At 43.8% G+C, this 144,179-nt stretch overlaps 1 protein-coding gene across 2 annotated transcripts; it reads left to right on the forward strand.

Annotated features, from left to right (window-relative positions):
• Positions 1-26,122: 26,122 nt before the first annotated feature.
• JAG2 (jagged canonical Notch ligand 2) lies at positions 26,123-104,256 on the forward strand. 2 transcript variants are annotated; one of them, XM_075329546.1, is made up of 26 exons: positions 26,123-26,356; positions 28,109-28,438; positions 62,027-62,081; positions 71,040-71,294; positions 71,447-71,507; positions 81,613-81,743; positions 82,801-82,920; positions 83,207-83,320; positions 83,752-83,865; positions 84,989-85,102; positions 86,089-86,135; positions 86,541-86,714; positions 91,770-91,920; positions 92,181-92,345; positions 92,598-92,711; positions 92,823-92,936; positions 93,023-93,136; positions 94,313-94,429; positions 96,646-96,673; positions 97,884-97,969; positions 98,290-98,403; positions 98,510-98,625; positions 99,860-100,102; positions 100,742-100,873; positions 102,677-102,833; positions 102,931-104,256. In XM_075329546.1, exons 1-26 carry the CDS (start codon positions 26,195-26,197, stop codon positions 103,365-103,367), a joined length of 3,765 nt encoding a protein of 1,254 aa, XP_075185661.1. In that variant the 5' UTR covers positions 26,123-26,194; the 3' UTR covers positions 103,368-104,256. The 2 variants fall into 2 exon arrangements, with proteins under 2 accessions (XP_075185661.1, XP_075185662.1); XM_075329547.1 differs by lacking the exon at positions 84,989-85,102.
• The last annotated feature ends 39,923 nt before the right edge of the window (positions 104,257-144,179 follow it).

Here is a 144,179-nt window from a genome sequence, read left to right on the forward strand (position 1 = left end):
ACTATTTTTAATTGTTGCTTCTGGGTATAGAGCACTGTTACCTTCTTTTTGGTCCATGACTGTGTGATATGGACATGGTTAATTGAGTTATAATCTTTTGTAATGCCTCATAAAATTTGTGATTATACTATCATTATTCTTTATTTATACTGTACATCTGGTCAATATGATGTTTTTCCGCGCACATATACCTGGTTTATATACGTCAGGCTTTATATTCCTCTCCCATTGGTGGGATCGTATGCCCCCTGAAGATTGGTAATGATGTGGATGGTGCCTCAATCTAGCATTTAGCATCCTGCATTGGTTTCTAGCACACGCGCATAATGATTGGATTGCGCGTGCGCAGTTGGTATTAGGCTCCGTTCTATCTTACCGCTTTGTGAGTTGCGATGGAGGTTATGCGCATGCGCGACTTGCGCATGCGCAGTGACTAGGAACGCTCGGCTATGCGGTACCATTCTGATTAGCCATGTATCCGGGTGAATGCTTTCCTGGTTGCATTCCCCGGAAATGACGTTGGGGGAGTGGTTGAATAGCTGCATTATTGGCGCGAAATGGGACATTTAAAAACCGGCTGGGGCAGCCAGTACTCAAGCAGACACCCGCACTGGATACATATCGCTACCCAGGTGATACCAACTGACCAGGTAATTTACAGGAAAACTTTTCACTTACCATTCTGTTGTGTTGAACCTTATATTGTTAATGGCGAATATGAGAGATCTGAGCCGGGTTATACCTCTCCCTCTAGGCATTGCGGAGGTGTTGTGCTCCTTCTAGGATCAGGATTTTCCTGAGGTATGTGTGGCATCTATGATGGGGCATAAGGTTATCCTTTTTTCTGTACTGATGGCCTCTGGTATAGGGTGGTGGTATTTTTACACCCTTGTACCATATTTACATGTGGATATATATGTGTATCTTTTTCAAGGGATATTTTTCCTACGGACACAAGTATCATTACACATGCAAGTGAGCCTGCACTGCGGGATGTGTCCTCAGGTGTGAAGACATCCACCTTGATTCGGACCAGGTATTGGGTTTGGAGGTGCTTTGTCTTTGTTCCTTTTAAATGGACATGGAACTCTGATATATGCATCTTGCTGAATTTTTTCTGCAGACTTTAGCTGCATATATGACGGCGCCTGGACCTTTGGATTGCCCTCGGATACAGTGAGGGATATACATACACCCTTGGTCCTAATTGAAACAGGTAGATATGTCGATTTAAATATGCCTGGCTGTGTATGTCCTGAGGGTTTGGTGTTTCGACTCCCCCTCTTTGTATTTGTAGATATATATATTGTCTGTATTGTCTGTATTACTAGATATCCCATTCTGGTCTTATTCCTGGAGGGGGTTCTTCACTAACTGTGAAAATCCTTTGGTATTGATCCATTACTACTGGTCAGTATTGTTTGTGCCTTCTGTCCATATTTTTCTTAGATGACCCTTATGCCATACATACATGTGGATATATATGTATATTTTCTTCAAGGGATATTTTTCCTACGGACAAAAGTATCATCACACATGCATGTGAGCCTGCACTGCGGGATGTGTCCTCAGGTGTGAAGACTTTCACCCTGATTCGGACCAGGTATTGGGTTTGGAGGTGCATTGTCTTTGCTCCCTTTAAATGGACATGGAACCCTGATATATGCCTCTTGCTGAATATTTTCTGCAGACTTTAGCTGCATATATGACTGCGCTTGGACCTTTGGATTGCCCTCAGATACAGTGAGGGATATACATACACCCTTGGTCCTAATTGAAACAGGTAGATATATCTATTTAATTATGCCTGGCTGGGTATGTCCTGAGGGTTTTCCTCTTTGTACTTATAGATATATATATTGTCTGTATTGTCTGTATTATTAGATATTCCATTCTGGTCTTATTCCTGGAGGAGGTTTCTTCACTAACTGTGAAAATCCTTTGGTATTGATCCACCACTACTGGTCAGTATTGATTGTGCTTTCTGTCCATATTCTTCTTCTTAGGTGACTATGGACCTTTTGAGTTGGTAACAGTGTTTTATTTTATTTTAATTATGTTTTTGTTCTAGGTTGTAGCTGTGCTATAAATGTCAAGGATCTATGCTGCCATACCCCTGATGAGCCCTATTTGACCTAAAGGGCGAAACGCGTAGGGTGCATCCTGGGCAAATGCAACAATAGTTTTATGATCCTTTGTTTTTTCCTCTTGACATATAGTCGACTGAGTCAGAGCCTTCCCCATACATAGATTGATGACATCTATTGACAGAGAGTTATTTTTTTGACTGAAATAGAATGTCACATACTGTCTATATGGGTCTTTTCTTGGGTGTTTCACCTTACCCACTTCTATATTAGGGCGCACGGTGTTCTTTCAGTGTGAGTGGAGGGCCTGCATAGGGCTCAAGCCGACGAGGAACGGGGGCGTCAGTAAACTGTAGGACGCCGACCCCTGTATGACAGGAAGGGCGAGGAGTAGAGTGTATTGATTCTCACCTTTCTTCTCATCAATATTTTAACATGTGTACCTTGTTTGTGGCATATATGTAATAAAAATTGTTTGTGGGTAATTTGAGTATTTCGGTTTTTGCTTTCCATAGTGTACTCAGCTGTAGATAAGTTGGTTCACGAGATTACTATGAAGTTCACTTTATACTGTATATCTGGCCACATACACTACATTTACATATACTTTTTAGCAAATTCTTCCAATTTTAAACAGAACCTGTCACCAGATTTTTCACTATTAAACTAAAAGTGTCACCTTCTGCAGATCCTGGGCTGCATGCTATGAAGGTGCACCTTGTTCCCTGACTCCCCTTCCAGACCCCAAAAATAACTTTATAAAACATGACCGTTAGCACAGGGGCGTGCTAACTTGCTACTCAATGCCCATTGCCCAGCGTTATCAGCAGTTACGTGCGTACCTGGCCGGACAGTGCACATGATCAGAAGTCACCGCACTTCCGGTCATGCACACTATGAATCGGGTGTACGTGTCCCGGCTACAGAGAGGTCTAATGCGCATCTGACTTTTTAATTGCATTTTATTCCACCTTTTGTCAGCTGTGTGATGAAAACACATAATTTTGCTATGTTTTTTTACTGTATTCTCTGAAGGGGTTAGAAGGGGTTAACTAGTGTGACAGTCTTATAGATCGGGTTGTTCCAGATGCGTCGATACCAAATATACCAAATACCAAATATGTGTATTTTTTTTTATTTTGGTTTTACACATTTATTGCTATATTTTTTATTTTTATTTGTTCTTTATTTTTAGAATTTTTTTATATTTAAAAAAAAACTCACTTTTTTACTCAGACTCTATAGTAGATTAACCTCTATTAGTCTGATTGCTGTCATAATCCACTGCCATGCACAAGCATTGCAACTGATTGCACTTCAGTGCTGTACTGACAGAACACCTGTAACCATGCTGCAGGCATGGTCTAACAGACCACCGTAGAAAAGTAACCCGTAGGTCGTCATTTGACTTCGGTTTACCATGGCAATAATCGTGCCACTGTGATTATGTCTCGGGGCCCTAACTGGCTGCGAGAGGGCATTCAATCCCTCTCCTAGCTCCCTAAATTCTGCGATCACTGTTGATCTTGTCATTTAGGGGGTTAAACATCCAGGGGGGCAGCACAGGTGTGACGCTCTGGACTAGCCAGGTAGTCACAGACACAACACCACACACACCCCTTCCCCGGATAGGTGACAACAGTCACACTAAAACCCTTGTTGCCACCCTCCAGGGTCTGTTGTCCACACCAGGTGGGTCGGAGCCAGGCGGTTGACTCTGCCCACCGAGGAGTTCACAGGCCTGGAGGCGGGAAAACAGTTCAGGTCAGTTCAGTCAGAGAGTTGAGGAGGAGAGAGACACACACCGGCGGACCTGAGTCCAGGCCCGCCAGTGGAACTGCAAGTGCCTGGGTCGGAGCCCAGACACCTCCAGCAAGGTCGGCAGATGGTGGTGGCCGTCTGCAGGAGTTGGTGTACGGTCGGTGGAACCGTACGACCGGGGTCGGGAGGTGGCCCGCCGGTACCGAACCGGGGAGCCGATTGGAACCAAGCACCAGGCAGGGTACTCAGACCCTGACTAGGCTAGAAGCCGCCCTGATAGTCGAATTTGCTGATTGCGGTCTGGACTTCAGGGGTTCATTCCCACCCAAGTCCCGATTGAAGGCAATAGCCCAACCATCCAGGATAAGTGCCACCGCCAAAGGCAAGAGATCCAAAGGGCCAGCGTCTGCGGGCAAACGGGCTCCCCCGACACTTACACGCCGGGGAGCGGACTACCGGTGTCCAGGCACAGGAGTCAAAAGCTACATAACATAGGTGCAGGGAAACGACAGCAATCACCAACCTGTCCAGGGAGAACACCGCAGCCAGCTGTGGGCCCCGTCCATCCTGCCGTTTGGTTTACCAGAGACTCCGTTATCTTGTGTCAGAGTGAGTACACCAGTGCCGTCAGGCACTGCATTGCTCTGCACCGCAACACTGCGCCCTGCACCCGGCCCTCACCTTCCCGCGAGCCCCCAGGACCATCACCCCTGCCCACGGAGGGGTTAACACCAAGCTGCATAACACTGTCCCCGGGAGGCCTAGTCAATAGCAGCGGTGGTGTCCACCATACAATCACCACAACCCGTGGGTGGCGTCACGAACTTTATCAATTTCACCAAACAATCACCCAAACCCCTGCGTGCACCGCCACTACTCCTTTCAGAGCGACGTGACCCCCGGGTCCATGAGAGGCTCGAGCCACCACCCGCAGTACACGAGCATGGATCCGAGTGGCTCGACGGCCGCAACCGAGGCCGCTGGGCGGTACACATCGACTCTTCTGGCGTCACGAACAGGATTGAGCCAGTCCACTTACCTGTGGCAGTGCGCCTTGTAGTCCCCGTCAGCGGTGTCCCACTGGAAAATTTGAAGATCCGCCATCTTTGGCGCGAATATTTCCCGCTCGAGACGTCTTCTCCGAGCAGTCAAGGCACGAAAGCGAAGCCCCGCCCCAAAAGAGAGAAGTGCTGTAGAAAGACCAAGGGGGGGGGGGGCGGGCGAAGACCTGGCCTCATGTGACCTCTGGGATGAAGAGCAGGGACGCCAGGACTCTGCACCCGTCTGGTTCCTGGACAAGCACTCTGCAAGATGTCCAACCCGTCCGGTAACCCTGAAATCCCACAGCCCGCGCCAGGAACAGTGGGTGGAAGCCCGGACAGCGCAGATGTGCTGCCGTCTACAGGCTCAAGTCTGGTTCCTCATGGAGAGATGGGTGGCCGAAATGGAGGAAGTAGCGGCAGCCGTGCGGAAACGCGAGGTGGAGGCAGTGTTAGAGGAGCGGGTAAGCGACCCACGTCCCTGTGACCCTGAAGGACCGGCTGCTGCAGCTGAGGGGCTCGGCCTGCTCCCGCTCACCTTGCTGCTTCCCCCGCCGTCCGTATCGGCTGCCGCCACCCCGCCGGCCGGCCCGCTGCCCCCGACACCGGCCGCGGAGATTATCCCATCCGCCCCTGAGGACGAGCCTGTGGACGCCGCCCGTGGACGACCGCTTGCCCGGTCAGCACCGATCCCGCTACCATGGAAGGTGCCTGTAACCCGCAAAGAGCAGCCGATCCCGGAAGTGACCACACCCATGGAGGTCCCGGCCCCGGCAGTCCGCCCGGCTAGGAAAAAGATGGATGCTGACCGGAAGGAGGGCCAGAAGGTGATGCTGGCCGCTCCCAGGTTCCAGGCCTCGGCTGAGGCAGCGGAGGGTTGTCGCTGTGAGGCAGCAAGACAGGCCGCGACACTGCAGGGTTCCCCAGCTAAGACACCGGTCGTGGCCAGTATGGGAGAGCTCCGGCAGGGCCCGACCCCCGCGCAGAGGGAGCATGCAGACGCTCCATACTGGGAGCAGCAGCTGAACCAGACGGGCCGGGAGATCGAGGCCCGTGAGAAGCAGAAGGCCGCGGTACTGGCCCGCACCATCCAGGAGAAAGAAAATCTCCGGAATGCCACTTTGCGGGTCCGTGAGAGGCTCGAGCCACCACCCGCAGTACACGAGCACGGATCCGAGCGGCTCGGAGGCTGCAGCCGAGGCCGCGGGGCGGTACACAGGCACCGTCATTGGCTGTGACAGCCAGACCTTGGCTATCACTTAATTTGAACTTTCAGTGGCAATCGTGTGGGCACAGGTCCTGTACCATGTACGATTGCCATGATGTACGTTTACATGATAAATCATGAGCCTGTCACCCATTTCTATGTGCAGAACATTCTGTATTGTTCTCCTATGCTGTCCTGCAGAGTCGGTATATGTTGCTTATGGTGCATAGTGTTTTGCAGGATGAATGCTCTGCTGGTTGTTTCACAGCACTGGGTTTCATGCTGGTCCTGGGAGATGGTCTCGCAGATGCTTCTCGTTCCCGGTGATTGCTCTGCTTCATTAGGGTGCGTGTTAGTTTGGAACGCCGCCAGTCGTACTTCCTGTTTACAGTTGTGCTGTTGGCTCTCGTGGTGGTCAGTGTTCAGATCTTGGTCTCTCAACTCCGGACTGCTGTTTACCGATCTCTGCCTGTGCTCCCCTTTTTCTATTGAGACTTCCCGGCTTTTGATATCGGACTTCCTCCTGACCACCTTCCTGGATTCTTGACCTTCGGCTTGTATCTTGACCTCGTCTCTGTCTGCCCTCCGTGTACTGCCGTGCCCTTCTGGTTTATGATCTTGACCTGTCTGACTACCTCTCCATTTACTGCAGTCATCACAGAACCTATCTGACCATGATATAAACTTCCGAGAAAGGTTGTGAAGGGGTTATCGGGTTATTCCTATTTTCCATATGAGTGTAATTAGATACTGCTTTTAAAATCAAACACTTTTGCAATTTATTGTTTATTAAAATTTGTTGCCATTCTTGAGATATTAACACTTTTCGTTTGTTTACAGTTAGTTGCCTAGAAGACCGACCACCACTGCCATCTGACTTGTATGCACTGAAGTGAACCTTGCCAGAATTAGGAGATAACGCACTCCAGCGATCCAAGACAGCTTCAAGGCAGTGCTTACAGAGTAAAAGAAAACAGCTTGTAAGCACTGTGCATATTCGGCCACCTCTGCTAGACTTTAGTGGTGGTTGGTCACCTAGGTTTCGAAGTGTGGAAAAAAACAAACACAGCAAAAACGTTAATATCTTATTATGGATAAACATTTTAAAAAAACAGTACATTGCAAAATTGCTTGTTTTTACAAGCACTATAAGATAATATCATCCATGAGTATGGAAACAACCCTTTAATGCCTAAGGGCCCCAAAGTAATATCTGTAACAGGACCCCCTTGCAGGGCCGGCGTCAGCACCCGGCAAACCCGGGCAAATGCCGGGGCCCTGGAGAGCCGGGGGGGCCCACTCGGCCTCGTCAGTTCTCCTGTCCCTTGGCCGGGGCCCACTCGCCTTTACAGTTCTGCGGTCCCCGGCCGAGTTCCGGGGACCGCAGTCCTCGGCAGCAATCTGCGGCGCCGTCACTTTAAGGCGCGCAGACATCCTCGTTTGAATTTCATCTGTGGGCGGAGCTACCGCCTTCTCAGTCCCACAGATGAAGGAGGCGAGCTTCTGTCCGGCGCTGTGTGGGCCCCCTCTCCACCGTGACCTAATCGGGTAAGTGCCCTCCCCGCCTCCCCATTATAGGCCCCGGTGAGCTGCTTCTACCCCCTGGATGTATGCCCTGGCCCCTGCCAATGCCCCCACCCGCCGATTCCGCGGGTGTGGGCCCCGCCGAGCCGCGGGTGCTGGCCCCGCCGAGCCGCGGGTGTGGGCCCTGCCGAGCCGCGGGTGCTGCCAGTGCCGCAGGTGCTGTACCCGCCGAGCCGCGGGTGCTGCCAGTGCCGCGGGTGCTGTACCCGCCGAGCCGCGGGTGTGGGCCCCACAGAGCAGCAGAGTTGTGTGCATTTGTCTGAATGTAGCAGAGTTGTATGTGTTTGTCTGAATGTAGCAGAGTTGTATGTGTTTGTCTGTATGTAGCAGAGTTGTATGTGTTTGTCTGTATGTAGCAGAGTTGTATGTGTTTGTCTGTATGTAGCAGAGTTGTATGTGTTTGTATGTAGCAGAGTTGTGTGTGTTTGTCTGTATGTAGCAGAGTTGTATGTGTTTGTCTGTATGTAGCAGAGTTGTATGTGTTTGTATGTAGCAGAGTTGTATGTGTTTGTCTGTATGTAGCAGAGTTGTGTGTGTTTGTCTGTATGTAGCAGAGTTGTATGTGTTTGTATGTAGCAGAGTTGTGTGTGTTTGTCTGTATGTAGCAGAGTTGTATGTGTTTGTCTGTATGTAGCAGAGTTGTATGTGTTTGTATGTAGCAGAGTTGTATGTGTTTGTCTGTATGTAGCAGAGTTGTATGTGTTTGTATGTAGCAGAGTTGTATGTGTTTGTCTGTATGTAGCAGAGTTGTATGTGTTTGTCTGTATGTAGCAGAGTTGTGTGTGTTTGTCTGTATGTAGCAGAGTTGTATGTGTTTGTATGTAGCAGAGTTGTATGTGTTTGTATGTAGCAGAGTTGTGTGTGTTTGTCTGTATGTAGCAGAGTTGTGTGTGTTTGTCTGTATGTAGCAGAGTTGTATGTGTTTGTATGTAGCAGAGTTGTATGTGTTTGTCTGTATGTAGCAGAGTTGTATGTGTTTGTCTGTATGTAGCAGAGTTGTGTTTGTCTGAATGTAGCAGAGTTGTGTGCATTTGTCTGAATGTAGCAGAGTTGTATGTGTTTGTATGTAGCAGAGTTGTATGTGTTTGTCTGTATGTAGCAGAGTTGTATGTGTTTGTCTGTATGTAGCAGAGTTGTATGTGTTTGTCTGTATGTAGCAGAGTTGTATGTGTTTGTCTGTATGTAGCAGAGTTTGTGTGTGTGTTTGTCTGTATGTAGCAGAGTTGTATGTGTTTGTCTGTATGTAGCAGAGTTGTGTGTGTGTGTGTGTCTGTCTGTATGCAGCAGACTTGTGTGTGTGTGTGTGTCTGTAAGTGTATATGACTGTATATATTTGTCTGTTTATATGTTTGTCTGTATGTAGCAGAGTTGTATGTGTTTGTCTGTATGTAGCAGAGTTGTGTTTGTCTGAATGTAGCAGAGTTGTGTGCATTTGTCTGAATGTAGCAGAGTTGTATGTGTTTGTATGTAGCAGAGTTGTATGTGTTTGTCTGTATGTAGCAGAGTTGTATGTGTTTGTCTGTATGTAGCAGAGTTGTATGTGTTTGTCTGTATGTAGCAGAGTTGTATGTGTTTGTCTGTATGTAGCAGAGTTTGTGTGTGTGTTTGTCTGTATGTAGCAGAGTTGTATGTGTTTGTCTGTATGTAGCAGAGTTGTGTGTGTGTGTGTCTGTCTGTATGCAGCAGACTTGTGTGTGTGTGTGTGTCTGTAAGTGTATATGAATGTATATATTTGTCTGTTTATATGTATTTTTGTGAGTTTGTCTTTATATATGTATATGTTCGTATCGGTGTCTGTGTGTGGATGGGGCCCACTGGGACTCTTCCGCCCGGGGCCCACAAAAACCTGGAGCCGGCCCTGCCCCCTTGTGTAGTTACGCTGCTGTGTATTACTGTATTAGATGACTTCTTGCCTTGTAATCAGAGAGTTAAGGAAACTGTGTAGGAAACAAGTGTCTGTGATGCTGAATCATATACCTGCTGGACATGTAGACAGACATAAATAATAAAAGCACTGTGTGGGCCAAGTCTTCCTTACTGACCACCCTTAATACGTTTATCTTACTATTTCCTGGCCAGCTCCGGCTTTCAGCATATTGCTAGTAGGAGATTTACCTAGATAGTTGAAACATAAATCACCTTTACTTCTATGCCCTGTAAATTATTGCATGTAAACACTGGCTCCCGGTTGCCATATTAGGCTGAAGGCCGCTGGCTTATTTTCCTTGTTGAATGACTGCTGTCCAGTCCACTTTATAGGTCTGTATAATGTTTTGCCTGCAGGAAGAATTGGCTGCACAACAGATTTCATTCTAAAATTTATTATAGTTGTTTCTACGAGCTTTGTTCATCATGACCAAACCCACACACAAAATTGCTTACTTTATGGAAAAATGTTACTGATCTTTCAAAGAAAAAAAAACCTGTAATGATTTTCAGATATCAATCAGGGGGTGGGGAACCTTTATTTTGCCAAAGGCCATTTAGATCTTTATACGTTTCTTTGGGAGCAATACAAAATTATCAATTTAAAAAAGACCCTGCTATATTTGGACAAACATTTAATTAACTCACCCGTAATGTGATGACTGCAACTGCTTGTCTTGGTGTATAAACATTACATAGGTGACACTGAGACTGCTGTATACATCAAATAGGAGACACTGAGACTTCGGAATAAACATCTCATAGAAGACACTGAGATTACTGAATATACATCTCTTAGAATACACTGTAACTGCTACATACGCCACATAGGAAGCACTGTGACTGCTGTATATAGATCATATAGGATACTCTATGACTACTACAAACATCACACAGGAGACACTGCAACTGCTGTATATAGATCACATAGAATACTCTGTGACTACTACAAACATCACACAGGAGACACTGCGACTACTGTCTATAGGTCACATAGGATACTCTGTGACTACTACAAACATCACACAGGAGACATTGCGACTGTGGTATATAGATTAATATTATTATTTATTTATAGAGCACCATTGATTCCATGGTGCTGTACATGAGAAGGGGGTTACATACAGAATACATATACAAGTTACAATAGACAGACTAGTACAGAGGGAAGAGGGCCCTGTCCTTGCGGGCTTACAGTCGAAAGAATTTTGGGGAGGAGACAATAGGTGGGGTGTAGGTTGGGCGGCAGCTCCGCACGGTGGTGGGGTGGCAGCTCCGCACGGTGGTGGGGCGGCAGCTCCGCACGGTGGTGGGGTCATTGAAGTAGATCACATAGGATACACTGTAACTGCTGTATATAGCACATAGCAGACTCTGCGACTGTTGTATACATAACACAGAAAACACTGCGGCTGCTGTATATAGATCAAATAGGAGACAATGTGACTACTACATAAATCACACAGGAGACATTGTGACTGCTGTATATAGATCACATAGGATACACTGTGACTGCTGTATATAGCATATAGCAGACTCTGTGACTGCTGTATACATAACAAAGGAACACTGCGGCTGCTGTATATAGATCAAATAGGAGACAATGTGACTACTACATAAATCACACAGGAGACATTGTGACTGCTGTATATAGATCACATAGGATACACTGTGACTGCTCTATATAGCACATAGGAGACACTGTGACTGCTGTATACAACACATAGGAGACAATATGCCTGCTATATAGATCACAAAGGATACACTGTGACTACTACATACATCACACAGGAGGCTTTGTGACTGCTATATATAAATCACATAGGATACACTGTGACTGCTGTATATAGCATATAGGAGACACTGTGACTACTACATACATCACACAGGAGACATTGTGACTGCTGTATATAGATCACATAGGATACACTGTGACTGCTCTATATAGCACATAGGAGACACTGTGACTGCTGTATACAACACATAGGAGACAATATGCCTGCTATATAGATCACAAAGGATACACTGTGACTACTACATACATCACACAGGAGGCTTTGTGACTGCTATATATAAATCACATAGGATACACTGTGACTGCTGTATATAGCATATAGGAGACACTGTGACTACTACATACATCACACAGGAGACATTGTGACTGCTGTATATAGATCACATAGGATACACTGTGATTGCTGCATACATCTCATAAATCAGAGCAAGCTTACTCTGTCCACAAAGAATGTCCTAATGCTAGTACTAGCCAGAGTTAGACAGAATCCAGTGTTGCATGCACAACAGCATTCATTAGTGAATGCTGCACTACAAACAAAGCGCCTGTAGCCCATGAATTGTGGCCCATTGAGAGTCTGCCTGAGGGCCAGATCAAGTGATGTGTGTGGCCCACAAACCTGAGATTCCCTGTCTCTGCTATAGATACAAATAAAAATATTACAGAAGAAAAATAGGCTTTCTGAAGCTTTCAATGAGTTACAACAGATTAGAAAAATTATCATGTTTTTCTTCAGGAATCAGTGGCCCCCTGCTCATGGGATGTGTCTATAATTGCAACTCACCAAATATCTTGAATGAGGCTGATCTAGAATAGTTTTTGTCCAGTTTTCCTGCATCTGCATAATTAATTCTCCACAACCAGTGACCTCACATCAATAAATAATATAAATACTACGAGATCGGGCCTTTAAAGGGTGTTGATGGCTTGATTGTGCATTTTTGTATTTAGCTTTGGTGTATTGTTGGAGCCAATAAAGATATTTTTTGTATAAAGAAGGCGTTTCGGTGTCTTGAATCTAAAGGTATTTATTGCAACTTTACAGCCAAAGGAGGGTTGTAACAAGTAGCACGAACAATGGAGTGGTGCATGGAATACTGCTGCTTATCAATAAATATGTCACGCTGGTGAGTGTGGACCCACTGCGTTATGGGACCAGGCTTACCTTGGAGGGTCATGACTAAGCGACTACCTGCTGGTTCTTCGCTAGAGCCTCTGAGGGTGAGATTTGGCTTGTACTGTAGGTAGCCGCCAGGTACCACTGCAGGGCAATCCCCGGTTCAGCAGCAGCTGACCTCAGAGGTTTGGGACACAAGTATAGGGTTCAGAGCAACAGGCAGGACTGCATCAGGCACACAGTAAGGTAGGATATAGGTTCAGATTGAGACTGGATGTCTGGTACAGACAGGACAGCTGGAACGGGAACAGGCTGACACGGGTTCAGTCAGAAAGGACAAGTTCAGGCAAGAAACACAGGTTTGGGTACAGGCAGGATACAGGTTCACGGACCTGACAACAAACTAATAGGTACAGGACTAACTAGGAACAATGTTGCTCAGGCACCTCCCTAAGGGAGAGAATGCCTTAAAGGGAACCTGTCACCAGGGTTTTCTTATGATCTGTGGCCACCACCAGTGAGCTCTTATATACAGCATTCCGGAATACTGTATATAAGGCCCATGCCGCACTGTAGAACGTAAAAAAACACTTTTATAATACTCACCTAGGGGGTGGTCCAGTCCGATGGGTATTGCTGCTCTCGGTCCAGCGCCCCCTCCATCTTGTGCCATCACCGTCCTCCTTCCCAGCCCCATTTGCTTGATGCATCTTGTGTCATTCACACAGAGGTCTCCATTGCACTCCTGCGCATGCGCACTTTAATCTGCCCGGCTGGACAAAAAAAAGCCCCCAAAAGTGTCTATATTCTTTAAGGAAAGTGTTAACTTATCCATTCTTTTATTTTCTAATCAGTGCATAGTTAAATATAAGACAACTACACTATTAAATCAGTTTTAATTCAAGTGACTGTTCGTCTCTTTTATCCGGAATGTAAACTTTTATTACGTTACCCTCATGATCCATGTTGACAAAACAATAAGTTCAGAGACAGGAATGCTTACGTACTTGAAACGGTGTATTGCAGAATAAATGATCAATAGCGTGTGACACCATGCGGCAGATCCTTCACTTTCTGATGTGTTGACTAATTGGAAGTCATAACATGATATTTCCATACATTTTACAGTTATTTGGTAGACCTGAAGAATGGTGCTTGTGTCCCATACAGGTATTTAGGAAAAATATCTACTGGTACCTTCATTCACAAGAAAAACGGATGAATAAGTAAAAAAACAATTCCACCTCATCAATGTGGTCTGCATGGGTGGTCTGGGTTTAGGGGAAAACACATGGTGGGGTCCACATTGTGGTAGAAATCTACATATAAAACTACCATGCTCACTTTCTATATGTAGATAGAGTCAGATTGTGTGGCTATGGTAAAGCTTCTGGAGGGAGGTTGGTGTTACGACTGTCACTGGCGTCGCCCTCTTTTTGGAGATTAGTGGCAGCTTGTGAACTGGAGCCCCATATTTCTATCGGGAAATTTGCATTTAATTGTGGTTTGTTTTTTTTCAGTGCAGAAATAGTTAATACCAGTTTTCCTGCTAGCAGCTCTCCTGCAGTTAAGGTCAGCTGCACCTGCTTTGTAGACACACCCTAATGAGTTTAAACAGCCAGGTATCCCAGGAAGCTTTGCTGACGATACAAAACAATTTGAGTACTGGCCCCCTTTGGGGAAGGAGCTGCTGAGGATTCATCCTGAAGTTGGATCTTTTCCATTTTTGGTTGTTTGTTGCAACTACCCTCTTGTTCTATTAGTGCAGTGGTGGACCTAGTGAGTCGCATTACCCCACTTCTTAGTTAGGACTTTAGTAGGAATTTTTTAGGGCTTCAGGTATTCTTGCTCGGCGACAGCTGCGGAGCCTTTATAGGGTCTGGCGAGGAGTGCAGGGTACAGTGCCAGGTGAAGGCAGGAGATGTCCATCCACCCTCTCACTAGCACCAGGGCCCACCATTGTTATTGTGTTCCTAGTGTTTCCCCTCATTTGTTGTGTTATTGTTAGGTGTTTTTTCTGTTGAGCCTGAGAAATTTGTTGGTCTGAACGCGCTCGCCACGCACATAGCATGACTGTTGGTTGGTCCAATTTACTTTGACTGCATCCTGTACAGGTCTTCCATCTCCAGGATTGTACCTTAAAGGGCAAGTAAGATATATTTCTCTTCCTTGTACCCTATTGTGGTTGGTGAACACATGCGGTGCACGATAAGGTAGTCACAAAAAGTGTCTATAGACTTGAATAAGCAAAACCACAGGAGAGGAAAACCACATGAAGAGATTAAGATCCCAGCAGAACCACAGCTGCCGGTCGGGCTAAAACCACATCTATTTTTGTGTTGCGGTGGTGCTGTGTTTTTGGTGTGTGAAAAATTTGGAGAACAGAGCGATATTCTATTCTGATCAGAGTAGCTAACCTGACCAAAGCTAGTAGTGATGTCCTTATGAATGATATACATTTATGATGTTATGTGTCTAAAACCCTCTTCCAAAGTTACCTAAACCTTTATATTCCTGTCGGTGCAGAAGAACTTGATAGTCCTTTGCAGAACTGAAGCCCACATTTGAGGTGACAGCAGATCACCAGATAGTTTTCATGTCACATTAGCTTATTGAACTTAAATAGTTGTCATGTCAAGTCTTAATTACCTGCTATAAACTTGCAATGACATAGCTACCGTTGCGTCTTAGGCCTAAGACACAAGGCATGAAAATCGGAGCGAGTGGAATGCGATAAAGCATTCCATTCCACTCGGACCAATATTAGCCTATGTACTAGCACCCATGAGCGATTATTTTCTCAGCCCTAATCGGACCAAGAAAACAGTCGTAGTATGCTGCGAGTGTAATGTGATCCTTGCTTCTCTCGCCCCAATCGCACTGCACTCGCAGTACACTGGTGTACTGCGAGTGTATAGCGAGAATGGCAATAGCCGGTAACGGAGGAGACAGGGAGATAAATCCCTCCCTCTCCTCAGCGGTGGCCCTCACCTCCTCAGCGCTGGCCCGCCCCTCCTCAGTGCCGGCCCGCCCCCCGCAGCTGTGGTCCGATTGCACAATCCGATCGGACCTCAGTCGTAGTGACACTCGCATGTCATGCGAGGATCGCAGTAGTCCCCCGTGTGGCCCTGGCCTAAGTGTCATTGCTGCTACCTACTAGAACAGACTTTAAATTTGCAGAGATTGGTTACATGCAAGTCGATTGGCGGATGTTTAGTGGTCTGTTTAGATTGGTAGACAAGATGTGATGCAGTGTCTGCCGGTGTTCCACCAGGTATACGGGAACTCCTGGAGAGTGGGCGAGTGCAGCAACACACAGGGTACCCAGGGAGCACGCTAAAACAGCAAGGCAGAGGGGAGCAGGGTCACCTCCTGTCACTCACCTGAGGCTACTCCCTGCACTACCTAGCGTCCCTTTACAGGTCCTTCCCTCCGTCACGATCATGAGCCCTGAACTGACCCTGGCTAGTGAGAAGACCAGTGAGAACACTAGTCTCCCCATTGCAATAATACGACACAAGGTAAGAGAGACAGGCAGGCTGAGAGTAGACACAAAAGGAAAAACTTTCAAGCTCCTCCAATGCAGCTAAACACCACAACTGTAACGATTCCTAAATTTCTTCCAGAGACTAGCTCCTTTCAAAGTAGTCAGCATAAGAATGAAGATTCTATCACCGGCATCAGATAGTAAGACACGTGGCTTTTTAAAGTGGAGGTTGTGGTCTCAAAAGAGCTGCACCTGGAATTAAGGCTACAAAGGACAGCCAGGTAGGAAAAAATCCTTAACCACTACAGAATTAAAAGAAAGTAGATTTCACTCAAATAAAAGTAGGGGATGTCACAGGTGTGTCACGGGTGACAGACAGTCCTGTGGTGTCCAGCTATAGAAGTTCGCAGTGTTTGGCTGCACAAACTGCTCCCTGACCTTCTATTACTCCTGCTTGATGTATATGGTATCTTATGTATCTCCTCTGCTTCGGGTTCAACCCTTTTCCTTTAGAACCCTGGGGAGTTCCTCACCCTTTCTGCTGTTTCCATCAGCACTTCCATTTGTGTCCTTGAATTCCCTCATTTCATTCTGGTCTGTGCTGGTGATAGCTGTAACTACCTACAGATCCTGAGTGCAAGCAGTTGGCTTGCAATCATCTGGAGTACTTTGTTGCATTTTGCACTTCCTCTCCCGGAATCTTCTTGGACATAAGATGTTTGTTGCTTTCCCTGATTTGTTATCCCTTAGTGTCCTTTAGCTTCTAGTGGGTTAATGAAGATCTCATCCAATCCTCTCCTTACCTATGGCTCAGATCAGGGTCAGCCTAGGGCCAGGTATACTGCTCGGCATACAGGTGCGGAACCTATCTAGCTAGGGTGGTGGGGGACGCCAGGGCCCAGTGGTAGGCTTGGTCAGGGGTCAACATCTCTACCTTCCCTAGACACAGGGTCTCCATTCCCTTCCCTTTCGCCATTTCCTGGATACTTCCCCGTACCTAGCGTGACATTATTGCCAACCACACACAAAAAAAGATGCAAAGTAACTGACCCGCAGGTTATATTTTTTGTTGTTGTTGTGATTCTTTTTTCCATGGATCCTATCACTGTTCAGGCTGAGCGGCTTCAGGGTCTGTCCATGGAGGTAGCAGACCTTAGGTTAGCTGTCCATCAGCAACGGTCGCAGACTCCTGATTTTGGAGATTCTGCTGGTAGGCAGACCCACCCAGAGCCCAAGATTACTCTCCTAGACAGGTTTACAAGGGGTAGAAACAAATTTTTGGTGTTAAAGGAGGCCTGTAGATTGTACTTTAGGCTTCGGCCTTATTCCTCTGGAGATGAGGAGCAACAAGTGGGGATTGTGATCTCACTGTTACAGGGGGATGCACAATCCTGGGCTTTCTCTTTGCCACATGGCTCTGTTGTCTCTGGTCGGTGGATGGATTTTTTGAGGCCTTAGGTCTCATCTATGATGGTCCTGACTGAGTCGCTTTGGCAGAGTCCAGGCTGTGTCGGCTCCAGCAGTGGAATCGGTCGGTGGAGACATATTACTCTGAATTTCATAGATGCGGAACTAACACCAAGTGGAATGACCCGGCTCTTAGAAGCCAGTTTTGCCAAGAACTTTCAGAGAGGTTGAAGGATGCCTTGGTGATTTATGAAACCCCTGAAACCTTGGAAGCATCCATGTCCTTGGCTATACGTGTGGAGAGACGCCGCCGATATAGAATGGTTAGACCACTTTTCCCGGAGATCCTACTTCAGGGCAGCACTCCATTGTCGAGTGGGAAAGGCAATCTGTGGGGGAACCATCACTCATGAGTTTGGAGGAGCCCATGCAGTTAGGGGGAGCCACTACTTCACATGTTTCCACTGAGATCTGCCATAAAAGGAGTAAGCCACTTACCCCCAATATGACCAGTAGTTGGGCCAATATGATTAACTATGATTCTCTACCCTGTGTATTATTATATAGAAGCAAATGTAAATTTGTGAACAAGGGTAATGTAATTTATGCATGTAGCTGAACATTGGGCCGTCAGAGTCAATGTCAATGATGGACCCTTGCCAGCTCATTCTGACGTTGACCCCACTGATCTCATATTAACCTAACCTTAGCACAGGTCATCAATGTTTCAGGTCCTAGACAATCCCTTTAAATGGTTTGGTTACAAAAAAAATCAAATGTAGTAATATCTATTTATTACACAGTAACACAATATTATAAAAATGGCATCAATATTATGATTGAAACTGGCTGAATCATGTACTTGGACTGGCTGCTTTGCAGTTTTGTTTATTTTCCTCCATATCTATGTAATTTGGAATGACATTTCTTCGAGCTGCACGGTGCTGGCTGCAAATAACACGTAATTGTGTTAATACGCGAGCTGCAATTCTGATAATGAATACAATTAGAATATTGCATACAGGCAGTGCAAATATGCATAGCCGTGCACAGCTGGAACTGCAACACGCCTAGAGCCTAAAACTTAATTAGGAATTCATTATCGAGGATTTCTTCATAAATTTGCATAGTAGATATTTTTAATACAATTCCCTCATCGTAATTTACATAACTAAAGTATTATTCTGGGTTTACATAGACAATGAGTATTGAGCAGTTACACAACCTCCTCCACTATACCTGCACGGACTGGTGCGCGGCACACGAAACTATAGAATTACATGATGTTCTAAGATTTGAAAGGGTTGTGTGTGTGATCACAAGGAAACCTTGTAGCACCCCCATGGAAGAAATGAAGGATTGCACCCTTCTCAAATGAAATCAATAGAACAGACATGCTGGGTCCTCCAGAATGACCTAGACTGGGGGGGACCTACTGCTAATAAAGGGTTGCTCCCAAAATGGTAATCTCCATAGGATAGGTGATAACATACAAGAATAGAGCTCTGTGTACTTTGCAGAACTGCAACTTAAATGGAGCGGAGGCATGCACTCAACCTCAGACTGCTCGAGAATGCCAAATAGGGTAGTTTTGCACATACTCGCTATGGAGTGCAGAAAATTCCTGATAAAATAGTCGTGTTGTATACTACACAGTCATTGAAAGTCAAAATTGGAAGTTAAGTTCAGTCCATGTGTCTCCTTTTGTCTACATTAAAAGTCAACCAGCGTTAGGAAGGTTTGGGTAGGGAAACAGGTGACTCTAGGGAAAAAAAACGAAAAATACAACATATTGGTGATATTTCCCTAGCTGAACCTAAGACTTCCACAATGTCTATGGGATAGTGGAGGACCGGGGCTCCTAAGATGTCCCTCAAGCTAAGGGGTCCTATGCCATCCCTAATATCAGGGATACTCCTGATGGTGGGGGGGCCTGAGTCTCCTCACTATACTAAATAGGATAACTGAAGTGAGTACTAATATTATATATATATATATATATATATATATATATATATATATATATATTAGATGACATACAGTTAGGGTCATAGAGCTAGGGACCCCATATATAGAGATATACCTTGACGAGGTTTTGGGGCTCAGTTACATTGATCAATGTAATTGCTAACTATCTAATTTTTCCTAATATTCATGGTAGGTATGCATTTCATTACTCACACTTTCAAGTTAGCAAGTGGCATTTTTCATTGTATGCTTCAATATTTTTCGTGATATGCTTATGACATTATACTATTATCTAAGTTTGATGTGCAGCCTTATCCTTATGAGTCTCCTCACTGGCCCTGCTCCTGACCAGTCCTGATCTGAGTCCCTGTCCCCCCAGGGAAGGACAGGAGTGTGGTAAAAGGCACAAATAAAAACAGCAAAAGCTAGAGGGCCTTATGCTATCCCTAATCTTAGGGATACTCCTGATGGTGGAGAAGCCTGAGTCTCCTTCCTGACCTTTCTTCTGACCAATCCTGATCTGATTCCCCGCCCCCCAGGGAAGGACAAGACAGGAATATGGTGAAACCCACAAAAAAAGACAGCAAAGCTAAGGGATCCTATGCTATCCCTAATCTCAGGAATACTCTTGATGGTGGAGAGGCCTGAGTCTCCTCACTGGCCCTGCTCCTGACCAGTCCTGATCTAATTCCCTGTCCCCCCAGGGAAGGACAGGACAGGAGTGTGGTGAAACCCACAAATAAAAACAGCAAAGCTAGGGGGCCCTATGCTATCCCTAATCTCAGGGATACTCCTGCTGGTGGAGAAGCCTGAGTCTCCTTCCTGACCTATCTCCTGACCAGTCCTGATTTGATTCTCCGTCCCCCCAGCGAAGGACAGGACAGGAGTGTGGTGAAACCCACAAAAAAAGACAGCAAAGCTAAGGGATCCTATGCTATCCCTAATCTCAGGGATACTCCTCCTAATGGTGGAGATGCCTGAGTCGCCTTACTGGTCCTGCTCCTGACCAGTCTTGATCTGATTCCTCCCCCCAGGGAGGAATGGGACAGAAGTGTGATGATACCCACAAATTAAGACAGACAAGGAAAAAACAAAACTCTGTCACACAGCATGCACACACAAAGGTTAAGATAATAAAAGATTCAAGAGGAAAACAAGAGTAAGAAGGAAGCTACAAAACAACAGGGGTAAACTCCACAACCGCACCAAGCAAAAAGCACAACTTTCACCAGCAAAACTGGGACTCCACACCTTACAAGCGAACAAAGACAAACTATAGCTGGCATGGGTGGAAGGATTCAACCAGGGGAGAAGATGGGTTAGGCCTCCCCACAACATCCCCACAACATGTGATCAAAGGATAAAGCTAACCGGCAGAGATTAACTCCTGCTAGCCTGCCTATGAATCAGCATACATCAGGTCGATGCCTGAGTCTGCCTATGTTAATCCCAGACACCAGAGAGACCATCGGGTGGAGTGTCTGAATCTGCAATCTGAACAGAGCCCAATGCAGCCATGACAGTCGGAGACGTTTCTGCAAAACTCTGTGTAACAAAGGCAGAGTCTAACATCGCTAATTTATTGAATGGCGCAGTTTAAGGCGTTTTCACACTTTTGGAGCCCAATTCATTATCACACTTGTTCTTTTTTATATAGTTTTGGTAGTTTGTGCCTTTTTTTAATTTGTGTTAAATTCTTCTTTTACTTTGCACCTTTCTTAAAGTCTATTTTATATGTCTTCACCTGTTTATTTATTACTCTCACGATGTGGATTTTTATTTTCTAGATGTTTATGGCTGATTCCTTAATTGTAACTTTTTAAAAAGTCACCAAATTATGATGCAAATGTACTCCAGTCTCCCCCATGGAGTAAATATACGTACTTCTAGAATTTTTCTTCAATATTTGAGGCATTTTAATGGAACATTCGACTCTAAAAACAAAAATGCAAAAAAGGCAAAAGGCAAAAATAAAGAGTATTTTTTATTTTGCACAAAAGTCATCAACAGCGGGCCCCATTCTGAAGAATACAAAAAGAAAAAGCAATTTAAATGGGATGCTTTTCTTGAAGGAGTCCTCATATCTACTGAGCACTGTTTCTATGAACTCACCAAAACTATGTCCATCAGGTAGGTAGATTTTGATCAGACGCTCGAATCAGTAGTGGACATGTCTCCGTGATTTTGCATAAACCTCTCAGTCTGCAAAAAAAGTGGATATGTGAACAAGCTCCATAGACAGGTGCCTGAATGAGCTGGTAATAAAGTGGTCCAGTGTTGAGGACCCTGATTTCTTAATAAATGGATCCAGTGTTGAGGACCCTCATTTCTTAACAGAGGGGTTCAGTGTTGAGGACCCTCATTTCTTAACAGAGGGGTTCAGTGTTGAGGACCCTCATTTCTTAACAGAGGGGTTCAGTGTTGAGGACCCTCATTTCTTAATAGAAGGGTCCAGTGTTGAGGACCCTCATTTCTTAATAGATGGGTCCAGTGTTGAGGACCCTCATTTCTTAACAGAGGGGTCCAGTGTTGAGGACCCTCATTTCTTAATAGATGGATCCAGTGTTGAGGACCCTCATTTCTGAATAGATGGATCCAGTGTTCAAGACCCTAATTTCTTAACAGAGGGGTTCAGTGTTGAGGACCCTCATTTCTTAACAGAGGGGTCCAGTGTTGAGGACCCTCATTTCTTAATAGAAGGGTCCAGTGTCGATGACCCTCATTTCTAAATAGAGGGGTCCAGTGTTGAGGACCCTCATTTCTTAATAAATGGATCCAGTGTCAATGACCCTCATTTCTAAATAGATGGGTCCAGTGTTGAGGACCCTCATTTCTTAATAGATGGATCCAGTGTCGATGACCCTCATTTCTAAATAGATGGGTCCAGTGTTGAGGAGCCTCATTTCTTAATAGATGGATCCAGTGTCGATGACCCTCATTTCTAAATAGATGGGTTCAGTGTTGAGGACCCTCATTTCTTAATAGATGGATCCAGTGTTGAGGACCCTCATTTCTGAATAGATGGATCCAGTGTTCAAGACCCTAATTTCTTAACAGAGGGGTTCAGTGTTGAGGACCCTCATTTCTTAACAGAGGGGTCCAGTGTTGAGGACCCTCATTTCTTAATAGAAGGGTCCAGTGTCGATGACCCTCATTTCTAAATAGAGGGGTCCAGTGTTGAGGACCCTCATTTCTTAATAAATGGATTCAGTGTCGATGACCCTCATTTCTAAATAGATGGGTCCAGTGTTGAGGACCCTCATTTCTAAATAGATGGGTCCAGTGTTGAGGACCCTCATTTCTTAATAGATGGATCCAGTGTCGATGACCCTCATTTCTAAATAGATGGGTCCAGTGTTGAGGACCCTCATTTCTTAATAGCTGGATCCATTGTTGATGACCCTCATTTGTAAATAGATGGGTCCAGTGTTGAGGACCCTCATTTCTTAATAGCTGGATCCATTGTTGATGACCCTCATTTGTAAATAGATGGGTCCAGTGTTGAGGACCCTCATTTCTTAATAGATGGATCCAGTGTTGATGACCCTCATATCTTAATAGATGGATCTAGTGTTGAGGACCCTCATTTCTTTATACAGGAGTTCAATGTTGGTGACCCTCATTTCTTAATAGAGTGGTATACAGTGTTGAGGACCCGCATTTCTTAATTGAGAGGTATACAATGTTGAGGACCCGCATTTCTTAATATAGGGATATACAGTGTTGAGGATCCTCAATATCTTTGCTGGACTGCAGTGTGATTATATAGATTACTTCTTGCTCTGGAGGGCTAGTCTTGTCCTTCATTTGCAGACAGCTCATTGATTTCAATGGGCGTTATGTAATGCCTCTATGATTGAATGTCGGAGGCTGCCGGGAGGAATAAAGTATATTTTCTCCTGGCAGCCAGGCTCGGGGTTGCTTTATAAGTTACGCTATAATACCTCTAGATTAACCCCATATCTGCAGGTTAATAGTGTTTTTCTTTTCTTTTTTTCATGACAGGTTCCCTTTTACACACTTCATATTCATATCAAACACTTTATATATACGGTATATATATATATATATATATATATATATATATATATATACAGAGGCGACTATTATTACTGGTAACCAATATATAGTCAGGGCTTTGCCCTTCGTCGCTCCAGAGATCGTTCCTCGCCATAAAACGATTTTCTGGTTCTGATAAGCCCACGTTAGTACCCAGGAGATCCTGTGTTCCTGGTCCTGTGCGCGTCCTTCCCCGGCTCGTCCCCTGTATGGGGTGGGTGTGCGGCTCATCACAATGTTCTGCATTATTTAAGCAGAAGGGGGAGCTCAATGGATTAGAAATCCACTTTGTATCTGCGCACAATATGCATCTCCTATGAAGAGGTGCTGGCCGACAATTAACTAGTCGTTGCCCGGTAGGTTTGCGGGATAATAAATCTCTGCTGTTTGAGGGATTATCTGTGTCATATATGCCTTCTTATAATCTCCTATCGACTCTGGGGGCGGCACTATGACCGTAAAGGCGTGCGCCCCCCTATATTTACCGCAACTAGGGGTGAACAGGAGACTAAGAATCCCCCCGGTGAGTGCTCCAGACCCAAGAACTGCATAAAGCATTGCTTGTAATAGGATTGTCCATCTTTAGGGACATTTTAAGATCCTAAATGCATGTATTTGGGGCTAATAATCATGTTTGCATTTGGGTTTCATTAAAGATTTTGCGCCTTTTGGGTTTTACAGGATTTTTTGTTTTGCACACTCAACTTTGATGTGGTCAAGAGCTCAGAAAAGAGTAAAAAAAACACCCAATCCGAGGTCATAGGAAGCTCACTGACAGATTCTCAGTTAACTCATTCTGCAGCCAGCAATTGACGGTGCAACACAGAGGCTACAGAAAGAAAATGATGTAATTTATTTCATTTTATTTCATGAAACCCCATTATTTTTAGCCTGAAGTATATAAAATGAAGTATGAAAAATAAAGACGGCAAAAGGGGTGAAAAACCGTGGCTGCTTTCTTACAAAAATGGCGCTATTGTAGTATAACTCTAATAGAACTGAGGTGCAATACCAGACACAGCCTGTGCACAAAGGAGGCGCTGTTTTTAGGGGAAAAAAAAGCCCATGATTTTTAAATTCTGGAACACCCCTTTAAGTGAGACCTTAAAGGAAACGTTCACAGCTTGGAACCTGCACAAATAAAACTGATCCCTAATGTAAAAGCATTCTGCCAGGAGGAGCTATCCGCAATGTAACAGCTTTCTGCCAGGAGGAGCTATCCGCAATGTAAAAGCTTTCTGTCAGGAGGAGCTATCCGCAATGTAACAGCTTTCTGCGAGGAGGAGCTATCCGCAATGTAAAAGCTTTCTGCCAGGAGGAGCTATCCGCAATGTAAAAGCTTTCTGCCAGGAGGAGCTATCCGCAATGTAAAAGCTTTCTGTTAGGAGGAGCTATCCGCAATGTAAAAGCTTTCTGCCAGGAGGAGCTATCCGCAATGTAAAAGCTTTCTGCCAGGAGGAGCTATCCGCAATGTAACTGCTTTCTGCCAGGAGGAGCTATCCCCTACGTAACAGCTTTCTGCCAGGAGGAGCTATCTGCAATGTAACTGCTTTCTGCCAGGAGGAGCTATCCGCAATGTAACTGCTTTCTGCCAGGAGGAGCTATCCGCAATGTAACAGCTTTCTGCCAGGAGGAGCTATCTACAATGTAACTGCTTTCTGCCAGGAGGAGCTATCCGCAATGTAACTGCTTTCTGCCAGGAGGAGCTATCCACAATGTAACAGCTTTCTGCCAGGAGGAGCTATCCACAATGTAACAGCTTTCTGCCAGGAGGAGCTATCCGCAATGTAACTGCTTTCTGTTAGGAGGAGCTATCCGCAATGTAACAGCTTTCTGCCAGGAGGCGCTATCCGCAATGTAACTGCTTTCTGCCAGGAGGAGCTATCCGCAATGTAACTGCTTTCTGCCAGGAGGAGCTATCCGCAATGTAACTGCTTTCTGCCAGGAGGAGCTATCCGCAATGTAACTGCTTTCTGCCAGGAGGAGCTATCCGCAATGTAACAGCTTTCTGCCAGGAGGAGCTATCCGCAATGTAACTGCTTTCTGCCAGGAGGCGCTATCCGCAATGTAACTGCTTTCTGCCAGGAGGAGCTATCCGCAATGTAACTGCTTTCTGCCAGGAGGAGCTATCCACAATGTAACTGCTTTCTGCCAGGAGGAGCTATCCACAATGTAACTGCTTTCTGCCAGGAGGAGCTATCCGCAATGTAAAAGCTTTCTGCCAGGAGGAGCTATCCGCAATGTAACAGCTTTCTGCCAGGAGGCGCTATCCGCAATGTAACTGCTTTCTGCCAGGAGGAGCTATCCGCAATGTAACTGCTTTCTGCCAGGAGGAGCTATCCGCAGAATACAGCTGGCAGTCTGCAATATGAAAACATAAATGACAGATTTGTATTGTAAATTCCTCAGTATTGGGCAGTGATTCGCCATCAATACGAATTGCGAATCAGATCGAATCGGGTGAAACTATTTTCTTTGGGGGGGAGATATGCGGCGCTGTCAGTGTCACCCCCGATATTACACACGTCCGTCTCCATAACAATTGCGCACATAACGCTCACACCACCTGCAGCCTGGCCACGCCCCCGGCCCCGCCTTCTCATGAATATGTATGACGCAGCGCCCGCGCTAGTGGCTAGCCGGGGTGTCAGTCAGCCAGCCGCTCACTGTGGGTTAGTCGGGGCTGGGAGAGCAGCGGACGGGGATGAGGAGCTGCCGCTGACATCAGCCCATGTCTCTGCGCTGCTAGCCGCCCGATGCCTTCGCTCCATGGCTGCCCGCCCGCCGTTGTCGTCTCCCGGGCCCTCCTGTCAGTCTCTGCGGCAGCCCTGAGCTCGCTGGCCATGCGGGAGACTGCGGGGAGCGGCAGCCGCCACCTGACAGCGGTGGGATTCATCCTGCTAACTTTATGGGTTCAGGTAAGCGGTCACTCCGCACCCCCAACTGCTGATGGATGGCTCCCCACATGCCCTGCACTTGTGGTACCCCTCCAGATTTAGTCCTGGTGCAAGACCCCCCTTCCCCGGATCCTGCACTTGTGCAACCACCCCCAGAAGCAGTGCAGGTGCAAGACCCCCATAGACCCTGCACTTGTGGTACCCCTCCAGATTTAGTCCTGGTGCAAGACCCCCCCTTCCCCGGATCCTGCACTTGTGCAACCACCCCCAGAAGCAGTGCAGGTGCAAGACCCCCATAGACCCTGCACTTGTGGTACCCCTCCAGATTTAGTCCTGGTGCAAAACCCCCCTTCCCCAGAACCAGTGCAGGTGCAACCACCCCCAGAAGCAGTGCAGGTGCAAGACCCCCTCCAGATTCAGCCCTGGTGCAAGATCTATCTGTGCAAATCCCCCAGAGATCCTGCATTGTACAAGATGCCCCCTTACTAGCTCATGCACTGATGCAACATACCCCCCCCCCCCAAGATATGCAACCCCCCCCCTTCCAGATCTTGCAGTAGTGCAAGATCCTGGGCTCTATTTCCCCCAAATGTGCAAGACCCCCCTCACAGATCTTGCACTACTGGAAATCCCCAAATGTGACCACCCTCTTGATCCTGCACTACTGCAGCCCCCCGGATCCTGGTTCAAACCCTCCCCCAGTCCCTTCCAGTTCCTGCGTCTTTTTGAAACCCCCCAATAGCAGCTCCTGCACTGGTGCAGCCCCCCTTAGATCCTGCATGCCTCCCCTGCTGTTCCCCATCTTACCTGCCCTGTACCCCCTTGTATTGTGCTGTTACCCCCTTCTAGTTAGGCTTTTTCCAGTTACTATAAGGAATCCTTTGCGGCTTTGGCTGAGATCCTGGGGACAAGTCTCCTCTTATGGGGATTTTCTGCCGTCTTCTTTCCTCTGCTCGTTGTCCTACCTTGTAGCGTTCGGTTATAATTTTAGCTTGTGGTGGTTGGACTGTAATCTGTATATAATCTGGAGTTTCTCATTCCGGACCCCCCAATGGATGGCCGGGTATCTGTTATGTAATAAACGTTGTAGGACCCCCCCCCAGTCTGGCTGCGGGTCACGATTACAATCTAGGACTGTAATCTCTTTATAGTGAACGCAGATTATTCCTCCTGTATATTCTCTCTATGTAATAACGATATATCGGGAGGTCTGGACTGTAATAAGTGTGGATCATCCATTATCTGTATATAATAACTGCACAGCTGCCATAGTCAGACCCTGGAATGTAATAGGTCTGGATTATAATCCAGGACTATAATCTGGGTATAATTCAGAGATACAGGACCTCGATCTACCTGGACATAATGATAAATATCTGTCTGTGTATATATTTTATGGTCTGTGTATGTGTCCAGATCCCTATGGAACGTAACGGGCTACATGTCTATAATGTGCAAAGTTTGAGATGTAGGGGATAGCCGTACACTGCAGATGCTGTATACTCTCCGCAGGATGTATATTACTGTATACATGCTCCGTGCACCCTCTCCGCCTGTAAGTGATCCCTCCGGTGGATCGATGCGGCTGCACTCGCGTTCCCCTCCTGCAATCAATACGTTTTATGAGCAGCCGCTATTAATCTGCATTTCTTCTGCTCCATAGGGGCAACATGTAACCTGTCAGCCCCTCACCCCCTACACCTCTTCTGTACCCCCCCCCCCCTCCACCAGGGCACCATAATGATGTCTCCCTCCGTTTGATGTTATATTTAGGCTTCCCAGTCCACGGGTTATTTCGAGCTGCAGCTGAACTCGCTGAAGAATGTCAACGGAGAATTGTTGAACGGGGAATGCTGCGATGACATGAAGGGCTCCGAGAACCAGGACTGCAGCAGGGATGAGTGTGACACCTATCTGCGAGTGTGCCTCAAGGAGTTTCAGGCCAAGATCACTCCGACTGGGCCGTGCAACTACGGCTCCGGACACACATCGGTGCTTGGTGGGAATACTATATACATGAACAGCAAACTGAGCAGCCTGCAGGGTAAAGCCGCCGCCGGAGAGAACGGCAGGATTGTAATCCCTTTTCAATTTGCATGGCCGGTATGTAGCTTTCTAATATTGCATTTTTATTATATTTGGTTTACTGTGGCTTTTTTCTTGCTATACCCCACTTCTTCCTATAGAGGGCAGTGTGACCGTTGCTCCACTGGTGTCACCATTTCCTTCCGAATTGCCAGTGACTTTACGGTATAAGAATCATTATTCCTATTTCTTTATGGATACTTCTGAAGGTGTTTAGCGCCAGCTATTGCCTGTGTATCTCACGGTGCAGGCGCTAGCTATTGCCTGTGTATCTCACGGTGCAGGCGCTAGCTATTGCCTGTGTATCTCACGGTGCAGGCGCTAGCTATTGCCTGTGTATCTCACGGTGCAGGCGCTAGCTATTGCCTGTGTATCTCACGGTGCAGGCGCTAGCTATTGCCTGTGTATCTCACGGTGCAGGCGCTAGCTATTGCCTGTGTATCTCACGGTGCAGGAGCTAGCTATTGCCTGTGTATCTCACGGTGCAGGCGCTAGCTATTGCCTGTGTATCTCACGGTGCAGGCGCTAGCTATTGCCTGTGTATCTCACGGTGCAGGCGCTAGCTATTGCCTGTGTATCTCACGGTGCAGGCGCTAGCTATTGCCTGTGTATCTCACGGTGCAGGCGCTAGCTATTGCCTGTGTATCTCACGGTGCAGGCGCTAGCTATTGCCTGTGTATCTCACGGTGCAGGCGCTAGCTATTGCCTGTGTATCTCACGGTGCAGGCGCTAGCTATTGCCTGTGTATCTCACGGTGCAGGCGCTAGCTATTGCCTGTGTATCTCACGGTGCAGGCGCTAGCTATTGCCTGTGTATCTCACGGTGCAGGCGCTAGCTATTGCCTGTGTATCTCACGGTGCAGGCGCTAGCTATTGCCTGTGTATCTCACGGTGCAGGCGCTAGCTATTGCCTGTGTATCTCACGGTGCAGGCGCTAGCTATTGCCTGTGTATCTCACGGTGCAGGCGCTAGCTATTGCCTGTGTATCTCACGGTGCAGGCGCTAGCTATTGCCTGTGTATCTCACGGTGCAGGCGCTAGCTATTGCCTGTGTATCTCACGGTGCAGGCGCTAGCTATTGCCTGTGTATCTCACGGTGCAGGCGCTAGCTATTGCCTGTGTATCTCACGGTGCAGGCGCTAGCTATTGCCTGTGTATCTCACGGTGCAGGCGCTAGCTATTGCCTGTGTATCTCACGGTGCAGGCGCTAGCTATTGCCTGTGTATCTCACGGTGCAGGCGCTAGCTATTGCCTGTGTATCTCACGGTGCAGGCGCTAGCTATTGCCTGTGTATCTCACGGTGCGGGTGCCAGCTATTGCCTCTGTATCTGGCGGTGTGAGTGCCAGCTATTGCCTGTGTATCTTGTGGTGCGTGCGCCATCTGTTGCCTGTGTATCTCACGGTGTGGGTGCCAGCTATTGCCTGTGTATCTCGCGGTGTGGGTGCCAGCTATTGCCTGTGTATCTCGCGGTGTGGGTGCCAGCTATTGCCTGTGTATCTGGCGGTGCGGGCTACAGCTATTGCTTCTGTATCTGGCGGTGCGGGTGCCAGCTATTGCTTCTGTATCTGGCGGTGCGGGTGCCAGCTATTGCCTCTGTATCTGGCGGTGCGGGCTACAGCTATTGCTTCTGTATCTGGCGGTGCGGGCTACAGCTATTACCTCTGTATCTGGCGGTGCGGGTGCCAGCTATTACCTCTGTATCTCGCAATGCGGGTGCCAGCTATTGCCTCTGTATCTGGCGGTGCGGGTGCCAGCTATTGCCTCTGTATCTGGCGGTGCGGGTGCCAGCTATTGCCTCTGTATCTGGCGGTGCGGGTGCCAGCTATTGCCTCTGTATCTGGCGGTGCGGGTGCCAGCTATTGCCTGTGTATCTGGCGGTGCGGGTGCCAGCTATTGCCTGTGTATCTGGCGGTGCGGGTGCCAGCTATTGCCTCTGTATCTCGCGGTGCGGGTGCCAGCTATTGCCTCTGTATCTGGCGGTGCGGGTGCCAGCTATTGCCTCTGTATCTGGCGGTGCGGGTGCCAGCTATTGCCTCTGTATCTGGCGGTGCGGGTGCCAGCTATTGCCTCTGTATCTGGCGGTGCGGGTGCCAGCTATTGCCTGTGTATCTGGCGGTGTGGGTGCCAGCTATTGCCTCTGTATCTCGCGGTGCGGGTGCCAGCTATTGCCTCTGTATCTGGCGGTGCGGGTGCCAGCTATTGCCTCTGTATCTGGCGGTGCGGGTGCCAGCTATTGCCTCTGTATTTTGCGGTGCGGCTGCCAGCTATTACCTCTGTATCTGGCGGTGCGGGTGCCAGCTATTGCCTCTGTATCTGGCGGTGCGGGTGCCAGCTATTGCCTGTGTATCTGGCGGTGCGGGTGCCAGCTATTGCCTGTGTATCTGGCGGTGCGGGTGCCAGCTATTACCTCTGTATCTCGCGGTGCGGGTGCCAGCTATTGCCTCTGTATCTGGCGGTGCGGGTGCCAGCTATTGCCTCTGTATCTGGCGGTGCGGGTGCCAGCTATTGCCTCTGTATCTGGCGGTGCGGGTGCCAGCTATTGCCTCTGTATCTGGCGGTGCGGGTGCCAGCTATTGCCTCTGTATCTGGCGGTGCGGGTGCCAGCTATTGCCTGTGTATCTGGCGGTGTGGGTGCCAGCTATTGCCTCTGTATCTGGCGGTGCGGGTGCCAGCTATTGCCTCTGTATTTTGCGGTGCGGCTGCCAGCTATTACCTCTGTATCTGGCGGTGCGGGTGCCAGCTATTGCCTCTGTATCTGGCGGTGCGGGTGCCAGCTATTGCCTGTGTATCTGGCGGTGCGGGTGCCAGCTATTGCCTGTGTATCTGGCGGTGCGGGTGCCAGCTATTACCTCTGTATCTCGCGGTGCGGGTGCCAGCTATTGCCTCTGTATCTGGTGGTGCGGGTGCCAGCTATTGCCTCTGTATCTGGTGGTGCGGGTGCCAGCTATTGCCTCTGTATCTCGCGGTGCGGGTGCCAGCTATTGCCTCTGTATCTCGCGGTGCGGGTGCCAGCTATTGCCTCTGTATCTGGCGGTGCGGGTGCCAGCTATTGCCTGTGTATCTGGCGGTGCGGGTGCCAGCTATTGCCTCTGTATCTGGCGGTGCGGGTGCCAGCTATTGCCTCTGTATCTGGCGGTGCGGGTGCCAGCTATTGCCTCTGTATCTCGCGGTGCGGGTGCCAGCTATTGCCTCTGTATCTCGCGGTGCGGGTGCCAGCTATTGCCTCTGTATCTGGCGGTGCGGGTGCCAGCTATTGCCTGTGTATCTGGCGGTGCGGGTGCCAGCTATTGCCTCTGTATCTGGCGGTGCGGGTGCCAGCTATTGCCTCTGTATCTGCTGGCACCAATTCTACAGTTTTTGTGCATTTGCTGATAAAACTTGCAGTAATGGATGGTCCAGGAGATGCTGTCGCCGTCACGTGCGGTTTCTCTTGTAGTCACTAGAAGCTCTGCCGCTGTACACTTTCTACGCTGGTGCCTTCGTGTGTTTAGGTTTTCTCATTCCCAGTGAAATATAACAGTTTTTCCTTTGTTCGCCTGCAGACAGACGCTGGGAGGGGATTGCACTTAGAAGGGAAATTCTTGCATGCAATTCACCTGAGTGTGCATGGATACGAGGCCGCCGGAGCGTCTTGTAACACCGGTTTGCAGATTATATGGATGTGCACAGGGTGCAGCAGCGAGCGGGGATTTAGTCAAGGTTTCTACCAGCTGAGAGTGTGGTAGCGTTGTAGGGAGGCTCGTTTTTGGGTGAAACTTAATTTTTGGGGGTCGTGTTGCCCTGTTGTATAGGATCCGATCCGAGCGATCATATGATTGGCTGTTACTGCCCAAATCTTTGCTTTTCTCACTGACATTTTTACCATATTGTGCAAATGTAAGAGAGTAAATGATTGTGAATGCAGGCAATGGCAAGCTCTGCTCTGCTACATCTTCAAACTTCTCTTCTATACTTTATAAAGGCCATATTATTATTTATTTTTTTTTTTTTTTTTGCATTATCAGGTCATATGGGTTGTGAGTAGCTTGTGTTGTTGTTGCTGGTGCGCAGGGAATGTAACGGGGAGAGGCCAAGCTGCGCCGGTGACTGTACAATGGGACAAATGTGTTTACCTGGCAAATGTTAGGCTGATATTGCAGACAGAGCACGCTGCCTGGAGAGAGGCCGGCTCGGGGCTGGAGACTCCTCCGGGGAATGCATTGTCACCTTGGGGGTGTGTTGTGCAGTTGGCTTCGAGCCAGCGTAAGACTGGAGGAAAAAAAAAAAAATGGGAGGATGGGTGGATTGCGGCACGAGCACATGACATGTACGGTTAAACACGGCTGTAGCCTAATATTAAACAGTCCTGCAGTGAACAGGTCACGTTACAGACCTGCATCCTGCAAAGGGGGAATCTATGAATGTGACCGAGGTCCTGACCTCAAGGAGCAAAAGGGTTTTGTAATGGTGGATATTTGGTTCTATATATTTTATCTACATTGAAGTGACTTTGCATGCTGTGGTTATAAACTTAGAAATATAGTAAATAAACAAGATATATACACCAACAATTTTATTTGTGTGTGTGTAAAATATATTTATTTTTTTTTTCATCTGATATATAGATGACATGAGATATATGTATATGGAGCATATTATACAGTATCATGTCATCTATCAGATGAAGAATTTTTATATATATATATATATATATATATATATATATATATATATATATATATATATATATATATATATATATATATATATATATATATATATATATATATATATATATAAATTTTTTTTTTTTCTTCATCTGATATAGATGACATGATACTGTGTAATGTGCACAATATAAATATATCTCATGTAATCTATATATCAGATGAAAAAGAATAAAAAAAAATATATATTTTTTTAGACTTTTTTTTTTTTTTTAATTTTATTTTTAGCAGACCCACACGAGACGTGAGCATAATGTACAGGCAGGCCCACATGAGACTGCAGCATGCCATTCCTTGCGGTCGTCGGCACGGTATTGGACCCGGGGATGACCGGTCTCCTGTTCTCTTCTAGCTGTTAGAAAGCCAACCCTAGTGTGAGTCTGAGGCGTATCAGCAGTGCTGGCTCTGTGCGAGATTAAAGTGCATTAAACACACGGGTTTCACCAGGGGCTCATATAACGGACCCCTTACCCTCCTCCCTCCATTCCCTCTCTGGCTCCCTCCTTTACACACACACACACCCCCCTTCTTCTTTGACGGGGACAGGTGTACTCCACTTCCAATCACATGCAGTCTCTGGACCCCTTTACAAAAATCCACCGCTCTAAATTTATCTCAAGTGTTGATAAAATGTCTTGGTTTCCCGTAACGCCATGTACGTGCACGTAGTGACTGCTGCGGAGCCATTCTGCAATATTAGATGTGGAGTTTTGCATGTTTTATAGCATTTGCCAGTTAAAGGGGTTGTATGAAATCAGAAAAAAATAGTCAGCCCCTCCTAGACTGGGCACACGGTTGGGTATTGGTGTATTTTAGTATTGCAGATCTGAATGTTGCAATACCAGACACTACCTACAGGTGAGATGAGTGGTACTGTTTCTAGGGAAGGGGGGGAGGAGGACAGAACATTTCTTTTTAGGCCATTGTTTTGCATTCTTTGTATGATGAGGAAATTTCCTGCAGATTTATACAATTTGGTGCCCCAATTACCATAATGCATTTGTTTTGGTGTCTATCCAGACCATAATGCACAGTAAATAAAGGGGAATGGGGGTTAAAAAGTAAGAAAAAAGTGTTGCTTTAGGCCAGCGTTCAGTCCCCCGATCCTCTGCGCAGGTTTTCGGCACCCATGCGGTCACATTGGGGACAACGCACATCATTTGGTCCCTACATCTCTGAACCCTACTTTCTGGACATTAATAAGAATCCCACAAATCAAAACCTAAGAAATTTGGATTTGCTACAATCTGAAATTTGGGGATAAAAGGGGGGGAGCCCCCCCCCACCCGATTTGGGGCTTGCAGCTAGCGACTGAACCACTAGTCCCAGCATGCCTTTTTAGATTATAATACATATTTATAAGTCTATGAGCTCAGTGGTGATATAAATTTAGGGAAATTTTGAGGATTTCAGGAAGGATGATTCATTTCTTTCCATATTGTATAATGACTTCACGGTAAAGGTGTGACGGCTGGCCAACAATGGTGAAGAGACGTGATGTCATTTGGCTGATGGCCGGATAATGTAATGTGTTATAATCTGATTTTAACTTTGTTCACGTCAGTGGAGGCTTTATTTGGGGTTGCTGTTGCCAATTCCTTCAGATTTGATGGGAAGAATAGGGGTACAAACAACATACCCCATGCCAAAGGCGTCCAATATCTATGTTCAGATACGGAAACTTTTGGTTCCTGTGCGAGGGATTAGCACAGAGACCAAAATTTGCCCATGGGCTTCCTATCCTCAAGGACCTCCGATCTGGTCCTCAAAATTTTTAAAGCTTCTCTGAACTTACTCTCTGGGTGAATGCACTCATTGCTATCAAATTGTGACTTTGTACTTGTTTTTTGCTGCAATATTCAGTGTGAACGCGCCCAGCCATTGTCTTGGGCCCAGAGATGCTCATAATTTCCATAGCGTCCCAGTAATTGACTTGTCTGAGTTGGAAATGGAATTGGTGGATTAACCTGCCGCCGTCTGTCATCTCCGCAGGAGGATAAAGCCTCCAAAACTAAGCTAATTGGATAGTAGTTTAATTTGCTGTTCCCTGTTATCAGCCGTGATGGGCTGGGGAGACGCTGATGGAATCTTCCAATGTCTTACATTTACACTAGGATTTTATATGTGACGCACATTTTATTTATTATTCTGTGTATTTTATAAATAGTTAAGTAAGCTTTTTGCAAACATTGGATTATTTAGATACATTGGATTGTAATCTATTACAGCCTAAATTAGGGTACGTGCCCATGATCAGGACTCGACACGGCGGGTCCTGACCTGCAGGGCCACAAGTCTCCTCCACAGGAGACAACAGTTGCTCGCGTGTTGTCGCAGCGTCCAAAACGCTGCCTTGTACAGTGGATGAATAGATGGATAAAACAAGCGCACTATGAGAAGCACCCGTGGAATCCTTTTAGCGTTTAAAATATTAGAAATGCTCATCTTTGTTGGTTGTGCGCCCCCGCACAACTTCAGTGTAAGCTTATCAGTCTGGAGTTCCTCCGAGCAGATCCTGTGTCCAGGCTTCAGGAGCCCAGATTTGGGGTAACGTTGTCAGTTACTGATTTCCACCGGCACCATGGAATTCAGGTTTTTTTTTTCCCTTCAATCCTCCAGCTACCAGCTGGATTTTTTGATATGTCAGCAGGTCCTTTGCAGCTATTACCGATTCCCAATGGGGAGGGGGCATATGAAAAAATTATTTCGGTCTAATATAGCGCAATAAGGATATATGCTGATATTAGTTATTTAAACTTTATTAATTAGGCGCTCCTATTATTACAACGCGTTTCAGCGGAATTGCTTTCATCAGGTAAAATAGGAGCAGTACTGCTCCTATTTTACCTGATGAAAGCAATTCCACTGAAACGCGTTGTAATAGGAGCGCCTAATTAATAAAGTTTAAATAACTAATATCAGCATATATCCTTATTGCGCTATATTAGATCGAAATAATTTTTTCATTCTTGTACAGTGGATGGGATTTCTAGAAATTCTTGTTTTCAAGTCTTGTCGTTGATGCACTGGTCCTGAGGAAGAGGTTTCACCTCGAAACGCGTAGACCTATGAAATAAAAGAATACTCATCTTCATCAACATTATACGTCTTCATTTGGCTGATGCGCAGCATTAACCACTGTTTTGTATATTGACAGACCAAAAAGTGGCTGAATTTCCGTTTTGCTAAATTCAGACAACCACTATTAAATGAGTTGAGAGTGGGCCGTTTGCTTAGGGGGGTGCACAGAGGACTTATTTGAGGACTCCAGGCAGCCAACCTTTCCCCCCCCCCCCCCCCCCATTGCCCATGAGAGCACCACCTGAGCGGAGGCGCCAATACTTTAGCGCCTCCGCTCAGGTGGTGCTCTCATGGGCTCATGAAAATCCTGTTACCGGTAAGTAATTAAAGATTTTTACATCACTGTTAGGCCGGCGTCCCGTTTGCGATTACTGCGCGTATATCTCGCGCGTTTCACGCTGCAACACCAGTCACTGACTCACGCTGCTCACAGGAGCAGGTCAGCTGCATAGAGATACATGCAACTGACCAGCTCCTGTGAGCAGAGTGCGAGTCCGTGACGGGTGTTGCACCGTGAAACACGCGTGGTAATCGCACGTGGGACGCCGGCCTTAGAAATGAGCAAAATGATTCACAGGACCCTCTCTATTCCAGGAGTTGCGTCAGTGGCGGACATATCATTGGTGTGGCCACTCGCGGCCCAAGATTTTGTGGGACCCATTTCCACCTCTAAAGCAGGTGTTATTTGTGCATTTTGAGTTCTTGGGCTGCAAGGAGCTGATGTAATATTCTTGCACAAGGGTCTGTGTCCGTGTCTGTCTGTGTCCACCAGTGGTACTCTGGGGTAGCCTCCTACCTCCTCGGTGCCTGCTTTTGTCATGACGTTGCGATGCAATGGTTAGTCATGTTGGGGGCTTATCAATCAGAGGAGGCAATGGGGTAGGGTTCACAGGTCTCTGGCATCAGTGTGGTTGCTGGACCAGGGTCCTGCCGATGGTTTTGGGCAAGTCTGATCATCGTCCTTTTATTGTGCACTATGAAATATTGCCCACGCAGCTCTCTGGAGGTTTCAGCGGCCTTTCATGGGACTTTATAATGGGGTGGTTTCCACATGGGGTTGTTACTTTTGCAGTGTAAAATTCAGGTTTCTGTGTACCCCAATAGAGCTAAGATAACAGAGCGGGAAAAACGCCTCCATTTATTTTAACGACCCCCCCCCCCATCCGTAAGACTCAAGATCTTCTATTTTGCATTCTTGCCGTCTCGATGCCCCTCGGAGTAGATAATCGCTAGTGCTCGTCTTCTAGACATCGTGATGAACGTGCATTAACCATAAACTGGAGATGTGATTATGGATTTACCAATGGTCGGACGGCGGCTCAGAACCTGTTTCATCCGTGATCTTGTCGGCTCTGTGTATAAAATGTATTGGCTTGTTATGTTGTAGCGTAGCACCTGTAATTATATACCTGGATTATATACAGTTCAGCATATAATTATGTATACAGCCCGGAAGGTAGATCTTAGTGCTGATGGCAGGCGGGAGCACTATTGTTTTCTTTGTTGGGTCCTGGTCTCTGTAGACGTTCTGCTATTCACAAGCATGTGAAAAAACCTCACAAAAACCTTCAACTACATAAGACTGGACTAATATTTGGTATATGGTTGTGTGGGTGTTTTTTTTTTTTTTTTTTTTTTTTTTTTCCTTCCTTCCATTCATATACAGTCACTTTCAAAATTCTGTGGGTTGCTCTTGGAAACAGACCATGTTTTTGTTGTTGGATTTGTGGCCTAAGGCTACATTCACACGTAATTTGGGCCCTCCTGGCCCAAACTCGACAGCCTCATTGTTATACATGAGACTGTAGACAGCCAGTCTGGAAACTCTGTGGAAGACGGACGTGTGTGCACTGGCTATGGTTGCAGATTATTGCTGTTGGTGTTTTTTGTTTGTGGTGTTTTTTTGTTTTGTGTTTTTTTTTTTTTTTTTTTTTTTTTTTTTTTTTTTTTTTTTTTTTCTTCTTTGTCCCTGCTAGTTTTCCTCTCCCACCTTGAAGGGTAGAAATCGGCTGCAAAACTACGGATTTAGCCTTCCACCATGCTTCACTTGCAGGAATTTGGGCGGTTTTGCAACTTTGGTTGTTTGCTGCTGTACTGTAGCATAGCCCAAGCACTGCCCGTTTGCGATGGAGCATAGGCACTCAGCCGCCTGTCCCCCCAAGTCACTGCGTTGCCCCCAATCTAGGGGTTGCTTTTATACTTGCTCCACATGATGAAACAGCTCTTGGTTAAAGTTAATTTTAATCATTAGGGACATGGTCTGTTCATATCATATTTTCTGGGCTGGGGAGGAAGGAAAACTGTATAAAGCCATTACAGCACGGGATCACAGCTAATTCTTTTTGTGAGGTAAAACATTTCCCTGCCTATAATAATCAGCTGGGATCCTGTGCTGTAACTTCTTTATACTCTTTTACATCCTCCCCTGCGGGTTTTTTTTTTTTTCCCTCGGAAATATTTTAAGGGACCGTTCCTGTTAATTCTGTTAATTGGTATCCATGACTTCCCAAAAAAAAATATTCTGCTCCATAGCCGCGGAACAGGATTTCATGGCTGTCACTCTGTCGTACTCTATTCACAGCTTAAAGAAGAGCACGCCGTTCCTTAGCAACAAGGCTGTAAGTCACCAATTCTTATGCCCTGTGGACAGACTCTTCAGAAACTAAACACCTGTTCAAGTTTCACCTGGGATAAGATTTGTAAAGAGTTTTATAAACAAAGTTCAATGATCGGCACGGCTCCCCTCCCCCACATTGCAATCAACGATAAATAAAAAATCAATATTTAATTTTTTTTTTTTTTTTTTATTGTCTTTTGCACTTTTCTCTTTCACATTTTTGTTCTGTCCCTTGGGAAAACAAAATCTATCTATTTTATTTTGTTTTTTTATTTTTTTTTCAAGTAAGCCACCATCTGCAAGTATTTGTGATGGATTCTGGTTCATTTTAATAGCAATTTTACTATAGTTATACAGTGGCCATGATAGTGGGTTGTGGTGGTTTTGGTTGTTGGTTTTTGTCCTTTTTTTGTTTTTTCTTCTTCTTGGAATTTGGGCTTTATTCCATGCAGTGAGGGGGGGGGTCCATTTAACAGTTAAAGTAGAGTGGATACAATTCCATAAAAACATCGTGCCAAAGACGCAGTGGGTTATTCCCCCCCCCCCCCCCCACCCAATAGGTTTTTGAGAGTCTGAAAAAAATGTATGTGGGCTGTTTTAGGACGGAATCCCAACCTTTTTTGCATTACAAAAAGAAAGGGGCGGGGGTAGAATAATTCTAAATTTTTTTTAATTAAAAAAAAAAAATCTATTCCTACGTGCCCACCCACCCAAATTTAAATTGATATAGATGGAGATATATCTCCATCAGTGAGATAATAGGCTATTCAATTATATATACTAAAACTACTGCATGCCCTTATTGTCTCCCGCCTGGACTATTGCAATCCCCTGCTCTCTGGCCTCGCTTCTAATAGTCTCGCACCCTTACAATCTAGTCTAAACTATGCTGCCTGACTAATCCACCTGTCCACCCCCCCCCCTTCCTCTACTCCCTACTCCCCGACCTCTCCTCTCTGCCAATACCTTCACTGGCTTCCCATTGCTCAAAGACTCCCGTTCAAAACACTAACCATGACATACAAAGCCATCCACAACCTGTCTCCTCCCTAAATCTGTGACCTAGTCTCCCAGTACCTACCTGCACGTAACCTTTGATCCTCACAAGATCTCCTTCTCTACTCCCCTCTCATCTCCTCACCATCACATCCAAGATTTCTCCCGTGCATCCCCCATACTCTGGAATGCTCTACCCCAGCATATCAGACTCTCTCCTACCGTGAAAAGCTTCAAAACAACCTTAAATCCCACCTGTTCCAACAAGCCTTCAACCCTCAGTCTGATATAGTGCCGCACGATCATCTCTACCCTCCACCTACTGTATCCTCACCCATCCCTTGTAGACTGTGAACCCTCACGGGCAGGGTAGTCTCTCCTCCTGTACCAGTCTGTGCCTTGTTTTGTTTGATTATTGTACTTGTCCCTACAATGTGTGCACCCTTTCAACATGTAAAGCGCCATGGAATAAATGGCGCTATAATATAGTAGGGAGATGCCAGACAATGCTGGAAACAGTGGTCGTTCCACAGCTCCAACAGTGGCAGTGTCTTCAGATGACCACCTTCATGCATGGATCACCTCCTCACATCGCAAATGGCGTGAAGAACGTTCTGCGTGCACATTTTCTTGATGATAGGGAAGGAGCAGCTCAAAATCCTAACGCATGGCCACCGCGTTCGCCCGATCTCAATCCTTGTGATTTCTGGTTGTGGGGACACTTAAAAAACGTGTTTATCGGGGAAATCTCGACACCCTGGCTGACCTCCAAAGACCGCATCATTTTGGAAGTGCGCAGCATCCCACCAGACATGTTACACGGAAGCATCGAGCATGTTCTGAATAGGATGAACATGATCACCATGCATGATGGCGGCCATATTGAACAGTTATGCTAGTCTGTGGAACTATTGTGAAATCTCAAATTATCGGCACATTGTTTTTGGGCTGCTCACTCACTGTACAATGCCACTTCTTTTGGCATCATTTTTTTTTTTTTTTCTTTTTTTCTTTAAGATGCCTTGTTTCCCCCCATGCCTTGAATAACATACATGCCAATTCTGTCCACTGGGTCAGTCTGCACATGGCTCCGAGCACCTTAGGTGGTTTTATGGCCTGTAGATAATTATATGTAATCTATATATTTTATATATTTCTATTTCCCGCCCTCCCCCCTCTTCTGTTTGTAGTGCTAAAAAATATTATAGATAGATTTTTTTTTTTTAAAAAGTGTGTGTGTGTGTGTGTGTATATATATATATATATATATATATATATATATATATATATATATATATATATATATATATATATATATATATATATATATATATATATATATATATATATATATATATATATATATATATATATATATATATATATATATATATATATATATATATATATATATATATATATGGTCTATCCATCTATCTTTGCTCCAAAATTGTGTCCTTACGGTGACACAAAGCTGATTGGCCGCTCGCCTTGCCTCGGCTCCGCCCCCCCACGGATTTGTCGCTCGCCTCGGCCCCACCCTCCGCATGGATTGGCCACTCGCCCCGGCCCTCCGCACGCATCGCCAGACATAACCTTGCGCTGCTGGGATCGTGACGGAGCCGGTGTACGCTGGTAACCATTATATACATCGGGTAACTAAGGTCCCTTAGTTACCCGATGTGTATCATAGTTACCAGTGTACACCAGCTCCCGGTACACATGTGCAGGGAGCTGGCATTATACTCCTCTCCCGCTAGGACTACTCCTCCCATTATAGTCCTCCTATTATACTCCTCTCTGAGTATAATAGGAGAACTATTATAGCATGGATGATGGAGCACGATGGGGAGTGCGCAGCATGGATGATGGAGCACGATGGGAAGTGCGCAGCATGGATGATGGAGCACGATGGGGAGTGCGCAGCATGGATGATGGAGCACGATGGGGAGTGCGCAGCATGGATGATGGAGCACGATGGGGAGTGCGCAGCATGGATGATGGAGCACGATGGGGAGTGCGCAGCATGGATGATGGAGCACGATGGGGAGTGCGCAGCATGGATGATGGAGCAAGATGGGGAGTGCGCAGCATGGAGGATGGAGCACGATGGGGGGGGTGCTCAGCATGGGGGATGGAGCACGATGGGAGGTGCACACCTCCCCCCCAACACACACACACAACACACCACACACACACTGGGAACCACAAACACCGCCATACAGACACCCCCACACACAGACAACGCTGCACACACACAACACCCAACACACAAACACCGCGGCATACATAAATATACGCACATACCGCACAACACACACATTGCACAAAACATACCTCCCCCCCAAAACACACCACACACAACGCTACAGACACACAGCGCTCCACAAACAACGCAACACACATACAACACCGCTCTCACCCCCCGCCACACCCAGACAACACCCAGAACATTTACAGCGCCCTACACAAACACTTGGTAACTACACACAACAACATATAGATATATATATATATATATATATAGATATGTATGTATGTATGTGTGTGTGTGTGTGTGTGTGTGTATATATATGTACTTTTTTTTTTTCTTTTTTTGTTCCCCATATGTACATAAATTGAAAGGGTGAAAGTGCAATAATCTGATCAGTTTACAATTAGGCATTATGTTGCAGACCTGCAAAAAAAAGAAGAAAATACAATGTTTGCGCCAAATGGGAACAAGGCCTTACTTTTGCAAAAAAAAATAAATTTATAAATGAAATTTTGCTCTTTCGGACGTTTGACACATGTTTATATAATTTTATTCTTGTGTGTATTTCTCTACACCTCCACATACAGCCACCATAGGCCTTTGTGCTTGAAGGCTTGTCACATATTGACTTTGGAGCAGAGGGAGTGCCAAATCCTGCAGGTTACTTCCGGACTGATTAGATTGAAGGGTTGCTAGGCAACTGAGTAGGTGCCAGTGTTAAAAACCCCAATGCTTAAAAGATTGAAGTGATGACCAGATTCTGCTCTCAGTACAATACAGCGGGTGCCCGTTTATGATTTGCTCTTGCGCATTACATGTATTTTTGAGTTTATTGCACCTTTCCTCCCTCTCCTGTATCCTCCGGCCTCTTGATGCACAGTAGTGACGGCCATTTTGTGTAGGGTAGTAGTACCCTTGTGTCTTGTTACGAACGGGCCTTTCAAACCTTGGACTTCAATTTAATGTTTTCTAATACTGTTGCTCAGGCCACAAAGTGGCGCCTTGCTTGCTCTGACCCCTTGTCCCATGTCTCTGGCCCACAGCCTTTTGACACATACTATAGATATTGATGGCTGCACTTGACTATAAAGCGGAGCTGTTGCCCATAGCAACCAAGCATTTTCCAATAGGCTTTATCTTCTATACTATGGCTGATGGTGAGAATATATTGTATAAATTAAGCCCCCCATTCACATTAAATGGACAATCCTTCAGCCCCCCCCTCCAGGAACGCAAACCCCGGTTTGTTCCTGTCCTGTCAGCGGCCTATCTCTGTACCAAAAGGATCAGCCATAGCAAAAAATTCAACAGGCCCGATATTCTGTCCTCCATCCTCCTGTCAGTGGAGAGTCAGGAGCCCCCCATATACTTTGGCCATATAAAATCAATTATTTCCACTCTGTACAAACTCTATGGCCGGTGGTGGCACAGAAAGCAACAAGGCTTCCTGAAATAAGCACTAAACGCCTAGATATCATAATTTTTTTTTTTTTTGCAATGGCTACCAGGCTTCCTTGGTATTATACGGCAAGGATTTTTGCTATGAAATGAATTTATTCATTAGCTACTACTTGATACCACTGCATTCTTGCATCTCATATGACACTGAGTGTCCCTGTCCCTTTTTTGGGGGGGGAGGTAAGGTTTTACATGGCAGATATTGTGGGCGCTCTATAGAGTTTTATGCCCCCAATTCTGGACAGATAATGGTATATTCACACTTATTCATTTGCATGTTTTTTTTTGTGTTTTTTGTTTGTTTTTTTGTTTTTAAATTCATTTTTTTTTTAAATTCCGTGATTTAGTTTTGGCGCCAAATTTGGCAAAATGGCACACTGTTCATTAATTATTCTCATTATTATTTATTTATTTTTTTTTTTTTCATGTCGTTAACCAGATCTGGACAGTGCTCAGACAGATTTTTGCATGGTTGTCAAAAGCAGCCATAAGGCCGCTTCCACATGTGCATGTTTTTCATGGATATGACACATAGACTATGGCTATGGGGCTGTGCACGTTTCCATGCAGAATAGACATGTAGATTAAAAGGGCCAATTAAAGTCTATGGATCGGTGAAAAACCAAATCAGTGTGTCATCTGTGTGCTGTTTATGTTTAACATTGCAAAGGATAGGAGAAGCTTTATTATTTATCCAACCATCCATGGAAAACGCTAATTACACATTCGTAAAGATGGAAGCACGGACCACACACTGATTCAGGATACTGACACTCTACTAATAAAAAAAAAAAAAAAATATATATAATCATATCTCATATCTCTGTTTAAACATGAATATGTGAATGAGGTCTGTTCAGAAGACTGGTGTGGACTCAGACCATGGATGTTTATGCCAGCAAAGCCACGAGAATCCTGACATGTGCACATATTATTATTTTTTTTTTTTTATTTCCCCCCCCCCCCTTGCAGATTTGGTGAAGAAAATAAACTGCAGCATCTCCATTTTTTTTTTCTTCGCATTTTTCTACCCCAAATGCATGCAAAAAAGTGGCAAACATTTTTATTTTTATTTTTTTTTTCCAAAAAGATGCAGAAATGTTTGCACCCAAATACTCGGCCTTATTATACAGGGGGAGGCAAGGCATCAAAACGTGGCTGCTTGTTACTGGAGTTAAAGAATTTTAAAGGGCATCTTTTCCTCCTAATTTTTGGTAGTATATATTTTTTTTTTTTTTTTGTCTGTTAGGATCCACATTAATCATGAGTGAGTTTTGCTAGACAAACATATTACAACTTCAAAGGTCCCGTGCAGTCGCTCATTGTTCTGACTTCTGGAAGGCCAAGCAACCTGTTGTAACTGCACCGTATCGGTTGTCACTCAGCCCTTCCAGAATTGGAGACGTGGTGTATAGGGTTTTAAACACAATGACTAAGGAGAACTATTTTCATCATGTCCAGAGGGGTTGGAGACGCAGGAAGATTTTTCTTCTTCTGTAATATTTATTCGGAGAATCGTCTGAGTTTCGCTGTAGCAGCATTGTGGATCAGATTTTATAGATTCTGCGCCTTCCAGAGAGAATTCACAGGGGGAAATCACCAGTGCTGCACATTTCATAAACCGCAAGTCCGATTTATGTTGTGGACTGCACACTTTCCAATAGTGAAATGTTCAGCAAATTTGAGGCATTTTTGCAATGGAATCTGCAACAAATTTGCCCCATTCTGTGCCACTGCGCAGCGGTAACATTTTAACCGGCTTGTCCTTTATTCATGCAGCTCTGTAGACGTGCCCTTCATTTGGCTTTTGATATGAATTATGATCAGGTTCTGTTGCAAAATCCAAGTAAAACTGCTCTGAACATACTTTAAGGGAATCTATCACCAGGTGTTTGCTCCCATTTGACAGCAGCATAATGTAGAGAGAGACAGACCCTGATTCCAGCGATGTGAAACTTAGGCTGCTTTCACATATCAGTTTTTTTGCCAACAGACACAATCCGGCGAAATGCGGATAAAACTGATCCAGTGCCGGATCCGTTTTAATCCCCATTTACTTGTATTAATGCCAGATTGTGCCGGATGGCCTTGTGTTGCATGCGGCGTCCGCCGGATCTGGCAGAATTTCTTCGTCTGGCTGCCGGAAATGACGCAGCATGCAACGTTTTTTGTCTCTGGCAAAAAAAAAAAACGGAGCACGCCAGATCCGGCGCTGTCCGGCATGTTTTATAATCGAAGTCTATGGGTGCCGTATCCGTCCTCATCCGGAATATGACTAAATCCAACGACTGATCCGTTTTTTTGAGGATTCATTGTGATACTGAGCATGCTCCATTCAAAAAACCGGAAGGAACACATGGAAAAAACTGATGCGATCCGTTTTTTTTTCGCCAAATCGTGTCTGATTGCAAAAACCGGATGTGTGAAAGCAGCCTTACTGAGCTATGTGCTGTCATTTTTATAAAATCAATGTTTTCTCTGCTGCAGATTTAGCATTTATACAGAGCTCATGAATATGCAGGACTACCTGCAGCACGCCAAGTAGTCCTGTAATGATGATCTACTGCTGATTAATCAGTGATTATTTTTTTTTTTTTTTTTTTTATCAAAACTAATGTTAGCACAGTAAGTGACATCACTGAAATCATGATCTCTGCCCCTACATTATGCTGCTCTCATATTAGGTGGCAAAAACCTGGTGACAGATTTCTTTAGTGTGTATTTGTGCAAGCACAGGATGGAGTCCTGTATGTAGTATGTGTTTTGATGTTCGGCGTTTCTCCTCCACGTACCCCATGTGCTGGCATTTCTCAGACTCTCAAGGATACAACTTGTACAGTCCTATTTTAGACACTGCTGACTGCATTTACTGTACAGTAGACTGTGCACTACAGATCCATTCATTAATGCCATGGCTTTAACAACCTCCAATAATAGAGAGGGAAGAAAAAGCCCATTGAGACCTATGATTGTCCTATTTAGACCGATATTTATTTATTTATTTTTTTTGCAAAACTTTTTATTACTTGGCATAGTCACCGTACATCCTAGGCTATGTGATGCCAAAAGGTTAGATCATATATCAGTGTGAAGGGATTCTTTCAGACTAAAATGACTGTGCAAACCAAACACAGACACTCAGCGCATCCTTGACGTAGCCCAATCGGTTCAGTGCATCGTGCCTCCTAGATGGAAAACTAGTACCTAGGTTCATTGAGCTCCTCAGTCTTGCCAAGGGCTCACAGGGCGCCTGTGCTTGGTTTGAACAGTCGTTTTGTCCTGACATACTCCCTTTTTAAGTTTGAGAATGTTAATTCCCCTTCCAAAAGAGGAGTTGTTGGTTTGCAGTTAAAGGGGATAGGTGGGTAATGAGAATCTCATTAGTTAGAATGGAGAGCTATGACCAAGAGCATATCTTGCTTTGCAGAACCAGGTATTTTTTATACATTTACACAAACAACCTATTTGAATAAAAAATGTGTAATGCTACAATTCTCCTCCAGAGGTGCTGTAGGGGACTTGAACACCTACTGCTAGAGCCCCTCTGATCCATGTGGGCACTAGTAGAAGGATGACATGTAAACCCCATGTTGTTTGGATTACAAAAAGGTACTTGGTCTTCTAAAACATTCATGGATGATGGATAGATTCATCCCCACCATATTTTTATATTTTATTATTCCTTCCTCACATTCCTATAGGCTCTAGTTTCAGGCTCCACATACTTGACAGTAGTCAACAGGGCATGAGCTGAGCCATCCCCCTTTTGTCTACGGTGGAGATGAGTGCTGCCTGGGCTATTAAAATTAGCCGTCATCTGTCCCCCTGCACTTACTGCTCTGATCTGGGAAATGCTATGGACTGGATGTGCGTTCATCAGGGTATCGGAGCCAAGAAGAATATATTACTAGGCTATCCAACTTGATCGTTGAGTCTAAAATTTAAGTCCCAAAGGCCGGATTACGAATCTCCCACAAGTTCTCTCCTGGAGCTTTTTGCTTCTAAGGCCTTCAGTATCCCTGCGAATCCTAAACCCAATGACCACCTTGAATCATAACACCTGGACGGAATGGCCTTTTTGTCAGTTTTCTACAATGTATCCTGCGGAACCCCCCCCCCCCCCCACCCCCTTTCCTCCCTCCTTTTGCAAGTCTGTGTTAAGACTGCAGCGTGCTATGTAAGATCAACTCTATAAGGCTTTACAGACAACACGTTGATGGGAAGCAGATCCACTTCAAGAAACCTTTTGATTCTCTTAATTTACATTGTCTGCTCCAAATATGATGTACGCGTGTGCCGACTTATGTCCCGGGCCGGCCGATGACTGCGGCAGCTACACCTTGCTATTGTATCTTATTCTTGCTTTTTAGGGGGGAGGAGGAGGGGGGGGGGTCAATGCCCCAAATTACTAGGGATGAATTAATATTGCATTGTGTACTGACGTGTATTGGGAAAAGAACACAGACTAAATATTGTTTGTGCAGTTGCTCTTCTGCATTGTCCATATGCAAAACGGCACTCTAGTATCATAGCTTTATTTCCAGGGCTAGTCAACATGATGCAAATCGTGCTGGAAAGTCTTGCAGACGCGGTATTTGCCCTTACGAGTCCATCGTATATGTTGCTATTTGAAGGTACCGAGAGCTTCTCGTTGCGGCAGTATTCAATGCTTTAGTTATTTACAAAATGAGGATGCAGGCGTTTGTAACGTGCATCATTATGCCTTTTCCCTTTTTTCCAGTTCTATGGATTATGGACTGTATATAGTAGAATGTAATGTAGCTCTTACTCAACTCACTTGGCAGTTAAGGGTTTCTCCAGAGACTAGCCTGAGGTAGGCATCAATGGAAATCTTCAAGCGGAAACTGGATAAACCTATAGCTGGGATGATTTAGGAACACCTGCACTCGCAGGGGGTTGGACCCGATGGCCCTTGAGGTCCCTTCCAACTCTACCATTCTATGATAACCTTTAGATCAGACTTTTAAAGGAGCTTTTCTAGCTAAAATGGTGTAAAAAGTTTGATTTAGTTTCTTTCCACTCTAAGCACTAGGGGAGCACCTGCTGAAATCCTACTGTAAAACTAGCTCACATTACAGCTGCAGTAAAAGTGGGTGGAATCTGCTCTCCTGTGTGTGATGTCGCAGCTCCCCCCTCCTGTTCTGGGTGTTTCCAAAAGGATAAGGGAAGATTAAGTTTAGGATCACAGTGCGGAACCATTTTGTTGGTCACCGCAAAGTGATCCTAATGTCTAAAGTGTCACTAAAGACAGCTGGTATATTGCCCCACTGTATACTGTGCCCCCATATTCACGTGCCCTCATATGCGAGGGGTGATCTGCAGCCTGAGCCCCGCACTGCACTAGAGATGTCACACCGCAATCACTGTCGCCACTGCATGCACTCACCTCAGACCTCTACCCCGGGCCCCGGCAGCCTGTCCTGTCAGCCTGGCATTTGTTTCTCCCATCAGTGTTCACAGCACAGAGCAGTGAGGCGCTGTCAGGAATGGAGGCCTGAGGTGAGCACATGTGGGGTGCAATCACCTCTTTCCGGCATCGGTACTCACCACATCCCGAGCAGGTGACAGAGGGAAAGTGCAGCACACTGCATTCACTGTGGGCTCCACAAAGATGGCAGCTGTCTCCTCCCAGAGCTGTGATCTGCACAGCCCAGGTTAAATATAGGGTCAGAGTGCGACTATCAGACCCAATGCACAGGGAGCTGCCGTATTTGAGGTAACTGTCACTACTCAAAGATGGCAGCCACCAGTGTTTCAGTAAAAATAGAATTAAATAAATTGTAATCTTGTATTAAAAATTACTATTGATACAAAATTAAACACAACCCTTCCCTTTTAAATAAATGATGCCAATTAGGCTGGCGTTCACACTTGCTTGAGGATCGCATTGCACTGGCCGGCGGCTCTCCTGACAGGAGCGGGTCAGCTTCATGTATTTCTATGCAGCTGACGCGCTCCTGACAGGAGAGCCGGTGGCCAGTTCAGGCTATGTGTGACTTCAGATCTGAAACTACTTAACTCAATTTCTTACTTTTTTTTTTTTTTTTAAAGATTTACCTTTTTAAACCGTTGTTTTTGTAGCCTTGAGCAATAGTTTTGTTTCTGATGTGTCTGCCGCCATCGTCGCTCTCCCATTACAACCTTTTCTGCCCATTTGCATGACTCAGGAATGTACTACATATAACTAAGCGCACAGAAGTGTTTTGCAGCTTGCTGGTGTTTATAGGCCGGGGTTTGGATAGGTGCCGTTCTGGCTTGCACGCTCGAGGACCTGGTTATTTATAGGACCTTGCAGTGAGAACCTGGTCGCAGATCCTGTCACTTATCCTCTGTATTCTTTCTCGAAATGTCACCGACTCCGTTATTTTTCCCAGTTTGGTGATTTTTTTTTTTTTTGACTAGGAATGATGTATACTGTTTTTTGTATTTATGCATATAGACTCCCTCCACCCCGATCCTATTGACAATTTGCCCCCGTGTTCCTTTTGTGATAAGTTGTATCTTGCTGAGAAATTGCGAAACGAGTCCTCGGAGCAGTCGTAGCGTGCCAGGGCTCCGGCCCTATTTTTGCACAGGCAAGTTAATACGAGGTCAGGTACGTGAGCCAATCATAATACGCTCACTAGTGCTTTTCGGAGTTCATGTCGGGATTTCTTCTTTTGTCAAAATATTTTTTTTTTTTTTCTTTCTCTTTACAAGCAGCCAAATTATTCAAGGAAATTATAAAAGTGGAAGGAAAATGTGTACTAGTCAGTAGAGCGTGGTGTGTTGCGTGTTGTCTCTTGTATGCCGACAGTTCGTAACCTCCAGCCGGATGCTCATGTACCCAGATTTGATTACAATGGTGCTTTTACTGGTATGGACTTTCAGGACGGTCCCACAGCTTTAATTTTTATGTTGTCAACCACTAACCATTGCATTTGGGATAAAGCACCACTCCAATGTCTCTTCCTCATTTGTGGGGTGTTTAAATGTAAGGCCTTCTGTCTCTCACCTTCCAGCATCTTCATCTGTTTCCAGTATCGCTCCTGTCATTTTCCAGCGATTTGTGACCTGCTGGCATCTCCAGTGTTTCATGGAGCGGCCGGAAATCACAACTCCAATGTAAGTCTATGAGAGCCTTCTTCTGGCTCTCATAGACTTACATTGAGCCCTTTTTGTTGTGACTTCTGGGCACAAGATGGTGCTGCAGGACCGGAGCGGTGCTGAGAGAAGATTTTTAAACTGCATGTAGAAGACCAGGGACGGGGGGCTTAGGTTTTTAGGTTTAAAACACCACGGCAGTATTTAAAAGCACCACTCCAGCAAGGATTGGTTTCAAGTGGCTTTCTTGTTTTGGGGAAACGTCCCCATCCCTGGCTGCAGATAAAAAAAAAAGTCTGCTTTTCTCAATCTTAGACCGGCTTCACACTTGCGATTAACTCGCACGAGTGCAATGCAAGAAATTGTCGCATTGCACTCGGACACATGTTAATCAATGAGGCAGCTCCCATCTGCTATAATTTTTTTTTTTTTTGTCCACATCGGACTGAGAAAAAAAAAATCGCTGCATGCTGTGTTTTGGTGAGTTTATCGCGCGAGCCTCCAATGCAAGTCTATGGGTGCGTGAAAATAAAACGCATGTCACACGGACCATCCTAGTGACGTGTTTTTCTCAATAGATTTCTAGCAAGTAGCAGAGAATAATGTAAATGCTCCTGTACATAACAGTACATGAATAGCCGCTGCTGAGGGTAAAAACTGATTGCATACTGACAGCACACGGATGAAATGTGAGAAGAAATCGTCCGACTTTCTGGCATGAGAATCGGACCGATTTTTACACTCGCAAGTGTAATTCCAGCCTTATGAAGTCTAGTGTGAAGTATTTGCCTTGGCTCCTGGTACCTGTTATTGTCTGCAGCGCTACCATCATGTTTACAACGCTGCAACTAATCGTTAGGTTGAGGTGCTCTTGACATCAACGGGCAGAGCCACTGAGCTCACTTACTGTAGAGTGGTTTTCCCCCAAAAACCTGAACTTTTTTTTTTTTTTTTTTTTTTTTTTTTTTTTACGGTGTGTGCAAACATGTTTAAGACTGTCGGAATCGTCACATTTTTAAAGGGGAAAACGTCAGCGGTTCATTTTCTTTAAGTCTTTGCTGGAGGTTTTCCGGCTTCTCCTTCACCGGCACATCTCTACGAACCACTGTCCTGTATAGAGTGGATGGCTTCCGAGCAAAGCCGCCCAAAAAATGAACATCTTACTGATTTAAACTGCTGCAAGGTTTCCAAACCCTTAAACTTGTTAAAATCTAACAAAAAAAGCGACACAAGGTGGAACATTGTGCACAGCAGTTCTGTTTTGACATTGAAGTGCACTATGCTATTATTATTTTTTTATTTTATTTTTTTGTGTGGGGTGTAAGTGGTGCTTTTGCAATTGAAACCCTGGCAGATGCCTCCTGAGTGACTGTTAGGCTATGTGCCCACAGGACTGTGTACCCCCGGATTTTGCTGCAGAAAACCTGTAGATTTTATCTGGACTTTCCAGATAAATCCGCATGTTTTAGAAAGTACAGTCACTCCCCATGTTAGCCTATGGGACATGGGAAGTGCTGTGTCCATGCTGCGGAATGTGTGGTTGCGGAATATGCTGCGGATGTCCCGCAGCCGCACGTAACTGCATGTCAATTATTCCTGGGGAAATATCTGCGGAAATCCCAGCCCTCCACTATGGAGATAGAGGCCGGGACGTCCACAGGTTTACCACAGATGTTTAGCTGAAATCCCGCAGCTATGGATAGCTGCGGATTCCGAGAATCGGCTGCGGGAAACCTGCAGATATATCCGCGGGTACAGAGTCCCATGGGCATATAGCCTTACACCACCAATGTAGCGATGCATTCACACTGGGAACCGTATTGCAGACTTGGACCAAGTAGTGCAGATTTTGCTGCAAAATTAGCCATGGAAATGCAGTAAAATTCATGCTACATAAATTGTTTCTTTAGATGCTACCATTTTTCTATACCCACTAATGCTCTACCCTCAATACATCCGGACCTAGATGCCTCTTAGAAGACAAGGCACTTCCGCTTACTCTTGCATTCATGAATATCTAGGCTAAACTCCATTCTGCAATCTAGTCAAGTGATGACCCTTACAAGAATTGGAATGGCATCCAGTCCTTCTTTTATGGAAAAAAAACCCAAAATCTTTCTTGCTGTATAGAATATTTTGGGACAGGACTTTTCAGGAGACGGCGACTCCAGGACTTGTATTTACTGGCGATTTTTAAATTTCATTCCTACGTTTTCGGGAGCAATGCTCTCTAATGTATCGGCAAACAAGCTCGCGTACTTGACTTATTTGTCTTGGAGCTAGTTGAACATGTTGGAAATCTGCTGTAAGATGTAACCTTGACGAACCCAAGGAGATGTGTGAAATATTAATGCACGACGAGCGAGCAGGGACAATAAAAAAAACAAACCAAAACACTTTGGATAATGCCAACTAGAATTGATACAGCGTGTTCTCATAAATATTGATTCGACCTGCAAAATTGCAGCTACCGTTGCGCTGGGCTTTATGGGCTGAGCGGCTCTGCTCGGAGATAATGGGTCATCGGTTACACTCCCATTGTCACCTAATGCAGATCCTAATTAATTAGGGGCAAGAACATGGGCGTACACAGGATCAAAACTAGGGAAGAGGGGGCAAGCCATGGTCGTTCAGGTTGTAAAATATTAGAACGGAAAAGGGGAATGAAATGAAAATTTTAAGAGAATTAAATGTAATTATAGCAGTGCTTTATTAGTTATTACCTTTTTTTTTTTTTCCTTGAATTTCTGATGGACGCTCATCAAGCACAAACCAGTCAATCTGTCCTCTCCCATTGTACTTCCGAGCCAGGTCTTTACCCTTCGAAGGGTACTAAAAGATCGTTCAACAGTAGCTGTCTCTCATATACCTCTCATATACCGCCCCCATAGGACTGCCATCTCATATACAGCCCCCCCCATAGGACTGCCATCTCATATACAGCCCCCCATAGGGCTCCCATGTCATATATATATACAGCCCCCGATAGGACTCCCCTCTCATATGCAGCACCACCATAGGGCTCCCATATCATACAGTTCCTCCATAGGGCTCACCTGATAGGGCTCCCATATTCACCCCCCCCCCCTCCCCGTCATATAAAACAGCTCGCCAGACCCCCAGACTGTCTGATTTTAATATTTAGATCTTTTTTTACTTGTGGCAGCAGCTCAGCCTCCCAGCAGTCTCCCCAGCTTGTGACTGTGCCGGCCGCTCTGCACTGCAGGACTCAACACAACGGGGCGCAGAGTGATGATGTCAATATCATCAGTCCAGTCCCCGCTGTGCTGATTTGCAGTGCCGAGCGGCCGGCAGGCACTGAGGACGGGATTTTACAGCTCCTACTAGGAGCGGCTGCGGGAGCAGCGTTCAGCCTGCCCTGCGGTACTAGTGGGTGGCGGGTGCCGATGCACCATGCTGCCCTGTTCCCTCCTCACCACCCTCGCTGCCTGACGCACCCGCTACCTGACAGACCAGTCATAATAGGTGTGTGCCCCTGCTTCTAGGAGGGGGCAGCTGCGCCCCCTCCAACCCCCCCCCCCCCCCGTGCCCCTCGCTGGGTACGCCCATAGGCAAGAATAGGGATAGTGATTGCACCCAGGCTGTTACTCAAGAGGGACCCCAGTATTCTGGCTCCCAGATTTTGCATTGATGTTCTCTTGCCGATGTGAGGAGGACCACTAGCTATAAGGCGTCTCCGCAGGTTGTAGCCCCCACTTGTATCCACTCCCCAGTGACTCTTTACAGATCTGACACTATATAATTAATAGCTCATTATACATTAACTGGCTCCTAATAAGGTTAGTTAACTTGCTGACCCCATTTTTTTTTTTTTTCACCCCCCTCCCCCCTTTTTAATTTGGGGATGTGTAAATAAGCCGAAAGATTTGAAGTGAAGCAATCAAAGGGACTCTGTGAATGTATGACATGAAAGCGTCATTTTCTTCTAAAGGTTGCCAGGAATAAGCAATGTTATTCGATACTGGTGGGATCCAACTACACTGGAGACTGCAAGCTGTTAGAAACTGGAGCGAGGAAACGCATACCAGTAGGAATGACAATTTAACCTTGAGACGGAGCGCTCTGCTGCCGGGCCTTTTACTCTCCGCTCTGTGCTGCTGCTTCCCTGCAGGTGAAAAATAAAAAAACCCAAACCTGCCTGGCGTATAGGATGCGAGGAAATGTCATTGAAGCAAGACGTCATTTCTACAATTCTAATACAATGTAGGATAAAGAGAATAGAACGTGGGAGGTGGGGGGGGGGTATAGTCGGGAATAGTTTTGTTGCATCATATCACTACGTACTTGGCACCGCAATTTGTCCGGTCATAAAAAAGATGATTCACTAATCTGATGGTGGAAAGGAGTATGAATGAATTACAATGACCTCCCTCATTGCCCTCTAGTAAATGAGCGGCTCATTCCGGAGGTGGGTATGTAGGTGGGCTAAGGTGCTCGTTATCTGACCCTTGTGGCGATCAGACGCGAAAACTTGCAAAATAAGGAAACTTTTCTTACATTTCCCATTCTATAGGGGGTGTGTTTTTGGTTTTTTTTTTTTAGCCTAGGCCCCCAAGAACATCTTTGATTCCCAACGTTTTAAAGCTTAATGAAGTTCCTATTCCTGCCATTGAGTGGTTTTAATATAACCTGTACATTTCTACTCTGCAAATATATGGTTGAGACTTTTGACCAAATTGGATTGATCTATGGCTGCATTTCCATCATGCCTTCCCAATGTTTCATCTTATGTAGAGGTAATCACTGCCACCCTCCACCCTGGCAGTAAAAAGGGACTACAATTCTTACAGGGGTGGACATATAATTGGTGGAATTGTGAATTTTGAGTTATTGGACTGAAAAGGGACCTTTTACTATTCTTGCACAGGGGACGTTATCTGTCCGTGTCCAATGATTTTTCATGAGCGGTCATCCTACATGGCTTTTTCCCATCTCCCTACTGCATCTCTGGAGCTCAGCCACAGTGATCTTGGGGTTCTTCTTTACCTCTCACCAAGGCTCTTCTCTCACGATTGCTCAGTTTGGCTGGACGGCCAGGTCTAGGAAGAGTTCTGGTGGTTACCAATTTCTTCCATTTAAGGATTATGGAGGCCACTGTGCTCTTAAAAACCTTGACTACTGAAGAAATTCTTTTGTAACCTTGGCCAGATCTGTGCCTTGCCACAATTGTATCTCTGAGCCCCTTGGCCAGTTCCTTTTGACCTCATGATTCTCATTTGGTGTGACATGCACTGTGAGCTGTGAGGTCTTATATAGACAGGTGTGCACATTTCCAAATAAAGTCCTATCATTTTTTTTTAAACACCGCTGGACTCCAATGAAGGAGTAGAACCATCTCGGGAGGATCACAAGGAAATAGACAGCATGGGACTTACATATGAGTGTCTGAGCAAAGAATCTGAATACTTATGACCATGTGATATTTCAGTTTTTCTTTAATAAATTTGCAAAAATGTCTACACTTCTTCTTTTTTTTTTTTTTTTTGGTCAGGATGGGGGATGCAGAGAGTACATTAATGAGAAAAATGAACTTTTTTAAAATTTACCAAATGACTGCAATGAAAAAGAGTGAAAAATTTTAAGGGGTCTGAAACTTTCCATACCCACTGTATATCAATGTACTGTAATGAGCTTTAAAGTGAACGTGTCAGGTGTAATATGCCCCCAGAACCACGAGCTGCTCTGGGTACATGTTGCTAATCCCTGCCTAAGGCCCTGTGCATACTGTTTCTTGCCTTGGATTTGCTGCGGTTTTTGCTGCAGAATTGGTGTAGTTTGTGCTCCATGAACTTCATGCAGTCCTTCCCCAGCAAAGTCTGAGAAATCCAAAATGCTGTGTGCACGCTGCTTTTTTTTTTTTTTTTTTTTTTTTTTATATATTCCCCTACAGGTTCTGCTGCAGGTGCAGAATTGTGCCAGAGGGTGCATATTTTGCAAAAGAAACACATCTACCCAGTGCCCAACTGTCCCAGCCTATAGTAGCATGGATAACGATCTTTACAAAAAGTATTTCTAAAGATACTGACATGCTAATGAGCGCAGGGACTAGTCGTGGGACTAGAGTGTTAATTCCCCTGGCTAGTCAGCCCCCTTAGCACGTCAGTACACCCCTTTGGGCGTGCTAACCTGCTAATGAATGTGCAGTGTCAGAAGCATGGTCTTGCTCACCTTCTGCTGCCATCGCATCCAACTCCTGGAATTCAGCTCAGTGGAAATGATCCCGGATTTTCGGTCATGCGCACTATGAAGCCAGGTATAAGAGTCCTGGCTTCAAACCCATGTAGTACACACCGAAAGCCCAGGATCATGTGCACTGAGCTGAATTCCAGGGGTCTGACACGATGGCAGCAAAGAGGTGAGCGTGACCATCCTCTGACAAGCATGCTTGGCATGCCCACAGGGGCGTGCTTACATGCTAAGGGGGGCGACTAGCCAAGGGAACTAATGCCCTTGCGACTAGTCCCTGAGTTCATTAGCATATCATATGGGATCTTTAGAACTACTTTTTCTAAAGATCATTTTATCTATGCTTCTAGATACAGGGACGGTTAGGTAGGAATTAGCAATATGCACCCTGAACTGCTCGTGGTTCTGGGTGCATGTTGCACCTTACAGGTTTAATTTAAAGTGATTCTGTTCCTGGACTAGCCTCTTAGCCTATCACCGTTCCATCCCTGTCTGCCAGCACTCATGTGACGTTTCGGCAGCCGCTAATGGGCTGCAGAGTTCTTTCAGAACTGTGACCTAATGTGATGTGAGCGCTGGCATCACTGGAACGATGTCCCTTTCATTCAAGTGAACGGTGAAGTGTAGACCTTTTTTTTTAGGATCCAGATAGACCACTCCATGAGCCATCTTCATACTTGCTAATGTCAAAAGACCCCAATTCCCAAAAGTTGTGTTCCAAGGATAAAGAAGCATTCACCCTCAGGTGCTGGGCTTTGTCACTGGTTGAACTGGGAATGTGTATGAACCACATTGCCATTGGGGAGTCTTCTTTTCCTGTTGGGTTTTTGTTTTTGTTTTTGTTTGGTGTTGTATGCCAAGGATCCAGTCAATAAAATTAATGGATAAAATTTGAACTTGAATTACAAACTTTTGGTTTTGAAAAAGAGAAATTTGAATTTTCCTATGTAACCCTTAAAGGAAAACCTATGAGCTCAATCCTTGTCTGCGACTAGTGGCTCCCGCATGTCTCCTTACCCTCTGATGGTGTGCGGGATATAGTAGCTGGAGACCACAGATCCCCTTGTGTAGATAATACCTTTCAACACTATTATTAAGATCTAATTCAGGTTTTTGCCATCTCGAGGGAAGTAGTGAATGCATAGTAAATCGGAGCCAAACTACCACCTTGGTGCCTCCTACCAGCCAACATGTCTACGCTTAGACCAGAGCTTTTTAACCATCGTTACCCAAGTAAAATACAATTTTGCCATCTTAAGCGTAAACCACAAGTAAACTTAAGGAGATGCACTCCAAGGAAACCACAAGTATTCGGAGTTAGACCTGGTCACACTTCATTTACCCAACAGAATCTATTCCGTCAAGTTTATACTTGAAGGGATTACGGTCGGGTTTGCCCACACTTCTGCTCTTGCCAACTCTTCGGTTCCTATTGTACAAAATTGAATGAGAAATTTTCTTTAAGAAAAATTGTGTCAACACATGAGTTACCTGTACGTAGAGAAGCAATTTTTTTATTTTAAGAGTTAAGGTTTGGAAAGAAGAAGCAGAAAACCGAAGTGGTCTCGGGGTGGAAGCACAGCTGCTGCAGACAGTTGTCACGTCGGGCTCCGCGTCTTGTCCTCTTGTGACTTATCCAGTTGTGGTGATGAATATCTGAGCTATTAGGATGTAGACAGCCATCAGGGCACGTGTTTACCCAGAACGCCCTGTGGATGTATTGTGTACGGCACAATATTGTGTGGGATATCAGGAAAACCGTCTGCTGGTGCTCAATAGTTTGTGGAATAACCATGATTTTTAATCACCGCTTTTATGCGGCTTGATTCATACGTCCTTCGCAAAGACTAACCTGCCCAATTCTAGCCTTGCTGAAGCATCCCCAGATCATCACTGATTATCCACCAAATTTCACAGTGGGTGCAGGACACTGTGGCTTGTACGCCTCTCCAGGTCTCCGTCTAACCATTAGATGACCAGGGCAAAGCTGAAAAGTGGGTAAAGAAAATTCAACAAACATCTTTGCGAAGGATGTATGTTATTTTGACCAATGGTTAGATGGAGACCTGGAGAGACTTACAAGCAACAGTGTTCTGCACCCACTGTGAATTTGGTGGAGGATTGGTGATGATATGGGGATGCTTCAGAAAGGCTGGAATTGGGCAGATTAAACCTTGTGAAGGACGCATGAATCAAGCCACATACAAGGTTGTCCTGGAAAAACAGTTGCTTCCTTCTGCTCAGTCAATGTTCCCAAACTCTGAGGACTGTTTTTTTCCCTCAGCAGGACATTGTGGCATAGCACACAGCTAGGTCAATCAATGTCAATCAAAACCCTGTCATGGTCAGCCCAATCTCCAGACCTGAACCCCATTGAAAACCTCTCAAATATAAGCAAGAGAAAGATGGAGAGTCACAAGGTGTGTGTGTGTGTGTGTGTGTGTGTGTGTGTGTGTGTGTGTGTTTACACTTTTTTTTTTTTTTTCTTTATTGGATAAATTGCCACTAGACTTGATCTTTCCCCATTGGGCTGCTGGCTGTAAAGCTGTCAAATCTTTGCCTGTATTTAGACTAATGTTCATCAGTGGAGTTCACCACCTAGTTTTATTGTGCGCCTCTTCTTCCCCTTCTTTTTTTTTTTTTTTAATTTAAGCTGATGGTCCTCCCACCACTTGGAATGATGAATGATGCATTGTTAGATTAAGAATTAATACATTTTGCAGAAGCTGATTTTAATGTTTGCATGGTTTGTTCCAAATTGGGCATAACTTCCTACTTGTAACATCGAGATGATGTAGGATTCGTGGAGATGCTGCTGTAGGATTCGTGGAGATGCTGCTGCTTGTCCATGATTGAAGCAAGTTTGCATCTTGAGATTTATTATTTTTTTTTTCCTTTTTTTTGAGAAGGCTGCAGTACATTGCACTTCATAGAGCTCCAGCTGACACCTCCCCCCCCCCCCTCCTCCCCCCCTTCTTGGCGCATTTTAGGTCTGGAGCCTCAGGACCTGTTGTGTGGCAATAGAACAGCTCTTGGGCAAAACAATAAAAACATGGTGCATTGTCGGAGGTGTGGGCGGCAAAAAATGTCTGACAGGAAGACTCTATTTATTGGGTCGTCCTTCTAAGGCCCTGTGCGCACTTGCCGTTTTTTGCCGCGGATTTCTTGCGGATTTGCTGCATGTTTCGCTGCATGTTATGTTCATAACATCTCTGCAGTGATTCACCAGCAAAACCTATGGGGAAAAAAAAGCTGTGCGCACTATGCGGATTTTGACAGCTGCATGTTTTGCTGCGGGATTCTCGCAGCAAAAACCATTGCATGTCACTACTTTTCCGCACGTCGCTGCGGGATTTCACTCCATTGATTGCCATGTAATCGTGAAATCCCGCAGGGAATAACGCAGGCAGCAAATTCTGTGCGGTTCATTGCGTTTTCCTGCGTTATTCCCTTCGGTATTTTGCGGTTTACCTGCGGTAATGTTCATCGCTGCCTGCGGTTTGCAGGGAAGTGATGTCATTATGACAGGAAGAGGAAGCGGCGCATAGAATAAACACACATATATCGCACTCATACACACATCACACAGACACACACACATTACACATACAAATCAAACGGACATATAGAAAAAAAACACGTGGGCTCCGCCATATTTTTACCATCCAGCCGAGGTAAGCACACAGCGGCGGCCCGGTATTCTCAGGCTGGGGAGGGCGAGGGGCAGGGTTAATGTCCCCCTCCCTCCCGCAGCCGAGAATATCAGCCCGCAGCTGCCCCGGGACTGTCGCATCCATTATGCGGCAGTCCTGGAGTTTCCCCGGCTCTTCCAGATGCCGTGATACTGTGGCTATCCAGGTAATAATGAGTTAAATGACAGCGGATCGCTGCCATTTAAGTCCCGGCTTGACCATGGCAGCGTCTGAGACAGCTGACATGATCAACCCATAAGTAAAGTGAAAAAACACACTGAAAAATCATTTATTTTAAATAAAACACAAAAAAGCCCCTGGTTCACCCCTTTATTAACCCTCCCGAAACACACAGCTCCGGCGTAATCCATGTCCTGCGATGCTTGCATCCAGCCGCGACTGACAGACACAGCGCTGAATGCAGCCTCGCAACGAGACAGCAGAGGTAACCACAGGGCATTTCCCACGGCCGGTAATGTGAACACACTACCGACTGTGAGAAATGCATCGTGTGCTCACAGGGACTCAATCCATCTATCACTCTGTCTATTTATCTGTATGCTATCTATCTCAGAAGGAAATTACTTTTTTTTTTTTTTTTTTTTTTTTTTCAATGTGCTTTATTGCATTGAATGCATTAAAGCACATGTACCAACCCGCATTTGGCAATACCGCGGTAAAACTGCAGCAAACCGCATGCGGTTTTCAGGTGCGGTTTGCCGCTGTTGTTTTTTACCGCGGGTGCAGTAATCTTTCAGACCCTGCGGAATTTTCTGAAGAAAATTCCGTTTTCCAGTGCGCACAGGGCCTTAGAGATGAACCTTGCTACATGTGTCGTAGCAGTTCAATATATTTTCCATGCATTTCGTTGTACCTTTTTGTATACCTTCTGCAATTTCTCTTGCAATAGGGTCCTTATGTTTTATGTCTCTTAGGCTACTTTCACACATCTGGTTTGAGCACTGCGGCTCAATCTGGCTGTGAAACCTATGCAACGGATGCGGCAAAAACACTGCATTCTTTGCATAAGTTTTTTTTACATGCGGCCTGTCCGGTTTTTTTTTCGGTTGCAGCACGCTACTGAGCATGCGCAGTGGAAGAAACCGCATGCGACGGCCGGATGCGGTTTTGCCGCATCCGGCGTCCATAGGCATGCATTGAAAAATTCGCCGATGCGGTGTGATGCGTTTTTTTTTTTTTTTTTTTTTGCCGGAGCAAAAAACGTGCCAGGGAACGTTCCATCCGGCCGCCGCATCGGCTAAATCTGCCGCATGCAGCAAAAACCGGACGGAACGCAAGCTCATGCGGCACAATGCGGCGTCAATGCTGGAAAAAACGAAACTGGTGGTAAAAAAAACAAACTTTTTTTGTGCTGCACTGCTACAGCTGGATGTGTGAAAGTAGCCTAAGTGAAGCTGACTTAATTAGGGCATGTATTACATGTATATTGGTGATCATAATTTATTAATCGCCTATATTTTTATCTTTTCAGAGATCTTTCACTTTGATATTGGAGGCTTGGGACTGGGATAATGACACCAAAGTTGGTAAGTGTCTCACTTTCTCAATGTAAATGAAAATCTCCGAAAACCTTAATGGAAAACTCTCATACTTATCCTCACCTCATCGGTCTGTTTTGTCTATTTCTTTGTTTCATATCTTCTCCCCCTTTTTGCTGACTTCCTCCGCTCTTTTGCTGACTTTCCTCCCCCCCCCCTTTTTGCTGACTTCTCTCCCCCCCCCCCCTTTTTGCTGACTTCCCTCTCTTCCCGCCCCCCTTTTTTTGCTGACTTCTCTCTCTTCCCCCCCCCTTTTTTGCTGACTTCTCTCCCTTTCCTCCCCCCCTTTTTTGCTGACTTCTCTCTCTTCCCCCCCCCCTTTTGCTGACTTCTCTCCTCCCCCCCTTTTGCTGACTTCTCTCCTCTCCCCCCCCCCCCCCCTTTTGCTGACTTCTCTCCTCTCCCCCCCCCCTTTTGCTGACTTCTCTCCTCCCCCCCTTTTGCTGACTTCTCTCCTCCCCCCCTTTTGCTGACTTCTCTCCTCTCCCCCCCCCCCTTTTGCTGACTTCTCTCCTCTCCCCCCCCCCCCTTTTGCTGACTTCTCTCCTCTCCCCCCCCCCTTTTGCTGACTTCTCTCCTCTCCCCCCCCCCTTTTGCTGACTTCTCTCCTCTCCCCCCCCCCTTTTGCTGACTTCTCTCCTCTCCCCCCCCCCCTTTTTGCTGACTTCTCTCCTCCCCCCCTTTTGCTGACTTCTCTCCTCCCCCCCCTTTTGCTGACTTCTCTCCTCCCCCCCTTTTGCTGACTTCTCTCCTCCCCCCCTTTTGCTGACTTCTCTCCTCCCCCCCTTTTGCTGACTTCTCTCCTCCCCCCCCTTTTGCTGACTTCTCTCCTCCCCCCCCTTTTGCTGACTTCTCTCTCCCCCCCCCCCCCCTTTTGCTGACTTCTCTCTCTTCCACCCCCTTTTGCTGACTTCTCTCCCCCCCTTTTGCTGACTTCTCTCTCCCCCCCTTTTGCTGACTTCTCTCTCTCCCCCCCTTTTGCTGACTTCTCTCCTCCCCCCCCTTTTGCTGACTTCTCTCCTCCCCCCCTTTTGCTGACTTCTCTCCTCCCCCCCCTTTTGCTGACTTCTCTCCTCCCCCCCCTTTTGCTGACTTCTCTCTCCCCCCCCCCCCTTTTGCTGACTTCTCTCTCTTCCACCCCCTTTTGCTGACTTCTCTCCCCCCCTTTTGCTGACTTCTCTCTCCCCCCCTTTTGCTGACTTCTCTCTCCCCCCCCCTTTTGCTGACTTCTCTCTCTTCCCCCCCCTTTTGCTGACTTCTCTCTCTTCCCCCCCCTTTTGCTGACTTCTCTCTCTTCCCCCCCCTTTTGCTGACTTCTCTCTCTTCCCCCCCCTTTTGCTGACTCTCCTCCCCCCCTTTTGCTGACTCTCTCCTCTCCCCCTTTTTGCTGACTCTCTCCTCTCCCCCCTTTTTGCTGACTCTCTCCTCTCCCCCCTTTTTGCTGACTCTCTCCTCTCCCCCCTTTTTGCTGACTCTCTCCTCTCCCCCCTTTTTGCTGACTCTCCTCCCCCCCTCCTTTTGCTCCCCCCCTCCCCTTTTTGCTGACTCCTTCCTCCCCCCCCCCCCTTTTTTTGCTGTCTTCCCAGCCCCCCCCCTCCCCTTTGTTCTCCCATATATTTATTTTTTTTTCCAGCTGATCTGTCAGTTTGGATTGTGATTATAAACTAACATCAGTAAAGAGTATGAGTCTTCCATTCCTGACTGTAATAATAGTATTGGGTGCCAAAGCGCCTCTCCCAAGCTTTATAGCACAGGCGCCGCTAACAAGACCTCTGGGGACGATACTAATGAGTTACTTGTAGCCTGTGTATGAAGTTTGCCATCATCTTTATGCAGGTATTTTTAAGCCACATGGGAAATATATTCCGAAAATGTAGTTGGCTTCAAGAAATGTTTTTGGCTTAAATCTGTCTTTGTTCTTTTTAAACTCCTTATTACAGGTTCTCTCTTCAATATTTTTTTTTGCCCTTTATATAATTATTAGTCTGTCTACGCCTTTTTGGTGTGAGTGTTGCTATAGTTTGTCTGAATGGAAGCTCCGAAAAAGGTAAAATGTCATTCTTGTTAAGGTCAATACAATATGGGTGGTTGATTGCCCATCAGGAAAAAATGCATAGCGATGTGATCTGGCTTGTGGGTCCTGTTAGAATAGAATTTGTTACGTGGAAATAAGAGGAGCCCTGGTGGGCAGGAGGCAGGATGCTACTATACCAGCAGCACCTTCTTGACCTGTGATTACTTCAGGGCAACTCTTATTTATTTGAGGTTGCCAAAACCCGGCACTTGACTTTTCCTTGATACTTGTCAGTGTTTGGACTGCGATGATTACACAATGGCTAGTTCCTCATGGTCGTAGACTCTGGACAGATTACATCTTGTGAAAGGCTTGATGGTAAAATAAATATCTTTAGACTATTAATTTATTTTTCTCTTTTTCAAGAGGTCCACTTGTTTTCTCACCGTTTTTAAGTTCGGCTTCACGTATGTGATATATATTTGGCCTGGCTTATGGGTCTCCTGACCCCCGAAACTCGCCAGCCTAACATTTACTTATGTGGCTGGCGAGTTTGGATCAAGAGAACCATGACCATTCTATACTGTGTGAAGCTGGCCTATAGGAGTTGTTCATTTTAGGGGTGAACAAAAGGGGTTTGTGTTTTTTTTCCCCCTGTAGAAGCAGCGCCATTCTTGTTCCCTGGAGGTGTGTGGTATTTCAGGTTGCATATGATCCCAGCTCTGATCATTTGTGGTTATTGATAATGTGATGTCTTCCTGTTCCAAAATATTCTGTGTAATGAAGTCAGCTTATTGCGGTCCATGGGAATGGTGCACCTGCCGGGGGACTAGTCTTCGGGAAGTGGTGGTGTGGTTGTTTTTTTTTTTTTTTGTTTTTTTTTATTTTGTCTTATCTGTTTTACAGTTAATAAGTCACCCGTAAGAATAGTAACACTGCACTCAGTGCCTTGTACTATACGTACACAAAGAACGCCTATGCTAGTAAAGTAGCAGCCATTTTTATCTACTGAATTGACTTTACCTGATTGGTTGTCTTTGCCTGTAAATAATATATTTTGGGCTATTGCAAAACAACTGCTTAAGATTTAAGTTGGATGTATTTATTTGTTAACCAAACTAGTCCACTAAAAGGGAATCTGTCACTAGGATTTTGCCACCTAATCTGAGATTAGCATAATATAGAGAAATAGATCCAGATTCCAGCGGTGTTTCACTTGTTGGACTCCTTAGTGTAGTTTTGATTAAAATCACTGATAAATTAGCAGTAGACTCATTACAGGACTACTTGGTCTGCTGCCAGGTAGTCAAGCATATTAATGAGCTGTGTAGAACCACGCCCACACCACTGCCTACATTCTGTGTACACTGTATATGAGCAACAAACTGGCAATCAGTGGTGTGGGCGGGGTTATAGAGTTCCACCTTCAAATCCCTGCTAGATCTGCACTAGAAAAAACATAACCTACATTTTATCAAAATGACAGCAAACAGCTCAGTAAGTGACACATGGCTAGAATCAGGGTCTCTGTCTCTACATTATGCTGCTCTCAGATGGCGGAGCAGAAACCTGGTGACAGATTCCCTTTAAAGAGTTCTCGTGAAGGCTTTCAGAGATTGGCAGCCAGCCTTTAAAATGTGAGATGACAGCTTTTGGGGAAGTGGCCATTTATCCAATCTTCAGCCGCTTGGGATTCTGTAGGGTTTTTGGCACAGATTCCGAGCCTTAACACTATCAGAATCTAACGTCATTTTGCAAACTAATGCACGTGAATGGGTCGCTAAAAAAAATCTGCGTGCAATAGTGAATTTTAGAACTCTCAGTGCATTCATTATGGCCTTGTGTACCACGTTGAAGAGCTGCAAATTGGGCCTCATAGAATTAAAGCTCTCATCTGAGTTTTTTTTTTTGTTTGGTGTGGTGGAGAGGTTGATTGTAGACTTTCATTCAACCTAGTGCCGAACATGTTGATCCAGAGGAAGGCAAAAACCCCATGGTTCCATTTTAGAGGAAAAACTACTTCCCGACTTTTGTTTTAAGCTGGCTATACACCAGGTGGCTTACGTTGGTTCCTCGGGTAGCTATTTCTCCTGATTTGGCTTGGCCGAACGTTCTTATGTTTTCAGTGGCAGTAGAAAGGAATAAAGGTGGCATTACACGCTACGATTTATCTGACGATATGTCGTCGGGGTCACGGTTTCCGTGACGCACATCCGGCATCGTTAGCGACGTCGTTGCGTGTGACGCCTATGTGTGACTCCGAACGATCGCAAATAGGTTGAAAATCGTTGACACGTTCAGTTTCAAAATATTATTCGTCGTTTGGATCGCAGCAGACATATTGGTACGTTTGACACTCTGCCAACGACGCACAACATCCAAACGACTGCCTTGGTCAAACAATATATCGCTGATCGAGGTTGCGTCGTTTGTGAGATTGTTACGTGTGACCCCAAATAAACGACCTATGTGCGATCTCTGCAAATTGTAACAACGATCTGGCCGTGTCACATCGCTAATGAGATCGTCAGATAAATCGTAGCGTGTAACGGGGCCTTAAGTCGCTACCAGGCTACTCTAGGAGAGGCTTCTCTCCTGAAAATAAAATGAGCAGGCGTTGAAACCAATCCTTCTACCCATCCCCGACAATCTATAGTCGGGAGGCTCTTGCACATTAGTCCTACAGTCCCCCCAGAATCTGCTGCCGTTCATCTTATGTTTATGGGGGCCTGTAACGATGAGTGTCTGCACATCTTCTTTAGGGATTGCACCAAGATCCCTCTCATTTTAGACCTATACTACATACCCCCACACTATTGACTCTTCGGACTTGAGTTGTTGCCTTTCTTTCCGTTTTTACCCATTTCCCCCTGCCTTTTTTTTTTTTTAATATATAGGTTCATCTGGCATTGATCTGGATAAATTTTGCCATTGGTACAAATTTAGTCTGTCTCATCTGAGTGTTACATCTTACACTAAGTAAATTACCGGTCTGCAATGTTATTTTCTCAATTAGATTGTCTCTGCTCCAACGTGACTGGAGTCCTGGCGTCTTGGTACAGAAGCACCATGATGTCAGCCGCCTATTCGCGACCTGTTACTATTCTGCTCACGCCGCGTTTAGAATGTTTGATTTTTTTTTTTTTTTTTTTTGATCCTTCATTATATCTGTAAATAAAAGTTTCTGGTAACGTTGCAAACTGCAATTTATCGCGCCTGTAAATTCCCTTCAGATTTTGTTACCATAATAGAGATTAACTGGAATAAAAACAGATCTGGCGATGTACAGTGTATTTCAGTAACCCTAGCTACTGGCTATATATAATCTTTAGATATTTCTTTTAAAGCTGGGGCTTTTATAGCTTTTTTTTTTTTTTTTTTTTCGTTCTGTATTTATTTCCTCCGGCTGGAAGGAATTGCCTCTTGCTGTCGTAAGATGTGGAGTGCAGGGAGGAATGCTAAGGAAGTGGTCGTATCCGGTGTCGGGTCATCAGACCTATCGGAACCTCTAGTTTGAGGACATCTTCCGTGATCCTCGTTGTGTCAGCTGTTCTAATTGGAAAAGTGGATTATGTGGTGTCCACTACCTAGTGGGACCCACGGAGAACGTCTTTTTCAGTTCAAGTTGCCCAATCGGGTTTACAACTTTGGTGAATTGGACCTGTCGAGGGTCCTAGGTCCATGGATCTAAAAAAGGAAGAACCAGACTATGGGTCATTCTGCTCTGCCGGTTGTTCACGCAACCTCTAAAATCCATTGCAAGAGAAAAATACCCTCTTTTTCTGAAGGAGGGGGCTATGACTGCCTAAATTGATGTTTGGCAGAGGGACGTTATGAGCTTTGGCTGTCTACTAAGCTTATCCTGTTCAAAATTCAGATCAATGGGCATCCATGTGATGCATAGAGGCTCTCCACTCTGCCGGGAGCTTGAGTAGTTGACCCACCTCTGACATACATGTCCTCTTAAGGCCAATGGACACATCCCTTCTTAAAACAACCACATTTTTGATTGTCTTTCAGTACAAGTTCACTATTCTTCTAAATATGACCTTCGTGATTGTTGGTTGTCTTTGTGAGTGGCAAAAAATTCTTTGCTCTTGCCGTTGATCTTGACTACACAGTAGTGCTGCCATTTTTTTTTTTTTTTTGTGTAGTCCTAATTTTAATGAGTTTATTGACAAATTCAAAATGTCGTTTTTTTTTTGTTTGTATCCCGACGGTCGTGAACACGGATAATCCTTCTGTACGTGAGGGGGAAGGGAGGTGGGAAACGAAACAGTCTGAGAATGCAGGAATGAGGTATACAGTCTGTATCCTGTTCATGTTGACTAGGAAATGCCTTTTTAAAAAGCCAAAAAAACATGTTCAACGGAACGAAAGCTGCTTTTAGTAGATTAACTCGTGCAAGGAAACTTGTATTTGAGGATCATCAAAAGTATCTCTCATCTTTGCCCATTGGCTGCATGGAAGATGAGATACATAAGGTAGACCGTTTTTCAAGTTATGGTTGATCACACCACACTCCCATCCACCTGGGACTGGAGATCTAGGTGATCTTTTCCCATTTTTATGACTAGAGTAGGCTACATTTCTGTGCAAATTCTTTTGTCTCCCCAATAGTAGCCATATTGACAGCTTCAATGTTACTTATGCCCTTGGATCCGCGGCAGTCACATGTGATGATGAGATGCGACACGAACGCTTGTTATGATATTTGCTATATGTTGACAATAAGGATATGTTAACTGATAGATGCAGAGCCTAAGGGCAGGAGGATAGGTTTGTATGCCAGGCCTGATCTCTTTTGATGTCAACTGTGTGTGGTCTTCACTATTGTTCATTTTTAATTTTTATTTAGAGCACCATTGATTCCATGGTGCTGTACATGTGAGAAGGGGGTACCATGTAAAGTATAGAAAAATAATTAACAGACTGTGGGAGAGGACCCTACCCTCGCAGGCTTAAGGCCCTGTCACACACAGAGATACATATTTTGGCAGATCTGTGGTTACAGTGAAATTGTGGACAATCAGTGCCAGGTTTGTGGCTGTGTGCAAATGGAACAATATGTCCATGATTTCACTGCAACCACAGATCTGTCAAAGATTTATCTCTGTGTGTGACGTGGCCTTTAGTCTACAGGGTAATTGAGAAGGAGACAATAGGTCAGGGGAGTTGTGGCAGCTTTGGTGGTGACAGCGGGGTAATTTCAGGGTTAGCTTTCCTGATGAGGTTTTCAAGTTCTGCCTGACAATCAGACATGTTGGGGCACCGAATTCCAGAAGATATGGGGGACACTCTGGAGAAGTCTTTTGACGTGATTTTGTGAGAAACGTATGAGTGTTGCACAGAAGGTCTTTTGAAGACCAGATATTACATGTGGGAAGATGGCGGGAGATTAAGTTTGATATATAGAGGTGGCGGATTATGTACAGTTTGGTAGGTTAGTCTAAACTGCATCCATTGGGAGTGAACGAAGAGATTTGCAGATGAGTATCAAGGATGGCTTAGTTGGGTGGCAGAGTTAAGGATGGACTGGAGAGGTGAGATTGTTAGCAAGAATTCTATTGCAGGAGAAGAATATTGCAGTAGTTAAGTGGGAGTTGATTAGGACATTAATATTTTAGTTGCGCAAGGACGAATTCTAGAAATATTTTTGAGTTTCGAGGTGGTTAGAGTTGGTTATGGGGTTTGAAAGACAGTGCAGAGTTAAAGGTTATGCCGAGTCAGTGAATTTGCAGTACAGGGGAAAGCATTATATTGTTTAAAATGATAACTCAAGTAGGGCCGTTAAGTGGAATGGTGCAACAATGAGTTAGATTTTGTCCACTTTGAGCTTTAGAAAGCATGATGAGAAGAGCGAAGATATGGCTGATAGCCACTCTGGGGTTCTGGACAGCAAAGAGGTGATGACTGGGCCAGAGAAGTAGATCTGAGTGTCATTCGCATATAGGTGATTCTGAAAGCCATGGGATTTTGCGTTGTCCCATGCCAAAGGTATAGATGAAGAGTAGGGGTCCAATAACAGAGCAGTGAAGGACTCGAAGAGTGAATGTGTTGGATGAGGACGTAGTATGGGAATGGGAGAAGCTCATTATATGGTTCGTGAAGTATGAAGAGATCCAGGAGATGGCCAGGACTTTGATGCCAAGGGGAGAGAGGATCTGTAGTAAGAGGGAATGGTCAACTGTGTCGATGGCAGAAGACAGGTCTAGAAGGAGCAGTATAGAGAATGATCTGTTAGTTTTGGTGTTAAGTCCTTAGTAATTTTGGTTAGGGCAGTTTCAGTTGAATGATGGGGATAAAAGCCAGATTGTAGGTTGTCAAAGTAGGAGTTGAATGAGCGGTTCAGAGGCAAACAGGAGTAGACATTAGCTGGATGTAGAGTTTAAGTTGAGAAATGGATTTTTTAATAGGTGTTAATGTGGCGTGTTTGAAAGCGTAAGGGAAAACGCCAGCGGTTAATGATTTGGATGGAGAGCTGGGTGAGTGCTCGGATAAACAGGATGGGGAGAAGATGAGATGGAGTCAAGGACACAAGTGGTGAGCTGTGTTTTGGAGAGACAATGGGTAAGGTTTCCGTCACTAATGTTGGGGAGGAGGATTATGGGGGAGGGGCATTGGTCTGTAATTTGGAGGGGTTGTGGTGGTTGAAAAGTAAAGACTTGTCTGATTTGGTAGATCTCATGTTTGAAATGTGTGCCAGTCTTCTGTAGAAATTGAAATCAGAGGGGGCAATTTTGGACGGAGTATGAAATTGTTAACCTGGATTATTGGATAGAGATGATATGAGGGTTGTGAAATGGTCGTGTTAAGCAGAGGTGAGGTCCTACTTGAATGTGTAGATCGTTGTTGCAATTCATTCACTGACCTAATCAATTTGCCAAGCACTTTTTTTTTTTTTTTTTAATTAAATTTTCTTTCTCTTTTAGACGAAAGTCTTTTAATTGACCGGATTCCCTACGCTGGAGTCATCAACCCAGACGACCAGTGGACACCGTTGGTTTTGAATGGTCACGTTGCCCACTTCGATGTTAAAATTCGAGTCAAATGTGATGAAAATTACTACGGAGTCATGTGTAACAAGCTGTGTCGCCCCAGGGATGACTTTGTCGGTCATTATACCTGCGACCACAATGGAAATAAAGCCTGTATGGACGGCTGGATGGGGGAGGAATGCAAGCAAGGTGAGCCGCTGACCTACTGATCTGATTCGGTGGCCTACACTTAAGTGTTTTTGTTTTTTTTGTTTTTTTTTTGCCAAGGAAGGTGGGATTAGATTAAATATAATTATGGAGAACCATTAAAAAATGTAAGCATTTTTGTCTTTATTTTTTAGCTATATGCAAGCAGGGATGTGACCTACTCCATGGGGGATGTTCTGTTCCTGGAGAATGCAAGTAAGTTGTGGTTTTTACTTTTCTGGATTTCCTCTTCCGGAGGAGTTGACATTTGTTTCTTTTCAAGTAATATCTGTTGCAAACTTTTGAAAAACATTCTGTAAAAAAAAAAAAAAAGTGTTCTTTAAATTAAACATAGCTTTTTATTTATTTATTTTTTTTGGTCTGGGATGTAGCATACTATGATTCATGCTCTGTTTTGCTGGAGACCTCTTAATTGCATCTGATACCACTGAGGATTCCTGGAGCGTTGCCACTTTTTGTTTATCAGATGAAGCCTCAAAATTGAATAATGAGAAGGATTGTCATAGTTGGTTTCGTTCTTGTTGTGCTGGTTGTTTTCTCAGTTGTGTATTCTTGTATTTGGCTTCTGACTTTTTTTTTTTTTTTTTTTTTTTTAACCCTGGGACTAAATTATTTATTTTTTTTCCTTCTTATTCAAAATACTTTTTGACAAATCTCATGTACTAAACCACTTCATTTCAGAGTTTAAGTCCAGAGGCCCTGAGAACATCCCAAATGTATGGCAGAAATGTCACTTAATTATATACTGATCAGTGTTCCACTGTTGGTTGAGCAGTTTCCCTGTAGCACCCCCACAGGTGAAATGAAGCATTACACAGTTCCCATTCATATCATCTGGCTATCTGTGTAATACAGATGCTCCTAAGAGAGGGATACTTTTGTAGAGGATATGTGAAAATGGGTTTTCTTAAAAAAAGACTACCTCTCAAGGGTCAAAGTACCGTATTTTCCAGATTATAAGATGCACTTTTTCCCCCCCAAAACTGGGGGTGCATCTTACAATATGGATATGGCTTACTGGGGCTGCAATAGAGGAACAGGGTCATAGGAGGGCATGGTCGGCGATGCTGAGGGCTCAGAGGAGCAGTGGTGCGGCTCAGGAGGCTCACAGGATAGGGTGTCTCGGCAGTGGGGCCCCATTGATCTGGCTGCGGGCATAATTGAATCTCCCACAGTTGCCGCGATTGACTCAAAGAAAATTTGCCGTGGAGTCAGCGCGTGCACAGATTGATGCAATGGACTTCAAGAAAATGGCCACGGAGTTCTTCTGCGCATGCGCCGCCTCCGTGGCCATTTTCTGAAGTCCATCTCGTCAACCGCGGGCGATTCAATGGAGCCCACAGTTACATCAATGGCATCCACTGCCGAGACAACCCATCCTGTGACCCTCCGGAGTTGCTCCACTGCAGCGATGCTAAGCAGCCTGCCGGCAGATCAATGGCGCATGCCACGACACCCCCAAGCCTGCAGTATTGCTGACCCTCCTGAGCCGCAACACTCCCTCCTCTGAGCCTGCAGCATCGCTAACGTTGCCTCCTGTGACCTTCCTCAGCCGCTCCACCACTGCTCTTCACCCTGGTGAGCATCTCTTATGTCTTCTAAAACGAAAAAACAGTAACTTCACACCACTTCTTGAAAATATTGGATTTCTTAAAAACAAATCTTGAGTACAACTTGCTGAAACAATGACCACCTGTTGAAATCTTTGAGCGTCCAAGTGGCTGCCCAATATTGTCTTACAAGATGACTTATATAGAATAAAGTCCTTTTTGAGGCATAGATCTTCCAACGCCGGACAGTATTACAGATGTGAAGGAAAGAAACTGGGATATGCCGCGCTGACCTCATCCAGAAGTTGATTAATTTCTCCTTATTAACTCAGGTCTACGCGTTTCGGAGGACGCAGCCTTCTTCAGGAGCTGCGTCCTTCAGGAACTGCGTCCTCCGAAACGCAAAGACCTGAGTTAATAAAAGAGAAATTAATCAACTTCTGGATGTTTGATGTCAGCGCGGCATATGCCGGTTTCCTTCCTTCACATCTGTAACGTGTTACTTTGGGGCTGCAGCAGACACCATTTTATGCCTTTTGTAGGAGTTGTGACTGGCACAACTTCTACAGGTAAGTACCCTACCTGTTTGTCTTGTCATATCCCACCAGTTAAGACCCTATCTGCGCTTCTTTATCCACAGCATACGTCTATATTCCGGACAGTATTAGTCAGCACTGCTTTGATCCCACTATTTAATTGTTTCTCTGAAACCTAATTAACCTCTGGCCCATTGACGGACACAAGTGTAGCATCCTCCGAGCTTATCTGGGCATGCCATAGGTCTGAAGAAGGGAGCAGATTACCGATCTCCTTAATCTTCTGCTACAATTGTCTGCAAACAATGTCTGGATGTTTGACAACACAAAATCCAATTTATTACAGCGATCCGATGCTCTTCCCATGTTCCTACGGTATTATAATCTTTTTTTTTTTTTTTTTTTTTTTTGGCTCCTAGCTCCAAATATGTTAGCTATGCCACACTATGGAGGCATATATGAGCACTCTCGGTGATGACCCTATGGAGAAATGACTCTATAGTATTTTCGCCCATATTCTGAGACCATGAATTTTGTGTTTTCATTCTTGTCATGTTCCAGATTAGAAAATCCAAAGTACGCATTGTCTTTACTCCTCAGAACCCTATTCCGCTCCATTTCCTTCCCTTGTTTCAGTACCTTCCTTGAATTCAAGGTGCCAGCTGGTTCTAAGGATGCAAAGTAAAGAATGACTTTGTACCCCGTGAAATTCCGTCCCGCAGCCCCTTCCTCCCCTCTGCAAGGACGACGTATTCCACATCTAACAATTGCTTTTGGTGCAGACATAGAAGTTTGGAGCCTGATAAGGTCACCCAGACTATACGACGGCTATTTGTGTCTCTCCATTCTGTGTATTCCAACTTATTATTGTACTTTGTCAAAATGTGTTTATTTGTATTTTTTGCTCAGTACTCTGCTTGATTGTCCATAGAATGTAACCTACACTGACAGCCAATCATTGTTCCTTATAGGCACAGTCCCTCGTTCTATTAGTGGCCTATACATTTGCATTTTTATTATTTAAGCAACTTTTGGACTGTTCTTGATTATATCTATAGATGATCATTTTTTTTAGTCACCCATTTTGGAAATTTTGACAATTAGCCAATGTTTTAAAAAGATTGTATTGATATTGGGTGCAGTTTCCATCTCAAGTTGCTAGTTTGTCTATTTGAGCGGTTTTGATATTATGTTGTACATTTCTGCATTAGAAGACTCTGGGGTTAGGCTGCTTTCACACATCCGTTTTTTGCCGTCCGGCACAATCTGGCAAAAAAAAAACCTGATGCAACAGATCTGTTGCAGTGGTTTTTTTTTTCCATGCGTTCCTTCCATTTTTTGATGGATCCGTTGTGCTACTGAGCATGCGCAGATCACAAAAACGGATCCGTCGTTGGATTCCGTCATATGACAGATCAGGCGCCCATAGATTCTCATTGTAACTCACGGCGCCGGATCTTTCGCCAGAGACAAAAAACTCTGCAAGCAGCGTTCCATCCGGCCGCTGGATCAGCTATTTACGCCGGATACGGCAAATGCCGGACGCAACGCATAGCCATGCGGCACAATCCGGCGCTAATACAAGTTTATGGGGGAAAGAACGGATCTGGCGGCAACACACGCTGGATCCGTTCTTTCCGGTTTTTGACGGATTGTAAACCGGATGTGTGAAAGCAGCCTTAGATGACTACTTTGGATGGTACAGTTGTGTTTAAAATAATTTCATAAATGCGTCTTTAAGAGGACAATCTAGTAGGGTCCTCACCGTTACATGTATGTGAGGATGGATTGAAGCAAATAAATGATAATGGGCATCTGTCAGCACAAAATGACTGTTCAGACCAAGCTCAGATGGTCTTGTCACCCTTGGTAGGGCCAAACTGTTCGGTGCACCTTCCCACCTTGTCTTACATCTTTCTCCAAGCTCCTGTGTCTGCTGTTTATCGAGGAAGAGCAGGTGGGAACGTGCACTGAACTGAGTACATGTGCTTGGTTGGAACAGTCATTTTGGGCTGACAGAATCCCTTTAAATCTTCTAAGCGGTACACTTTAGATTTGTTTCTCCAGTATTTAACAAAACATTGCTTCTTTCTTGGAGCTTTAAGGTAGAAGCTGAGCTGCAATACCAAATACAGCCTGTAGTCTAGAGTGGCGCTGTTTTCGTTGTAAAGCTAATTGAAATCTCTAGGTCTGTCTGTGCCTACTTCCTGACCATATGCAATATATGTGTCCCATAACTGACTGGTTGTACAGTGCCTTGCAAAAGTATTTACCCAGCCCCTCATAGTATTTTTTTGCCTTTTGCTACCTCACAACCTAGAATTTCATTGCACGTATTCTTTATTAATTTATTTTTTTTTCCCTAGGGTTTGCATTAGTACATGTAAGGCTATGTGCGCACGTTGCGTACAGTCACTGCAGAAATTTCTGCAGCGGTCTGAAGAGCACACGTGCGCTTCAAATCGCTGCAGAACATGTCCGTAGTGAAAAAAAAAAAAATCCGATTCCATGCGCTCTGCCTGCAGCTCCTGCCATAGACAGAGCAGGGGCTGCCGGCAAAGCGCACGGAAGAAGTGACATGTCACTTCTTAGAACGCGCGCTTCGGGCAGCAGCCGAAGCGCTGCGCTCTAAAACACCACGTGCGCACGGCCCCTGCATAATTTTCATAGATTATGCAGGGGACGCAGGACGCATGCAGTTACGCTGCGCTACAAAGCGCAGCGTAACTGCATGTAGTTACGCAACGTGCGCACATAGCCTAAATGACATGCCTAAAACTGAATGAATTATTTTTTTTTTTTTTATTTTTTTTTTTTTTTCATTTTTGTTAAGCGAGCAAAAAGGACAACATTTCTGAACTGAACATTTCATTGTGCATAACTATTCACCCCACTAAGTCGGTACTTTGTACAGCCTCTTTTTGCAGCAATTACAGCTGCAAGTCACTTTGGATAAACTTCTCGCAGTTTTCCACATTTTGCCACTGGGATTTTTCCCATTCCTCAGCCAAAACTGGTCCAGCTCCTTCAAGTGAAATGGCTTCCCTGGTGCCCAGCATCTCCAAGTCTGACCACAGATTCTCAATTGTATTAAGGCCTGGGCTGTGACTTGGCCACTTCAATACATTTACACGTTTCCTGTTAAACCACTCAAGTATTGGTTTAGTAGTATGCTTTAGGTCATGATCTTGTTGGAAAGTGAACTTCCATCCATATCTCTTATCATTGACAGACTGAAACTGGTTTTGCTCAAGAATTTCCCTGTATTTCGCACCATCCGTCTTTCCATCGACTCAGACCATTTTCCCTATTCCTGCTGCTGCCAAAAAAACATCCTCCAAAGCATGATGCTGTCACCCCCATGTTTCACTGTGGGCATGATGTTCTTGGTGTATAGTCTGTTTTTGGCACCAGACATGGCGTTTTACCTTTTGGTGGTCAAAAGGTTCAATTTTGGGCTCATCTGACCACAGCACCTTCCTCCATATGTTTGGGGAGTCTCCGTTTGGGGAGTCTCCCACATGTCTTTTGACAAACTCAAAACAGGTCTTAGGGTATGTGCGCACGTTGCTTTTTACCTGCTTTTTACCTGCTTTTTTGCTGCTTTTTCTTCTGCGCTGTTTAATGCCAAAATGGATGTGTTCTTCTATTCAAGCAAAGTCTATGGGAATTTGGGTTTCTTGTTCACACTATGTTGTTCAAAATGCTGCCTTTTTGTGACAGAACTTTGGTCAAAAACTCAGCTTTTCAAAGAAGCAACATGTCAATTGTTTTTGTCATTTGGGTTTTGCACTGCAAAGCTGAGTTTTTGACCAATGTTCTGCCACAAAAAGGCAGCATTTTGAACAACATAGTGTGAACAAGAAACCCAAATTCCCATAGACTTTGCTTGAATAGAAGAACACATCCATTTTGGCATTAAACAGCGCAGAAGAAAAAGCAGCAAAAAAGCAGGTAAAAAGCAGGTAAAAAGCAACGTGCGCACATACCCTTACATTTTTTTTAGCTGTTGGTAAAGGCTTTTTTATGGCCATTTTTCACAAAAGGCCAGCTCTATAATGTGTATGGCTTATTGTAGATGTATGGACAGATGCTCCAGTCTCTGCTTAGGAACTCTGCTGCTCCTTTAGGGTTACCTTTGGTCTCAGTGCTGCATCTGATTAATGCCCTCCTTGCCTGGACTGCGTTTTGGTGGGCGGCCCTCTCTTGGCCCTCTTGATAATGGGTTTGATGGTGCTTCGGGAGATCAGCAGAGATTGGGATTCGTTTATTTATTTTTAAAAAAGACCCCAACCCTAACTTGTACTTCTCAGCACATTTTGTCTCTGACTTACTAGGAGATCACCCTTGGTCTTCATGGTGGTGTTGTGGAGCTCCCCCTTGGTCTTCATGGTGGTGTTGTGGAGCTCCCCCTTGGTCTTCATGGTGGTGTTGTGGAGCTCCCCCTTGGTCTTCATGGTGGTGTTGTGGCGCTCCCCCTTGGTCTTCATGGTGGTGTTGTGGCGCTCCCCCTTGGTCTTCATGGTGGTGGTGTGGCGCTCCCCCTTGGTCTTCATGGTGGTGGTGTGGAGCTCCCCCTTGGTCTTCATGGTGGTGTTGTGGAGCTCCCCCTTGGTCTTCATGGTGGTGTTGTGGAGCTCCCCCTTGGTCTTCATGGTGGTGTTGTGGAGCTCCCCCTTGGTCTTCATGGTGGTGTTGTGGAGCTCCCCCTTGGTCTTCATGGTGGTGGTGTGGAGCTCCCCTTTGGTCTTCATGGTGGTGTTTTTGTTTGTGGTGTCTCTTGCTTAATGGTGTTGCAGCCTCTGTGGCTTTTTCAGAAAAGGTGTGTGTTTATATTGAGACCCCGGGGCACTTCGATTGCACACAGGTAGATTTCATTTCACAAAGTATTTGACTTATGAAGGTAATTGCACCGGAATTTTTTTAGGGGCTTCATAGCAAAAGGGGTAAATACATATGCTCATGGCAATTTTTATTTATTTTATCCTAGAAATATAATGTTTGCGTATATTATTCTCATTTCACTTCCCTAACTTTTAGACTATTTAGTGCTGGAGCATCACACACAAATCTGATTGCGAAAATATTGAAACACCCGTTGTAATGTAACACAGTAAGGGGGAGAATACTTTTGCAAGGCACTGTATGTGAAGGATCTGGTGTGAGATGAGGTCAAGCTAACAAATGAAGTTTTCTGTTGACTTTTGTGCCTGTGCACGATATACGTTCCAAGACGTCACTACAACAATAGGATACTGGAGGACCGTGAAAAAGCGAGAGAAACCCTATTTTATCCCCTCCTGGCGGCCTATACCGTGACATAGGATTCATGTAAATCCCTTTGGTTTCCGATAAGGAAGTCAAATTAAAGCTGGCCCATCACCTGTAAAATTAGGACACAACAGACTTCCTGTGCGAGAGGAAGTCCGCATTTACTCTTCCTAGATAATGGTCAAACAGCCGGACTTAACACGTAGTGACCCTTTGATTCACAAACATTGTGTTCCTCTAAAAATAAAAAGAAAATGTATTACTGAGGAATGCGGGAATCCTGTGCCGCTGTATTCGCTGATTCACAGGCTTCATGCACATAGCCGCACGGTGGCTGGCTTTGGGTAAAGGGTTCACATTTAAATGCATTGGTCTACTACTGTACCTTCAATCTCATTCAGAGGTTTCTTGGTCGCCTATAATACTTCCGGGACCTCCATCCTGAGAATTGTGCTTCGAATTGCCCCAATGGCCCAAACCGGTGGCCATACTCTCTATAGTCATTTTCTGGGTCTGCCGGAGATGGCTGAGTACAATGCTGGACGCTCCTTTTTAAAGAATGAATGTGTGGCCGGCGCTCAGGACCGTCGCGGTATTTCAGGATTTTTGGATGTCTGACTACCACGGAGCTGAAAGTCATGGCCTCTGTTTATGCAAATGTGACTAGAACGAACAAACTCCTCTTAACTGCACACGTGGCGTCTTAGAAATCTATCCCCATAGGTTTTTACCTGGGACGGCAGGTAAAGGATATATACATTATCAGGATGCACAGGAGAAAGAGAGCAGTTCAATGACCGATTTAGCTTTGCTTCCTCTGAGTCTTGTAAATTGGTGAATGTTCCTTTTTTTTAGTATTTGTGTTGCTGCTTTTTGCATATTAAGTATGTGAATAAAGGAAATCTTGCATTGGAGCAGTTACGAGGGTCTCTGTGATCAGGCAATGTACAATATAAAAGCACAGCATGAATACATAACACTCATTGTATGGAAAAGGTTCCCAAAATAACTGCAGTTAAAACTGACAAGACAGCTGTGTCTTCACCCACCCCCAGGCCCTGAAATAACACTTCCACTCTTTAGAAAAACAAATTGGCTAACCTCGTGCCAATCCTGCCCAAAAGTATCCGCAGAAATGTGCTTTATAATTAATTTGGGTGTAAAATGCTGTAATGCTCCTACTTGTAGCCGTATACATATGCTGGTTTGATTGCATGTATCTCATTTAGATACATCTAGTACTTAAGGGTCTGCTTTAGATTCTCGGGGATCTAGAAATTGTACAACCAGAAGTCCTATCAAGCTCCAATGATACGGGGGTTGTCTAGGACTAACATTGATTACGACTTCTTCTTTAGATAGGTCTTCAGTTTCGGCTCAGTGGGGGTCTGCCAGACAATGTATGTAGCGCTAGGTACCGGGAAATATCAAGTGAATGGAAAGGGAACCCCTGTGTCTAGGGAAGGGTGAGATGAGATGGTGACCCCCTGACCAAGTCTACTGCTGGGCCTTGGGTTCCATCACCACCCTAGATAGCTTCCGCATTTACGCGCCGAGCTGGATACCTGGCCCTGGGCTGACCCTGATCTGGACACTAAGTAGCAAATTGATAGGATGAGGTCTTAGGGTACCTTCACACTTTAGCGATGCAGCAGCGATCCGAGCAGCAATCTGACCTGGTCAGGATCGCTGCTGCATCGCTACATGGTCGCTGGTGAGCTGTCAAACAGGCAGATCTCACCAGTGACCAGCCCCCAGCCAGCAGCGACGTGCAAGCGACGCTGCGCTTGCACGGAGCCGGCGTCTGGAAGCTGCGGACACTGGTAACTAAGGTAAACATCGGGTATGGTTACCCAATGTTTACCTTAGTTACCAGCTCACACCGCTTAACTTAGCGTGTGCAGGGAGCAGGAGCCGGCACTGGCAGCGTGAGAGCTGCGGAGGCTGGTAACGAAGGTAAATATCGGGTAACCATCTTGGTTACCCGATGTTTACCTTGGTTACAGCTTACCGCAGGCTGTCAGACGCCGGCTCCTGCTCCCTGGACATTCAGGATTGTTGCTCTCTCGCTGTCACACACAGCGATGTGCGCTTATCAGCGGGAGAGCAACAATAAAAAAACGAACCAGGGCTGTGTGTAACGAGCAGCGATCTCACAGCAGGGGCCAGATCGCTGCTCAGTGTCACACACAGCGAGATCGCTAATGAGGTCACAAAAAACGTGACTCAGCAGCGATCTCAGTAGCGATCTCGCTGTGTGTGAAGTACCCCTTAGTCAACCCCACTAGGTGTTAAAGGACACACAGGGATGACAAACAAGGGAAAATCACAAATCACTTATCTCCAGTTGACTCAGGGAGAGGAACTGCAACAACCACCAAGATTCTCCAGATGTATGCAAGCCAACTGCTTGCACTGAAGACTTGATAAAGGGAAATTAATTCAGTACTGAGTAAAAGGAAGTGAAGGTATATAAAGACACCAAGGGATAGCTGAAGAAAACCAGCTTAAAGGCTGAGGAACTCCACAGGGTCCTAAAGGGATGAAAACCAAGCAGAAATGGGTCAGGGAGCAGTTTGCGCAGCCAAACACTGACCTTCTATAGCCGGACACCACAGGATTGTGTCACCCGTGACGCTATCAGCTGATTGGGGAGGATACAGACTGTCGGACAGTCATTGATCTGATGTTGGTGACAGAAGTCCTGGGCAACCCCTTTCTACCTTGATAATTCTTAAAATCCCGGAAGTTGGACTAGCTCTTCTTCCTCATGGCGACATTTCTGTAGTAACAGTCTATATGGAACAGATTTATTGCGCGTGGGTGTGGTATTTGTTGTGGGGTGTTTTTTTTAATTTTTTTTGGTATATATAATATTTTACACTTTTTTGTAATTTAATCGAAAATCCACCTTATTTTTACTTTTGTGGCTTTTCTTCCTAGATGCCACTATGGCTGGCAGGGTGACTATTGCAACAAGTGTCTGTCATACCCGGGCTGCCTCCATGGGAGTTGCCGCCTGCCATGGGAGTGCAAATGCGAGACCAACTGGGGTGGACTTCTCTGTGATAAAGGTAAATATCAGGAACGGCTCTACTCTTCTAAATGTTCTACTCTATGAAGTCTATTGCTGAACTGACTCATGACTCGTACAGTTATGCCGTTGGTTTGAAGACCCCTCAGATGTGATCCTGGTTGACATCGTCTCGATACTGTAGGTTTTTTGTTGGTTTTGAAATTGTCAGATTCCCTTTTCTGTTGACTTAATTAGTCCTTGTGTATGTTTTGTTGCTCCCAGTATTGAAGCAGGTATCCAATATCCCTCAGTTGTGTAGAATTTCTAACCTTTCATTAAGTTTTCATATAACCAGTCAGGTAACTTTATTTAAGTTGGTCGTCAATGAAACCGGATATATCTGAAGATCACCATAGGACAGCATTGCTTGAGACATTAGGTCAAGGCCAAGAAACAAGATGTTGGCGGAGCTCAGTTCATCATGATATCCAGACTATTTTTACGGCATCCCTGGTTGTTAATTTAGCACCACCAATTGTCTCTCGTGTTCTCGGCAGCTTTAAAAAGATTGTTGCCTTGACCTCCGTAACTTACTGAGCATTGCTGGGTTATCTTCCACCCTTCAGTTCCAGACTGTAATGCAACACATTTTTCTCCTTCTTTCTTTTTTTTTTCCCGGCGCACAAACTTTCAAGTCCCCTTACACATTAATGTAGATTGACGGATTCGGCCAACAGTCTGTGTATGGGAGAGATGTCAATCACGCATTCCTATTTTGGCCTGCTGATTGCACTATTTCACTGGAGATAAGCCACCGGTCGACAAGTCAGTTGGCGCATTCTCATGGAGAACACATGAGCGTTTAGCCAATTAAGTGCTGTATATGGAACAGATGGATGTTTACCAACGCATTGTTTGAGCGGTAGCCGTCCAATATGTATCTCCAACCTTGATGATAGGGCAACTTGTAGGGATGACATTGGGTCATCTTGGTCTGGAGCAAGTCAGAAAAAAAATGGTTCCTATAAATCTGTTCCAACAGTCTTCAGATGCTTTCTTACCTTGATTTTGAGAGACCGGTCCTGATGTATTTTTGCTTTCCTTTTGTCGTAAAGATCTGAACTATTGTGGAACCCATCATCCATGTCTAAATGGAGGAACCTGCATGAACACCGAGCCTGACAAATATCATTGTGCCTGTGCAGATGGCTACTCCGGAAAGAATTGCGAAATAGGTAAATGTGAATTCCCAGAAAGAAGGGGGGTGTTGGAGAGATACCATCTTGTGTTTTTATTTTCAAGTACCTCATTGTTCTTTAGTGGGATGACTTGTGTTTCTTCACCTTTACACAGTATAATCATAAAGTGGTAGTCTTACTAGAGGATACATTAAAGGCCTTTTAAGATGGAGACCTAAAGTCTACCAGAAATGCCCCATTCATTAATAATGTCCTCTGACCATAAGACAGATTTATTCTGCTACCAGATGACCGACTTACTTGTCAAACTTATGTTTTCTAGCTGAACATGCCTGTGCTTCCAACCCGTGTGCAAATGATGGCGTGTGTCATGAAGTCTCCTCTGGCTTTGAGTGTCATTGTCCACCAGGATGGACCGGTCCAACCTGTGCTATCGGTAAGGCAACCCAACACTGATTAGAGGACACCTCGCATTGTTTTAAGGTCTGAATGGTTGTCATCTCCCGGTTGTCTGGGACATATGTTTAGGTGGGAGGGTAAGGCTCGAATTTTGCCTATTGGATTCTTTCAGTGTTGACTGGAGCGCAAAGTAAAGAGAAGTCCTGTGCGATTGAGAGTCTACTGCCTGCTACATTTGCTGGTGGATGATCATTTGTTAGCACGTTCACCAATATTGGCTTGCGTTGCCTAAAATATATAAATTTTAGAAGTCCCATTTTTTTTATATTTTTTTTTAAATGTAATTTATAAGTTTCACAGATTTAAAGACTGCATGAATAGTAGAAATATATACGGTGCATCTATATTTCCATGTATTTACTTTTGTATATTTTTGTTTTTTTTCTCTCCTTCCTGTCAAAATTTCAGACATTGATGAATGCTCATCTAACCCTTGTGCTAGCGGAGGAATTTGTAAAAACCTTATTAATGGCTTTGAGTGCATTTGTCCTCCGCAATGGGTTGGGACCACCTGTCAGCTGGGTAAGTCACTTGGAAATTTAGCCATCATCTTTCTCCATGACATAAAGTATGATCTCGAAACCATGCAAATGACGACCGTTCACACGGAGGGAGGGAAGGGGGGGTGGGGGGTCACCATTACCATCACAATGATGTTATATGGCTATGTTACTTCAGAATCCCCCTCAAAATTTGAGATCCAATGTCCAATCCTTCATGCAGTCTCTTCTGAGATTTTATTAATCATGCATCAGTGTTTTATTAACGGTGGTTGTTGTGTTTTTATTTTGTTACATATATATATAATATTATAAAATTAATTTTAGCTTAACTGGTGATGGGGCTTTTTTGTTTTTTGAGGCTTGTAAACTAATAGTGTGTGCGGACATTAAAAATGTGAATCAACATTTAATTTATTGCCCCTGCATCCTATGTGGGGGGGGGAAATGAGTGCACTAAGGGAAAAAAAACAATTTATTTTTTTTTTTTAACCCTTTTTAGATTTTGCTTTTTTCTTTTTAACCCATGACCACCTCCAAATATGATTATAGTATAATATTTTTTTTTTGTTTGTGTCCAGTACCTTTGTGAAAACCAGTGGGGACACTGCACAGAACCAAATGAAGGCTCCAGTCATGAATTAGTGATATATATTTTTAGATCCCCCCCCCCGAATTGTAAAGTGCTGCGGAATATGTTGGCGCTATAGACCTAAAACATAATATTTATTATTATAAGAGATATATTACATTAAAAAAATATATTTATATAGATAATATATTAGTGGAATGACATTGCATCTTTTTAGTGTACTGAAAATAAATAAAATATGTATTTTAATACTCTCTAGGGTATTTATTTTACTTTTTATTTTTTTTTATTTTATTTATATTTTCCTATTGTGGGTTCTCACACCCATTTTTCCTCCCCACATACATGCTCAGTAGAATATGATAACCTTCTACTTTTTCGGGTTGAATATTAACACAGCATGCGGCTAATCCAGTAGATGGGTACATTCTGCATGAAGTTTTGTTTTTAATTTACTAGCCTATTAATATGTCGGTGTTTTCTGCTTGGTGCCTGGGAATCTGTGTAATGGTGTGTACTTTTTTTTTTTTTTTCTTTTTGTCTTGTTTCACAGATGCTAATGAGTGTGAGGGAAATCCCTGTGTTAATGCTTATTCTTGCAGAGATCTCATTGGTGGCTATTACTGTGACTGCATTCCAGGATGGACAGGAAAAAACTGTCACATCAGTTAGTATTGACCGGTTCATTCTCCTATCTACTCTTACCCCAACCGCATTCATTCCCAGCCAACACCACCTCCTCGCCTCACTGTCTGTACACTGTGCGCTGTCAGGGTACCGCAGAGCTCGGGTTATGTTCATACACGGCAAACTTTTCTAGGAAGAAATATTTGCTGCTCATACAAATCTGTCACTCTGCCTACTGTGAAAATAGCCTAACCTTCCGAATGTGCAGTAAACTGATTTTCCAAAGAAAAAAAATCATTAGTATATGTAAGAAAAGTCAGACTTATTTGCAATGTGTGAGTAAAGCCTTTATCCTTAGGCCTCAACCACACACCAGTAGTTTTTTGATTAAAACCGGGGGAGCGTGTCTCGGGGGAGCGTGTCTCGGGGGAGCGTGTCTCCAAACAAAGAACATGTGCCAATCTTTCAATAATAGAGAAAATTAAAAAAAACACACTAGGCTCCACTCCTGGCTTTGCAATCCAATGACTGATATAAAAATACTGGAGTGTGTATGAGGCCTTAGTCCTTGAGTCAGCTTTTTCTGGAAGTAGGTTTTTGTGAAATTAAAAAAAACAAACATTCCCCCATGAAATGGCACCACCATTGTTCATGTCTGGAATTGCTGCTTTGTCAGTCATGTAAATAGGACTGAGCTGCAATACAAGCAGAGCCTATGATAAAGAGTGACGCTATTTCTGGGGTGAGAAAAGAGAAACCTTTTATTTTTCACCTGATTTTGACCATTTTCAATGAAAGCCATTATTGGTAGCTAAAAATAAGATACCAGAGATTGTCATGGTAAAGCTTCAAATAGCCGAGAGTAATTCTTGGCACCAAGACTGAAAGACTATTCAAGGAACGGAATGGGGATTTATATTTTTAGTACACTTTTTTTTTTTTTTTTTTTTTTTTTTTTTTATAAACGTTCTGATTTTATTTTCACATTTGTGCCATGTTGTCTATAAAATCATATTTTACTTCTAGATGTTAATGATTGCCGTGGCCAGTGCCAGAATGGAGGCATTTGCAAGGTGAGGACTTTTTTAAAAAAAAATTTAATTTTATATAATTTTATTAATTATTTTACTATTAGACAAACTATAAGCCATCAATGAAGGCCCTTGTATTAAAAGCTGTCCATGATAAAGATCCCGTCCTTAATCTTCTAGTGAAGGGCTCTGTACAATAATTGACCCGGGCTTTGGTCTTGTGTGACCTAAACTAGCCGCATCATGTGTGACTATAATTGTGTAAGTTTGGGCCACAAGACCCATAGCCAAGTTGAAAATTGTGGGAAAAACAATAGAACTGCCCCATGGTAGCCAAATTTGACCATTAAGGAAGCTGTAAAATTTCCCATTTTTTTTTTATGCCAGGATAGCTAGAAAATGGCACTTGTTCTCTCAACTTTACACTTATTTTATGGTTGCATCCAGGATAAGATCAACGGATATCGCTGTTTATGTCCTCGTGGATTTATCGGCAAGAACTGTGAGATAGAAGTGAATGAGTGTGCAAGCAATCCGTGTCAGAACGGAGGCGTCTGTGACGACCTGGTCAACGGTTTCCATTGCAGATGTCTCCCCGGCTTTGCCGGTACCACGTGCGAGGTGGGTGTTTCCAAGGAGTCTGTTGTGCGCCGTCCTCTATGGATTGGGCCGGGGAAATTTTATCTGTGGCTTAAGCCTGGGATCAGAACCTCCCATATTCATGCAGACGTCACACGATACTTCGTATCCATAAGCAGATTTTTGTGGCGGGGTCTAAGTGGCTGTAAACCTATGAAGGCTCGGCGTCCTCTTCTGCTCAGGTGTCAGGTTTATTATATATTTTTTTTTGTTTCGAACTTTGTTTTATAAGCAAATTGAATTCCTGAATCATTAAAATTCCAGAGAGATGTGTAGCTTCTTCATACCCTGGAGAAATGTCTCCCGACAAGTCAGCAGCTCATGATTTTAATTGCGCTCCGTAGATCTTTACAGCCGATTTTTAACTTTTGCCTGTAAAACCATCCAACCCAACCCTTCCCGTCTGCCTATTGTCAGGCAGCAACCCATGAAAGCCTTCAAATTTTTGTAAAGGTGAATTTTGAGGGGCAAGTAAATATCAGGGCACCGGCGTTGCCTTGTATTGCAAGACTATCTGCTTGGGTGTGACTACAATTGAGGGGTCAGTAGTGAAAATGGGGGCCCTTTTTGTGGTACTGGTAACATTAACCACATACCACTAGCTATTTGGGAAGAAAGGACTTGTAGCTTTGTTTTTGGTTTTTTTTGTTTTGTTTTTTTTTAAATTTATTTATTCTCCTTTTTTATAATTTTTTTTTATGGTGGGGATGGCCCCCCCTAAAATAAAGGCTAAGGCCAACCTTGCCGCTGCTTTACGAGCTTCTTCTTTGGTGTGTCTCCTCTTGGCTCTATTTGGGTCTACACTGTGTTCTTTCTTGAGGCTTCTAGTAAAATAAATAAGCATTTAATGGAATCTACATAAATTTGGCAAATGCCGTTTTGGTGTTTATTTTGAGCTATGGCTTGTTTTCTCCATTTTTGCATTCAAGGCAAAAGACAAAATGCAACTTGGAACCAATCACGTGGCCTCACGATAAAATGCCTTCTGTTCATAACCAAAGCTAAATGCCGGAGTCAAAATACATATGAGGCACAGTTGGGGCTAAAGGAGCCGATTTACCCCACTCCATAAAGGGAATTCTCATCCATTTTTATCTATTTGCGATTCCTCTCCCCTCACCCCCGTGCGTTTTTATTGCATTTTTGTACTTCATTTTTATTGTAGAAGATCAAGGAGTCAGGATAGAAACTATATGAATTACAGGAAGTTTTGTCCCCACTTCACCATATCCTCGCTACATACTATTAAACTTGAACTGGAAAGGGAAATTTATACTAACCAGAGGAAACATGTGGATGCTGCTGATAGGGGACATCTGAAGAAGGCCATATTCTCCCAGGCTCCGTCTGAGCAGAGATTTAGGCGTTCATCAGACATCTCGACGTATCCTAAACCTTGAGTTCTGCGCAATATTCCCCCCCCCTCCTTTGCCGCTCTCAATCTCCAAACCTCCATCAGACGTGCTCATACAAATAAGACATTCCTCTCTTGGCATTATTAAGTCTCTTGGATCAGTAATCATGTTGCTGCAAATTTTTATTTGTCGTCTTTTATTTTTTTTCTACCACTCCCAAAATGAAAAATGTTTGTTTTATTATCTAGGATTATTAAAAAATTGTAACTTTTTTTTTTTTTATATTTGTTGTCAGGGCAGATAACTTTTTAAGAGCTTATTTACAGTGGTTTCAGCCATTGCTGAATCTAATATTGGGGTTGGTTTTTTTGTTTTTTTTTGTGAAAAATGCTTAAAAAAAAAAAATTTAAAATTTGCAGGTACGCAGTAAAATTGTCAAGGCCTGCCGAAGCTTCATACCACAACCATGATTATGCCTGTAAGGCCTCTTTTACACGTCAGGGGTTTTTTTGCCATCCGGCACAATCCAGCGAATTGCGGATAAAACTGATACCGCCGGATCCGTGTTTTTTGGGTTTTTTTTTTCTCATAGACTTGTATTAGCGCCGGATTGTGCCGCATGGCCTCGCGTTTCATCTGGCGAAGGCTGGATCCGATAAAATTTATCTGTGCGGCCGCCGGAAGCAACGTCCAAAGGAATGTTTTTCGGAACGGTGAAAAACTGGAAGGCGACGGATCCGGCGCGGTCCGTCTTTTACAATGGAAGCCTGTGGGCGCCGGATCCGTCATCTGACAAATAATAGAATCAGGCGACGGATCAGTTTTTGCCTCTGGGCATGCCCAGACGTTGTATAAATTCACTTCTGGTCACAAAAAGTTTCTCTGTCTCTCCCATAACAAATAACCTTTGGCCCGAAGGGAATAAATGAGACTGATCCGTTTTTTTTTTACCAAATCCGTCATCTCAGGCACAAACCGGATTATGCCTAATCGCAAAAAAACTGATGTGTGAAAGAGGCCTAACAGCAAGTCAACCTCATTCTTCATATATTATCATACTGTAGATTTGGTTTGATAAGATTTGTTGGACTGCTTCCATCTCCTGACATTTTGTTTTGAGGGTGTTATGCTATGGAGGTTCTTGGTTCGACGGTATATCATAGTTTCTGCGAATTTTAACATTTTGTTTTTGTTTCTTTTGTTGTATGTGTCTATATTATTTGTGTTTGATATTGCATGATGTAATGCGGTACAATGTGTTTCGTTTTTGTTGTGACTGTTCTATTTACAAGATTTGAAAACCTAATAAAATATTGAATCATACTGTAGATTGCCTGTGGTAAAGACTGCCTTTGTTATTGCAAAGTGGCAGATTTGGTTTATAATAATGGGCCAAACCTCTGGCTTTTCACATGTCTGTGCTCCCTAAATTGTGGCTGTCAGATTTTTGTAACTGCTGGTTTAAGAAAACCAATTTTAAGGCATTTCCACAGGAGGACGTCCTAAATGTATGACAGTAGAGAAGAGTATTGGTGCTGCCTTTATCTGGTGTCCAGTCAATCCTCTGTGCCAGTCTACCTTTACTTCTGCACCCTGGGTGCTTCTGGCACTTGCTAGTCTTTCGCGATGTCTTGAGGCCGAGTGAGAATCCCTCCAGTGACACGTCTCTTCTTCTGCGCCCTGGACACTTCTGGCCCTTGCTAGTTCCCCGCAACGTCTTGTCAGGGCTAGTGACAATTTCTATGGTGAGCAGCTGGCCCGAGGGTGCAGGGTGAAGAACGGCTGTCAAGGAGGACCGGCATGGACTAGAGCAGAGCAAATCAAATTGCTCACCTCTGTCTGGAAGTGATGGGTCCCATCAATGGAGCCTTCACCATTCTCGGAAAAACAAGGCACAGCTGGGAATGGAGAAGTCTCCGTGTGCCTCCATTAGGAGGTCATCTCTCCTTTTGAAAACTGGGATCCAATTAAATACATATTTTGTGGGGATACCCCTTTTAAGTAATGGCACCACTATTATGCACGGAAGGCCGTAGATGTAGGGAACTATGAATTTATTTTTTATTTGGCTGAATGCAATCCAGTGTTGATGTGGTTAAGCGGCTAGGATGCCTTTTTGCTGCCACCATATTTTTGTGTTGTAACCTAAGCAGAGATGTTTGGAAGAAGCGAGTGTCTGCCAACCCTCGTCAGGACCCTCGGCTGTATTATTATTTTTATTACCGGTGGATTTAGTGGGCCTGCGTTACATCAGGGAGGTGGCAGGCCGGCTTCCCTTGGCTGGGCTGAGAGTCTTTGAAGGAGGGAGAAATATCGGCCAACCTGCAAAAAGTTCAATGTCTCCTTACCGGGCGAGGAATTTCTAGGTGGCAGAGACATTGGTCATGTTGATCCAGATACAGCAGACCGTGGTTTACTTCTTGTAGTTTTATACTTTTTGCAAAAAGTACAAGTATTTCACCCTAGTATTACTTGAGAGAACAAACTCCTGTTACATTTTTTTATTTTTTTTTTTTCTCCCTTTTTGAAGCTGAAATTTTTGCATTTTAGGTTTATGACAAAAATTTGCGTCTGGTTTCAATAACCACAGCCAAGACAAGTGGAAGCAATTTATTAGGACCGACTGCCTTACAAGGCCATACCCGCCCGGAGGTTTACATGATTTTAACATTTGTTTAAGTTGGGCATTTTTGTCCTAATAGTGACTGTAGAGGAGACATCAACCTGTAGAAAGTGCCGGATAGTGAAAGTTGCGTTTCTCTCTGGGAGAAGAATTCTGCTGCTTGTAAGATGCATTAATGTGACACTCGTGTTTACAACCTAAAGTATCCGTCCTGACCGTGGGGCACAAGCCGGTTATTCCTTTATTTTTAATCTGTGTTTGCAGATTAGTATATGATGAAAAATGAGTCGGAGAGGAAAAAGTAGAGTTAATGGGATGTTTTGGTCCTCGTGGTTTGTTTTTTTTTTTTTTTTTGTCTGGCTTTTTTTAAGCATAGGGATAATCCAGTTTCAATGTCTACTATTAGAGCCTTATCAGGATCCTGCTCTCTCTGGCTCGTCTCGCTATTCCTTGTCTTTCTACGCTAATCTTGTGGTAAAGCCGCACCTTTTTAAAATAAGAGGTTCAGACGTAACAGAGAATTGCATAAATAGCAATTAAATAATGGAGGAACTTTTCCCGTTAGCAGTTCTGGTAACTTGTAGAAATTTTCATCTTGTTTTGTTGGGGCCCTGAGAAGCTTATTCTGAGCCCTCAAACCTTAAGGACAACTAAAACCTCAGCTGCCATTGCAGTAGACTTGGTCCTTCCAAGGGGTCACCAGGCATTTAGTCTTATTTTTTCTTATCCATGCACTGGCACAGAGACTAAGGATGCTGCGACATCCGAAACGCGTGGATAACTACTGAAATTTGGGCAATACAGTTACTGTGAGAATTTTAATGAATAAAGGAGAACAGAAGTTTGTGAAGCTGGAGGTCTTTTGGGTTACCGGCATAGAGATGGCTGAACCTTTGGAAAAGTACAAGTAATGCTTCAAGCCTGTGCGATTCTGGCTTTGAGAAGCACCATAGGCACTGTAGTCATCCAGTATCGGGAACCATTGATCTTCATAGTGCTTACTCGCCTATTATATGTTTCTTATTAGAACTTCTTTCTTCTTTTTATTTTTTTCTTAAGGTGGACATTGATTTCTGTGACCCGAACCCATGCCAGAATAAAGCCCCCTGCTACAACGTAGGAGGCGATTATTACTGTGCTTGCTCAGACGACTACGATGGCAAGAACTGCTCTCATCTTAAAGACCACTGCAAAAATGGTTTGTGTAAAGGTAAGCGGAGGTGCCGGCGCCGTAACGTTAGTGCCGAGAGGCCCTGTGTCTAAGTCATGTCTACATTTGTAGGCGCATTCAGAGAAACCGCTGCCATAAACCGCCGCACAGGATGCAGTGTACAAATGTTGGTCGCTGGCTATTTGTGAAGCCGGGCCCTGTCCTGAGGGTTTTGGGGTTTTTTTTGTTATGGCATATTCTTTCTGCAGCTGATGGTGAGCGTCTCGGTGTCACTAACGTGTCCCTCTTGTTATTTTTAGTCATAGACAGCTGTACAATAGCGATTTCTACTAATGCCACCCAGGAAGATATCCGTTACATCTCCTCTAATGTCTGCGGGCCTCACGGGCGTTGCATTAGTCTGCCTGGTGGGAACTTCACCTGTTCCTGCAATCGAGGCTTCACTGGTGCCTATTGCCATGAAAGTGAGTCGCCTAGAAGTCCTATTTGTGTATTCGTGTGGTCTGTTTCAAAAATATATAATTATGTTAAGTTCTATATTTATTTTTATTTGTTAGATATTCTTATGTTTTGATATTCGTATTTCTTTTTATTATGAGGATAGATCTATCACTTTATTGTATATCAAAGAATGAATAAAAAAAATTGTGGTTAGGTAGCTAAAAAAAAAAAATAAAATCTAATTTTTCTAAAATGGGCATTTTTCATCCTCTCAGATATAAATGACTGCCATGGAAATCCGTGTAGAAATGGCGGCACATGCACCGATGAAATCGACTCTTTTAAATGCTTTTGTCCGAGCGGCTGGGGAGGAGAATTCTGTGACATCAGTAAGTGGAACCTATAACTTTTTTTTTCTCTGGTCTGTTGTGATCTTGTGTGTTGTATTCAATGCCATTCTACTGTTTTTTTTTTTTTTGTTTTTTTTTTCTCTTCTGCAGACTACAATGATTGTAATCCGAATCCTTGCCAGAACGGAGGTCGATGCATAGATCTGGTGAACGATTTTGTTTGCCAGTGTGAAAATGGATGGAAAGGCAAAACCTGTCACTCACGTAAGTAACACACTGTCCCTTATATGCGTATATAATATTTTGTCTAGTAGTGAACTCTAGCTGTATCACTTCGTTCTCCTCGGCAGGTGAATACCAGTGTGATGCCAACACCTGCAGTAATGGGGGGACGTGCTACGATACAGGAGACACTTTCCGATGCCTCTGTTCTTCCGGATGGGAAGGAGCCACTTGTAACATAGGTGAGTGTGAGCAGAGATTCGATCCTGAGACTCTGCATTACTTGTTACAGTATGTAGACTCAAGTGTTCTAAACAATCTAGACTCATTTTTTACATGGTCCACCTTCAGCTACTGCAAAACTACAACTCCCAGCACAGCGGAACGTAGTTCTGCAACAGCTTATAGGAGACTTCTGGGCTTCTAATATGTCTTATATGATGTAATTTGCACACAAGTGACTCAAGTCCTCGTGTGCAAATTACAATCATAAGACAAAAGCCCAAAGTCATTCAAGTACATTACACTCATTTTCTTAGACGTTTTTCTATTCTGTATAAATTTATAAAATGTTATCCATTTTTCTTTCTGACTATCTACAATTGTTTCTGGAATAATTCCTATAATGACCAAAGTGCACAGAATGGATCGTGTGGCATTTGCTGGTATTTAATATCCCATGTCTTTTGTTATGATTGGTGTGATGTACTGTATAGTAGTCAGTGATGGAGTTTGGTATCACTTGTGCTGTGCGGTAACTGATGTGATGTCAGTGGTGTTACATATTTAATTGAAAAATAAAATATATATTATATTATATTATTTATATATATATATATATATATATATATATATATTAATATATATATATATATATATTAATATATTAATATTAAAAACATTTATTATAGATATTTTCTTTGTAAAATACTATGTGATTCCTCCAGCTATCAGGGCATCCTGGGAGTTGTAGTTAAGAAGAATCACAACTTTCAGACCACTGCAGTGGTCGAGCTTAGTGGACTTGTAATGTCTGAATTGGTTTGGAAGTGTCATGTTATGTGAGTTTGCCATTCGCACATGGTTCCCATGTGTTTTTTACAAAGCCACTAATACCAATCAAGTGAATACTGCAATACCAGGCATGCCCTGCACACAAGGGTGGTGCAGTTTCTGGAAGTTTTGTCGGGGGTAATAACGCATACACATATATATTTATTCCTTTAATTTTTTTTAAAACTCTTGACTACTCCTTTTTAAGTTAATCGTTCCCAGTTCCATCGCTGTAAAACACCTTTGCTAGGGCTTCTGATATGTAATTAATCAGGTGGTGATCTGTCCCCTGATTAGATTCCATTATCATATTTTAATATTATGAAGGCAAACATCTTAAGTAATCTCTTGTCTTTTGTCTACAGCGAAGAACAGCAGCTGCCTCCCCAACCCCTGTGCGAACCGAGGGACGTGCGTGGGCAACGGAGATTCCTTCTCTTGCATGTGTAAAGAAGGGTGGGAGGGACGTACCTGCACACAGAGTAAGCCTTTACCTTTTTTTTTTTTTTTTTTTTTTTTTTTTTTTTTTTTCTTTTTCGTTCCTTTAGGATATAGGGTGTGTCTTATAACATGTTTTATCCTTTCATTTATTTGCCAACATATTTGACTCATTTGGGATGGGATCTAGCCGGAGGCTACGAAAAAGAAGCTTGTGTTTCTTAAGAATACATGATGTAGATGAGCGGTGCTTCTAGAAAACTTTGGAAATGTATGCAAACTATCCAACTTATTGCATCTGCTCTAATGTTGTGCAACTTATTTTTCTGGATTCAGTAAATTTTACTTTTTAGTTTATTGGTACCCACTGTAAAGATGATATGGATTTCAGCTTTCTTCTTAATCCTACAAAGATCTTACGACTATTGCAAACGTCAGCTGCAAGTTTGATTATGCCCTCTGCCTCGGTTGGACACGTTGTTCAATTTAATGCATGTTTATGGGTCAAAGTATCTCCACCAACCAAACCTAAAAGGAACCCGATATTAGCATCTGTCCAGCATGTTGCGTGCCTCCTAGTTGGGACCCAAACGATCTGCTCAGCAAGTCTTACCACCAACATTTTTATACACTGTCCATCCTATTTACAATCTGGTCCAAGCGGTCCAGTGGGCGTGTAATGGCCAACTTCGGCACCTGCTGTGAGCTCCCTAAACTGGCTCCTATCTCTTTTGATTGATAAGTTGGGTTAGCAGGCGCCAGGAAATAATTTAATGGCAGTCGTTTAGTAACTGGGAAACATGGTGATGGGTTTCCTTCTAGGGGTTTGCTACCACCTAGACTAATATTGTCAATCACTAGGATATTCCACCAAAGTCCACTGTGTTCCAGACTGATCCATTTTGTCTCCTTGGCTTCAAGTCACACTGTTTTTGTGGGGTTTTTGCTTCAAAATTTCTCAACTGTGCACACTGTTCCTAAATTTAATGGAAAACCAAAGATTTTTTTTAAACTTTTTTTTTTTTTACTGTTTAGTTTTCTAACTTTTCAACACCAAAAGTCGCAAATTTTGTTTTGATTTAATTGAAAAATATGCTGAAAACCTTATAATATTACGACATTTGGTAAATAAAGGTCTACTTTCATGAATGTGAATCTAAAAAAAAAGTCAAAAAGGCGGCACTCCTTAGTGTAGCTGTTTTTAGGTAAATGTAGGGACTCTGAGGAAGTGGAGCTGCTCTCCTTGGCGAGATGCGCTTAAAACGGGCAAAATGTTGAGCGTTTGTAAAAAGTGGACCTGCTCCTCCTTGTCTCTGTAATGCCTGATGGTAACCACAATGAGTAATGCAGGAAAAACAAGGAGTCACTGGTGCTGTTGGGGTAAAGAAAAATTGGGTACGGTCACATTATTGGGGCTCCATGTTTCTCACTGTGAAAGTGCCTTAATCAGGATGTATGAATGAAGAGGTACAGACATATAAAATTGGAACTGATCTGACCTCAAAGATCATTAATAATTTGGCCTATTAAGTCATCCTGGTTTCTAAGGAAAGATCGCGAAAATTGGAAGGGTTGACCTCATACTACTTCAACCTAGTAATGATCTTTGATGTCATATCCCTCCATTTTTAGGCTGAATGATGTGATCCCACCCATTTTTTTTCTCTCTTCTTACAAATGGGGATGACTACATAGGTCAACTTATTCATGACTCTTAATGTCCTATCCCTCCCATTTTTATAAGTTTGACTTATGAAGTCATCCCGGTTTCTAACGAGAGAGAAAAATATGATGGATGACAGAATTAAACTTCAAAATTGGAAATTGGAGGGATATGACAAAAATAATTAACTTGGATTGTGATGTTATTTCTCCCCCCACCATTTTTCTCGATTCTCCCTTAGAAACCAGGATTAGTTCATAGACCAACTTATTGAGGACCTTTTTGATGTCTATATCTGTGTGCATAATATAATCTACACCTTGCATTTCACAAATCTGTCAAACATCTTTTAATAAGCTGAGTTGTGCAGGAAAAATAAGTGGCTCAAAGCGTATTAAGAATAAGGCGCAAATCTTAAAGCCACGGAAAAAGCGGAAATTCCACCAGAGAAGTGGAGAAATAGAAATGATGAATTGTACCCATTATCAATGTTCTGCAGTCGTGGAGCAGTCTGGCTCCATTTTAGAAGACCAGTTTAATGACTCCAATGTATTTTTAGTAAAACTAAATTTGCAATTTCTCCTTTTTTCTTTGTAGATACAAACGACTGCAATCCATATCCCTGGTAAGTGATCCTTTCTTATATTTTTAGCCTATTCATAGATCATTAGTAACTCGACAGTCGCTTAAGATTTTGTTGTGCTGCGTATAGAAATGGGGAACTGTTTTGAGCATTAGCTTTTAATCCTGAAGGCATTGAAAATGCAGAAATGTCTTGAGCGCAGTCAAGAGGCTTCCGAGACCACCAGACTGTAGATATGACCCTGACAGTATGGATTTCTTATAAACCAACTCCATACTCAATCTATTGACTACATAATGGTAAAGGTCTGTTCTCTCCGATCTGCTTGGTGCATGCGCTTGACTTGCACGAGGAGTTTTCTCAGCTTGAGTCCAGTAGGCGGAGTCATGATTGACAGCTGTCAGGAGTCAAGTGGGCGGCACTGTACATGGAGCTTACAGACAGAGCTGTATATCATGACTTCGCCCACTGGACTCCCAAGTCCAGTTTACACTAAATCGGTCTGTAAAATTGTTAGATCAGGAGGGCTGCCAACATGACTGTTACATTGAACGAGTATTGCTGCACTTTAGGCCCATTTCACACGTCAGTGAAAAACAGACGTTTTTCACTGGCGTGTAAAACACGCACATGTCCCTGCGTGTGCCGAAAATCACGGCACACATGGATTGTCTAAGTGCAATCCGGGCTCCGTTCTCCGTGGCCCGTGATTGCACTTAGAGATTCACTCACCTGCGCCCGCTCCCGCTGTGCATGGTGCTGATCGCTCCCGCGACGCAGCATCCGGCCGGCGGTGACCCCTGCAGGAGCTGCTTCCGGGTCGACTGTGTCTCGCATAATGAATATGCGCGACAGTAATCAGCCGGCACAGAAGGAGCAGGGAGAACGGGCTGCAGAGGACATCGCTGGACACCGGGTGAGTTAAAATGTTTATTATTTTAAAAGCACGTTTTTTTCTGGCACGTGTTTCACGGACCACACCACTGCGTGGTCCGTGGAACATCAGTGATGCCAGAAAAAAATGGACATGTCTCCGTGCGGCAATCACGCACACGCGGGTACGCTGCACGGAGACACGTGCAGTGAAAAATCACTGACGTGTGAGCAGACCCATTCATTAGAATGGGTCTGCGTATGTCAGTGATTCTGGTACGTTTAAAAAAAAAAAAAGCACAAACGTACCAGAATCACTGACGTGTGAAAGGGGCCTTATACACAGTACCTCATTGGTTTCTCTCTCCTTCCTGTGCAGTTACAACGGTGGCATTTGTGTTGATGGCGTCAACTGGTTTCGTTGTGAATGTGCACCTGGATTTGCAGGGCCGGATTGCAGAATTAGTAAGACACTTACTTTTTTTTTTTTTTTTTAACTAATGTTTCATTCATTAATCATTGTTTTTCCTATGTCCAGATAAAATTAAATTATAAAAGCCTCTGGCCATTATTTGTATTCTATGCAATTTCTGAATAAACAGCAGAGAACGGATTAAATGACAAACTCCGAGCAGCTGCTCCGCACATTGCAATAAAAAAAGGACCAACTCTGCGCATTGCACACTTTGTGCTGTAAACCGAGCGGGCACTGCCATCTTTATGTTCCATTATGTGGACGAGAAAGGTCTGCCAAGCACGTCCTTATTGTTCCTTGTCTTTTGTAGACATCGATGAATGCCAGTCTTCCCCCTGTTCGTACGGTGCCACTTGTATAGATGAAATCAATGGCTACAGGTGCACCTGCCCTTCAGGACGGGCCGGCCCACGCTGCCAGGAAGGTAATTAGCGCGTTGTATTCACATAAGTGCCCAAAGCTCCAGTAGGCAATTTATATGGTTGACTTGGCAGAAGATCTAAACTGTTTTATTTCTTTATTTTTGCTAGTCATTGGCTTTGGAAGATCTTGCTGGCTGAAAGGAATGCAATACCCGCATGGGAGCAAATGGGACGAGGAATGCAATAGCTGTCACTGCCTGGATGGAGTGATCGACTGCACCAAGGTATGGATTATAATGCTCATCCTCCTCTAATCCATTGCGTTAGGGTTATGGCTTTCTCTAGCCCTTGTGAAAATAAATAAAAACATTTTTTGCTTCGACTTTTTTTTTGGGGGGGGGGTTAACGACTTTTTGGATTTTGTGCAAAATGGTGGTCACACGCCTGTAGGATGATCATTTTGCTCTTCATGGCACTGAGTGGACTTTCTCCAGGTCTATAAACTTCATCTGCTTTGCCTTGACTGGTTAGGGCACTAACTTTCCCCATGATTAGCAGCAGCATTGAGGTCTGCGGTTCAATCCAACCAAGCGGAAACATCTCTCTATAGTGTTTGTTCTCAAATTGTTCAGCTCAGTTTCATACAAGCTCCAAAAAGTTGAAGGGGTTGCTACAAAAATGTCTTATCACCTATATGGTATGAAACAGTCACTTATGTGCACTACCACTCCATTCTTGCTGAAGGTTGTAGTAATCTCCAAGGGTTTCTGGCAGTCAGTCCACCAGTCCTGGTGTAATAGGGTGGAGGCGTCACCACTGCTCTGTTGGCTTCAATTGGTCTATGGGAGCCGTAGTGCACATGTATGATGAGACTGTGAAGGATTGGGTGCACACAAGGGACTTGGGGACCATCGTGTTCCTGATACCTAGATGTTCTTTTTATGACTAGTACAGACCTTAATCACCATACCCACTACAGCTCTCCTGATCTGAACTATCCACCTTGTAAAGGGAATCTACCAGTAGATGTTTGCTACCTCATTTGAGAGCAGCCTGATGTAGGTGAAGAGATTCTGATTCCAATGATGTATCCCTTAGATTACTGGGTACAGCCGTTCTGACACAATCAGCATTTTTAGATTTAGCCATATAGCAGAGCTGAGAGCTACCCGCCCACACCAGGCTCTATATTGCGATTGTACATAGACAGTGAAGGGGCGTGACGGACTGCCGTGGGCATTACTTTATAGTCTGAGCAATAATAAGGGTCCTGCTACTTAAACAGCAAATAAACAGATTGGACTGTGACAAGTCAGGCATTCCTGAATTATCTGTTAACCGTTGCAGTGTGCTCGCTTCAGCTTACAGAGCAAAAACCTGCTAAGATTCCCTTTTAATTGCCTTACATCAGGGAACCTACTGCCATAGGTCAACTAATTTATATAGAATGGTTTCACTGCTTTCATGCAATTCTACATTTTCTAATTTGCTGTAGTTTAACCCCTGCTCTTTCTTCAGGTCTGGTGTGGGAAAAAGCCATGTCTATTGGAAAGACAACAGGATAAGAACCAGTGTCCCCAAGATCAGGAATGTGAGCCGATGCTTTCTTCTGTAAAGTGCTTCCAACCGCCATGCCAGGAATGGGGAGAGTGCAGCGCCCCCGACAGATCTCACATAAGTAAATGCCTACCCAATTCTGGATACCTGGACAATAACTGTGCCCGGATAACCTTAATATTTAACCCGGAAAAAATTCCACAGGTACAGATTTTCATTCTTTTATTTTGGATAAATTTATCAATGTGTGTATTATCATAGTATTCCATAACACAAATCTATCTGAGATTGGAGCCTAGTCCTCCCCTATATTCGGCCGTGATAGTACGCTGGGCCTATTGCAGGGCCCGGGGCGGAGGCGATTACTGCCTGGATTCTCTTCTGTCTTCTTCAGCTTCTTATGCTTCATGCAGTTAGGCCCTGCATTGGGATTAAAACATTAGTTTAGCTTTGCCTGTAGTGTTCTAGCTGGGCATTAAGGGTATATAATATAAATTTCAGACTAAGGTGGGACCCACACCTTCTCTTGAACAGCGGTCCCTTGATCTTGGGCGTGCATTCACAGCGATCTTCAGAAATACTATAGACATCAGGTAGGAGGGGGCGTTGGGGGACCCTGATTCTCATAGGTGTGGTCCCTAAAATAAAATGGTGTACGTGGATGTGGGGTCTGCACCCATCAGACATTTGGGGCGTATGATCGAAGATATGAAAATGTCTTTCATGTTCTTTACACTTGTTTGTTGTGTAAATAAAATCCTGTCTTGTACAGGTGAAATATTGACTATTGTTTTCAGACCGGCAATACGGTTTATATTAATAGCTGCTTTGCTTCTGTCTAAGGGAACTACAGTTGAGAACATCTGCTCAGAGATCCGATACTTGCCTTCCATCAGAACGGTGTCCAAAGACCAGCCGCTCGTTGTCTTGTGTGACGAAACGTACTCCGCAGAAAAAGCAGTGGAGGTTACAGTGGTAAGTATAGCTTCTCCAGGACAGGCTAAAAGGTTCGGCATTAAATGGGTTGTCGCATGACCACTAAGGGTGGTTTCACACATCCGGCATATTGCCGGATCTGGCACACTCCAGTACAGTGCAATACAGTACAATGGCATTGCGGCAAGCTCCGGTCACATGACAGCACGTGACCGGACCTTGTCGCGCTGCCATTGTACAGTATTGCACTGTGCTGGATCCGGCAATATGCCGGATGTGTGAAACCACCCTAAAAGCTGCCTATATGGGAGACATCGAAGGGAGGTTCACTTCCTTGGTCACTGCTGGGTGGGGAACATCTCACAAAAGAGCCTGTTCCAAGGGGAAGAGTTTCATCCATATATTGTATTGACTTTAATATCTGATGTTTAGCTTAGAGGAGCTTAAAGGGAATGTCACCAGGTTTTTGCCACCTAATCTGAGAGCAGCATAATGTAGAGACAGATCCTGATTCCAGTGATGTCATTGAGCTCTTTCCTGTCATTTTGATAAAATCAATGTTTTCTCTGCTGCAGAGATGATATGATCATTCATTAATCAGCAGTATATTAATTACAGGACTACTTGGTAGTTCAGCATATTCATGTATAACTGCTAGATCTGCAGCCGAGAAAACATTGCTGTCATTTTGATAAAATCAAACAGCCCAGTAAGTGACACATCGCTGGAATCAGGGTCTCTGCCACTACATTATGCTGCTCTCAGATGGTGGAGCAAAAACCTGGTGACAGATTCCCTTTAAGGGTGTATAGGAGACATCCACTGAGACACCAGGTTTCTAGATCATGAATGTTATTAGACAGAAGATCCAAACTGTTAGGCAAAAACTTTTTGGTGAAAATATATAAGGAATATTGCGGCTCCATAGTGACGAGAGCATTAAATATTACTTTTATCAAGTTTCAGGTTACATTTTAATAAGAGTCCTTTAGATGGTCCCTAACTTGAGGACCTTTCATCTTTATAACTCTTGTGTAAACACCACTGTTCCCATGAATTAGTGTTTTTTGGCTTTTTTTTTTTTCCCTCGTTTCTGCACCTCTCCATTCTTTAGATAAGGCACCTTTTTTCCCTTTAAAATCTAGTCTCTTTAGCTAAGTGGGTGTGGTCCATAACACTTTTGTATGTGTCTTAAGGACCGTATCCACTTTTACAAGGGACTAGAATTCTATGCAAGGCAGAGGAGGCCGTACCTCAGGAATGGAAAGCTGCCTAGACCAGAAAAACACCGAATTCAGGAGAACAGTGGAATTTAACCACACAAAAAAATTAGAGAACTGGTCAGTCATTAAATATAAAACATACATACATGAAAATTTCACACATATTCTGGAGGGGCTTGGGATATCTATTGGAAGAACTTGGATCTTTTTAAAGCACCACTCAAGCGAGTGTTTTGTTTTTTTTGTTTGGGTTTTTTTTGGGGGGGCGGGGAGGCGCTCGGTGCTATCTTGTGACTGTAACTTGTGGCTGGCCAGGAGTTATATCACAAGCTCTTACTAAAAGTCTGAGAACTAGGATGAGACTCTCATAGACTTTCATAGAGTGTGCCAGAGGCCACTTTTCAATGTAACACTGGTGATATCGGTAGGTCACAAATGATGTTGGGGAGGTGGACTTGGATGTAAAGCGCCACTTCAGTGTTTTTGATTTATTTTATTTTTTTAAGTGAGACATATAGAGGAAGATTGGATTTGTTCAGGACCGTTAAGAAAACTGCTACATCAAGCTTATATTTCCGGATCTGCTCAGGTTGACCGTGGTCTCTCTCTTGTCTTTCAGGCACTTGTCTCACAAGTGGACAATCAAGACGCCAGTCTCATTCAGAACGCCGCCAATACAATTGTCAATGCCATCACCAAACGACAGAACAGCACGGTCATGTTAGCAGTCACAGAAGTCAAAGTTGAGACCACAGTGGTAGATAGCTCCAGTTCAGGTAAGTAATCTCAGGCTTTGTGGTCTTCCGTCAAATCCCCAGACGTGTCCCATATGTATTGCAGTCTAAAACCTCATTTTCTTTCATTCCTTTTTAGATTACCTTGTCCCGGTACTCTGCGTAGTTTTTGGCATCGTTTGGATGACGTGTATAAGCATATGTGTCTGGTGGACTCGAAAGCGAAGAAAAGAGCGAGAGAGACGGCGAGAGGCTCGCCAAGAAGAAGAAGCAAATAACCAGCGCCAACCTTTAAATCCAATATGGAACCCAATACGGGTGCCTTATAGAGACATTCAGTATGAATGCAAAAATCTTCTTCATATTCAAAAAAGAACTTCTGGGGAAGAAGAGGGGGTGAAAGAGGACATGGTGGATAAGGAGGAGGACACTGAGGAGGAGGATTGCCCCCCTCAGTCATACACAAAGGCTTACACAAGCATAGGGGATAGTGACTGCTCAAAAAGTAAACCACATCGGACAAGTCTCGACAAAGTGGACAACAGATGTGTTAAAAATGTGAACGCACCCCACTGAAGGAAGCAAAGCCGTATCTGTATACACAGAAAGGACCTATGCTGAGAACGGGACTAGGAGAGGCGCAGAATTCATCTCCAATTGAATGGCCCTTCCACCATTAGTTGGCGTCATGGGCGAGTTCCTTGGCAATAATTGCCAGGCCCTATTTTTCTCTGGACGAGCGGTTCAGGACTAAAGTCTGGACTCCCAATTTCTTTATATAATGTAAAAAAAGTTACCAGTTTTTTTTTTTTTTTTTTTTTTATTTTCTATTTGTTGCTGTAGTCTTTCTATAAATTATTTGTGACTATGAAAAAGGCAAAAAAAAAAAGAAAAGTTCTTTGATAGTTGCTATTTTTTATAAAGTTTGCTTTAAATCCTCTTCAGTCGAGGATTTATCTAATGTACATTTTTCTTATGCAAAGACTGTACAGTTGTTTACAAGATTGTTTTTGTTTTGTTTGTTTTTTTTTTTAATATAATTTAATGACGTCCAGCCCCTCCAGGTTGAGGAATATTATTTTATTTTTATTTTATTTTTTTGCTTCTTAAATCATCCCTTTCCCCATCTCTTTCCTGTCTCTGTCCAGTGTTTCGACAATGTCTTGTAGGGAAGAAAAATATCTGTGCCCGACTCTTACATAGGTCTTCATTATCTTTGCTTTCAGGACTGGTCCCAACAAACTTATTGCCTTACAAGTTTTTTTTTTTGTTGTTTTTTTTTTTTTTTGTTCATAGGCACAGCATTAATGCGACACGGCGATCTATGACTTAAGTGTCTTTTTTTTTTTTTCTTTTTTTTAATTTCGGTTAATTTTATTGTTTTCATATCTTTATTTTAGGATTGCAGTATTGATGTATGTGACAAGTGCCTTGAGATTAAACTTTTTCTTTAGCAACTGTCAAAGACTACCTTCTGCTTTAATATATATGTCATATATTACGGGCAGAGCGCTAGGGTCCTCCTTTATAGAGACGTTTATTTTTCTCATTGTAAACATGTTTTGTAAATATGTATATATTGAAGGAATCGCTCTGTATATTTGATTTATTAACAATATTTCGGAATTTCTTCTGTTCTTTGTTTTATGCCATTCCTTTTTAATTTATGTCTCAGAAGGGAGGTTTTATTTTTTTTTTTTTTTTTTTTTTTTTTTTTTTAATATCCATCCTCATTAAGAAAGATTAAAACCTAACTTCACTTAAAACCTAAAATTGGGTTAGATATGTGGCTGATTTCTTCCTAATAACTATCCATGGATTGTCTGATTTTCCTTCTTAGCTATATTGAAATTAATGGCGGGGTTAACTGCAAATTCACACAGAACCTGTTGATAGTTGTGGCGCTGTTATTGGAAGCAAGCAGCCACTTGCTGCTTCCTCACAGAGGAACCATCAGAGTGTCCGACTGCTGGTTACGAGTACCGCGCACCTGAGCATGGTAGTGCTCCCTCATCACTAGTTAGGACTACTGAGCATGGTATTGCCTGTTAGAGTTGAGCGAGTACTTAACTGTTCCTATTCGCTATACTCATATCTTTGTAATGTGTAATACTCGCGTATTCATTCCGACTAGCTTGTGTAATTCAAGTCAATGGGGAAAAACTCGCAATGTAACGAGTAACCCGAATGTCGTACTATTCGTTACTCGCACGAATAGTGCGGCTCTCAGGTTACTCGTTACATTGCGAGTTTTTCCCCATTGATGTGCATTGCACACGTTTTTCGGAATGAATACGTATTACACAGTACTCGTTATAAGTATAGCAAGTACGAATAGTTAATTAATCGCTCACCTCTAGTACCTGCTCATCACTAGACATTTGTGAAACTTTTGAGCCAAAGTGAGCTCTTGGACAAATTAGAAGGATCTTAAAACAAAAGGAAGGGCTTAGGCTAAAGGTGCACGCTGCGTGTTTTGCTGTGTTTTTGGCTGCAGTTTTGTCAGAACGTTGACATTTGACTTCCCAGCAAAGTCTATGAGAAGTCAGATTTGTCATGCGCACATTGCAGTTTGTCAGCGTTTTATTTGTCACAAGTTTGTGATCAAAAAAATGCTGCATGTTCATTCTTCCTGCGTTTTTGTCAACATTTGTCACAAAAACGCATGTTGTGAAAAACCCACCAAAAACACAGCAAAAACGCACCTACAATTACAAGCGTTTTTGTGACCTTTCCAGGCTCTCTGACAAGGTGCAGTTTTGGCTGCAGTTTGTGAACACAAAGATGCAGCGTGCGCATGTACCCTTATACTGCTTGACTTTGACCCAAAACATTGTGTCAATAATTGCATGTGTGTGATCCCAGGCTATGGCCATACGCCGCCATCAGGAATGTTCTCCACTCAGGAACTGGCATTAATTTCTTTTGTAATTTACCCCACTTTTGTGGCATAAACTATGAATGTCTTGGCCAAACTTAGCCATGCACCATCTGCCCACTTTTGGAATGGTGCTGAAAAATTATATATATGGTATATATAAGATATATATATTTTTTTGCAAAAAATTTCAGGTCAGATTTGGCTAAAATTGCTTGATGAATGCATAATTTGAGAGCAGAACAAAAAATCCTAAGCTTTAACTTAACTTTTTTTTTTTTTTTTTTTTTTTATTTTTAATTTTAGATCCAAACATAGCAACAAAAAAAGGAAAATATTTTTAGATCCAAAACACTTGTTCATGAGGCATATCTGGTATTGCAGATATGGCATCATGCAAAAAAAAAAAAACAACAAAAACCAACAATTTTATCCACCATCCTAATATCCCACCGGATTGGATTTCTTTCCTGTTAAGATTACTCTGTCCCTATTGTAGCTGTGTGGGTTTTTTTTTATTTACTATTTTGGATGCAATTGCCTGTCTGACCCAGAGGCATATGCAATGCTCTAATTTGGGGCGACAGCACCTATGGTCGCCTTGGGATTTATGGCCATAATATGTGCAAGAAATGATGGCCACTATATGATCATGTGAGGTAGGCCCTTATGTGGCACGGGGAGCAAATGGGTTTACCTGGATTAGCCCCCCTAGAGTTTTAGGTCTTTGTGAAGTTAGGTCTTAATGGATGTTTGGAGTGCCTGTACTGTGACAGACTGGTGTATGCAGGGTAGAGAAACATTTCTGAGCCCAAGTGATGGGTTTTTTTTTTGTTTTTTTTTTTTGGTTTTGCTCGAAATGTTGGTGGTGTCACAGTCAAGCAATTCCTATTTTTCTTTTCTGAACCAGGTAGTTGCGGCAATACATAGAATTTTTTTTTTTTTTTTTTATTTTGTTCTTTCGTTTATACGACAAGCCTAATGAAGGGAACAATTTTATTTTATCTTTGTTGGTTATTTTTGTTTTCTCAAGCTAGAAAGGGAAAAGGCAGCAAACTGATCAGGTTGGATTACCTCATAAGAAACACGGCTGTTAATAAATATGGCTTCAGCAGTTATTTTTGTATTTTTTTTTTTTTATTTTTATTTTAAAGGCTTTATTATTACATAGTATGTCAAAGCTGCTTAATTTCTCTCCTCTAATGGTAGTATCTGTGTAAAAGCAACATCCTTACTGATGGATTACCAGCGGGGGTTGGGTTGGGGGAGGGGGGCGTATCTGAAAGTGTAAACTCTGGCCAATGACCATGAATGCTTGAAAATAATTATTTTATACAAGAATTGCTTAGCAGGATCTTGTTCTGTTCAGTGCATTTTGGTTGACATGTTCTTTAAAAAAAAAAACAAAACTGTTTCAGAAAAAAAACTATTTATTAAAGCATTTTATAACAATGTTAATCTGTCTCTTACTTGTGAAGTTTTGGGGTTTTTTTGGGTGGGGCTGGGTTGTGGGTAGTAGTGGAGGGAGGAGGCTTGTGGTTCGTAGCTGGGAGTAAGTATTTTTCATACAGTATCAAGGTTATCTCGGAGACAACCTATTCACATGTCCATTAACTTTTAATTATGTCTTTAGGAGGATTGCAAGAAATTCGGAAGTGTGTGTGTGTAAAATATATATATTAAAATTTCCCATGTCAAAAACCTTAATAGCTGTTGATCCACCCTAAGGTTTATTGGCTATGGCTGGTCATTCACATCACATTAGCTACAACTGCCACCACTACCATACACAGGAGCCTTGGTTTGACTGAGCGTTTGGTGCAGAGATTAGCTGCTGCCAGAGGGGTCCGGCATTGGATCTCTAAAGAACACAATTGGATCTGGATTTAAAATTGAAAGTTAATTAAGGTTTTGTTTGGGGTTTTTTTTCTTCTTTTTTTTTTTTGGGGGGGGGGGGTGGGTGTTTAACACCCTGTTGTAGATCAGTTGGGGCCTCCATACATATTAGTTGGCCAATCCCACTAAAATTGGCGTGGGTTCTGTCTGTTTATTTTGTGTACAGGGGACTTTAAAGAGGGTCTTTTGTCAGCTCACAAAATTAGCAAAAACTGGCCACTACTATTCTCTCCTCCCTTCAGTATTTTCTTTTTTGTTTTGTTTTTTTTTTTCATTCACCAGACAGTTCTATAGTTGTGTGCCATTTTATCTAGTACAAATTCTTCTTTAACAAGAGTGTCTTTGTGGGCTCCTCTAGGGCGTGTCTTTAGGCTGTTCTACCTAATTATTCTTTGAGCCACACCCCTGAGTAAGAAATCTACATTGAATAAAAAGCCCATATCTCTCAAACCCTCTGGTGGATTTAAAAAAGCTCATGGGTGCAGCAGAAAGTAAATAATGGCAAAAACTGGCCACTATTGACCCGGTGACAAGTTTTTTCTTTTTAAGATCAGCATTTTGTGTATGGGAACTAGGCCAAAGGAGTCTTAAGTGAGAGAGGAGACAAAAGCCTATGTATCTTAACTAATTTTTTGGTGTGTCTTTGCCTGTCCATGCACCAGAATAAGCAATGTCTTAAATTCTACCAAAAACCTCCTAGTTTGACATTCTATTGAGTCTGAGAAGCAGAAGGCCACACCCACTCCTATTAAGACCTGCCCACTTTTTCATCTTTCTAGTAAATGCATTGTAAAAAAAATGGAATTTACAATCAACATGAATATTATCTTCAAAATATTGCAAAGTAAACATTGCATTACAGGGAATATTTAAGGGGTTTCAAATTTTCTTTTACCAGATGTCTCGGGGGACATGATTTTGTGGGATCTTAAGTGATTTCATGCAGACTGCACAGCTATCCTGCTAACAATGTCAGATAATGTCACAGGTCTTATTACATGCTCAATTTTAGAACACTTGGAAAATCTATTTTTCATTGGTGGAGGCAGATGACCGGTCTGGACACCTGATCCTCAATCATATTGAGGATGTGACGGCTGCGCAGTCTGAGATAGGTGGCACTAATGAGGAGTACAAGAGAAGAACCAGTAATATTCATTATATTAACAATCACATCCATAAGATAAAGTGGACAACCTCTTTAATGGAACATGTTCTATTGAAGCTATAGTTTTACAATGCAATAATTATATTTTTAGATAAAAAATTCGTTAGCATTAAATAAATAAAGGGAATGATGGTGCAAATAGCATTAAAATTATTATTTTTATTCAACAATTAAAATAAATATTTTACAAATCCATATAAATATTAGGCAGGAAAAAATGTCCCATAAATTATAGCAGCAGTTTTACGAGGAAAATAAAGTGCATAATGCCAAGATCACTTAAAGTCAATCCCTAATATATGACAAAGTGCACAGTGCAAAATTGTATCTAAATCCTATGTCATATATAAATAAGGTTATGGTATAATGATCCTATGTAAAAAGATTTTAACAATTATTTAATTTGCAAGGAAAATGATACCTTAAGTGATCTGTAAAAACTCCAAAGTGTACCGCAAAGCCCCAACACGTGTTTCAGCGATCCTTTCCTCAGGGGGTGCTTTATATGGATTTGTAAAATATTTATTTTAATTGTTGAATAAAAATAATAATTTTAATGCTATTTGCACCATCATTCCCTTTATTTATTTAATTCTAAAGAATTTTTTATCTGAAGGTATTTTTGATATTTATTGAAATTTAATGGTGATATTTATACGGAAATTTTGATTATTAAATTATATTTTTAGGCCTATGGAATAAAATGGCATCCGGCAGAAATTTGTGGGTTCTGGGTTTTTGTTTGTATTTTTTTTTTTTTTTTTTGTTTCAACGGAGTTGTACAAATTCCCGGGAGCCAAAATATGGTAACCTATTCTCTCCTGAAAGTATTGTTTAGTACCTCCTGTAATGTGGCATGTGATAGATGACAATAACAATCTGTATGCAAAATTATTTTTTTTTTTACATTTTTCTGGTTAAAAAATGATCTAAACTGCTTGTAAAACCCACCTGGTTTTGTAAATAACATGCCGTTTTTGATGCTGTTTTAATTACACACTGTTGCAACAACAAATATTATTATAATTTATTTTTATTTTTGTTGCCTTGTTTTCACTGCAAAAACTGTTAAAACAAATTGATGCTATATGTGCACAAAATATTGACTACCTTTTTCTAATGCATTTCATGCGATGTCTTGTTGCAACATTTTCTCATTCACATGAAAGGGAAGATTGCTACAAGCAGATTTAAAGCATATTAATGTAAATTTTGGCACACAATCATTGGCAAAAAAAACAAACGCACGCCGGTGTTAGGGGGCTCATGCTTATTCCTGTATGAGGGTCTTAGACATACAATAAGAAATGTTACTCAGTGGAAACGTGTATCACTTTAAAGGGCTGATATTGAGGGGAATGTTTATTCGGATGCATTCCAACCACATTGTCACTCATTTGATTGAAACTAACAAGGTCAGCCTCTCTCCAGAGTATAGAGGTCAGGAGGATTTGTGTTTTCCAAATCCAGCCGGATAATCACATGGATTTGGATTTTCCACATTCATGTTGATCTTCTATCACTACAAATATCAGGGGAATTTTCCATTGCTGGGAGTTTTCAGCTCCATCAATGTAAAGGTGGATTTTGGGTGATGTAGTTACTGTACAGATGTGATCCTCCTATACAGTGCCTTGCAAAAGTATTCGGCTCCCTTGAATTTTTCAAACTTTTCCCACATTTCAAGCTTCAAACATAAAAATTTTTATGTTATGGAGAAGAATCAACAAGTGGGACACAATTGTGAAATGGAACGAAATGTATTGCTTATTTTAAACTTTTGAAAAGATAAAAATTGGACCGTGCAATATTATTCATCCCCTTTATTTTCAGTGCAGCAAACTCACTCCAGAAGTTCATTGATGATCTCTGAATAATCCAATGTTGTCCTAAATGACTGAGGATGATGAATATAAGCCACCTGTGTGTAATCAGGTCTCCATATAAATGCACCTGCTCTGTGATAGTTCTGTTTAAAGCACAGAGAGCATCATGAAGACCAAAGAACACAACAGGCAGGTCTGTGATTCTGTTGTGGAGATGTTTAAAGCCAGATTTGGTTACAAAGAGAGTTCCACAACTTTAAACATCCCAAGAAGCACTGTGCAAGCGATCATATTGAAATGGAAGGAGTATCATACCACTGCAAATCTACCAAGACCCGGCCGTCCATCCAAACTTTCATCTCAAACAAGGAGAAGACTGATCAGAGATGCAGCCAAGAGGCAGAGATCTACAGCTGAGGTGGGAGAGTCTGTCCATAGGACAACAATCAGTCGTACACTGCACAAATTTGGCCTTTATGGAAAAGTGACAAGGAGAAAGACTTTTTTTTTTTTTTAAGATATCCATAAAAAGTGTTTAAAGTTTGCCACAAGCCACCTGGGAGACACACCAAACATGTGGAAAAAGATGTTCTGGTCAGATGAAACCAAAATCGAACTATTTGGGCACAATGCCAAACGATATGTTTGGTGTTACAGCAACCCAGCTCATCACCCTGAACACATCATCCCCACTGTCAAACATGGTGGTGGCAGCATCATGGTTTGGGCCTGCTTTTCTTCAGCAGGGACAGGGAAGCTGTTTAAAATTGATGGGAAGATGGATGGAGCCAAATACAGGACAATTCTTAAAGAAAACCTATTTGAGTCTGCAAAAGACCTGAGACTGGGACGGAGATTTGTCTTTCAACAAGACAATGATCCAAAACATAAAGCAACCATCTACAATGGAATGATTCACAAATAAACATATCCAGGTGTTAGAATGGCCAAGTTAAAGTCCAGACCTGAATCCAACCGAGAATCTGTGGAAAGAGCTGAAAACTGCTGTTCACAAATGCTCTCCATCCAACCTCACTCAGCTCCAGCTGTTTGCAAAGGAAGAATGGGCAAGAATTTCAGTCTCTCGATGTGCAAAACTGATACTCATAGACCATAAGACTTGCAGCTGTAATCGCAGCAAAAGGTGGCGCTACAAAGTATTAACTTAAAGGGGAGGAATAACCTTGCACGCCCCAATTTTCAGTTTAATATTTTCTTTAAAAGTTTAAAATAAGCAATAAATTTCCGTCAACTTCACAATTGTGTCCCACTCGTCGTTGATTCTTAACCATAAAATTTAAATTTTTTATCTTTATGTTTGAAGCCTGAAATGTGTGAAAAGGTTGAAAAATTAAAAGGGCCAAATACTTTCGCAAGGCAATGTAGCTCTTAGGTTTTGCTTGTGCAGTGATTTTGATGATGCCTCACTATTTAGGTGTCTATTGCCGCTCTATTAGTCTCCCCATTGTCCACACTACCAAGGTGATCAGTGAGCTCTAGTTCTGGTGATCCATTGTAGTCCCAGTGATGTGACAATACACTAAACTAAGTTGTAACCTATTTAGGATACAGGTGATCACTTGTTTGGGCAGGGATAGCTCTTCAAAGAATATGACCTTTTGGCTCCAGTTTGTCTGCTATAGGCTTTGTTCACACAGTGAGTTTTTGCTTTGGAAAACTTTGCAAATATTCAATGTGTGCATATAGCCTTGATGGATAGTTTTAAATTTTTGCTGTGTGCTGCACTGATGTTGTTCTTAAAATTAACAATGGAGTCTAAATATTCTACATTCTAAATTGCAATACCCCCCACAAAGGAACGAATTTGCTCCCAAATGACCAAAAATTGCAATATCCCCCCTAAAGGAACAAATTCACCTCCAGATGGGCAAAAATTGCAATACCTCCCCAAAGAAACAAATTTGACTTCACACGTCCAAAAGTTGCAATACCCCCCAAAAGGAACAAATTTGCCTCCAGACAAGAAAAAGATGCAAAATCCCCCTAAAGGAACAAACCCGCTCTCAAATGGCCAAAAGTTGCAATACCCCCCCAAAGAAACGAATGTGCCCCAAGATGTCCAAATTTTGCAGTACCCACTAAAGGAACAAATTTGCATACAAATATCCAAAAAAATGCAATTCCCCCCCAAAGGAACAAATTCGCTTCCAGACACTCAAAAGTTCCAATTCCCCCCGAAAGAATAAATTTGTCTTTAGACAGCCAAAAATTTCAATACCCCCCAAAGGAACAAATTCGTCTCCAGATGTCCAAAAGTTGCAATACCCCCTCAAAGGAAAAAATTAATCTACACACGTCGAAAAGTTGCAATGCCCCCCCCCCCAAAGAATGAATTTGCCTCCAGACACCCAAAAGTTGCAATACTCTCAAAAGGAACAAATTCGTCTCCACACGTCCAAAAGTTGCAATACCCCCCCAAAAGAACAAATTCGCCTCCAAAGGGACGAAAGTTGCAATACCCCCAAAGGAACAAATTCACTCCCAAACGGCCAAAAGATGCAATACCAGCCCAAAGCAACAAATTCGTCTCCATACGTTTAAAAGTTGCTTTTCCGCCCAAAGGAATACATTTCCTCCCAAATGGACAAAAGTTGCAATAGCCCCCAAAAGGAACAAATTCGCCTCCAGACACCCAAAAGTTGCAATACGCCCCGAAAGGAACAAATTCACCTCCAAACGGAGAAAAGTTGCAATACCCTCCTAAAGGAACAAATTTGCCTCTGACGGCCAAAAATTGCAATTCCCCCCCAAAGGAACAAATTCGCTCTCAAATGGCCAAAAGATGCAATACCCCCGCAAAGAATATTTTAAAGTAAAGGGAATGTTTTGAAAAACAAATGTTATATTAACCCTTCAAAACATCAATTTTAATAGAATCTCTTAAAACATCCAAAAATACACACAATAAATAACCTGAAGAGCACAGATGGAGAAGGGAGGAGGGTTAAAGATAAAGCCCTAAGAAATAGACCTCTCTCCTGTCAACTACCACACGCGGGGGTTGGCACCCTAAAGGATTATGATAAGGCGCCCCCACTCATCGGCAGCTATCCTTAGCCTGCCCAAGATTACCTTATCGGCAGGTATGAAAAGTGCTCAAATCTAATAATAAAGTGCAAACATGCTCAATAAGGATAGCCAGTGAGGTATGCTTAAAAGAGGATCGTGTATGCCTCAGATTGCCTAGTGCCCTACTTGCCTCACATTGATCATTTAGTGGGGTCAGGGGCAGGTGCTTAGCAGAGGTTTGGGTGGGAGATGGGTTTGCCTAGATAAAAAAAATAAACCCTAATATCAATCTCCTAACCACCCACTACCGCACGCGGGGTCGGCACCCTAGTAGTGTACGATGCCGTATGGTGCCCCCACTCCACGAGGGCTGTCCCTGAGATGGCCCTAATGCACCCTAACAATACATACATATATATAATACCCCCCCAAGAAACAAATTTGGTCACAAATGGCCAAAAGTTACAATACCCCCAAAGGAACAAATTCGCCTCCAGACACCAAAAAGTTGCAATAACCTCCCGAAAGGAACAAATTCGCCTCAAGACAGCCAAAATGTGCAATACCCCCGAAAAGGAATAAATTCGTCTCCACACGTCCATATTTTGCAATTCTCCTGAAAGAAAAAAAATTCGCTTCCAAATGGCTTAAAGTTCCAATACCCCCCAAAGGAAAAAATTTGCCTCCAGTCGTCCAAATGTTGCAATACGCCCCGAAAGGAACAAATTTGCCTTCAGACAGCCAAAAATTGAAATACCCCCCCAAAGAAACAAATCAGTCTTCACACACAAGTTGCAATACCCCCCAAAGGAACAAATTTGCTCCCAAATGGCCAAAAGTTGCATTACCCCCCCAATGGAAAAAAATTGCCTCCGGACGTCCAAATGTTGCAATACGCCCCCAAAGGAACAAATTTGCCTCCAAACATCCAACAGTTGCAATACCCCCAGAAAGGAACAAATTTGCCTTCAGACAGCCAAAAATTGAAATACCCCCCCAAAGAAACAAATCCGTTTTCACACACTTACAAGTTGCAATACCCCCCAGAGGAACAAATTTGCTCCCAAATGGCCAAAAGTTGCATTACCCCCCAATGGAAAAAAATTGCCTCCGGACGTCCAACAGTTGCAATACCCCCAGAAAGGAACAAATTCGCCTCCAGACACCAAAAAGTTGCAATACCCCCCAAAACAACAAATTCGCATCCAGACGTCATAAAATTGCAATACCCCCACAAAGGAACAAGTTCACTCGCAAATGGCCAAAAGTTGCAATACCGCCCCAAACGAACAAATTTGCCTCCAGACGTCCAAATGTTGCAAGACACCCCCAAAGGAATAATTTTGCCTTCAGACAGCCAAAAGTTACAATAACACCCGAAGGAACAAAATCACTTCCAAATTGCCAAAAGTTGCAATACCCCCCCAAAGGAACGAATATCCCTCCAGCTGTCCAAATGTTGCAATGCCCACCCAAAGGAACAAATACTACCAAATGGCCAAAAGTTGCAATACCCCCTCAAAGGAACAAATTTGCCTACAGACACCAAAAAGTGGCAGTACCCCCCCAAAGGAAAAAAATTCCCTCCCAAATGGCCAAAAGTTGCAATACCCCCCATATGAACAAATTCACCTTCAGACGAGCAAAAATTGCAATACCCCCCAAAGGAACAAATTTGCTCCCAAATGGCCAAAAGTTGCAAAACCCCCTCAAAGGAACGAATTTGCCTCCAGACGTCCAAATGTTGCAATAGCCCCTGAAATGAACAAATTTTCCTACAGACGCCAAAAAGTTGCAGTACCCCCCCAAAGGAACAAATTCCCTCCCAAATGGCCAAAAGTTGCAATACCCCCCCAAAGAAACAAATTTTCTCCCAAATGGCCAAATGTTTGAATACCACCCGAAGGAACAAATTCGCTCTTAAATGGCCAAAAGTTGCAAAACCTCCCCAAAGGAACGTATTTGCCTCCAGACACCTCAAAGTTGCAATCTCCCCCCAAAGGAACAAATGTTACCAAATGGCCAAAAGTTGCAGTACTCCCCAAAAGGAACAAATTCGCCACCAAACGGCCGAAAGTTGCAATTCCCTTCCAAAGGAACAAAGTCGCCTTCAGAAGGCCAAAAATTGCAATACCCCCCAAATGAACAAATTTGCTCCCAAATGGCCAAAAGTTTGAATACCCCCCAAAGGAACTAATTCGCCTCCAGACACCCAAAAAATGCAATACCCCCTCAAAGGAACTAAATTCGCTCCCAAATGGCTAAAAGTTGCAATACCCCCCCAAAGGAGCAAATTTGCCTTCAGACATTCAAATGTTGAAATACCCCCCAAATGAACAAATTCGTCTCCAGATATCCAAAAGTTGCAATACCCCCCCCAAAGGAACAAATTCGCCTTCAGACGGCCAAAAGTTTCACTACCACCCCAAACGAACAAATTCGACTCCAGAAACCCAAATGTTGCAATAGCCCCTCAAATAAACAAATTTTCCTACAGACACCAAAAAGTTGCAGTACCCCCCCAAAGGAACAAACTTCTTCCCAAATGTCCAAAAGTTGCAATATCCCCCCAAAGGAACAAATTCGCCTCCAAACAGCCGAAAGTTGCAATAGCAACCCAAATTAACAAATTCGCCTTCAGACGGACAAAAATTGCAATATCCCATCAAAGGAAAAAAATCATCTCTACACGTCCAAAAGTTGCAATACCCTCCAAAGGAACAAATTTGGCTCCGGACATTCAAATGTTGCAATACCCCCACAAAGGAACAAATTCGCCTTCAGACAGCCAAAAATCGCAATACCTGTTAGGGACGTGACTCAATCGGTCACTTTTGGATCTGACCGCTGTTTCAAATTAAATTGTCATGTGTGTACACGAGAATGAACGATAACAGACACTATATCGGTTATGGACCTTCTCCATGACAGACCCTGAGGCAACTGGTCTTTCCTGTTTAAAACTTTTCACAACTCTTCAGAAGTGAAGGGCGTGGACAAAATACAGTCCAATCAAATATCGTGGGTCGGGGCTTCATGACGTAGAGAGATCTGCATATCCTCCTTGGATTGGTCAGTCTAGGCTCTAGGAATTTTCTTTGTTCATCGTCCTGGGTGTAGACAGGATATAGCAGCCATCTTCAGAATTACATGTACTGGTATACTGTATTAAGGAAAAATCACTGAATATGCAATATACAAATATACATGTTAGTAAGGAACAAAAGCATTCACAAATAGGTATATAGTTCAGTAGATGTAAACTAACACACATGAGTCTATGAAATGGCTGAATTAAGTATTTCTGGTTACTTAATTCTCATCCTCAACAGTCCCCCCTAAAGACTTATTTCTACCATTTCTGAATTCTAAGGGTACTGTGTTCCCTTAAGAAGAGAGGTAGAAAGACCTGTTGAAAAAACCTGCCTAACTGAACATTGAGGCATGGGCGGAAAGGGGTTTTCTTCACCAGTTTGAGACCAAGGACTCCTAAGCGAGTCCTCACCCTTTGTATTTGGACTTTCCCATGACCCAAGGTTCTCTAAGTCCTCTCTTCTAACTGTTCTGGCAATGATAGTCTGAGACTGTACAGGTTTTTTGAAAAGGATAAGTATGAGCAGAACGCTCAGTGCAGCTCTGGTTGGTCGACCCTTTTGCAATGCGAGGCGTGGATCCATTGAAGTTTCTGCTGTTGGATTGGCTCATCTAGTGTTGACTCATGGCTCTTTCTCGTTTGTCCTTTAGGATCAATCAATCAGTCTCCTGACTGGAAACCATATGCTACTAGCTCTGATTTAAGATCTGGAATTGGAAAATACACCTGATTATCACACTCTTTAATCAATCATATAAAAATATACATGCCTGTGCTAAACCAAAAACATCTTACATGAAAACCTGTTTATTACGAAAAGAAAACAAAACATACATTTTGTACACGATTTGCCAGTTTCCACTTTTCTATAAAATATACACTTTTTGTAAACCCATTTTTTTTTTTAAACATACCACCTTCATGTGCTTCTCAGCAATAACGTCGTTTTCTGCACTGGAATGCCTCTAACCAAACCTGGAGAGAAATTTACACAAGACGCACAGACTTGCATACAACGTGCTCATGATATACCTCTATAATCAGTTTGCAGTCTCTAAGAATGGGTAGAGTAGGTGCAGGGTGTTTCTGTGGACTCTTTACAGTTTTTTTTCCTCACTTTGTTTTAGGCACATGTCTTACAAGACTGGGTGAGTCTGCCCACCTGGGTACTGAACCTTGGTGTCACCAAAGCACACACTGATAACTGTCTTTCACAGATATTAGTCCATAGGTTACCTGGGCCATCATTAAGAAGAGCTCTCATGGCAGAGAAAGCTTACCGCCCTTTATCCACAGACCTTCCTCAGTCAGTTGGCTCCCTGCATGTCACACTCCATTCCTTGTTGTATCACCTGTTCCTGTAGGGATTTAAGAACACAAGGAGTGACAGAAGTCACTAATGATGTGACAGGTGTCACCGACGCATGGTCGGTATTGGTGACGTGAAAGGCTCTCAACTCTAGGCCCATTCACTGCTTCTTGGTCCGCTGCACCTGTGCGAAGATCTCCATCCGATTCCATCAGCTCAGATGTAGACTTTCTCTTCAGCATACCTAATCCATTTGACAACAGAGAAAAATCTACAACCTACAAACACCTCTAAAGACTCTTACCCACTCCTGTTCTACCCATATAGAGAGGGCATTTAATATGTCACTGCCTCCTGTACCGATAGTAGGGGAAGAAGTGGTTCAAATTTAGACTACCTCATGTTGTGCAAACCGCAGCATATCCAGTGCAGAATCGACCAACATATTGTTTCATCTATGAAAACAAAAAACTAAAAAAATATACATTAGATCATTCTTATAACTTTAACTCTGACCATGATACAGTTAGTGGTCATCTATACTTCACATGACTGAGAATACTAAATAAATAAACAAATAAACATATAAGACAAGACTTTCCTATTTCAGTTAACAGATATGCCTCATAATAATCTAGTAAACATAACTTGCGGGGGAAGGGTCAGCTTCAAAACCTATCTAATATGCCTGCTGCGCCCTCTACTGTTGGAGAAAATAATTATTACCTTCGTCCCCCCTTGTTTAATTGATTAATTTATTTACCAATGTAACAAAATTCAGAGTTTTTATGCTGGTATTCCCTGAAAGAAAAAATAAACCAGCAGGTAATAAATTAGCTACATACTAGAAACTAAAATTGGACAAATACTGAAAATAACGTATATCTTACAACAATATACATTGCTGGGGAATTTTAAAACCTTACGATAAACAACACAGAAATTAAATCGCACATCTCATGAAATCTAATTTTTCCCTATTCAGGTAGAAACAGTAAACTAATAATGTGAAATCCTGAACTCTAAAGGCCCAGTCACACTAAACAACTTACCAGCGATCCCAACAACGATACAACCTGATAGGGATCGCTGGTAAGTTGCTAGGAGGTCGCTGGTGAGATGTCACACTAAGCGACGCTCCAGCGATCCCACCAGCAACCTGACCTGGCAGGGATCGCTGGAGCGTCGCTACACGTGGAACCATGCTGCGCTTGGTAACTAAGGTAAATATCGGGTAACCAACCCGATATTTACCTTGGTTACCAGCGCACACCGCCTAGCGCTGGCTCCCTGCACACCTAGCCACAGTACACATCGGGTTAATTACCCGATGTGTACTCCGGCTACGTGTGCAGAGAGCAGGGAGCCGGCGCTGACAGCTGAGAGCGGCAGACGCTGGTAACGAAGGTAAATATCGGGTAACCAAGGGAAGGGCTTCTTGGTTACCCGATGTTTACTGTGGTTACCAGCGTCCGCAGAAGCCAGCTCCTGCTGCCTGCACATTTAGTTGTTGCTCTGTCGCTGTCACACACAGCGATGTGTTCTTCACAGCGGGAGAGCAACAACTAAAAAATGGTCCAGGACATTCAGCAACAACCAACGACCTCACAGCAGGGGCCAGGTTGTTGCTGGATGTCACACTAAGCAACAACGCTAGCAAGTTATGCCTCAGCAGCGATGTTGCTAGCGATGTTGCTTAGTGTGACGGTACCTTAGGGGTTAAACCAAACTTACGTCACTCTTGGGAAAAAAAACATTCCATTCTTATCTCTAAGCAGAAGCGAGAGAGAGAAGGGAAAAAAAACCCTCATCTGTTATTATAACAAAGACTTAGCCGTGAACACATCCATTTCCCACATCTCCGTCGGATACATTATATATTTTTCTTTTTACTTTTTACAAATGGATTTGATACCTTTTGATATCAGTAGGGGTAAGTCGTTTACAATTTTTTTTTAAATTAACTAACACAGTACAAAGATATATATTGACCTACCTCTTATTCTACTTTATGATATAATGTTGCAGGACTTCTAAAATGACAATTGATTTTATGTGAACAGATTCCTCTTTCTATTTATCAATGCTTTAAAAGTTTCACTTATTTATCTCTGACTTACATTTATTGGATAGCTAAGTAAACAAATATACTATTTTACACTTAGTCAAATGTGTTAGTCATATATATATATATATACTAGAAAACACACTTCCTCCCACCGGGGATGGGTGGAGAGCTTTGGACAAAGACCCATTAAAGGGGCCTGGCTTATGAGGTGTACTGCCATCAGTGGGTGTAGCAAGATGGCTGCAACGGGAAGTTCCAGGCACCTGACGTCCGGGTGTACGTCCATATTAGGACTCCATGGGTGTAATTGGAGTGGCTGTAACTATGGACGGAGCCAGGGGTGTTACTGTTAATGGCTGTAAACCAGTTCGCATTCCAGTATAGAAAGGAGAGGTTTGTTTAGTACCAGATATAATGACTTCTAAAGAAGAACAATGAGGCACAGCTAGAGAAAAACATTTGTAATTCTACAAACAGCAACAGACAGTGAATGGGATCTTTGTTCTTCATTATAAACTCACTGGAGATTAATATGGGTTGCAGCCTGCCATCTGGTGGTTGTCCAACTACTTTACACAATTCTTTACAATCTTTTGTATATTTTCCCACTCTTTTTTTTTTTTTTTTTTGTAACTAGGGCGATAGCGTTCTCAGCTCCTACTAAAAAAACACATTTCTTTTTGAACAGAGTATACAAAGTGCTCTAATTGGACCGGCCGGTTCCAAATGAATCCTTTTTCTCACTTCCCTGCTTATGCAATAAGGACACACTTAGACATCCAAGGTACGAATACAAAACCGTTCCTCATACGTTCCTATTTTTCCGGCTTCTTACATAGCAGTGCATGAGTTAATACTCAGGGAAATACGCTGATTCAAAACACTTATCTACCACCTGAATCCCTCCCCCTCTTTCCCGCGTAAAGAGGACGCACTTTCAGCATCCAACACGTGGATACTAATACCGTTCCCCACGTGTTCCTATTTCCGGCTATAAACACAGAAATCGATGTGTTAAAAACACTGGGGGACACGCCGATTCCTTTACCTCTCTGTTCCAAAAACAAACCAACAATTACAGAGTATTGAAAAACGCATAAACCAGCTAGTCTCGCTCTCTCTCTCTCTCTCTCTCTATTATATATATATATATATATATATATATATATATATATATATATATATACTGCAGCAGTAGGTAATTGACCCCTCCTTCCTCTCTCCCTTCGGCTGCTTCTAAAGAATTCCTCTCTCTCAGTCACCCACACACTAGCCCCCCTTTCTCCTCACTCCAAGCAGCTTTGCGCCTGGGCTATTTTGACCCCCCCTGCTTTATTGTTCTCAGTGAAAAAATGCAGGGACGTCCCTGGGTTATATCAGACCCCCGGTCTGTCCCTGTTTAAGCAGCCAGTAGGGGACTGACCCCCCCTCTCTTCCTCTCAGCTAGTCCTTTGTGTACAGCAGCAGACTATAAACTCTTTGCGAACTAAGTCAGAGTGAAGAACTTACAGGCTTTCTACGGAGCTGAAAGCCTCTGTTTACATCTCAGAAATACAGACAGTCAGTCAGATCATATGACCCACGGACCCTATGACCCTATGGGGTCTAGGTCTTTTCCTTGGTTCTAGACTACCGGCAAGAGATAGGCCCACGTTGAGGTCTACAACGCCAATATCCCCCCCAGATCAGAGGTCAAACCTTTCGCCAAAGACCATGACTCACAGGTAAAAATCATATACCTTGTACATGAAACTCACCTGTGGTTTTGAGAGTGATCAAATCTCATTGTCGGGGTCCCGGGTACTAGGAAATGGTCTCCTGGATCCGAGAGAGAAATTCAGCCAATCTTTCTTACGGTAATCTCAGCAGTGCCTCCATTGTTGGGGACGTCACTCAATCGGTCACTTTTGGATCTGACCGCTGTTTCAAATTAAATTGTCATGTGTGCACACGAGAATGAACGATAACAGACACTATATCGGTTATGGACTTCTCCATGACAGACCCTGAGGCAACTGGTCTTTATTGTTTAAAACTTTTCACAACTCTTCAGAAGTGAAGGGCGTAGACAAAATTCAGTCCAATCAAATATCGTAGGTCTGGGCTTCATGACGTAGAGAGATCTGCATTTCCTCCTTGGATTGGTCAGCCCAGGCTCTAGGACTTTTCTTTGTTCATTGTCCTGGGTGTAGACAGGATATAGCAGCCATCTTCAGAATTACATGTACTGGTATACTGTATTAAGGAAAAATCACTGAATATGCAATATACATATATACATGTTAGTAAGGAACAAAAGCATTCACAAATATGTGTGTTAGTTTACATCTACTGAACTATATACCTGAATCTATGAAATGGCTGAATTAAGTATTTCTGGTTACTTAATTCTCATCATCAACATACCCATCCCAAAGTAACAAATTTGTCTCCACAAGTTTAAAAGTTGCAATATCTCTAAAGGAACAAATACGCTCCCAAATGCTAAAAAGTTGCAATACCCCCCAAAAGAACAAATTCGCCTCCAGACGTCCAAATGTTGCAGTACTCCCCAAAGAAACAAATATGCTCCCAAATGGCCAAAAGTTTAAATACCCCCAAAGGAACAAATTTGCCTCCAAACGGCCGAATGTTGCAATACCAACCCAAATGAACAAATTCGCCTTCAATCAGCCAAAAATTGCAATACACCCCAAATGAACAAATTCGCCTCCAAATTGACAAAAGTTGCACTACCCTCCTAAAGGAACAAATTTCCCTCCGACGGCCAAAAATTGCAATATCCCCCAAAGGAACAAATTCACCTCAAGACTCCCAAAAGTTGCAATACCCAACCAAAGGAACAAATTCGCTCTCAAATGGACAAAAGATGCAATACTCCCCCAAAGAATATTTTAAAGGAAAGGGAATGTTTTGAAAAACAAATGTTATATTAACCCTTCAAAACATCAATTTTAATAGAATCTCTTACAACCTAAAGAGCACAGATGGAGAAGGGAGGAGGGTTAAAGATAAAGCCCTAAGAAATCAACCTCCTTCCTGTCCACTACCTCATGCGGGGGTTGGCACCCTAAAGGTTTACGATATGGCGCCCCCACTCATCGGCGGCTATCCTTAGCCTGCCCTAGAATACCCTATCGGCAGGTATGAAAAGTGCTCAAATCTAATAATAAAGTGCAAACGTGCTCAAAAAGGATAGCCAGTGAGGTATGTTTAAAAGAGGATCGTGTATGCCTCAGATTGCCTAGTGCCCTACTTGCCTCACAGTGATCATTTAGTGCAGTCAGGGGCAGGTGCTTGGCACAGGTTTGGGTGGGAGATGGGTTTGCCTAGATAAAAAATAAACCCTAATATCAATCTCCTAACCACCCCCTACCTCACGTGGGGTCGGTACCCTAGTAGTGTACGATGCAGTATGGTTCCCTCACTCCACGAGGGCTGTCCCTGAGATGGCCCTAATGCACCCTAACAACAATACATACATATATATATATATATATAATACCACCCCAAAGAAACAAATTTGGTCGCAAATGGCCAAAAGTTACAATAACCCCCAAAGGAACAAATTCGCCTCCAGAAACCCAAAAGTTGCAATACCCCCCAAAGGAACAAATTCGCCTCCAAACGGCCGAAAGTTGCATTCCCCCCCATAGGAACAAATTTGCCTTCAGACGGCCAAATGTTGCAATACCCCCCACAGGAACAAATGCACCTCCAGACACCCAAAAGTTGCAATTTCCCCCCAAAGGAACAAATTCGCTCCCAAATGGCCAACAGTTGCAATGCCCCCCAAAGGAACAAATTCACCTTCAGACGGCCACATTTTGAAATACCCCCCCAAAGGAACAAATTTGCCTCCAGAAAGTGGCAATACCCCCCCAAAGGAACAAATTTACATTCAGGCGGCCAAATAATGAAATACCCCGCCAAAGGAAAACATTCGCCTCCAGACACCCAAAAGTTGCAATACCTCCCCCAAAAGAACAAATTCGTCCCCAAATGTCCAAAAGTTGCAATACCCCCCAAAGGAACAAATTTGGTCCCAAGTGGCCAAAAGTTGCAATACCCCCCAAAGGAACAAATTCTCCTCCATAAACCCAAAAGCTGCAATACCCCGCCAAAGGAACAAATTTGCCTCCAGATGTCCAAATGTTGCAATAGCCCCTCAAATGAACACATTTTCCTACAGACACCAAAAAGTTGCAGTACCCCCACAAAGGAACAAACTCCCTCCCAAATGGCCGGAAGTTGCAATACCCCCCAATGAAACAAATTTGCCTCCAGAAAGCGGCAATACCCCCCCAAAGGAACAAATTCGATCCCAAATGGCCAAACGTTTCAATACCTCCAAAAGGAACAAATATGCCTCCAGACGTCCAAATGTTGCGACACCCCCTCAAAAGGAACAAATTCGTATCCAGACACCCAAAATTTGCAACACCCCCCAAAGGAACAAATTCGTCCCAAAATGGCCAAAAGTTGCAATACCCCCCCAAAGGAACAAATTTGCCTCCAGACGTCAAAATGTTGCAATACCCCCTCAAAGGAACAAATTTGCCTAAAGACACCAAATAGTTGCAGTACCCCCCCAAGGAACAAATTTGCTCGCAAATGGTCAAAAGTTTCAATACCCCCCAAAGAAACAAATTTTCTCTCAAATGACCAAAAGTTTGAATACCATCCGAAGGAATAAATTCGTTCCCAAATGGCCAAAAATTGCAACCCCCCCCAAAGGAACGAATTTGCCTCCAGATGTCCAAATGTTGCAATACCCCACCAAAGGAACAAATTCGCTTCCAAATGGCTAAAATTTACAATCCCCCCCAAAGGAACAAATTCGCCTCCAAACGGCGGAAAATTGCAATTCCTCCCCAAAGGAACAAATTCACATTCAGGCAGCCAAATGTTGAAATTCCCCTGCCAAAGGAACAAATTCGCCTCTAGACACCCAAAAGTTGCAATACCTGCCCCAAAGGAACAAATTCGTCCCCAAATGGTCAAAAGTTGCAATACCTCCCAAACGAACAAATTTGCCTCCAGATGTCCAAATGTTGCAATAGCCCCTCAAATGAACACATTTTCCTACAGACACCAAAAAGTTGCAGTACCCCCCCAAAGGAACAAACTACCTCCCAAATGGCCGAAAGTTTCAATACCCCCCCAAAGAAACAAATTTTCTCCCAAATGGCCAAAAGTGGCAATACCCCCCCAAAGAAACAAATTTGCTTCCAAATGGCCAAACGTTTGAATACCACCCAAAAAAACAAATTTGCTCCCAAATAGCCAAAAGTTGCAAAACCTCCCCAAAGGAACAAATTCGCCCCCAAATGGCCAAAAGTTGCAATACCCCCCGAAGGAACAAATTTGCCTCCAGATGTTCAAATGTTGCAATACCCCCTCAAAGGAACAAATTCACCTTCAGAAGGCCAAATTTTGAAATACCCCCCCCCAAAGGAACAAATTTGCCTCCAAAAAGTGGCAATACCCCCCCCAAGGAACAAATTCGATCCCAAATGGGCAAACGTTTCAATACCTCCAAAAGGAACAAATATGCCTCCAGACGTCCAAATGTTGCAATACCCCCTCAAAGGAACAAATTCGTATCCAGACACCCAAAATTTGCAACACCCCCCAAAGAAACAAATTTGTCCCAAAATGGCCAAAAGTTGCAATACCGCCCCAAAGGAACAAATTTGCCTCCAGATGTCAAAATGTTGCAATACCCCCTCAAAGGAACAAATTTGCCTAAAGACACCAAATAGTTGCAGTACCCCCCCAAAGGAACAAATTTGCTCGCAAATGGTCAAAAGTTTCAATACCCCCCAAAGAAACAAATTTTCTCTCAAATGACCAAAAGTTTGAATACCATCCGAAGGAATAAATTCGTTTCCAAATGGCCAAAAATTGCAACCCCCCCCCAAAGGAACGAATTTGCCTCCAGATGTCCAAATGTTGCAATACCCCACCAAAGGAACAAATTCGCCTCCAGACACTCAAAAGTTGCAATACCCCCCCAAATGAACAAATTCGCTTCCAAATGGCTAAAATTTACAATCCCCCCCAAAGGAACAAATGCTACCAAATGGCAAAAGATGCAATACCTCCCAAAAGGAACAAATTCGCCTCCAAACGGCGGAAAATTGCAATTCCTCCCCAAAGGAATAAATTCACATTCAGGCAGCCAAATGTTGAAATTCCCCTGCCAAAGGAACAAATTCGCCTCTAGACACCCAAAAGTTGCAATACCTGCCGCAAAGGAACAAATTCGTCCTCAAATGGTCAAAACTTGCAATACCTCCCAAACGAACAAATTTGCCTCCAGACGTCCAAATGTTGCAATATCCCCCCAAAGGAATAAATTCGTCTTTAGACCCCCAAAAGTTGCAATACCTGCCGCAAAGGAACAAATTCGTCCCCAAATGGTCAAAACTTGCAATACCTCCCAAACGAACAAATTTGCCTCCAGACGTCCAAATGTTGCAATATCCCCCCAAAGGAACAAATTCGCCTCTAGACACCCAAAAGTTGCAATACCTGCCGCAAAGGAACAAATTCGTCCCCAAATGGTCAAAACTTGCAATACCTCCCAAACGAACAAATTTGCCTCCAGATGTCCAAATGTTGCAATAGCCTTTCAAATGAACACATTTTCCTACAGACACCAAAAGGTTGCAGTACCCCCCCAAGGAACAAACTACCTCCCAAATGGCCGAAAGTTGCAATACCCCCCCAAAGAAACAAATTTGCTTCCAAATGGCCAAACGTTTGAATACCACCCAAAAAAACAAATTTGCTCCCAAATGGCAAAAAGTTGCAAAACCTCCCCAAAGGAACAAATTCGCCCCCAAATGGCCAAAAGTTGCAATACCCCCCGAAGGAACAAATTTGCCTCCAGATGTTCAAATGTTGCAATACCCCCTCAAAGGAACAAATTCACCTTCAGACGGCCAAATTTTGAAATACCCCCCCAAAGGAACAAATTTGCCTCCAAAAAGTGGCAATACCCCCCCCAAAGGAACAAATTCGATCCCAAATGGCCAAACGTTTCAATACCTCCAAAAGGAACAAATATGCCTCCAGACGTCCAAATGTTGCAATACCCCCTCAAAGGAACAAATTCGTATCCAGACACCCAAAATTTGCAACACCCCCCAAAGGAACAAATTTGTCCCAAAATGGCCAAAAGTTGCAATACCGCCCCAAAGGAACAAATTTGCCTCCAGACGTCAAAATGTTGCAATACCCACTCAAAGGAACAAATTTGCCTAAAGACACCAAATAGTTGCAGTACCCCCCCAAAGGAACAAATTTGCTCGCAAATGGTCAAAAGTTTCAATACCCCCCAAAGAAACAAATTTTCTCTCAAATGACCAAAAGTTTGAATACCATCCGAAGGAATAAATTCGTTCCCGAATGGCCAAAAATTGCAACCCCCCCAAGGAACGAATTTGCCTCCAGATGTCCAAATGTTAAAATACCCCACCAAAGGAACAAATTCGCCTCCAGACACTCAAAAGTTGCAATACCCCCCCAAATGAACAAATTCACTTCCAAATGGCTAAAATTTGCAATCCCCCCAAAAGGAACAAATGCTACCAAATGGCAAAAGATGCAATACCTCCCAAAAGGAACAAATTCGCCTCCAGATGTCCAAATGTTGAAATACCCCCCAAATGAACAAATTAGTCTCCAAATATCCAAAAGTTGCAATACACCCCCAAAGGAACAAATTCGCCTTCAGACGGACAAATGTTTCAATACCACCCCAAATGAACAAATTCAACTCCAGAAACCCAAAAGTTTCAATACCCCCCAAAGGAACAAATTTGCTCCCAAAAGGCCAATAATTGCAATACCCCCACAAAAGAACAAATTCTCCTACAGACACCCAAAAGTTGCAATACCCCCCCAAAGGAACAAATTTGCTTCCAAAAGGCCAAAAGTTGAAATACCCCCCCAAAGGAACAAATTCGCCTCCAAACGGCCGAAAGTTGCAATACCCCCCCAAGGAACAAATTCGCCTACAGACACCAAAAAGTTGCAATATCCCCTTCAAAGGAACAAATTCGCCTTCAGATGGCCAAAAATTGCAATAACCCACCAAAAGGAACAAATTCGCCTCTAGACACCCAAAAGTTGCAATACTGCCCCAGAGGAACAAATTCACCTTCAGACGGCCAAAAATTGCAATCCCCAAAGGAACTAATTCGTCTCCATACGTACAAAAGGTGCAATACCCCCTCAAAGGAAAACGTTCACTCCCAAATGGCCAAAAGTTGAAATACCCCCCCAAAGGAACAAATTCGCCTCCAAATGGCCGAAAGTTGCAATACCCCCCCAAAGGAACAAATTTGCTCCCAAATGGCCAAATGTTGCAATAACCGACCAAAGGAAAAGATTTGCCTCCAAACATCCAAAAGTTGCAATACCCGCACGAAGGAACAAATTCGCCTTTAGACAGCCAAAAATTGCAATACCCCCCTAAAGGAACAAATTAGCTTTGAAACGGCCAAAAGTTGAAATACCCCCCCAAAGGAACAAATTCACCTCCAAACAGCCAAAAACTGCTATACCCCCCCAAAGGAACAAATTTGCCTCCATACACCAAAAAGTTGCAATACCCCCTTCAAAAGGAACAAATTCGCCTTCAGATGGCCAAAATTGCAATAACCTCCCAAAAGGAACAAATTCGCCTTCAGACAGCCAAAAATTGCAGTCCCCCAAAGGAACAAATTTGTCTCCAAACGTACAAAAGTTGCAATACCCCCTGAAAGGAAAAAGTTCGCTTCCAAATGGCCAAAAGTTGCAATACCCTTCAATGGAAAAAAAAAATGTGAGAATTGCTCAAATCTAATAATAAAGTGCAAACATGCTCAATAAGGATAGCCAGTGAGGTATGCTTAAAAGAGGATCGTGTATGCCTCAGATTGCCTAGTGCCCTACTTGCCTCACATTGATCATTTAGTGGAGTCAGGGGCAGGTGCTTAGCAGAGGTTTGGGTGGGAGATGGGTTTGCCTAGATAAAAAATAAACCCTAATATCAATCTCCTAACCACCCCCTACCTCACGCGGGGTCGACACCCTAGTAGTATACGATGCAGTATGGTTCCCCCACTCCACGAGGGCTGTCCCTGAGATGACCCTAATGCACCCTAACAACAATACATACATATATATAATACAACCCCAAAGAAACAAACTTGGTCGCAAATGGCCAAAAGTTACAATACCCCCCAAAGGAACAAATTCGCCTCCAGAAACCCAAAACTTGCAATACCCCCCAAAGGATCAAATTCGCTTCCAAACGGTCAAAAATTGCAATACCCCCCCAAAGGAACAAATTCGCCTACAGACACCAAAAAGTTGCAATACCCCCTTAAAAAAAACAAATTTACCTTCAGATGGCCAAAAATTGCAATAACCCACCAAAAGGAACAAATTCGCCTCCAGACACCCAAAAGTTGCAATACTGCTCCAAAGGAACAAATTCGCCTTCAGACGGCCAAAAATTGCAATCCCCAAAGGAACAAATTCGTCTCCACACGTACAAAAGTTGCAATACCTCACCCCTCAAAGGAAAACATTCGCTCCCAAATGGCCAAAAGTTGCAATACCCCCCAATAGAAAAAAAAATTGCCTCCAGACGTCCACATGTTGCAATACCCCCACTAAGAAACAAATTCGCCATTAGACACCAAAAAAATTGCAATACCCCCAAAGGAATAAATTCTTCTTCAGACGGCCAAAAGATGCAATACCCCCCAAAGGAACAAAATCATCTTAAGACGGCCAAAAATTGCAATACCCCCTACAATGAACAATACCCCGCCAAAGGATCAAATTTGCTCCCAAACAGTCAAAAGTTGTAATACCCTCCCAAAGGAACAAATTCTCCCTCAAATGGCCAAAAGATGCAATACCCCCCCAAAGGAACAAATTCGCCTCCAGACGTCCAAAAGTTGCAATACCCCCACAAAGGAATAAATTCGCCTTCAGACGGCCAAAGATTGCAATACCCACCAAAGGAACAAATTCGTCTCCACATGGCTGAAAGTTGATAACAGAGAGTGATAGAAGAAGGGTCTTAATTCCGCGCCAAGGACTCAATGGATCCAGGAAGAGATTAATGCTTCTTTAATAACATGCACAAGTCTACGCGTTTCTGGAGACACAGCTCCCTTCATCAGGACATTGGCAAGAGAACATCAAATCTGGTTTCAAGTGAGATGGTGAAGTATAAAAGCATGCAATGATGTCATAGGAAACACCCATCCTGAAAAAAAACTTTGAAAGCGGGCGGGATCCATATCATTCTAGAAATCTGTATGTTCAAACAGTTCCCTGAATATTAAATTATGATCAAAAAAAGTTATATACACTTCTACTAACATACAGTAAATATGTACAATAATCCTGACAAAAGAAAAAACTAAATAAATATATAATATATAATAGATACTGAATGACATACACGGGGTTAGAACCTGGTGTAAAAGAAAGAAAAACAGCACGATTTCATGGAGGAGCAGAGACATCAACCACAGGACTACCGCCCCGAGTCGTAATTTATCATAGTCCTAAGGTAGTTTCCTATTAAGCAGGCAGCCTAAGGGTATAATGATGGAGCTCAAATTGCTGTCAAGGAATTGCTAGAAGAGAGCGGAAGGCCGAGGGCTATGTGTGGAGTATATTGTGGAACCTTCAATGAAATGCAGTACGGAGCTAGTGTCAGAGAGGTGAACAAAGTTCAGAGGCGTGGGGGAAAAAAACACAACCAACATACGCCTGTGCAGGCTGGTGCTCAGAAAAAACAGGCAAAAATCAGAGAGACACAGTGTCTAACATATAGAAACTCGGGGGATATATAAAAAACGACAAGGGGCAAACTAAGTTTGAACCTCATTCAAACTATAATAAGTTCAATTACTGGAGGAGGGGGATGGTCATAATGCAAAAGACTGGATAAGGGAGGAAAAAAAAAAAAAAAAAAAAAAAAAAAAAAAAAAAATCCTCATAGTGTAAGAAGGAAAAGTGGTTAAAACAATATATATATATTGTTTTAACCACTTTTCCTTCTTACACTATGAGGTTTTTTTTTTTTTTTTTTTTTTTTTCCTCCCTTATCCAGTCTTTTGCATTATGACCATCCCCCTCCTCCAGTAATTGAACTTATTATAGTTTGAATGAGGTTCAAACTTAGTTTGCCCCTTGTCGTTTTTTATATATCCCCCGAGTTTCTATATGTTAGACACTGTGTCTCTCTGATTTTTGCCTGTTTTTTCTGAGCACCAGCCTGCACAGGCGTATGTTGGTTGTGTTTTTTTCCCCCACGCCTCTGAACTTTGTTCACCTCTCTGACACTAGCTCCGTACTGCATTTCATTGAAGGTTCCACAATATACTCCACACATAGCCCTCGGCCTTCCGCTCTCTTCTAGCAATTCCTTGACAGCAATTTGAGCTCCATCATTATACCCTTAGGCTGCCTGCTTAATAGGAAACTACCTTAGGACTATGATAAATTACGACTCGGGGCGGTAGTCCTGTGGTTGATGTCTCTGCTCCTCCATGAAATCGTGCTGTTTTTCTTTCTTTTACACCAGGTTCTAACCCCGTGTATGTCATTCAGTATCTATTATATATTATATATTTATTTAGTTTTTTCTTTTGTCAGGATTATTGTACATATTTACTGTATGTTAGTAGAAGTGTATATAACTTTTTTTGATCATAATTTAATATTCAGGGAACTGTTTGAACATACAGATTTCTAGAATGATATGGATCCCGCCCGCTTTCAAAGTTTTTTTTCAGGATGGGTGTTTCCTATGACATCATTGCATGCTTTTATACTTCACCATCTCACTTGAAACCAGATTTGATGTTCTCTTGCCAATGTCCTGATGAAGGGAGCTGTGTCTCCAGAAACGCGTAGACTTGTGCATGTTATTAAAGAAGCATTAATCTCTTCCTGGATCCATTGAGTCCTTGGCGCGGAATTAAGACCCTTCTTCTATCACTCTCTGTTATCAGCCAACTTTGGGACTGCTGCCTGGACCTGGATCTTTTATATGCCTGTATAGTGGTTGTGACTGGCACAACCATTATAGGTGAGTGTGTTTTTATTACATATCTTCCTCCCTTTTTGGGGTAAGACCCTATTGCGCTTTTCTTTCCACAGTTTCTCATGGCTGAAAGTTGCAATACCCCCCCAAAGGAAGAATTTGCCTTTTGTTCAGACGTCCAAAAATTGCAATACAACCCCAAAGGAATAAATTCGTCTCCACACATCCAAAAGTTGCAATACCCCCCAAAGGAAAAAAGTTCACTCCCAAATGGCCAAAAGTTGCAATACCCCCAAAGGAACAAATTCGCCTCCAAACTGCCGAAAGTTGCAATTCCCCCCCAAAGGAACAAATTCACCGTCAGACGGACAAATTTTGAAATACCCCCCCAAAGGAACAAATTTGCCTCCAGAAAGTGGCACTACCCCCCCAAAGGAACAAATTCGCTCTCAAATAGCCAAAAGTTTCAATACCCCCAAAATGAACAAATTTGCCTCCAGACGTCCAAATGTTGCAATACCCCCTCAAAGGAACAAATTTGCCTACAGACACCAAATAGTTGCAGTACCCCCCAAAGAAACAAATTTGCTCCCAAATGGCCAAAAGTTGCAATACCATCCGAAGGAACAAATTCGTTCCCAAATGGCCAAAAATTGCAGACCCCTTCAAAGGAACGAATTTGCCTACAGATGTCCAAATGTTGCAATACCCCCCCAAAGGAACAAATTCGCTCCCAAATGGCCAAAAGTTTCAATACCCCCGCCAAAGGAACAAATTCGCCTCCAAACGGCGGAAAGTTGCAGTCCCCCCGCAAAGGAACAAATTCTACCGAATGGCAAGAGATGCAATACCCCACCAAAGGAACAAATTCGCCTCCAAACGGCCGAAAGTTGCAATTCCCCCCCAAAGGAACAAATTCGTCTCCATACACTCAAGTTGCAATACCCCGCCAAAGGAACAAATTTGTCTCCAGATGTCCAAATGTTGCAATAGCCCCTCAAATGAACACATTTTCCTACAGACACCAAAAAGTTGCAGTACCCCCCAAAAGGAACAAACTCTCTCCCAAATGGCCGAAAGTTGCAATACCCCCCCAAAGAAACAAATTTTCTCCCAAATAGCGAAAAGTGGCAATACCCCCTAAAGAAACAAATTTGCTCCCAAATAGCGAAAAGTGGCAATACCCCCCCAAAAAACAAATTTGCTTCCAAATGGCCAAACGTTTGAATACCACCTGAAGGAACAAATTCGCTCCCAAATGGCCAAAAGTTGCAAAACCTCCTAAAAAGGAACAAATTTGCCTCCAGACACCCAAAAGTTGCAATCCCCCCCCAAGGAACAAATGCTACCAAATGGCCAAAAGTTGCAAAGCCCCCCCAAAAGGAACAAATTCGCCTAGAAACGGCCGAAAGTTGCAATTCCCTTCCAAAGGAACAAAGTTGCCTTCAGACGGCCAAAAATTGCAATACCCCCTAAAGGAACAAATTTGCTTCCAAACAGCCAAAAGTTTGAATACCCCCCAAAGGAACTAATTCGCCTCCACACACCCAAAATTTGCTATACCCCCTCAAAAGGAACTAAATTCGCTCCCAAATGGCCAAAAGTTGCAATACCCCCCCAAAGGAGCAAATTTACCTCCAGATGTCCAAATGTTGAAATACCTCCCAAATGAACAAATTAGTCTCCACATATCCAAAAGTTGCAATACACCCCTGTGACGGGGGTGTACAACAGAGCAAAGGATGGACGAGGCCGAGGGACGATCCAACAGGTTTATTAACAGGAATACAGGAACAGCACACGATACGTCCACGTAAAACAGATTCGGGGGCCCATCCCGACAATCCTCGGACCGGATAACAAAGCAATCGTCCTTACAGTAGTCCAAAGAGTTCCACACAATCCCACGGGTCGCCACACAGGTCTAGCTCCGTCCGTGTCCACAGCCACCCAGGCTGGGAGCTCCTTCTTCTTCCAAGTTTCAGCTCACTCTGAAGTTACAAAAAGGGAAATGCATTGTCTGTGCTCCTTGACCAGCCCACCATGTTCAGGGGGTAGGGGTCACACATCCTATCCTCAATGGTTTGGTCCATCACAGGGCTCTGATATGTCTGCCAGCCACAGTAGATGAAGGGATCCCCTGCTGTGCAGAACAATGACTATTCCTTCACTGGCCAATGCAATTACAGACTAGATACACAACTCTGGATAGAAGAGGACAGGCTATTTACATAATCACATTAGATGCCAAGACTGCAATTGTATGAGAGAGACACATTGAGACCAGTAGCTCCCCCAAGGAAATACATGAATTACAACTAATACAACCAGGGAAAAGTTACATGACATATTATACAAAATAAATGACAGGGAAATATACATATCATGACATAGTATCACAGCATATACAGTGAGAGGGTAAATTACATCTTCACAATCCCTCCCCCTCCCAACTTGTGTACGTACTAGGGACCTCTACAGGTCACTGGTCAAGTACACACAGGCAGAGCGTTACTTACATGTGGCTTCATGCAGCCACGAATTGGCATCATAGCTCTCCCACATCATTGCCCAGGAGAACAGCTGCAGGCAGACCACCCATCACCCCAACCACACATCGCCTGACCCCAAAACCAAAGTTCAGATCCACAGTGGCTGTGGGAATAGTCCTCCATTGTCCACCAGCCAGTTCAATGACAATCCCAGGTCCTCTATGGATTGCCTCAGGCCGAACCACTCGGGGATCAGCCAGTGTGAGGAAAGCACCCGAGTCACAAAATCCAACAAGTCTCTGTCCATCCAGCACAACCTCCTGCAAGTGCTTACCTTGATGAGCAGAAGTCGTCATAACTGCGGGTCGCACCCCGTAAACTCCTGGTGGTGCAACATGGGGGGCTGAGTCACTAGGCCAGTCCTCACATAGCGGTGCCACATCTTCCTCCATGGCACTGGGCTGTAAATAATTAACAATCCGATTGGGTGCAGGATCAGTCCTCATTTGAACAGCTGGGCAGGAGACTTGCCGATGCCCTGGCTGTCCACATTGATAGCATCTGAGCTGGGTCTCCCTCCATCCAAGGCGTCCTCTTGGGTAAGGGGTAGGGGAACTTGGAGGCCGGCTCCCACCTGAAGGTGCTGTAGGTGTTTGAGGATGATTCCTCCATGGGCTGGCTGGGCATGAGGCCTGCAAATGCTCGGGATGCCTACAAACATAACACCTGCGCTCTGTTACTTCCTCTCCCCGGCGTATTCCAGAAAGTGCAGTAGAAGCAACTGGAGGCACATTAACACGGGTATCAACATGTGGTGGCTTAGAGGAACGGGGAACAATGGGGACAGAATAACTGGGGGCATCCGGTGTTGTGGAGCTGTTAGGTGTCTCTCCATCCTCCAACAGAACCCTCCACTGAGGCTTGATAGTGAGCACCTCATCAGCTAGAGCAGCAGCTTCCTCCACTGTCGCTGGTTTTCTCTCACGCACCCATTCCCGGATCTCAGCGGGGCACTGGGCAAAGAATTGTTCTTTTAGGATGACCTGCAGGAAGGTCTCCCAAGATAAGGCCTCCTCTGCCTCGAGCCAGCGATTACATATTTGTTTGAGTCTATGAGCATATATCTTAAAAGACACTTCCCCATCACAGGCTAAAGCACGGAACTGAGTCCTGTAAGTGTCTGGGGTCACAGCATAATGTTCTAGAATAGTCTGTTTAATCTCCGCATACTCACAGTTCCACCGAGGGTCCATAGCTCTATAGGCTTCAGCAGCTCCCCCCTCTAGGAGCCCAACCAGATGCCGGACACGCTCCCTGTCCGGGACTTCCATTAATCGACACTGATGCTCAAAGTCCTGGAAGAAGCCCTCAATGTCGCCTGCAGCCTCATTAAACGGCTTAAAGTCTTTGCGGGACACCCTGGGAAGTTCCCTCATGATGGGTGCTGGGGTTACAGTCTGTCTGGAACCTCTCGCGGCTTCCACAGCGAGCTGCTTATACAGCAGTGCCATCTCCTCCATCCTGCGCTCCTTCTCTTTAGCTCCACGCATGACCTCCATCTTATATTCTATGGTGGTCTCCTCTCCCAGCAAGGCCATCTCCTCCTCGTACCACACAACCCACTGACTTTTTTGGGTATTTACCTCCGGCTGCCGTCTTTCTTCCGTTTGCTGTGAGGATCCTTCCTCCACGTCATTTTGCGAGCAGACTCCTTCTAGCGCCTCAATCAGGTGCTCCTTGGAGAGTCCTTTGAAACGAACTCCTACTTCACGGGCCTTTGATTGCAGGCTCCCCAAAGTCCAGGTCTTGTACTCTGCAGTGCTGGTTCCTGATGTTGAGCCATTGTCCTCCATTCCTTCTGCTCTGATCCCAGCGCTGCCAACCAGTTTGTGACGGGGGTGTACAACAGAGCAAAGGATGGACGAGGCCGAGGGACGATCCAACAGGTTTATTAACAGGAATACAGGAACAGCACACGATAAGTCCACGTAAAACAGATTCGGGGGCCCTTCCCGACAATCCTCGGACCGGATAACAAAGCAATCGTCCTTACAGTAGTCCAAAGAGTTCCACACAATCCCACGGGCCGCCACACAGGCCTAGCTCCGTCCGTGTCCACAGCCACCCAGGCTGGGAGCTCCTTCTTCTTCTTCCAAGTTTCAGCTCACTCTGAAGTTACAAAAAGGGAAATGCATTGTTTGTGCTCCTTGACCAGCCCACCATGTTCAGGGGGTAGGGGTCACACATCCTATCATCAATGGTTTGGTCCATCACAGGGCTCTGATATGTCTGCCAGCCACAGTAGATGAAGGGATCCCCTGCTGTGCAGAACAATGACTATTCCTTCACTGGCCAATGCAATTACAGACTAGATACACAACTCTGGATAGAAGAGGACAGGCTATTTACATAATCACATTAGATGCCAAGACTGCAATTGTATGAGAGAGACACATTGAGACCAGTAGCTCCCCCAAGGAAATACATGAATTACAACTAATACAACCAGGGAAAAGTTACATGACATATTATACAAAATAAATGACAGGGAAATATACATATCATGACATAGTATCACAGCATATACAGTGAGAGGGTAAATTACATCTTCACAACCCCCAAAGGAACAAATTCGCCTTCAGACGGCCAAATGTTTCAATACCACCCCAAACGAACAAATTCAAGTCCAGAAACCAAAAAGTTTCAATACCCCCCAAAGGAACAAATTCGCTTCCAAAAGGCCAAAAGTTGAAATACCCCCCCAAAGGAACAAATTCGCCTACAGACACCAAAGTTGCAATACCCCGCCAAAGGAACAAATTTGCCTCCAGATGTCCAAATGTTGCAATAGCCCCTCAAATGAACATATTTTCCTACAGACACCAAAAAGTTGCAGTACCCCCCAAAGGAACAAACTCCCTCCCAAATGGCCGAAAGTTGCAATACCCCCCCCCCAAAGAAAAATTTTCTCCCAAATGGCCAAAAGTGACAATACCCCCCGAAAGAAACAAATTTGCTTCCAAATGGCCAAACGTTTGAATACCACCCAAAGGAACAAATTCGCTCCCAAATGGCCAAAAGTTGCAAAACCTCCCCAAAGGAACGAATTTGCCTCCAGACGTCCAAATGTTGAAATACCCCCCAAATGAACAAATTACCATATTTTTCGCTTTATAAGACGCACCTGATTATAAGACACACCCCAAATTTGGTGAAGGAAAAGAGATTTTTTTTTAATGTTAAATGGGCTCCATCTTATAATGCCAGTGTCCGTCTAACAAATCATATAGGGTATATGTCCCTCATAGCCCCCCATCCTAAAATTAGCCCCCTTAATCTGGATATGGCCCCCTTATATTGAATATAGCCCCCTTGTGCTGGCACATGTTCCCCTGTGCTGCCTATGGCCCCTATGGACTGCACACGTTCCCTGTGCTGCCTATGGTCCCCTATGGATTGCACACAGTCCCCTGTGCTGCTTATGGCCCCCTATGGATTGCATACGTTCCCTTGTGCTGCCTATGGCCCCCTATGGATTGCACACATTCCCTTGTGCTGCCTATGGCTCCCTATGGATTGCATATGTTCCCCAGTGCTGCCTATGACCCCCTAAGGATTGCACACATTCCCCTTTGCTACCTATATCCCCCTATGGATTGCATACGTTCCCCTGTGCTGCCTATGGCCCCCTATGGATTGCACACATTCCCCTGTGCTGCCTATGGCCCCCTATGGATTGCATATGTTCCCCTGTGCTGCCTATGGTCCTCTATGGATTGCGCACATTCCCCTGTGTTAGATATCGCCCCCAAGCTGTTGCCCATAGTAAAATAAAACACTCTTTCCTTACCTCCTCCAGCGCTGATCTCCCTCCTGTCTCCCTCCGTGCTTCTGTTCCTCCACTTTCTGGTTCTTGGTGGCGGTCATGTGATCGGCACAGCAGAGTGATCTCATCTCTGCGTGTCTGCCTGATCACAGTGCAAGCAGGGACACCGGGGAGAAACGCTGGAGGAGGTAAGTAAAGCTTTTTTATTTTAGGATGATCAGCAGCATGGGGGCCATATCTAACACAAGGGGGGCATGTGCGATCACAGGGGGGCGCAGGCTCATATAATATGCACCGCTCCCCCAGCCCGTCACTGCGGTGCGATTTCAGCACCATGGTGATGGACAGCGGCTGTGCATATTATATGAGCGGGAGCAGGAGATCTAACGATGCCGCCCGCAGCGTTCACCTGCCCCAGCAGCGCTCCAGAGCAGACCCTGCAGTATATATATATAGATATATAAATACACCCCCCCCCGTATATTCGGCTTATAAGACGCACCCCCTACTTTCCCCCAAAATTTGGGGGAACAAAAGTGCGTCTTATAAAGCGAAAAATACTGTAGTCTCCACATATCCATAAGTTGCAATTCCCCCCAAAGGGACAAATTCACATTCAGGCGGCCAAATAATGAAATACCCCGCCAAAGGAAAAAATTCACCTCCAGACACCCAAAAGTTGCAATACCTCCCCAAAGGAACAAATTCGTCCCCAAATGGCCAAAAGTTGCAATACCTCCCCAAAGGAACAAATTTGCCTCCAGACGTCCAAACGTTGCAATACCCCCCAAAGGAACAAGGAACAAATTTGGTCCCAAGTGGCCAAAAGTTGTAATACCCCCTCCAAAAGGAACAAATTTGCTCCAAAATGGCCAAAAGTTTGAATACCCCCCAAAGGAACAAATTCGCCTCCATACACCCAAAAGTTGCAATACCCCGCCAAAGGAACAAATTTGCCTCCAGATGTCCAAATGTTGCAATAGCCCCTCAAATGAACAGATTTTCCTACAGACACCAAAAAGTTGCAGTACCCCCCAAAGGAACAAACTCCCTCCCAAATGGCCGAAAGTTGCAATACCCCCCCCCAAAGAAACAAATTTTCTCCCAAATGGCCAAAAGTGGCAATAACCCCCGAAAGAAACAAATTTGCTTCCAAATGGACAAACGTTTGAATACCACCCAAAAAAACAAATTCGCTCCCAAATGCCAAAAGTTGCAAAACCTCCCCAAAAGGAACAAATGCTGCCAAATGGCCATAAGTTGCAATATCCCCCAAAAGGAACAAATTCGCCCCCAAATGGCCAAAAGTTGCAATACCCCCTGAAGGAACAAATTTGCCTCCAGATGTTCAAATGTTGCAATACCCCATCAAAGGAAAAAATTTGCCTACAGACACCAAATAGTTGCAGTACCCAAAGGAACAAATTCGCCTCCAAACGGTGAAAAGTTGCAATCCCCCCACAAAGGAACAAATGCTACCAAATGGCCAAAAGTTGCAATACACCCCCAAAGGAACAAATTCACCTTCAGACGGCCAAATTTTGAAATATCCCCCCAAAGGAACAAATTTACCTCCAGAAAGTGGCAATACCCCCCCAAAGGAACACATTCGATCTCAAATGGCCAAAAGTTGCAATACCCCCCCAAAGGAACAAATTTGCCTCCAGACGTCAAAATGTTGCAATACCCCCTCAAAGGAACAAATTTGCCTAAAGACACCAAATAGTTGCAGTACAAAGGAACAAATTTGCTCGCAAATGGTCAAAAGTTTGAATACCATCCGAAGGAACAAATTAGTTCCCAAATGGCCAAAAATTGCAACACCCACCCAAAGGAACGAATTTGCCTCCAGATGTCCAAATGTTGCGATACCCCACCAAAGGAACAAATTCGCTCCGAAATGGCTAAAAGTTGCAATCCCCCCCAAAGGAACAAATGCTACCAAATGGCAAAAGATGCAATACCTCCCAAAAGGAACAAATTCGCCTCCAAACGGCCGAAAATTGCAATTCCTCCCCAAAGGAACAAATTCACATTCAGGCGGCCAAATGTTGAAATAGCCTGCCAAAGGAACAAATTCACCTCTAGACACCCAAAAGTTGCAATACCTCCCCCAAAGGAACAAATTTGTCCCTAAATGGTCAAAAGTTGCAATACCTCCCAAAAGAAACAAATTTGCCTCCATACGTCCAAATGTTGCAATATCCCCCCAAAGGAACAAATTCGTCTCCAGACACCCAAAAGTTGCAATAGCCCCTCAAATGAACACATTTTCCTACAGACACCAAAAAGTTGCAGTACCCCCCCAAAGGAACAAACTCCCTTCCAAATGGCCGAAAGTTGCAATACCCCCCAAAGAAACAAATTCGCTCCGAAATGGCTAAAAGTTGCAATCCCCCCCAAAGGAACAAATGCTACCAAATGGCAAAAGATGCAATACCTCCCAAAAGGAACAAATTCGCCTCCAAACGGCCGAAAATTGCAATTCCTCCCCAAAGGAACAAATTCGCTCCGAAATGGCTAAAAGTTGCAATCCCCCCAAAGGAACAAATGCTACCAAATGGCAAAAGATGCAATACCTCCCAAAAGGAACAAATTCGCCTCCAAACGGCCGAAAATTGCAATTCCTCCCCAAAGGAACAAATTCACATTCAGGCGGCCAAATGTTGAAATAGCCCGCCAAAGGAACAAATTCACCTCTAGACACCCAAAAGTTGCAATACCTCCCCCAAAGGAACAAATTTGTCCCTAAATGGTCAAAAGTTGCAATACCTCCCAAAAGGAACAAATTTGCCTCCAGACGTCCAAATGTTGCAATATCCCCCCAAAGGAACAAATTCGTCTCCAGACACCCAAAAGTTGCAATAGCCCCTCAAATGAACACATTTTCCTACAGACACCAAAAAGTTGCAGTACCCCCCCAAAGGAACAAACTCCCTTCCAAATGGCCGAAAGTTGCAATACCCCCCAAAGAAACAAATTTTCTCCCAAATGGCCAAAAGTGGCAATACCCCCGCAAAGAAACAAATTTGCTTCCAAATGGCCAAACGTTTGAATACCACCCGAAGGAACAAATGCTACCAAATGGCCAAAAGTTGCAATACACCCCCAAAGGAACAAATTCACCTTCAGACGGCCAAATTTTGAAATACCCCCTCAAAGGAACAAATTTGCCTAAAGACACCAAATAGTTGCAGTACCCCCCCAAAGGAACAAATTTGGTCGCAAATGGTCAAAAGTTTGAATACCATCCGAAGGAACAAATTAGTTCCCAAATGGCCAAAAATTGCAACCCCCACCCAAAGGAACGAATTTGCCTCCAGATGTCCAAATGTTGCGATACCCCACCAAAGGAACAAATTCGCCTCCAGACACTCAAAAGTTGCAATACCCCCCCAAAGGAACAAATTCGCTCCGAAATGGCTAAAAGTTGCAATCCCCCCCAAAGTAACAAATGCTACCAAATGGCAAAAGATGCAATACCTCCCAAAAGGAACAAATTCGCCTCCAAACGGCCGAAAATTGCAATTCCCCCAAAGGAACAAATTCACATTCAGGCGGCCAAATGTTGAAATAGCCCGCCAAAGGAACAAATTCTCCTCTAGACACCCAAAAGTTGCAATACCTCCCCCAAAGGAACAAATTCGTCCCCAAATGGTCAAAAGTTGCAATACCTCCCAAAAGGAACAAATTTGCCTCCAGACGTCCAAATGTTGCAATATCCCCCCAAAGGAACAAATTAGTCTCCAGACACCCAAAAGTTGCAATAGCCCCTCATATGAACACATTTTCCTACAGACACCAAAAAGTTGCAGTACCCCCCCAAAGGAAACAAACTCCCTCCCAAATGGCCGAAAGTTGCAATACCCCCCCAAAGAAACAAATTTGCTTCCAAATGGCCAAACGTTTGAATACCACCCGAAGGAACAAATTCGCTCCCAAATGGCCAAAAGTTACAAAACCTCCTAAAAAGGAATGAATTTGCCTCCAGACACCCAAAAGTTGCAATACCTCCCAAAGGAATAAATGCTACCAAATGGCCAAAAGTTGCAATACCCCCCTCAAAAGGAACAAATTTGACTCGAAACGGCCGAAAGTTTCAAATCCCTTCCAAAGGAACAAAGTTGCCTTGAGACGGCCAAAAATTGCAATACCTCCTAAAGGAACAAATTTGCTCCCAAATGGCCAAAAGTTTGAATACCCCCCAAAGGAACAAATTCGCCTCCACACACCCAAAAGTTGCTATGCCCTCTCAAAGGAACTAAATTCGCTCCCAAATGGCCAAAAGTTGCAATACCCCCCCAAAGGAGAAAATTTGCCTCCAGATGTCCAAGTTGAAATACCCCCCAAATGAACAAATTACCGTATTTTTTGCTTTATAAGACGCACCTGATTATAAGACGCACCCCCAAATTTGGTGAAGGAAAAGAGAATTTTTTTTTAATGTTAAATGGGGTCCATCTAATGCCAGTGTCCGTCTAACAAATCATATAGGGTATATGTCCCTCATAGCCCCCCATCCTAAAATTAGCCCCCTTATATTGAATATAGCCCCCTTGTGCTGGCACATGTTCCCCTGTGTTGCCTATGGCCCCCTATGGATTGCACACGTTCCCCTGTGCTGTGCTGCCCCAAAAGTTGCAATACCCCGCCAAAGGAACAAATTTGCCTCCAGATGTCCAAATGTTGCAATAGCCCCTCAAATGAACAAATATTCCTACAGAAACAAAAAAGTTGCAGTACCCCCCCAAAGGAACAATCTCCCTCCCAAATGGCCGAAAGTTGCAAAACCTCCCCAAAGGAACAAATGCTACTGAATGGCCAAAAGTTGCAATACCCCCCCAAAGGAACAAATTCGCCCCCAAATAGCCAAAAGTTGCAATACCCCTTCAAAGGAAAAAATTTGCCTACAGACATCAAATAGTTGCAATCCCCCCACAAAGGAACAAATGCTACCAAATGGCCAAAAGTTGCAATACACCCCCAAAGGAACAAATTCACCTTCAGACGGCCAAATTTTGAAATACCCCCCCAAAGGAACAAATTTGCCTCCAGAAAGTGGCAATACCCCCCCAAAGGAACACATTCGATCTCAAATGGCCAAAGGTTGCAATACCCCCCCAAAGGAACAAATTTGCCTCCAGACGTCAAAATGTTGCAATACCCCATCAAAGGAACAAATTTGCCTAAAGACACCAAATAGTTGCAGTACCCCCCTAAAGGAACACATTTGCTCGCAAATGGTCAAAAGTTTCAATACCTCCCAAAGAAACAAATTTGCTCTCAAATGACCAAAAGTTTGAATACCATCTGAAGGAACAAATTCGTTCCCAAATGGCCAAAAATTGCAAACCCCCCCAAAGGAACGAATTTGCCTCCAGATGTCCAAATGTTGCAATACCCCACCAAAGGAACAAATTCGCCTCCAGACACTCAAAAGTTACAATACCCCCCAAAGGAACAAATTCGCCTCCAAACGGCCGAAAATTGCAATTCCTCCCCAAAGAAACAAATTCACATTCAGGCGGCCAAATGTTGAAATAGCCCGCCAAAGGAACAAATTCGCCTCTAGACACCCAAAAGTTGCAATACCTCCCCCAAAGGAACAAATTCGTCCCCAAATGGTCAAAAGTTGCAATACCTCCCAAAAGGAACAAATTTGCCTCTAGACGTCTAAATGTTGCAATATCCCCCTAAAGGAACAAATTCGTCTCCAGACACCCAAAAGTTGCAA

The sequence above is a fragment of the Anomaloglossus baeobatrachus genome, chromosome 12 (assembly GCF_048569485.1).
Source record: "Anomaloglossus baeobatrachus isolate aAnoBae1 chromosome 12, aAnoBae1.hap1, whole genome shotgun sequence".
Lineage (NCBI taxonomy): Eukaryota > Metazoa > Chordata > Amphibia > Anura > Aromobatidae > Anomaloglossus > Anomaloglossus baeobatrachus.

What these genes read in the sequence shown, in the direction of transcription:
- JAG2 (XM_075329546.1), top strand. Translation starts at nt 26,195, where the DNA reads ATGCCTTCGCTCCATGGCTGCCCGCCCGCCGTTGTCGTCTCCCGGGCC. An exon ending in TGGTGCCTATTGCCATGAAA is followed by an intron (nt 92,346 to 92,597) that starts GTGAGTCGCCTA and finishes TCATCCTCTCAG; the next exon opens with ATATAAATGACTGCCATGGA. An exon ending in AAGCAGTGGAGGTTACAGTG is followed by an intron (nt 100,874 to 102,676) that starts GTAAGTATAGCT and finishes CTTGTCTTTCAG; the next exon opens with GCACTTGTCTCACAAGTGGA.